Raw genomic sequence first — 124,819 nt, 5'->3', positions numbered from 1 at the left:
TCGTGAAGTCATGGCCACCCATTGTGAAAAAACAGCCCCTCCACCCCCATGCAAAACTTAGTAAAAATCTCATTCCCTAATTATTGTAGCAGTTAATCTTTATAGTAGGAAATTGTATGCAATTTATATATATATATAATATACACACTTTATATATATATATATTTTTTTTTTTACATTGCTGCATAGGTCCCCAGTTCCTTGCAAGAAGGGCAGCCCCCACCCTGAAGAGTAAAGGATACCCCTGGACTCCTGAGACAACACCAGAATTCCAACCCCTCCAAAACATCTGTGAAACCCTCCACTTACCTGGCATTATAGCTAAGTAACTGTAGCACTACCAACTCTGGGGACATCTAGATTGAGAAAGAAGCAGATGGATGATGACATCATAAAATTATAGCTGCTTTGCAAGACAGTCGCGTGTGTGTGTTAAGTAGCGATTGGTCAAATCACGTTGTACCTGAACCCTTGAAAGGTATAAGAACGGCGTGTACAACCGCATTCGGCGTGTCCCAGTGTGACCGGGACACCTCATGCACATGAGTAAAGACTTACCTCTTCTCTCTCCTCCGTCAGCATGGGCCAGTTGTGAAATTTTCATGGCAAAACCCAGCTGGGGGTGCCTGGAGGTCAGGGGGGCTGTGACAGGATCTCTGCCGGGCTCGAGGGAGACACCGGTTTGTGGGGAGCTGTGGTGCCTCTGAGTAAATCGAATGATGCAGTTGATCCTACGGGCCCAGGCACGTGTCCTGCATTCCCAGGACCTGTTGTTTTATTCTTCGCCAGGCTCCAGGAGGCAGGACCAAATGTTAAGGAATGTGGAAATTCACTGCCTTTAATAAGCGCGAATAGGGCTGTGACCAAAATGTGTCAGAAACCAAAAAAAACCCCTCTCCCCTTCTTGACCAATTCCCTTACAGAAGCACTGCTGAGCAACTGAGGCCAGATCTAAAATAGCCTGACTCTTCCAGCAAGTTTTGGCCTAATGTGCTTTAAAATCGTGGCACTCTGGGCCCCTGGCAAAGGTGCCTGTCTTCTCTCCAAGCAACCTCCAAAGTGGTCTGGAGCCTCCAAAGAGGCTCCAAGCAGGACCAAGAGGCTCATCCCTGCAGCAACAGCCTCAGGCTTGAGCTTGAGCTGATAAGCTGATAAACTTCAGACTTGCAAAAGTTAGCCCAGCCATGGCCCGGGGTTAGATAAGGGGGTTTGCGGTTTCTAGGGAAGGCACGCGGGTGGGAATCCCAGCGCAGGGTGAAGCACAACAGTGGAGCTCCCCCCCTGCCTAGAGAAGGGGGACCCCAGCATGTGCTGCCACTAGCCACAGTCTGCCGAGTTTTTAAGGGATCGATAGCGCGGGAGCTTTCGCGCAGTATCAGGAGAATATCCCATCTATGCAGCAATACCATCTATCAAACCTCTCTAAGCCTTCCTCTGCTGTGCGGGTGAGGGAAGGAGGGCTGTCACCGCCTCCTCAGGCTGAGCCCCCCCCAAGCCCTGTTTCACTCTGGGAGAAGCTGGGTGCTTGGGGGCTAACCCCCTCTTTGCACAAGCCCCGGCACTTCAGGAAGGTTTAACTTGCATCTGGGCGTCCGTCGTGCAAACCACAGCAAGCCGCTGCCTGTGCCGGGGCCCTTTTGGCCGGAGCAGAAAGGGCTTGCCTCCCATTTCGTGGCCGGGAGAGGCCATGGTGTCGCCCAGCAGCTGCTTCGTGCCAGGCGGGTGTAGGCTCAGCCCACTGGTGACTAAGAGCGAGAGCAACTACCTCTTTTGAGGGACTTCACCAAAACTGTTGAGTCTGAGGTTAAGCTCAGCCAGGGCGGTGAAAGCCAAAACTGAGTTTCACTGTCTAAAGAGCATCGTCAGAAAGGGCTAGTGCAAGGCCGGTTTGGGCAATGTCCAGAGTCATCGAGCAACGGATTGCTTGAATCCGTGTTTGTATGGCCCGAGAGGATGACAGAAAGGAAACAGAGCAGTGGGTGGGTAAGGATGGGAGCGGGAACCCAACCACTGCTTCGCTCGCAGGAGGAATCAGATGTAGAGCCATCAAAAAGGAAATTAATTACACATCATTCTCGCACCTTCTTCCCTCCTCCTCATCAAAGGATATAAAGTTAATTGAGGGAAGGCACGCTCCTATCCAGCATCTCAGAGAGTCAGCCGGTGTCTGTTGGGGGTTTTTTTCTACAAACACACCGAGATGAGGCTCTTCAGCCCTGTAGGAAACAAACCCTTTGGCGGAACAGAAGTATTTGGGAACAGACATATCTATTTTCAGCTTTCAACAAACCAACCAAGGAAGAATCTGTAACTTCCCTCAGATCACGGTTTTTTTCCGACTTGCTTTTTTAAGGGTCATGCATACATTTTCTGCCATTACTTTATATCTAACATCCGTAAGTCATTTTACAGTCGGACCCGCAGGAGCTCACCACCTCTGAGGGGTGGGGGGAAGCAACCTTCTTGCCGAATGGCCGCTCTGGATGCTGCTGACCTTCACCAGCTATGTAAAGTACGTTTCCTTCCTATGCCAAAGGATCAAATCAGCTGTCTGCAGAACAATGCTCGCGCGGACGACATGGAAAAGGCTGCCGAAGCCCTTCGGATAAGGAACCGTCGCGCTGGGCTTGGCCTCCTTCCAGGCTCCACACGCATGAGCAGACACTTTGATGGCAAGCGCCTTCGAAGGGGAATCGCAGCCAAACGATTCAAAGGCATTTTGGTGTTTAATTCGCGACGCTTTCAGCGAACATTAGGCAGCAAAAATACCTTTGAAGTTTCGTGCTCGCATTTATTCTTTCTGTGAGACTCGGGCTGGGGGTATTCCCAAGCAAGCAGATGATTAACTTGAACTTTCTATCAGACTGGAGATGTAATACTACACTGACTTGCAGACCCTTATGCTGCAATTAGATATGGTCCCACAGTTTTATAGTTCCTGCGAGTTTTACAGCCCATGCCTATTAAGGAGTGAAGGGGTCCATGATCACTGTCATAGCACAGGACCAAAATCTACGTGCCTGTTTGAATTAACTTATTCTAAACCCTGTCCCTTGAAGAGAAAAAAAAAAAAAACATTGCCCGTTTAATCCGTTTTTGTTCCCGTGGGCAAGGCTTACACCCTGCATTTACTCATGCAAAATTATGCTGACAGCTTGTAACCCAGCCCCGCTCCACGTGGCAATCGCAGCTGCCCGTGGGGCGGAGGGAGGCAGCAATTTGGGGAGAAGTAGCCCCGAGCGGCGTTCCCCGATTTTGGCCCCATCTCGGTGGGAGCGCCGGGCGCATCGCCGGGGCGGCACAGCCCTCCGGGGCTGGCGGGGTGCCGTAGCCGCTGGCAGGCTGGGGCAAAGTGCTGCCTGCCCGGCTAAACGGGGAAGTCGTGAAGGAGAGCAGGGAGGGGATGGTCTGTCTTCATTTCTTGCTGCCATGTTTGGCTCTGGGCTCACGTTGCAGAGAGCTGGAGAAAATGCAGAGAAAGCCCCCACCCCCTTCACACACACACACACCTCCCAGATCATTTTTCTGTCTGGGAGAAAACGCCCTCAGATTTTGAGGCACGACGACAGTGCGGGGCTGTATAGTATATGGAAAAAATGATTAAGAGGTGTCTGGGTGACAATTTATAGCTAGATCTCTCTCCAAAAGCAACTATTGTATGCTCACTATTTGCAAGCAAACCAGCATGAGGAACCAGTGGCTGGCAGCACATCAGTTTGTGGACATTTCCAGGTCTGATCCCCGGTGCCTGTGCCTCCCCGGGGCCGTAGCTGTCCCAGGCAAGTCATTTCCCGCAGGAGCCTAGGCTACGCATGCCACCCTGAAATGCCCGAGACACAGATAATGCTCTGGTGTCTTTTAGCAGGAAAGCAATAAAGGCTTCAGTGCTAGAATATAGACTGAACAATTTACAAGGCAGAAGTCTTTGCAGGATGGAGCCCGGCTTGGTTCTTGCAGGAGCGAACGTATCTCTCGGCTCTCGCAAGGTACCACCGCAGCATCCCCGAACTCTGCACAGGCTGAATTGCGCCGGGAAATGATGAACGCTCCCTCTGGCTTTCTAAGGAGGTTTTCAATAAATGTGCAATTTATCTGCACCAGCCAGGTGCTTTATACCAGGAGGATGATGTACAAGGCTGTAGGGTAAATAAGAGGGTGATGGAGGGAAGGATGGAGGGAGCTGGCAGCGGGAGGTGAGACTGGGGGCGGCTGCGGGCAGGAAGGCTGGGCTCAAGCCGGGGGCCCAGGGGCTGAAAGGGGCGCAGTGGAGGTGGCGAACCTCAGCCTCTGCCTTCAGAAAAGTTTGCAGGAAGGCAGCAGGGCAGGGTTGGGAGAAGTGTGTTCCTCCCCACCGCTGCCCCAGGCGCCTCTGCATTCCTCCGGGAGGCCTGCCCTGCCTGCTGCCCGAGCTGCCTGCTCCCGTGCTGCCTACACATTTAACCCCCAAGTTGCAGGGGCAGGCTGGGGACTGCGGGCAAGCCAATGCCCTCCTCTGCAGCCCCCAGGGTCAGGGCAGAAATGGGTCCAGGCTTGGATGTTTTTCTTCTGTTGCAAAAGAACCTGCCTGCTACGGGGCATGATCTCTGCCATACATTACACTGAGAGTCATTTAATTAAAACTAATGGCACAGAAGGGCCAGGGCAACACCCGGACAGCTTTCCAAACTGCCCTTCTGGAGTGGTACAGATGCTTCACAGAAAGGCTTTCAGGGTCATGTTCCTTAAACCACTACACCCTGCAGCATCAGTTCAGTGGGGATGCTGCAGGACCTGCTCACAGGTGGGTAAACTGAGGCAGAGCAGGGTTACCTGGCAGGGCACACCGTGGGGAGGCGAGAGAAGCCATAGGGAATCACGGAGATCCCAAACAGGAGCCCAGGCAGCAGCAGAGACAGAGAAAAGGCTGCGAATGCCCGAGCTGCAGCAGTTTGGTCTCCCCAGGGAAGGGCAGAGCTGGGTGCCAAGTGCGCAGGCTGCCACTCCGGGGCAGAGACCGCCCTTCGCCTTCCTCTCTTCAGCATCTCCAGGTACCATTGGGGTGGTGGAGACCCTGGTCTCCCTTCGTCGTCAGTCCACCGGGCCAAGCACTTGCTTTTGGTGGCGTCAGGGTTGCACCAAAATAATGCAGGTGGCTTTGGTGGTTTTCCTACTCCCGCTCAAAAGAATATGGAATAGTTTGTTTTCTCCATTTTCTACTATAAAGAGCCTTTTATCAGGACAAGAACTTGCCTGGAGAATTTTCCAGCTCTGTTTCCCTGCTTCTTTATCAGCGCATTAACACAAACAGCGCAGTGACCTGTTTCACCAACATACGTGGCCTTTAGTAATCCTCGGCTGGAAGCACTCCACAGGTCAGACGACATCCTGCCATCAGTCATTGGCCTCACGTGGCTCGGTGGACTTCGAGTGGACTTGCCAGATGCAGTCAGTGCACCCACCCCATTCTTCCGTGCATGTCCTAGGAGAAGCTCTCTGACTAACAGATGTTTTTAAATGCTCTTTCACATGGGAAAATTGGGAAGTATATATTTTTATTGCACCCTTGCTATTTCATCCAGCCACGTGGATCTCTAGGGATGGAGACGTACTTAAGAAAAATATTCATTTCTAAAGGCTTCTACAATTTTTTTCACAACAGTTTCTTGGCTTAGCCAGCCCGACAACGCACGCTCACATTTCTATTTTGCAGCAATTAGTAAGATTTGCTCATTATACTGCTGTGTATTTAAAGACAATTGATTTCCCTTTGTAGCAGAAAACAATTTCCTGTTATACCAATTGTCTTAGTCTTCATCAGAAACAAACCCAGGCTGCCAGCGCCAGTGATGTGTCACGCTCCTTTATTAAATCGCTCTCTTTCTGCCCCGGTTATGTGTCCTGTGTTTATTATTCCTGATCAGGGGGCTGGATCACCTACGGCTGTTATGACTCTACGGATTTCGCTTCACACATTGTTGGCACCAAGCGCAGTTACTGGAGAGCAGCTCCCCTCACTCGGCAGCTCGCGCGTCTCTCCTGGCAGCGGGAGGTGGGTGTACTGGGAGAACCCGGGACCTTTTCTGCTGGGTTTTGGCACGTGTGAAAAACTACTGGTAGATAAGGAAGTTCAGAGCCTTCGATGTGACCGTGGACCTTCCCCTCGCAACCAGCCCAGACAGCGTGCTTGTATCTAAGGGAGCAAGCACAAAGGCACGCATTTCTGTAATGTAAATGTATACGTTCTGCTTAGAGTTATACTGAAGAAGATCAGGCTGTTCAAATAAAGAACTTCTTATGCCCCAAATGTCCCAGGCTGAGTGTCACAAGCGGACAGAATATGGATATTTAGCTCATTATACTTAAGCCTTTGCCATTTACATGTTCCTTTGCTGGGTGAGCAATTCGGCAGCCTAAAACGGAGAGCAAATTGGTGTGGCACAAGGCAGACGAGCATCCAAGGAAGCGTCCTGGATGATCAATGTCGCGGGGTATTTTTTATGAGATTCCTGTGATCAAAATCTCTCACAGGTTTGGGCCATGTTCACCAAACAAATACAAGCATCCGCTTGACCTTGACTGAGTTTCCAGTCTCTCCCTGCCAACATAAAGGCTGGCAGATAGAACAAGAGCCATCAGGACTCCTCTCCGCCATGTCGCTACACCAGGGCAAAAATACTCCCATTCAGAGACCCCAACAACTTATAAACCCAGGCAAACCTGTTCAAACTCTCTGACTACACATAAAACTCAAGCTAATTTTATATGGAAGATGATGCTGGCTTGCAGCTCTCCAGGGCTAAAACCAGACCTGAACTCATCCAACCCCAGGCTTACTGGAGTGAGAGAAGTGCCGTGAGACACAAAGGTCTTCTGTGACTCGGGGCCTCCTGGGACAGACGGGGTTAGTGGATTGCAAAACGCTTCGTGGTACCGGAAAGTCACTTTAATCAGGAAAGGGAAAAAAAAAATCCCACCTTTCCTCCGCATGTCAGGCAAGATCTCTTTTGTCATCTGGGCCGCAGATGAGAGCTCTGATCCTGTCCCCTCCAACGCAGAGGTAATGCTCCGGTTCAGCTCTTCTCTTGCTATGGCTGGGACATGCTAAACACTGCCTCTGATCTCCTGTGATCAGCTTCATGCTGCTTCTTTGAGGCATTAACCCTGTTTCCATTAAAAAATTAACACGGCTGTAGTTCCAGCAATATTTTTTTGAAGTCAAAAGTGGACATTACCTGGACTGATAGAAATCAGTGGGCTAGTAAGTGTATTTACCACTCAGGTTCTGGTGATAGACCTGGCTTCACATGCAAGACTTCTCTTACAGCATAATCATTTGATACAAAATTAGCTGAGATCCTAACAGGAAGGAACTGAAGAAATAAAGCAGCAGAAAAAGCATCCAGCAAAACCAGTGCATGTACTGTTCCAAGTCGGTAAATATACATAAATAAAGCCAATCTCTTCTCTGTAAACTGCAATAAGTATTGCAAAACTAGAAAAAAAGCCCGATTTCTCCCCCTGCCCTCATTTATAGCCAGGCTTTTAGAAAAATCTTCTATACTGCATATATACTTCCCTCGGAAGGAACGACCAGCAAAGTGCTAATTAACATTCTTTCTAGTTCATGTGGATTGTAAAAAGTTTAGAGAAGAGGAATAGCTTTCTGTGAGGCTTTACACTGAAGGAGACAAAGACGACTGTATGACCTGCATTATCTGTGGAATTTCTCCCTCCAGAAGAAACAAGCAGGCTTTGACAAAGATGAGAAAAGCCATCATTAACCAGGTGTCAGTTCTGAGGCATTACTTTAATCCTGTATGTCACCAAGAGAGCGCAGAGATTTTATTTTGCACCAAATCTCCATGTTCAGATTCTGGTGAAGGGCATGGAAAAAATACACGCTTGTTCAGCAGCGCCCTTGTATAGTTTTTTTTGGAAGCATAGGTGGGACAACTTGGCTAGAGAACTGCCTTAGCTAGCGACCTAAGCTGTGACATTGGTCTTTAATGTGATGTAAAAACCCTATTGCCTTGCTCAGTCACTGGAGGTGACTATGAAACACGCAGGCCTAATAACACATTTTCTACACAGTGGTGTCTTCCAGCACATTTCAGTGCCCCCATCACTCCAGCGCCCGAGATCCTTCTCATGAAATCAATGGCATTGGAAAAGTACTTAGTGACCTTTCAGGACTTTGCCAATTTTTATTTTTCCAGAATAAAAGTTCAAAGGCTGGACTTTTTAGAAATTCAGTTGCCTGAACGATTTTGGGGTAGAAAATGTGCCAGTAATTCTTTTTTAAATTTTATATTACTTCAAATAGAAATGTGATACAGACTGGATCGGTGCCGTGACCAGTTTTCTATCACCTTGAGTGACAAGATGCAGAAAATGCCCCTTCCATGTCGTGGATCTGTTTCTCAGAGTAGTTTGTCCTGGGTCTATCCCGCTGTGTTTAGCAAATCTCCCACATCTTCTTTGGCTCATCACGGAACAAGGACAGTGGCACCATGCCCATTTTGATGCGTGTGACGAAGGAACGCAGCGCCATTTGCTTGATCGCCCACCAGCACCTTTCCCTCTCACTTCTCATCAGGCACGGACCAAACCTGTGAGTCACAACTATCGCGAGACAAAGGGCAAGCGTGCTTCGGAGCAGCTCAACTTTACGAACGGTTTCAGCAGCTGTCAGGACAACGGCACAACTCCACAGCTGGCACCTCTGCTGTCCTTCAAACATACGCTTAACCAGGGGATTAGGCTCTGTCAGACTTTCTGCATCATCTCACTCACTCACTTTTTCACCGCCATCTTTGTATCCTCTAGACCACACCGAATTTCAACTTACTGTGAACACGTTGGCGTGACTTCTGACCATACACTTTTCGTGCAATTGCCCTTCACTACCTTCCCTATTTTTTTTTATCGTGCAGAAGTCCATTCCTTATTTTGACTTTTTGCCTGAATCACCAAGTGACATCTACAATTCACTTCCTCTGGCAAGAGCAAATACCCGCCAGTGCTAACAGCAATAAACACTGCGGGTTGCTGCTCAGCCCTGGAGTGACTGCAACTTTTGTTTAAAGGCACCGTAGGGCTGCTTGGGCTTACAACATCTTTCTTCATCCTTGTAAATTTTGAAAGTTTTTATTTACACCAAATATGTCACCTTTCCCCCCCAAAGAAAAACTCTGTTAAAATGGTACCACAGGGTGTGTTAAACTTTTTATACAGGAAAAAAAGCAGGGCTGTGCTGCGCTGTGGATTTTACTTTAAAGGATCTCTTTCACAGTGCTTTTAGGGGCTTCTGAACAGGAGTTCTATGAATTTATAACAACATATATGTCAGGCAGACACTGGAATTCAAATTATTTTAACTCCAACTAAAGGCCTGTGTTTGAATGTCTGAATGCATTCCTTTGTGGCTGAGTTTTTTCGAGTCTTAAAACTGCAAAGACCGTATCTTCATTATAAGTATTCCATTTCTTAGTCATTCTCGTGTCAAAGGATTGCTGAAGAAAAAATCTGTGCAAGTGTGCTCCAAGAGGAAGCGGAGATCAGAAGAGTTTTGTTGCGGAAGTAGGGACGTGCAGAACCGAATCTGCTCGCTGAGCCTGGCATCTCTGCTATGCAGCGAGATCTTCAGTACCAAGAATGCGTAAAACCAAAATGAGTATCTCTGTTGCTTAGCACGCTGCGATGTGATCTATCTTGATCCTAGTTACTTAGAGATTTTTGTTGGTTTCCTTTTAATCTAATACAGAGTCTGGATGAGTGCTGGCCTGGAGGGTTAATGCAGACCTCTGCGTTTGCCTGGCTGGTACTTATTGCCGACTTCTTTACTATCAGAATGGCTCATAAATGGCTGGCTTATTTGACTACTTAGTGTAATGGCTATTAAAGAAAAGACATTCTTACACAATGAACCCTGTAATTGTCTCTTTGGAAATCCTTTTTAAAGCATTTGCTAAATACAATAAACGTTTCTGGGTGGATATAACAGCAATGCAGCGTACAAATAAATTGGTTGAAATGAGGCAAGAGAATGGCTGTGTTTTACGAACGTCTGATTGATTTTTAGAAACATTTCCACTTAATGAACGCCTCAGAAAAAAAGAAAAAAAATTTCAATTGAAGTTTTACTATCTAGAGTATTAGGTTTGCTTGGCTAGGGGTTTTTTTTTGGGGGGGGGGGGGCACTAGGGGGTAGCTCCTGTGAGAACATGGCAGAAGCTTCCCCCATGTCCGACAGAGCCAATGCCAGCCGGCTGCAAAATGGACCTGCTGCTGGCCAAGGCTGAGCCCATCAGTGATGGTAGTAGTGCCTCTGGGATAACAGAGTTAAGAAGCGGGGGGAAAAAACTGCTGAGGAAACAGCAACCAGAGAAAGGAGTGAGAATACGTGAGAGGAACAACTCTGCAGACACCAAGGTCAGTGAAGAAGGAGGGGCAGGAGGTGCTCCAGGCACCAGAATACCATGGTGACGCAGACTGTCCCCCTGCAGCCCATGGAGGAAGGATGAGGGGGTGTAAAGATTCCACCTGCAGCCCGTGGAGGACCCCACAGCACAGCAGGTGGAGGCACCTGAAGGAGGCTGTGACCCTGTGGGAAGCCCATGCTGGAGCAGGCTCCTGGCAGGACCTGTGGCCCTGTGGAGAGAGGAGCCCAGGCTGGAGCAGGTTTGCTGGCAGGACTTGTGACCCCGTGGGGGACCCACGCTGGAGCAGTTCATGAAGAACTGCAGCCCGTGGGAAGGACTCACATTGGAGAAGTTGGTGGAGGACTGTCTCCTGTGAGAGGGATCCCACACTGGAGCAGGGGAAGAGTGTGAGGAGTCCTCCCCCTGAGGAGGAAGAAGCAGCAGAGACAACGTGTGATGAACTGACCACAACCCCCATTCCCCGTCCCCCTGCGCCGCTGAGGGGGAGGAGGTAGTGAAGTTGAGCCTGGGAAGAAGGTGGGGGGGCAAGGTGTTTTAAGATTTAGTTTTTATTTTCTCATTATCCTACTCTGATTTGATTGGTAATGAATTACACTATTTTCCCCAAGTTGAGTCTGTTTTGCCTGTGACAGTAATTGGTGAGTGATCTCTCCCTCTCCTTACCTCGATCCATGAGCACCCCCTGAGGAGGGGGTGACAGAGCAGCTTTGGTGGGCACATGACCTCCAGCCAGGGTCAAGCCACCACATCTAGGCACTACAAGAACTAGGAGCAGAGACAAAAAGCACGCTGTCTGCCTTCCCTGCTGCTGCATTTCTAGCAGCCGACTCATCCCTTTCTCGAAACCCCCTGAAAGTGTCAGAGATGGCTCACGCGTAGGAAGTAACTTCCATTCTGTTCTGTGCAGAAACGACTGCCAGCACTTTGCTGCAGTTGAATCTCTCATGTATGAGCCAACAGAAACATGCCAGCGAGGAAGGAGGATCCTGGCTAAGGCAGGGCTTGGCTAAATAATCTGACCTTTTCCTTGGCTTGGCTCTGAAACGTATGCAAAATGCATCGAACCACCCCATTCCGGCTACCTGCTGTGCCCAAGGCCGGTGCTAAACAAAACTTTTTTAAAATTAACACTCTGTAGTAACATTTCCTTACCACTTCAAATATTAGTTAATGGTAGGGTACCCAAACATGAGATAAAGGGAGCAAAGACTGACCGCAGCGCACCTAATATTTGGTGTAGCACATACTCAGGGCAGATGTTTAGTCCTGGAATCATAGTTATACCTCTGCCTTTAGCCAAGCCAACTTTCCAATAGGATATATTCCTGAGGCTGACACTAAAACCCCTGTGCCTTATATCATTTACACTCTGTTAGAATCATTTAGTTCTTCTGCACATCCTTCTCATTCTCCCAGAGAATACGGACAAACAGCATCTCGCCGTGACCCAATAAGAAACTTTAATTCCGCGCATTTCTCCGTGCTGAAATGAAGATTTAGCGGCAACCTGATTTTAGTAACATTTCTTCCCCACCGTTACATGTGATTTAAATAACCATGACTGGTATTTTTGAATTGGTTTCATCTCAAAAGATTCCAGTTCCCTTTTACAGCCCAGCAGAGCCTTTGCTATTCTTGCACTAAGAAGTTGATAAGGGCAGTTCTGGGAGACAGAAAGGCCTTTTTAATGGTTCGTCCCTGGAGATGCTTGACTCCAAGTTCACTTTGAAGAACTAGTTCGTGGACTTCTTCAAAATTGCGGGCTGCTTGCTGAGGCACAAAAACTTTGCCACAAGCTTTGTTATTGATCTGAAAGAGAGAGACATGAAAACAAGAAAAACAGAAGTTACTAGGCTGATTTACACAAGTCCATTTCCTGAATCCAATCCATCTCATCATTACACATGGGGAAAAAATGTGGATCAGACTCTCTTTTCTCCAACATCAAACTTTCAAAGTAGAAGACAAAGCACTCCATACCTTCTGTCTCTCTACCATAAAATAAGAGAATGAAACTCTGACTCAAGGAAAATTGAAGAAGTGGCTATAGGAAGTCTTAGTTTTGAAGACAGCAAGCACAACGTGACTATGCAATGTGGCGATCTTATAAGTTTAAAAATGAGATAGTCACACAAGCTGAATAATGAGAGTGAACATAATTGTTTGTCAGGTGGGAATCTTGGTTTGTCCTTCTAGGCTGCAATTTGGATTCCTTACAGCTAAGCGATTCCTTACAGAGACTCAAATGCAAAATTTATTAAAACAAAAATATTTGTGGCTGAAAAGATATCTGAAAGATTCATCATCACTCATTTTTAGAAAAATAGGCTTTAACTCATTATATGTTGCATTTGTATTAAACGCATGACTCGTTAAGCCAACACCGACCACAAAGACAACAACCACGCGTAAGGTAATGTTTTCCCACGTGAGGCTGGTTTTCACAGCAGCTTCCATACTGGTTTTGCATTAGCAGGGCAGAATCATGTAAGTAAAACTGAGTAAGGCCTTCAGTGGGAATCACCTTAATTTATAAAATGGTCTTATAAATCTTTTCTGTCATGCAGTAAGAGTAGATAACGGTCAGAGGCTACAGAGCCTTACTGAGTACCCTTCTGGAATTGGCATAAAATTCAGTACTACAAAAGCGTTTAGATTTACATGGAGTACTTTCAGTGGATTCATGAAAATAATATCAATCCCACATTTTAGCAAATGAAATAATTTGAACTTTTTAATCCAGTTCAATCAAATTATTTGCATAAAAATCTGCAGGTACTGCAGATCTTTGACCTGTAGACATCGTAACGAGTTTTCAGTCATCTAAAAGGAACATATGTTGCTTCGTACAGCTTGGACATGCACACAGCTTGGTTTTCACCAGGATTTTATCCAGGATACATGCATGCAACATCCTACAGATGACAGAGACCTACTTCACTTACCTAGTTTGTATTTTATTGAAAATAAAATAATCTGTGCAATTCTCAGAGAGAGGAAGTTGGGACAGATTGTTAAGGAACAAGATGAAGTCTCAAATGCAGCTGGGATGAGTCATTTCTGGTTTTTTGACTAGACTTGATAGCAGTTTGCAGTGATAATGTAGGTAGGCTTTTAACTCTTCCTACATGCACCCATAATGTGGTATCATAAAAGACTGGTTGTGTTAAACTCTGCCTTTAGCACCTTGTGCAAAGTAAATCCCTTGAAAAACAGAAGAGTTCATTTTTAAAGCTTTTGTGAAAAATAAATACAAGTAGTTCTTTCTGACAGGGCACTTCAGAGAAGAAATACATTCCACAGGAAAAAGAAAACAGTAAAATCCAAACAGATAGTTTTAGTGAGAATATAAAGCAAGCTTGTGAGCTCGCTGCTAGGACACACAGCCTGCAGTTCCAAACTATGCCTGCTTAGTTAAAATGTCATTCACTGTCCTCCGTGATGCAAATTAATATGTCCCAGCGGATGGATGTTGGCAGGGGGAAACTTGCCACAACTAACCTATTTGGTGCTGTTCTCAACAGAAAAGCCAAATGGTCTAAATCAACTTAGTAAATAAATGACTGCTAGCGGTTGTGTTTTCGTAGAAAGGTCGAGAAGCCTAGGCGACCTGACGCTGTGTACCTTCCCACAGCATCTCTCCTGACCTTCCCACACCGTGCCGCGAGCTGAGGCCGACAATCCTATCAAACGGCAGATTGGTTATGATTTCAGCATGCATTTGCAGCACGGCTTTCATTATATCATAGGTATCGTGATGCAAAGTCATACATATTAATGCCATTCTTAAAATAAGCATCTGCAGATTTAATCATACACTGAGTGTAACAAGCATCCCATTCACATATTCTTTTAGTCGAGGGGTTAGATTCTCAGCAGGACAAATATCTTCTGCATCTCTCCCCTCAGCAGCTCCAGGTGAAAGTGCCAGCACAAGAAACGTGGGTGCTGGCAGCCTTGTTTCTCTGAAAAACCACAGCAAACTGCAAGAGGAGAAACAAATGAGGTTGCGGTCCTCTCTTCTCCTGAGGATGCAAGCTGATGCTGCTTCTTCTTTTTTTTGTTGTTGTTGTTGTGGGTTTTTTTGGTTTTTTGTTAAACATTGGACATTTTAGGCTATTTTGGATCTACAGGAAGCTAGAGGGAACTAGAGAGGTTATGAGGGATGAAATGAAATCACAGAAGACTGAAAAAGAAGCACCTGGAGGCTGCAGAGAGGAATTTTTAGTTCAACTCAAATGCTTTTTTACCATTGGTGCATAATCTTTCTGAGAAGTAAAAAGGAAAATAAGTATCTGCGCACTTTTAGGCCTTCCTCATATGCCAAAGCAAGAAAAATGACACCAACTTTTTTTTCTTATTTTATAAAAACATCAGTTACAAGACCACAGCTACTAACACTTCTGCACCACCCAGAAAACGTGAGGAATGCTACTCAGAAGTGTGTTCATAGGATGAAATGCACACTACGTTCAGGTCAGATTTTTCACAGCATTAACAATATACAGTACAATTAAAAATACTGAACTCTGCAATAACATTTAGAATAACAGATACTATGCATATCCAGTGAATTTAAATGTCTGTCTTGTAGGAAATCTGTATTGTATCAGCTAAAGATGCAGTGAGTTTGTTGCTTTTGCTGCTTTGGGTTAAATATGGAAAGACATAACTCCAGCACAGACAGGAAATAACGAAGTATTTTGTGTCAAAAGAAATAAAACCATAATGTCTCAGCAGGCAAAGCCCTGGCAGCCTGAGGCAGTTTGATGTCTTGAGAAGAATAGGGTTGTGGCCCAAAGACTCGGTGTGACTGTGCAGCCTTGTGAAGAGACACTGCCTCTTTGCAACTAACCAATTCCTCTGTATGTCGAGTGGTTCTTGGTTGAATGAGGGCAATTTACTTTTACAACCACACAAAAACCTACAGTGTCCACAACACTTTAAAATACTCACATTTATGATGATTTCTCCCTGCTCCTCTGTATTTCCCTTTTGCCTTACTCTTACAGTAGAAAGCCAGGCACACCCCCTAGGCACTATTTTTGAGAATTATTCCCAGTTGGAAAAAGGAACTCGTATCTCTGGTCTTCCCGTCACTTGCTTTCTCAGAACTAAGGAAGGTGTTTACATATGTCATATTCTTCCATGAATACCTGACTGAACACAGGGGTTGCTTTGTCTCTTATTACAAGACTCCCTCTCAAGGCTATGGCTTTGACAAAGTCAACGAGGAAAAGAAACAAATATAAGTTTCATAATGGCTGTTTAAAGCAAAATTAATGTTTATTCTTCTGTTTTCTTTTTTGGAGAAGGAAGCTTTAACGTGAGCAGAAAAATATCAGTGACATGCTTAAGCATTTTTATGCTCAGTTTTACAGCCTTAAAAACACTGAGTTCAGAGTTTTCCCTGCATTGCTCAAGTTTTTATTTTAAAGATATATTTAATAACATGTTTGCTTGAACCACAAGTGCAAAGAAGTTTCTATAATTACACAATTTTTCATTCATGACTTCCTTATAAACTGAACACTGGAATTTAAGATGTTTGCTAGCTGTGCTTGAAGGTGAAGGTTTATTTTAAGCTCAAGCAAAGAGATTATACCCAAGTGAAGATTTCTGTGGATATATGACCTTTTTAAGTGTATGAATAAATACTTATCACTTATAGAAAAAAAAAAAAAAGAAAGAAAAGCAATAAACCCACAGTGACTATTAGGCTAAGTCTGCTATTAACCCCAGCTGGCACCTCAGTCCTTCTCCTTGGTTTGGGAAAAGATGCCAATTGAAAATTTCCTCCAGAAAGACAGACTCTGTGGCCTCTGCTAAGCATGGGTGTTGAACGTTAGAAAAATCAGGTTTTTAGCATAATTTCTCATTCTGTTCAAGTGGACTATGACTGAGAGATCTGGCAAGATATTAAAATAACCAAAGTTACTCCTCCTACCTAAAGGAGCTAACATAATAAAACTGATTAAATACAAAAAAAAATGCATTGCTGCTGTTTCCCTTACACACACATGTCCACACGCGCATGCACACACACAGAGCATGCAGTTTTAAATGACCACATAACTTTTCTTCTAGAGGCTCTATCTCATTCAATGTCCAGCAACACAAGAAGTTTAAGTTGAAACATTTAATTTAAAACATTTAATTTTAGAATGTTTGCATGGTATATTAAAGGTTATTCTTTGGTGAGCAGTGAAAAAAGGCAGGAGTCCTGCAGATCTTATAGTATGCAACTACGTAACTACGGACCACCGTAATGCCTGAGCATGATGAAGCACTTGAATGCAAGTTGATGGAAGAGCTGAGACACTACTCACAGATCCCACCTTCTGGCTCCGAGTCCCTGTATGGACTGCACTGGCACTTGCTGCTACTCTGCTCCATGTACTGATAGAGCTTAATGATGCTGAATACAGACTAATTAATTAGAGATGTAAGAAAAAAACAGTAAACGACACTGTGCATGTGCACATATATGTTTTGGAAAATTACAGGTTAACTAAACGTAGTTTTATGTCCACTATTCTACTGAACTGCCAGCTCTTTCTCCAGACCACAAAGATGTTAGAGCTCAAAGAGAAACTGGAATGCAGTTAGAATGCATTAGAAAAAATAGCTGGTTTTCCTCATCCTCATTCCTGCAAATGTGCTCTGCTGAAATGTGCCAGAAGTTCAGCCCGAGGCAGACGGGAAACATCGTTTGGTAAAAATCACAGCAACTTAACCCAGCTTATGATACGTTGTGTTAGGCAACCATAGCACTGCAGGTACCACAAGAAATGTCACCTCATTATACATTTTTCTACAGGGCCAAGATCATAAATGTATTGTCAGGCAAAAAATCTGGCAGGACCTGTATTTTGGTCACAGTTTGGACTGTACCGTCCTTGCCTGCAGCTGTTCATTGGTCAAATCTCCACAGGTCCTAATATGCAGTCACTCAAAAAGATTTATATTTAGGTCATCTCCCTTCCCGACTTGCTACATTTTTTCATTTAGGAAACCATTTTAATTGCTCAGCACAACAGTAATTGCAGCTTCTATTCTACCTGACCTTTCACTGAGCCACCTAAGAAGGAAACTCACTTCCACAAGAGCAGAAATTTTGTCATCTTCTGAGCTTGTAATGCATTAATTGACCACCACTGAAAATAAATGCAAACGCTCTTACCAGAACAGACATCTCCACAATGTCTGATGGCTGAAGGTACTCTGGGTCTACTATGGGCCAGGACTGAAGCAGCACATCAACATCCCAATGACGATGAGTACAAAGTTTATTCTGCACATGTGCCAAACCTGGAAAATGAAACCAGTCAAATATTCAGCTGTACTGTAACCAGAACATTCAACCTTTGCAATTTGATAAAAAAAGATCAGAATAAAGTTGACTTTAAAAGTAAGTCCCTTAGGAGGAACCAGCATTGTTTAGATTAGCATACAGTGCATTATAAACAGAAAGATATAGATCTTTGAAGTGGTTGTTTTATACCACATGTAGGGATGCTAACATGAACCTTGTGGGCACATTTTAGATTTGGACTAGCACTCCAAAACTTTGCCAAAAGCACAGAAGACCACTGTTTATTATTTTAAATTGTAATGCTGCAACACAAGCTGACCTCTACTTCAGGAAGTCAATCAAAATACTGTTGGTTTTTTCAGTAACACGACCAGTTTAATTAAAATTTTACTAACAACTCAATCAAAATGATACACAATTTTGGCTTATTATTTTACCATATGTAACATGCTGGGTAGTTTTTAAATTTGCAAGTCAAGCAAGATTTTCTCATTTTGTGAAGTGTCTATTTTTTCACAAATTAAAGGTGCTACGTTAGATTACCTTGCACAGCTTGCTCTCTTTATTATGATACATACATTCTGAGATGCTTTATTCTTTGATTTTATTTTTAAAAAGTCCTAAAATGGCTATAAATGATCTTCTTTTATTAAATAGGCTTTGTTCTCCTCAAGACAATTCATTCCTGTTTTAAGTAATAGGAGAATAGGATGCAATTCATTCTGAAGTCACATTCTTTAACTGAATAAAAGCTTCTGAGTTGGATTTATGTTGCTGTTTACTCCAGCTGTAGGACAAAATAAAAAGATTTTGCTAAACATGAGGCTGTCAAATATGATCAATATTGATGATGATTGCTCTTGTGATTCTCACAAAGCCAGGGGATTTTTAAATTAAAAACATTCTCTGTGTATGAATAAGAATACAAACTAAAACTTTAAGCATGTACTTCATTCAGAACTGCAACATGTATTTGAAATCTCATCTGGTTTAGGGAAACTCCCACAAAAGCATAAAGAAAACCCATCAACACAAGATTCACTGTTGAGACTGAGGTGCCTGAAGCTGTTGAAAACACAACAGCAGACACAGGGGCAAACCCAACCCATGCACAATACATACATCAATTTACCTAGCTGGATTGTTTAGACTAATACAGCGAATAACAACAGCAAACAGAGACACAAAGGGAACGCAACTTCCTCCAGAAAAATTTGCCAGATTTTTGTCAGCACTTTTTCAGACAAAGCACTTTGGTAAAATGACACACAGCCTTGCTATTTGCTGAATGATTCAGAAAGGGGCAGTGGGGTGGACCGGTGGGAGCTATTTCTAATGGGAAGCAAGAACGTCCACATTTTCTAAGAGTAACAACTAAACCACAATCTTATTAGGTAAATTAATTGATTAAAACATTTTAATGGCTCTGGATTTGTGTATTTTTTTTTCTCTTGTGACAGTAGCTCAGAAACCAAAAGATATGAACTCTAGCAGAAAAAAAAAATCTTTGCATTGGTGACTCATTATCACATTGACTTTAAAGACAACAGCTGCTAAATTCTTCCCTTTTTGGCTTTTGATCATCCAGATGAGCTCATTTCTTTCCAACTGATCACATGCCTTGTGGCAGAAGCATGCATACTGGCCACTCCTTATTTTCCTGTTGAAGTGGATTCTTCAAACTATTTAAAAACCACTTTCTCATAGAAGTCAAGAGTTTCTATCTATGAAAGCAAAACCAGGGTCACTTTGAATCCCTGTAGAGGCTGTCAGTCCTAATAAACCTGCTAATAAAAAATAATTAGAATGTATTCTGAAGCTGATAAAGTGTGACTAAGCACAGCATCGATCTTCTAGTTCGTTTTCTTGCTACAAAACGAGCTATGAGCTCATCCATATTAAAAAAAAAAAGTGCAAAAGTCAACAGAACTAGGTTCAGAAAACAGAGTTTGACAGGAAACCAAAATGAAGATTTTAGTTATGTTGCCTATTTGGCTTCCTGCCTTAATTCACATTTTGTGAGCTGTAAAACACAGAAAACACAATGATTTGGTTTGCATTTTCAAAACGCAACACACAGAAAACCAGAAACTTCATCGCCATGATCCAGAATGGTGATGGTCCACTTGTCAGGACCGAGGCAAGAAGCCTCCTCCAGCCTTCCCACCTGATTCTGAGCCATTACACAAAAGCGCTGTGTGAAAAATTACAAACTGACCATTTCACAGACTTTTATTGTGAAAACATTAAAAACCTGTTTTACTGTCTTATTGTACTGGAAAGCGCCTAGTAAAGTGCATATTATGAAATAACATGCATTTGGCTTCATATTTTTTTACTTGTTTTGCCTTTGTGGCTATCCATTCTCTTGCAGATATAGCACAGAAAGACCACTGAGTACATTTTTACTTACTGTAAGCTGCGTAAGTATATGTACAGCCATCTTTCAAGACAGGTCAAGGACAACACTTGTGCTCAATCTGCAGGACTCATCCTGCAATTGGATCAGCCTCAAGGTACTTTTACTGACTAGCAAGCTAATACTGAAACAAGGTTTCCCTAAGTAGTATCTCACAGCATTGGAGCCCGAGTTAAAACACTAAGTTAAATGCATACTGTAAATGAGGGAGTTGAGAGAATCATAGAATAGTTTGGGTTGGAAGGGACCATTAAAGGTCATCTAGTCCAACCCCATGCAATGAGCAGGGACATCTTCAACTAGATCAGGTTGCTCAGAGCCCCATCCAACCTGACTTTTGAGTGCTTCTAGGGATGGGACATCTACCACCTCTCTGAGCAAAGGAGGGGACAGGGCAAGTCTAACAACGTTTCAGCTCATGGCAATGCTTTATTAGCATTACCTGAGTATTTCATACACATAATACTTCCCCTAAGGTGCTATTTGGGGGGGAAGAGCAGATTCTCATTTTAAAAATATTTAAGAAGGAAGATGTGGAAGTAGTCATGTATCAGCAAGGTTAAGTTAGGACAGCAAGGTAATTCTAGTCTCACACAAAAAAAGCAGTAGAAAAAATTATCTGTAAAATTCCTGCAATGGTGCAGGTAGTTTGACACAAAATTATGTAGGCAAGAGAAAAAGATGTGATTATGGAGTAAACTGAGCAAGAGCTGGCATGGGACAAGCGCTGGCCCAGAGAGGTTAACAAAGCAGAAAAGGCAAGGAGGACGGAAGTCTTAATGGGCGATAAAAGGAAGCTAATGAAGGCATCTGAAGCAATGCCAGTATCAGAGTTTAGGACTAGGGATTTTCTAACAGGAGATATAAGAAAATCAGAGGGAGCAGTATAAGGTGACTATGAGGGTACAGTATCCAAATGTTGATAACTTTCAGATTTAGCAAAATCAAAACAACAGAAAATTGTGTTAAGTAAAAATCCACCAAAGTAGCAGACAAGCAGATAAAAGTTTTTAAAAAGCTCAGAGCAGGAGTGTGTAACAGTAAGCGGAGATGCATTCTGGGTCAGTATCTTACTCGCCTCTGCAGCCTCTTCCAAGGATGGGATTGTTACCATGTTACTTTGTTCTTCATATGATTTTTTACTATTTAATGAATCTTCCTATTTGACAGATTCAGGCAAGTTGCATATCCAAAATACCCTTCTGCAGCCCAGGAGGAATATGCCTGTCCATTATGTGTGAAATGGTCTGCAATCTCCAAAAAATGATAGCAATACAGTAACAGCCGTTTCCAGACAGCTCTGAGAAAAACTGTATTATACTGCTAGTATAGTAGTACAGAACTGGGTAAAGTCATGAAAATTTACATTTGTTCCATACAGTACTAGGGGATTCACTTTATATGTTCCCTTCATATGTTTATATGTGACAGATGTGGAGCACCAAGGAGGGTTGCAAAAAGCCCAGGGTACTAAAAGCGAACTCTGGAATATGTTTCCAATTCAGCAAACTCCACGTGAATCCTTTTAACCTTCTGAAAATTACCTGCCTTCCTCCATTTGTGCGGACTCACTATCCTTCACTTTTGGTTATTACTTTTGGAGGGAAAATAATTTTTTTTTAATTTGAAATTGTGTTTCTTCTTGGATTTGTGAAGGGGGACTTCTGCATTCAGATTTTCAATTAAAATCTGCAACATCAATTAGCTTCTACTCAGCTCTATTCTTTACAAAAGCTGTCTTGAGCAAGGACTGAATTCAGACAAAGAAATTCTTGCAGTAGAGCTATTAAAATGTTGCTAAGACAATTATACCATTATGAATTCCAATAATTATGTTTCATTTCAATACATCTTAAGATGTGTTTATCATCGGTGTATATCTTTCATGTGCTATCTCTAATAAAAATGTAACAACTCACAATAAGCAGTTTCATATCCTTGTCTGGACAGCAAAATACTGTACTACTACAAACAAACTTAAAAAAACCCCCAACCCACACGTCTCAAATGGTGTCTGTATATTCCTCAGATACAAGGTTTCAGGAAGGAAACAGATTTCCTCATCCTGTTAGTGTTCATAAACTGCCAAGATATCAGCCGGATGAACTCTTCCCACACTGAGGGGCTACAGTCGCTTTTTATGTTATTAAGCGATAAACTAGTGTATTCACCGCACAATTAAGACCATTAGGTTGACACACCAAAATACTGAAAACTCTTCCTCCTCTAAGCAGGAGAAAGAACTCCTTCACTCATACAAAATAGCAAAGCACTGGGTTGCTGTTGTTCAGCTGCTGAAAGGTGAGGTGCTTATTAAACAGCATTCAAGCAGCTTTTCCCTTCACTCAAACTGGAAGTATTTACTGCCAATACTGAAGTATGCTCTTCACCCAGCTCACAAAGGGACCAAACTCTTCATTCCTACCTGATGCATGAAAACAAGATGGTCACATATAAACTAAACCCCACGGGAGAATAATTCTTCAGCTGCAGAACAACAAAAATCGCTGTATCTTGAATCTACCTAATTTTACTTTCATTGTACTTAGAAGTTGAACATTACATCAGAAGCATCCCTGGGATATCAAACTGAAGTTCTACGTTTGCAAAGTTTATCAACAAGCTAACAAAGAAAACATAGTGGACTAAAATGTTAACATTTCAAATGAACTCTGATGCAACTCCTACAGAGCAGGACAGCTTTATTACGATCAAAATTACTTATACCACTGATGCTAGTCATTACTTAATATGTCAAGCAAAGTATCTTTAATTAACACTCTAAAATTATCTTTGTAATCTTCCTAATATTTTCATTAGTTGTTAATCATTAAGAGGGACTGATTTGCAGTTCAATCCAGCTGTAAAGAACTTTTTTGCTAACCAAGAGGTTACCTACATGCATATTCATATATTTAGACAAGTTTTAATTTTTACAAGCTATTGTATTAGAAAACACTGATTTGCCTTTTTTTTGTTTTGGTTTTTTACATTTCATTGTGTCAAATAGCTTTTAGATTGAAATGGAAATCAATTTAAATGCAAAAAAGGATTTTTTGCTATTTAAATATAAATGCATTCTGAATGCAAGTATGTAAGAAAATTTATCATATCATATATCATAGTGTTTTGCAGTTAAACATTATTTTTTTCGAGCAAAGGAGAATATTTTATGTAATTACTGAATAAAACTAAAAGTATCAGATATTCTGGACATCAGATCCTTCAAGATTTTAATATCTATAGATGCTAGTCTCTTTTGCCTTGCTTTTTATTCCAAAACTAGAAAAGGAAAAAAGGTTGGTTGATTTTTGTTTTTCAATTTTCAGCCCACCTATCATTTAAACTGAAAAAATACTATTTGCATCTGCAGAAGAGCTTCCAGATGTCAAAAGTTATTTTATTACTGCCACAAAGCCTCATTCCAGGTGCCTAGCCAGAAAGTTCTGTGGTTTAATTGTCTTCAAATCTTTGGCAGAATTAACTTAATAGAATACAATACGTTAAGTCAGGGTCCTATCGTAGGTTGTCATTATTTCACATTTAGTTTTAAATTCTATTGTAATTTCTTTTAAATGTTTATTGATCATAATTAGTGATCAGCAAAGCATAAAAAGAGAGATTACAATGCAACAGTAAAAGTATTATTCATCCTATGAAGAACAATGCAAACAGTCAAAATTAATGAGGATGCTCTTTTTTTCTTTCAAGGCTGTAGTAAAATTAATATTAGGCATATCTGACTGCGTAGTATACTTGTTAATGAGAAACATTAATAAAAAAGCAAACCCTTTTTCTTCAAAAAAGTTTAAATACATAAGATAATGTAATATGATTCAGAGTTAACACAAGTCACTGTTCCTACCAGCGTTCCTACTCAACCACATTATTATCTGTTTGATATTAACTACAGGGCTTCCAAATTTCCCAGTTTCATTTTCCCCTGTAGAAAGAAAAATGCTCATTGTTTTAATCACTAAACCAAACAAAATGTAAAGGCTGCGTACAAGTTAATTTTAGAATGAAACGTCAGTATTTAACTATAAATACATTGCTTATGTGTTGTTTACTATTGGCATTACAATAGCAGAGGCCTCCATCAAAGTGTGGGGGTCCACTGCCATAGGTGCTATTTATAGAGCTAATAATATACAAAGTCCTCTTCCTGACTAGTTTACGAGAGAGGAAGCGGCCCTATCCCTACTTTTTAGATGCAAAGCCAAGGTACAAAAAGAGAGACTAAGTCTGAGTGCGTATGGTGAACTAAAGCACAACGAAAATGAAACAGACTATTTAGAAAGCTTAATTATTATATTGAAATTATTTAAAATAACGAAGCATCATCACCTATACTTAATAAAGTTACATCAGAAGAGCAACAAGACTTGGTGGAACCAGAGTGCAATTCAGAACATGAACTTGGGGAATCTGTCTCTAGAACATGGTTGGACATTTTTTCACCAGCAATCCCAATCCCAGGACAGAATTGCTACATGCTGGCTATTTCAAAAAAATATAGTCTTCTTACCACAACATAGTAGTTAAATGTACATATGTTCTCCTGATAAAATTGTTTTATAACTTCGATGTAATGCTATGCTGACCATGCTAAAAGAGATGGTGTTTTTCATATTCAGTCATGAAATTCTTCAGGCAGTAATCACCACACAATGTTTTTGTATGCTAGTTGCACTGAATTGCAATGCACAGTCTTTGATCCACACAAGCAAATTTTTTTCTTTAAATGCAGGCAGGAGCTGAGGACAACACGCTCTCAGTTTTTATTATGCTTCCTTTTCATTCTCACATCAGAGAAAGATACAGAAAATGTTTATCATTCTCATTCTCCCATGATTTTAGTAGTAAGAAAAGACTTGCTTCTCTAACATTGAAAACATTACAGGATTAAGTTTTACATTTGACACGTTACATTAATTAAGGCATCCTAGCATTGTCATTTTATCAAACATACTTCATATTTCTGTATTCCCTAACATTTATTTGAATTTCAAGTTGACAAGGCACTGTATAAGTGTAAGTGGGCCTCTTCTACCTCCATCTCAACCAACGCGGAAAACAAAGTCGTGGCAATTACTTCCATTTAAGTATAATTTTAACTAGATGGTACTTCATATTATAAGAAAATATTGACCAGAAATAGCTTTCTCCAGATGAATCATGTCTGATGCCACTCTTTATTCTAAACAATTAAGCTTTTATTAACATATCTTAAAAACATTGGAAATGAAAACACAGAAAAAGCCCCACTCTCCCTAATACATCTTGCTGTTTCCAGAGTCTCTACCCCTGTGTTATTGCTTTGACAAGAGCTGCCTTTCTTTGAATTTTCTTCTTTAACATTATTACAGGGCCACGCACAGCTCTGAAACAGAAGCTATTAAACAGCTCTGAAATAGAAGCTATTAAACAGCTCTGTTCTGTAAACACTTGAATGCACAAAGTTGTAGGATGACTGTTGAAAATAAAATTGTTCAAATGGCATCCAAAAGCTAACATTAGGTCCAAAACCACATAGCAATTTGTGGCCAGTCTTAATGTAGAATATATTCCTATCTTCCCACATAGGTCTTGGGATTTCTCCCAATAAACCTTAAAAGCAACTGCTGAGCCCTGGCATGCGCATCCCTTATTTCACAGGCTTTAACTGTAGCAGCACCATGCAACTTAGCCCACTTAGGATTTAGACCTCAAGGTTTACAACTGTGTAAGATCTTAAAAAAGATTTCCTGTCTACCATTCCCACTCTCTGAGAGGTTAATTTGCAGCATAACGTCCTTCAGTCTGTGGAGAATTTTACAAGAGTAGGATTTTTATTGAACACTCCTTTAGCCTTTTAGTGCACAGCCCTCTGACATGGTCCTCTTTGTCTGAATTCCTGAAAGAAAGTATTTGTAGTCCAAAGGTTTTGAAACAGTTGTTTGAAAAAGGGCTGCTTCTATCCTCATGTTTAGCTCTTAGCACTGCCGTCCATATACAGGAATGACTAGCAGCTGACATATGAATTCCTTATGCAAGTCCTGTCTTGTATTTTTCTTCCTTCACCCTTTCTCTGCCTAGTCTCAAGAAATCCACCTTCGTATGCAAGGGGAAAGAACTAAAAGCAGAAAGAGAGCTCTGGGAACACCACAAATTTGAAATTTGTTTACGAATCATGACAGAAGGTGACAAGATAGATGCAGATTTCAGGGACATGTGACACGTGCTATCTTAAAGACATTTTTGCAAACTTTTTGCCTTTTTTCCCTGTACATCAATAAAAAGTTTATTTCTAGAAATACCTTTCCACATCTCTGATGCAATGTGCGGAGCCATAGGTGCAACCATGATGCAGAGTGTAGACAAAGCATCTTCAAATTCTGTGCTGTGGAGAACAAGACGCTGAGAAGCTTGCTAAACGAAAAGACAGAAGGAAAAGAAAATAAATTGTTAATATAAATATTCTGGGGTGAGGTGGGAAAGTAGTTTAATTATGAAGAAAATGCAGTAATAAAACCTAAAAATCCATGTCTATGCTCAGGACAGCAAAAGTTCATAATAAGTTAGAAACTTATGAAAAGTTCTTGAGAATTAAAATCGCAACTCTTGGTCACAGAGTGCTCTCTAACACTTGGAAGCTAATCCCAAAGAAGCTGATGCAGACTCTTGGGAATCTGCTCTGCCATGGGAATCCGGACACAGACACGTGTGGACAACTGCGGCCCTCAAAAACATTTTGTGTGCTGCAGTTCTAGAAGTGCAATCTTAGATAAAATCAGTGCTATCTGAGAAGAGGTGAAGTACTTGTATAAAAGAGCCTAACTCTGATGAACGCAGCATGGCTTTTGTTGGGACAAGGCTCAGTTGTACAGGATCCTAGAGTGGCATAAGTAAAGCCGAATTTAGTGATGAAGTGAGGTTGTAGAGCTGAAGGAAGGTTTGGGAATGAAAAAGCGCAGTACAGCTTTTTACAGTTTGATGTTCAGATTCCTTTAGTAAAGTATTCAGCTTCTCTAGTACAGAAAATATTTAATTTCTTGCAAAAGGTGCTAGACTGAAAATTTGAACCTTCATTCCTCTATTTATTCTCTCTTAATAGAAAAGATATAGCACTGAAAGTAGCTGCATAATTTTTTTTCTTTCTTTGCCTGTTCTGACTCAGAAAGATTACATCCCCTGGTATGTTCAGATTCTGTGTTTATTTTGTAATTCGCCCCTCTAATGAAACAGCACAGAAAAATGTCAATACACGTCAGCTTATGAGAATTATTTGGTGGGTGTGATGAACACCCATTCCTGTCTACTAGAAAATTCTCCAAACCCAGGGATTTGTTCGACACATAGCACAAATGTTGTCAGATGGCATTTTCTTAGCACTGATGCTAATGAGGTCAGTGCAAACGAGATTTGAGTAAGTTTTGGTAACTACTACCTATTTTCTATATTTAATCTTCACCCACCTCCCCACTTCCTCATTTCAAATGGGACTGAAAGAGGAAGTGTCAGCATGCTATACAGAAACCTGTTCTTCAAAGATACTACACTGACTTCTTTGGTCAAGAAATACGTCACTGTTCAAACATCTGGCTGTCAGTAGGAGACTGATTTTTATTTATATTTTTTTGAACATTCACTCATCACCATCCACCAGCCCCAAATGCATATGAATCACTGAGCTGGAGATAAAGAACTGTGTGTCACCTTCCCAACACCACTCAGTATTCCAGACTTAAATTATCTCAGTACAGCACTTGTGCACACCCTGTTTAACTTTTTGTGAAGTTCCTTGGCTTTGCCAATAATCTCCTTCGAATCCATAAGGTATAAAATGGTATTTCAACAAAGTAGTTGAAAAATCCAAATTTTTATTTGATTTCTTGTCTCGATCAGGTTACCATTATATGCCTGAAGGATTGTTCAACCAGATCTAAGAGCAGTAACAAAAATAACGATAATAGTTTATTGTATTTGATATATTGTCACTGGCTGATAAACAACACAATCTAAATAAAAAGTGCTAAAGACTTAAGTTATTTTTACTTTTTTTTTTAAATGGAGAATTTGCAAACTCTATTACTAGCAGACATTTCAGTGGTGAAAGCTGTCTCTGAGGAATGTAAGATTATGTGTGATTTTCCTTGCAAAGTATAACCCTTTTCTTTAAATCAGAATGTTTGGTAATTCCATAATGTAGCTATACCTAGCTACCTATGCAACTTGGTTAAAAAAAATCAAAAGAGAACAAAGAGCAGAGCTAAACAAAATGTATCCCATTTGTAATTACAGGATGCAGACGTAAACATCAGAACCTAGTGGCTCTAATACCATCAAGCTCTTCCTGCAAAACCGTGTATTTCAGGGTGACAGCGATACTAGAACGTGCTGCTTTTGAACTGCATAATTCAACGAGGCTCTCAGCTTAGTAGCAATGTTTATGACAGTAAATGACTTATGGAAAGCTGGACCTATAGCTCAGGCTATACCTATATACACACAAAGCTCCTGCTTTGTATAAAGACTTACAGGAATAGGGTCTGAGAGAAAAATACCTTCATTAATAACGTGTACTTACATGGAGTATGTTAGTGAGGCTCATCAATCGGGAAATAGCTGCATTGAACAAATGATCCTTTGTGAAGTACTCTGTTACCTTGTATTAGAAGAAAAGGTCCATCACTAATTAGTTAAAATTCTCAAACATAGAATATCGAGTTTTTAAATGAAAAAGAATTATTGATAATCGATTTCAATTTGTGAAATATGCCCATCTTACCTGAAAATCACTTGGGCATACAAACACATCATATATGCAATCACATGTGTGTATGGGAAAATAATAATTATAAAATTCACTTGACTAGCTTATCCTCTGTTTCAGGATTTTAAAAGCTTCAATCAATGCCAGCGAGAACTGTATATTAGTAATCACTCTCTTTTCTTTAATAAAATATCTTCCCTTTGCCCCTACAAGAGGCCTTCATACTTGGAAATGCAATTATGTTGGTGAAAACTTGTCTGTAGATTACAAGATTACTATTCTAAAGTCTGTTAAAAGACCTGGAAGGTCCCTCACCACAGGGTTTAAATCAGGAAAAGTTTTTATCTGTAGAAAAGTATTTTAAGTGAATTTTGCACATATTTGTCTCCTTCTGAGTCTTGGATAATTGAATTCACACTAATCACAGCACGACACAACACATAAGAGATCAACAATCATTTCAGTAATTTTTTTTTTTAGGATATGCTAATATATTTTCACCAACAACTTTTTTTCATTCTATATGAAACAGCAGGCATGATAATGAGGTGTGAAGCAAACAGACCAAAAGCTTTTGTTAGGGATAACCTGCATAAATCACCTATAGCTTTGCTACTGGAAACGGAGTTACTTAAAACCCAGATTGATAACATTTTACTGCCATAACATTTCATCCTTTAAATGAGGCACACAGTAGAGAAATTTTGCCAATCCAGATCTCACTACTTTGCAAAAAGGTTCTGTCCCATAGAATTTGTAGGTAAATAAAATTACTTATACAGAGAATAATTCACTTAAAAACTATGAGCTACTCATCTGGGGAAAAAGCTTTTGGCTCTGTAAGTCAAGCATATGGTTTTAGCGTAAGCAGCAACTCATTTAGTCATTTACAAACTATGTAAGTGTTTCTTTTAACCTCAGAAATCACCAGATTCTTCTGCTCCCAGATCTTTCTGGCTTCAGCCTTCTCTTTCTTATTCAGAAGCTCAGGATTGGGCATGGTTCCTGAAGTCCTTGCTTCAATAAGTTTGGTTACAAGCATCCAGAGGCGCGTCTGCCATCTCTGAACGCCTGGCATAGCGTCAGCTGAGATTAATGAAAAATTGCAGAAACAAATTTCAGTTACAATGAATGAATCCAAAATTTTGAAGAAAACCAGAAAACAAACTGAACTCTGGAATTAAATATTTTTTTAAAAACACCTGTATTTTAAAGGAAAAATGTCAATGCACTTAAAAATGCCTTTACAAATAATGCTGACTTGCCTTAATGGAAAGAAATCAATAAGATAAAACAGAAGTATTCTTCTGCAATGACTTTAAAACATATATACGGCAAGAATATTTGCTAAGTCTGTAAAATAATCCAATGTTATGTCCATGGCTGCTCTCAGAATGTGTTTCTGTGACCTAGGGACTGCGCTACAGAGAGGCTCCAAGCTGCTCCTGCTCACAGCCAGGTCCTCCCTATGGTGCGGTGCAGAGCCATGAGTGAAGGTATGGCTTGAGGTGCAGCACTGATATGGCTTTAGCAATTTCTTCCAGACGTGTCGTGTTTCTACTAGACTGCACAGCACTACATCACTCTGCACTGCACAGTATCAACATATCCTAAAATGTCCTGGCAAGAGCTTCCAATTCTGCTCCGGCAACTGCACTTGAAAAGACTGCCAGGGCTACTACTAAACTGGGAGAAGTTAAAGAGATGTGAGTGACTGTAATACAGGTGAATTATCTGTCTGATTACACTAGATGAAAGACTTCCTGCACATCTGGGAACAGTAAAATACAACCTGAATGACTATGTCTGCACAATCCTCAGAAACTCTCATAAGTGGGACTGGGAGTATGATGCTCTCACCAAACTTTCCATCTCCTGTTCATACCGGAAGCATGTGGACCATCTAGACATGGTGCGCCTGGCAGTATCCAGACTGTAGTAATGGTGTAATAAGCTGCTGTGTAAGTTTGACCACATTTGGTCCTGCATAGTCTGGAAGATTGCTTGCCCACACCAGGGGAGAGGGGAGAGAATGACAGGAGGCCCTGCCTTCATGTCCACCACAGAAAAGACAAGGACTCTAGCCCTCAAATGGCTATCAAAGCACATCCAGTGAAGAGAAGGATCATCGCAACTAAGAACCAGTATTTAATATTCTCTAAATAAGACAATTTTCTGTATTGGGTTTGCATGGCCGGGTTTTGGTAGCGAGGGGAGGCATGTACAGGGGTGGCTTCTGTAAGAAGATGCCAGAAGCTTCCCCTATGCGTGACAGAGCCAATGCCAGCTGGCTGCAAGACGGGCCCGCTGCTGACCAAGGCTGAGCCCATCAGTGATGGTGGTAGTACCTCTGGGGTAACAGAGTTAAGAGGGGAGGGAAAAAACCCACCAGGAGCAATTTGCAGCCAGAGAGAGGAGTGAGAATACGTGAGAGGAACAACTCTGCAGACACCAAGGTCAGTGAAGAAGGAGGGGCAGGAGGTGCTCCAGGCACCGGAGCAGAGATCCCCCTGCAGCCCGTGGAGAAGACCATGGTGAGGCAGACTGTCCCCCTGCAGCCCATGGAGGTTGATGGTGAAGCAGATATCCACCTGCAGCCCATGGAGGACCCCACACCACAGCAGGTGGAGGCACCTGAAGGAGGCTGTGACCCTGTGGGAAGCCCACGCTGGAGCAGGCTCCTGGCAGGACCTGTGGCCCTGTGGAGAGAGGAGCCCAGGCTGGAGCAGGTTTGCTGGCAGGACTTGTGACCCCGTGGGGGACCCACGCTGGAGCAGTTCATGAAGAACTGCAGCCCATGGGAAGGACTCATGCTGGAGAAGTTCATGGAGGACTGTCTCCCATGAGAGGGACCCCACGCTGGAACAGGAAGAAACAGAGACAACGTGTGATCAACTGACCACAACCCTTATTCCCTGTCCCCTTGCGCCACTGCGGGGGAGTAAGTAGAGAAATCTGGAGTGAAATTCAGCCTGGGAAAACGGGGGCGGGGGGGAGGTGTTTTAAGATTTGGTTTTATTTCTCATAATCCTACTCTGATTTTGATTGGTAGTAAATTAAATTAATTTCCCTGAGTTGAGTCTGTTTTTCCTGTGACGGTAATTGGTGAGTGATCTCTCCCTGTCCTTATCTCCACCCACGAGCCTTCCATCGTATTTTTCTTCCCCTGTCCAGTTGAATTGGGGGCAGTGACAGAGCAGCTTTGTGGGCACCTGGCGTCCAGACAAGGTCAAATCCACCACCACTTGCTTGATTTCTTCAATTTAAACATTCACTATTTTGTTGTCATTAAGAAATTCAGACCAAACTTAACGATCAAGACAGGCTTTTCACCTACGTTCCATCTTTTTCCTCTGGAAGTATCTTTAGGCTGCTAACATCGCCTTTTGTTCACATTTTCCAACACACTTTTAACACTACATGACTCCAAAATCTTTCTTTGTATTTCTCAAGTGGTAAACAGCTTGGTACGAATGACTAAATGCATTTTTGCTAGCATTATGCCTGCATGTACTTAGCTTTCTTAAAAGAACGTTTAACCACCAAGCTCTAGTATAATTTGCGACTAAGATTTTGTACCCATGATTCCCACACTAATTTAATTATTCCATTTTTAAGATGGAAAAATACAGCAAAAAGACTGTGCATCACTAAATTAGCTGTTTCAGAGAGAATTATGTACCTGTGTACTGTTAGGGATGCAGGAGTTAAAGCTCGATTCCTAGTGGTTGTTTTTTTTAACAGACCTTTTAATATGCCTAGCTCTACTGTTGTGATTAGGTGCTGACAGAAAGCCAACTGAAAAGTGTCATAAACCCCACTCCTCCAATACATACAATAGTGCCATAATAGATAAATGAACACATATGAATGTAAAGGTGACAGACACCGACTGAAATAATGCTTAGTGCAGGCTGAACTAAGTAGCAAGAAGATAACACAAGAAAGAATGTAGTAGTATACCTTTTTAAACCAGGCATGGGGTGTTTTATTAAAGCCTTATGCAACAAGAGGGCTAGATTTAAATGTATGCATAAGACCACATTAAAACATATGAACCACCGTAGATAAAAGAAATTAAGATCTGTCAGTATGACAAATTGCACGATGGCAGTAAATAAGTGCGTAGGAGGGTAAATCTTAACTTATTCAAGAAACAAGCTCATAAAAATGTCATGTGTGTACAAATACTAGTTACTAGGAACTCTGATTATCTTCTAATGAGATTCTTCTGAGAAGTATTTCATAGTCCAGCTTACAAAAGCCATCGCATACATGGTGTAAATAAACAGAAATAGTAAAATATTTCAGTTTTATCTGTTATCCGATATGATTAAAAAAGCAGCTTACAATGAAAAAAAAATCGTAAAATAATCATTTTCAGTTAATCAATTGTAGCTAATAAAAAATAAGAGAATGAGGTCCAAGTTCACAGAAGAAAATACCATTTAAGAAGTGCTTTCCATACATGCTTTTAGGTTGTAGAGCTAACACACTAGAAAAAAACCCCCACAACAAAACAAACAACAGAAACTATTCAACTTACTTTTAGCATCCCACAAAATATCTTGTTCCGGAGGAGCAGCAAACAGAATGTAAAGACGTAGGGTGTCAATGCCATACTCTTTCACTAATTCTTCAGGGTCTATTCCATTGTGCTTAGATTTGCTCATTTTTTCCCAAGCAACTTGGAGCTTCTCACCAGTTTGTAGGTGAACTGGTTCAGTTCCTAAATATTAAGACATAGGCAAAATATTAAAACAAATTTTGCTCATTTGTAACAGCAATTAATTTTGTTCCCTAAGCATAAGAAGAAACAACTATTTCTAATGGGGTTTTTGGTTTCCAAACAGCTTAAAGAGGAAGAACACTCTCTTCCCTCCCATATCTTTCCTACTTTAATGTTTTAACACAAGTAATATCCCAATATTTCCATTACATCATGACAGAAAATCTCCTTGTACTGTTTGGAAGCTGTACCTGGCACTCATCCTATGTGCTACACTGATAGCCCCTGAGATTTAAACGCTGTTATAACGATGACATTTAAAACCTCCTAGACAGGTGTACTGATTTGGTACAATTCTGACCTGCACTTAGCTTTTACAAACAGCAGATGTATAGATTTCAATTGCATAAGTTATCCTGACAAGAATGTGCCTTTTGTTTGCATGAATTTAGAGATGGAAAGGGGCATTTACACTGATAAAGGTACAACCGAGCAAAACCACCTGCTACAGAAAAGCTCTAGCTTTTCTGGAAGAAAATAGGCTAGCAGGCAACGATAAACATAAGGGGGTTGGTTTGTTTGGTTTTTTAACTGACTTATGGGGTTTGTATGCAGGAGAAAAACAGTGAAAAGAAGGTTGTGTGAGAGGAGTGCTTAAGGGAGGTAAACATGACCAAACCACTCCTGTTCTTACAGGTGCCCAAGCCAGGACCTGCTGCTTCAGCTTATGCAGTGAAGGCACTGGACAGAACTTGAGAAACAGCACGCTTCCCTATACATGTTTTACATTCCTAATATCTACTGAATACACCAACATCCGTGTAAGCTTTGCCATGATGTTTTTGTAGGTTGTCTGTTTGCTGGGGCTACCAGCAAGCTGCTGAGCAGTGTCTTAGCAATACTGACTTCTGATCTTTTGGACTACACTGGAGCTAAAATAATACCATAGCACTGTTTCTATGTTTGGATGCAATTAAAAGCTGCTGGATTAGTAGGGTCTCTGCACACTTAGCAGTGCATATGAATCCAAAACTCACAGAAGTTGCTCTCCAGTTTAAATATTACAAGGATTCATTTTCTCTTCCAAATTCTCCCAGCACTGAGGCTTGTACACCAAAGTAGTCCTTGACTTTCTGGATGTACCTATGCTGATTTTCCCATGCAGTCTCTCTTACCAGTGAGATCAACCTCCTCCCTCTTCAAACACTGGCCTGTTGTTGTTAGCCTGAATGTCTGATTCTTGATAAGACCTTGAACCAAGAGCTTATGGAAAGGCTCCCTAAGGATGGAAAGAAAAAGAAACTTGTCTGTTGAAAAGAGCTGTTAAAAGCATACTTTATGATAAGCCTCAGGTGTTAAGCCAATCAGGCACAATTATTTAATGAAAGAAGAATTTCAAGTTGACTACAAAAATGGTCGTCACCTTAGAAAGAGTACTTTGTGCATTTATTCAGGGTGGCTGGCTGGCAAGTATAAGTATTTATTTGTATTCTGCACACATTCTAGCATCCTGATTTAGTACTGAGTTATTCTAACGTCACTTTTCAAATTAGCATATGGATAGTACACAAAAGTTTCTTTACCAACAGTGCAATTTCACTAACTTTACGCTAAATTCCCATGTGTAAAAGCATTCAAGTACCTGGCCTCACTGTCTTACAAATATTTAGTTCTAGCTTCTCTCTGAGGAGCACAGTATTTTGAACAAATCAAAATCTTGCTGCATGTTTCCTTCTATAAACGGAGAAGATAGTTTCTCTAACATAAGCTCTTGCATTCCTTGTCCCTTTGCAGAACTAGCCATGAAGACCTAGCTGTAAGAAAAAAGTACACTAGAAAAATGGTAATTTTTTTTCCAATGCTGGAAAGTTCATATGTCAGTGGATCAATTTTTTAGCATCTTGAACATGAAAACTTTACTTTTCTAGCAAAATTTACACCAGGAAGAGTAAACTCTCATCAAATGTCTGTATGACAGAGTTAAAAAGAGCCTTAAAAGCACCAAAGCTAAGGGCAGTAGTGCACTCAGCAAGAAATAAACTCTAAGTAAAGACTGCTCTGGTTGACAGATACATTATTGTGGCCACCTCCTTTAACAATCTTGTATTTCTGATTCATCGAGTCAGACGCCTGTCGCTGTTTTCACTGAAAAAACTGACAACAAAATTAATCTCTAGAGGTGTTGGTCTCCCCAACTCAATGGGCCAGGATTGGCAGTTCTAACAGCAACCCCAAGAACAGCAGGGGCCAGGGAGGAGGTATGGAGCCAGACCCAGAAGGCATACACAGTCTGAGGAGTCTTCTCATGCATCCTCCAACACAAAGACATTGGTGACCATCATTTTAGAGGACGTGCTAAACAGCGCTGGTTACTACTGACTTGCACCTCCTAATGCTCACATGTGTGCTCAACATTAAGCAATCTGAATCCTCCACACTTCCACCTAACAAAGCCCCACATTTTTACCAAAACAACTTCGTTGGGTTTTTTGATCATCTATAAAAAGGATGCGTTACTTCTATTTACATATTTTCAGAAAGCTAGAATAAATCCATCTAAAGAAGAAATAGTAAAACCAGACTTCCACATTTTACTTCACGTGGACAAAGTCATAATCCAAAACACTACTCACTTTTAAGGAGTTAATTAAGTACTTTACATGATTAGGAAATATAAATCATATGACAATTTATTTTGTTATTTAAAACACAGTAATTTATTTAATAATATACAATATTATTAAATTATATAAAATTATGCATGTTTTAACTGTATTAAAACAGATCTCTTCCACATACTAGTCTTTAAATCCTTTTGATGACTCTGAAGTAAGGAGATATTTGAAAGAAAAGTCTTAAACTGGGAGAGAGAAAGTGACAGGCTTCATACTTTATCTTCGACATATTAATGTTTGAACATGAGTTTCCCTCCTGGCATCCTTTGTATACTTCTAAGTACTGGCACGTAGTGGTGTACTGTTCAGACACCAAGCAGCACTAGTCCCTACCATGCCACCTGGTTTTATCAACAATGTTAATTAAAAGTAGCAATTCAAGCATCTCTACAAATATTTTCTAGACAATATTTCACAGGTTGCCTGAAAAATCCTGGTGTTTAGAAATAAATTAAAGGAACTTAAGGAGATGAGAACTGAGGTCAAATTTAGACAGTACAATCAAGAAAAAGTATTTTAAAAATAGGAGGCAAAAATTATCTAAAATCTCAAATAATTATCTCAAATTATCCAAGTGAATTAGAAGATGAAAATTGGGAACAAAACCCAAATTGTGGAAAAATGCTTCAAGAGATAACTGTTCAGGATAAGTTTCTTCTACAAACTAAAAACATCACACCAATGAAAAATAAAACGAATTTTTCCCCCTATCATTCAGTACTTCAGTCTGTTTAAGATCTCAAACAGTTACTAAAACAGCTACACTTGCTGCTATCTAAAATAAAGGTAATGAGGTAGCCGGAACATCCCAATCAGATAGGGTCCTCCACTGGAAGTGATTTTTCAAGGAACACTTATTTTTAATGACAAAGAGCGAGTTCAGATCATATGCCAAAGTTGAATGCAGGAATGAGCATTTCCTATTTTTGTTTATGCTGACAGAGGTTACAAAAATGCAATAGAAAATACATTACCAAGTATGGGGAAAAAAAACCCCCATGTCTTTCTAGTGGGAGACCGCAGGAGAATGCAAACATGCCCAAAATGAGAAAACCAGAGCCTGTCTAATAAACACAGGGCTCAAACAAATTAAGCCCTGTACTGAATTTCTCCCATGTGCAGTGATTTTGCCAGTGGTGTGGTGGCTCCATCTCATGGTCACATGGAAAGTCACACTTTTATTTACATTAATAAATCCACACACCTGAAACCTTCCCCTTTGAAGTAAGCAATGTGTTTCTTGGCTGTGGAAGGGGACTGCCAAGATGCTGCAGCACATCAGGTGTGATGCGGTTCTGATCTAAACACTGCATTTATGTCATGCATTTATGGCCTAGCGTCATAAACACCTCGTGAGCCATACCACTGGGAACAACTGAAACTCAGTTATGTTCAGACAGACAGACATTTCTGGCACAGTAAACAGAGGTGGCTTGAATTTTTCTGGATGCTTGATCGTATTTCAAGTTGTAAGGTTGCTGGAACAGGATACACCTTCACCTGTCCATAAGTGTGTTTGCACCCACGCTGGAGCATGGGCACTGTGGCTTTAGTTGTGTGCAGCTTTTGATTGTGTTGTACGTCAGATGGGACCCCATCTGTGAAGTCTGCCTGACACCTCCAAGAAGGATCAGCTGTGCTAGCCATGAAGTGTGTAATGCATCTTTTTCCCTTCAGTAATGTTCAGACACAGGTTAATTTCTATGATAGACCAATCTATATAGGAGCACACAATGGATGGAGATGCAAGCGTGACTGACAGATCAGGAACTCCTGCTCAGGGCCATGTCCTCAGGCTCCTTGCTTTGCTCTGTGCAAGGTGACTAGAGAGACTTTCAATCCAATTACAAATGACCTGGAAGGACTCTGTGGAACCTTCAACAGTGATAAACGGTGGACTCAGAAGAACGGATAACTCTAGCAAGGATGCTCACTGCATGTATTTGCATCCCAGCACTTCTAGAAAGGCTGAGAGAGCCCAACGCTGTGCCCTAGAGTCAAGACAAGACCTTGGTCGGTCACTGTCAGCTGAATTCAGGTGCTTGTGAAACTTACAGTTAGAACTATCTATAACAATCTGGCAATCTGTAGAAGGCCAGAAGCGATTAGGGGATGTGGGAGCTGATCATTTTAGGCAGAAAATAGATCAAACAATATTGAACATTCAGATTTTACACAGTCGATACCTGAGTGCTTTTACTTAAAATCAACACTAGTGATAAAGTCCCTAATGAACGCAGAGAAGCTCTAACATCCTTCCTTTACAGAATAAGCTATTTCTGTCACACACGTATCTTATTTTATTCTGTAATGCAGCTATATAAAAATAGTGCCTTCTTACTCAACAGATTTGCTTCTCTATCACAGTCAAATCTGCTGACTTAATGGCAACAATAAACTTTTTTATTGCTTTGTAATCCTTCAGAGAGACTGTGCTAAATTCCATTTACAATTATTCACCAGACAGAACTGATTACTAAAGTCTAGGGAAGAGCCAAATTCTGTGTAACTTGCACTCGCAATAATACAGTTGAGCGGGTGTGACTGCGTTGGTGGATTAAGCTGGAAGGGCTGAGGAGGTTGCTGGCCCCAGCTGCCTACCTGGCCCATCTCCCAGCGGTGGTCACAGCTGGGAGGGCTAACTGGCTTCTGAATTAATTCCAGAACCGATGCACTTTACAGACGAGATTGCTAGAACAAAATGACATCAATTTGAGCTTAATCTGTTGTCACATGTACCAATACCCAGAGGGTGCTATTTATTCTGCATTGTCATTACTGAGGAAATGAGCAGCACTTCCCACCGTCTCCAGTTCAATGCATTAAAAAAATAAAAGATCATGCCCCATCTTCAGGGGGTATTTAAACTATATTGACACCTTTACAATTTCAGATGCCTATAAACATTGCATTTTCCATGAAAGCATGTGTGACGGCTGTAAATGGCCTATAATGTTTCTATTGTAATAATGTACATCACATTTGAAGATTGCTTTGAAAATCTAAACTATGAAATTTTAAACTTTTGTTTTCAACCTCATTATTATATAAATAGCCATTAGTACAGAATTAAAGACTATCTGAAAATATTTCAGTGGATTTGAAAGTCAGAGGATAGGAGCCAAACAATGAACATTCCCATGAAGAAAACCTATAAAAATGAAAAATTACTACAGATTAATAGGGGAATCATAAAAAATTTGTCAGGATACTAGATAACACTTTAAATGGTGGCAGCTCTCATTAACTGAGATGTGGCAGAATTTTACTAATTTAATCCGTAAACAATAACTGAGCTAATAGAGAAAGACTGAAAATGCACAAGAGGGCAGTGTTTTTTAACCTTAAAATGCTTTTCCTCGGAGCTGTGGGCTTCAGCACCATGACTTTAAGTTTCCTAACAATCAGCTTGTTGTTTCTAATCACCCTTTACAGATCTCTTAGGCCAGCCCTTGAGCAGTCCTAAGAGAAGACTGATCAAAAGTGGCTTCTGACCAATGCTAAAACATATTTAAGACAAATGGTAATATTTGTAAAGGACTTGAAATTTCCATATCAAAACAAAATCCTAATTTGACTTCATGGCTTAAAAGAACGTAATGCTTTAAGTGCGTAGAGCTAAAGTAAGCAAACACTTCTGCATTTGATTATGAATTTGTTACAGTCATCTTGTACAGTCTGAACACATGTATATGCAGTACAAAAAGCAGATCCTAGGGGCAATGCTGTAACATATCTTCACATGTGCAACAGCTCTTGAGATTGTATATGGCCTCCAAGGAATTCTCCACAGTCTTGCAAACTACTTCTACAGAAAGCAATTTTGATTTTCTCTGCTATTGTCACTAGACACAGTCAGTGCTTCTTTAGCATTTTTTTCACTGAAGTTAAAAGGTTTTTTTCTGCAATTTACTATATTTAGACCACTCTAGGCACAGTGCTTTGGTGCTACTGCTCTGTCACAGTGGATAATGAACAAAACGCATTCCAAATTCATACACGTACAGAATCATGGACTCTTAAAATAACGTAGGTTGGAAGGGACCTTTGGAGGTCATTCGGTCCAACCCCTTTTTCACAGCAGACCTAACTTCAGGTTGCTCAGGGCCTTGTCCGGCTGAGTTTTGAAAATACCCAATGACGGAGATCCCAAAACCTCTCTGGTCAAACTGTTCCATCATCTTCACTGTGAAAACTATTCTCCTTCTGTCCAGCTGGACCTTGCTGCAATCTGTGACTCCTATTCTTCCTTTCTCTGTACATCTCTGAGAACAGTCTGGTTCTGTCTTCTCTATAATCCTCCTTTAGGTAGCAGTAGACTGCAATTACATTCCCTCCTTAGCCTTCTCTTCTCCATGGTGAACACGCACAACTCCCTTAGCCTCTCCTTGTATGCCATATGCTCCACAGCCCCTGACTATCTTAGTGCCCCTCCACTAGATCCTCTTCAGTTTAATAATGTCCCTCACACTTTGCAGGCCTCAAAACTGGACACAATATTCCACATGTGCCTTCATGAGTGATCAGTGGAGATAAGCTAAGCTGGACATGCTTTTGCTAATTTGCTAATGCTTTTTGCAGCACCGTATACTCTTAACGCCTACTGCTGACTCATGTCTAACTTGGTGGTCATCAGGACCCCTAAAGCCCTTCTTTGTTGTAATCCTCATCACATAGTTGGCACAGCCCCAGCTGTTTCTGTGGGTAATCTGCTCCATGTACCTGAGATTCCTGTCAGCACTTCAGACTTGCTCCTTCAATTCCAAGTCCTCCGCATAGCAGTCCTGCCATCCAGCGTATCAATGGCTTCCCCCAGCATGTGGTGATCAATGAACTTGCTGAGGGTGCACTTTGTTGAACTGCCCAGGTCGTTTATGAAGATGTTAAATACAGTTGGCCTCAGCAGTGACCCCTGAGGAACACCACTTGCAAACAGCTGCCAGTCAGACTTCGAACATTGACCCTTTGAGCCTGGTGGTCCAGACAGTTTTTCCATCCATACCGTAGCCCACCCATTCAGTTTGTATCTCCCCAGTCAAACTAAAAGGACAACATGTGAGAACTTAAGAGCCTTGCTAAAGTCATGGTAAAAGACATGCACAGCTCTTCTCCTCATCCACAGAGGAAATTGTCTCACCATAGAAGGAAGGCAGATTAAGTTGGACATAATTTCCCATGGATTGGTAAATCCATGATGGCTACTCCCAGTCACCTTGTCTTTCATGCGCCTGAAAATTACTTTCAGGATGATTTACTTTAAAATATTCTTGGGGACGAATGTGAGGCTGACCTGCCTATAAGTACTTTGGATCGTCCTTCTTGCCTGCTCCTGAAGATGAGTTTTGCATCTGCCTTTCTCCAGTCAACAGGTACATTTCCTGATCACCATGACCTTTCTAAAAAAAAAAAAAAAGCAACCTTACAATGGTAAAGGTCAGCTCCATCAGCACCCTTAGATACATCCCATTTGGTCCCCTGGACTTGTACGTGTCTGGTTTAGAGTAGGGTTGAATTAGGGATCACTTCACTGGGTAGTACCTCTCTCCACCAAACTCTCCTACTAAGCACAGACTTTGACAGCAAAGGCAAGATTGGTTTTTGTTACTAGGTTCTTTGTCTGATTTTGTTTCAGGCCAACATTTTCCTTGTCAATGTATCTGCAGAAGCCCTTCTTACTGCCTTCACATTCTTCACCAATTTCAATTCTAGATGAGCTTTGGCCTTTCCTAATTCCACCCTGCCTACTGAGCTAATGCTTCCACATTCTTCCAGGGATAGCCCATCCTCACTTCCACTTTCCATGCACTACTTCTGGTGCTCGAGCTCATTCATAAGGCCCTTTTTCAGCCAAGCTGTCCTCTTTCCATGCCTCCTCATTTTCTTGCACACCAGAGTGGACCGCTTACTTTGCAAGCAAACCTCCCCTTACAGTTGTTGCCAGTTTACATAGACAATACTTCAGCCATCATAGTTAGTGTTGTTTCAGGAGGTGGAAGAATTTGACTAACAAAAGAACATTTTGTTGCTGTGTGTTACAGCTCCACTAGATGGCTGTTAGATTAGGATCATAAAGTCTTTTGTAGAACTGATAAGCCTGAAATTGCTTGGAAGGAAAAGCTCTGCTTAAAAGAATAGTGTCTATGACAGAAAGGATTTGCTTTGAGAGGCCCACTCCCTCAGAGAAGGAAGAGCCTTCCTGCTGCAGCTGTGCAAGCTGGAAACAACAGGGTGAAGAACACACAAATCATCCACACCCAAATTCTCAAATACAGCTTTCACTGCAAACTATTTTGCAGGCAAGAATGAGTGATGAAAATGCACTGCCTGTTTTCATCAAATGATTATGAAATAACTCAGGGAAATATTCTGCTGGCTCTACTAACTATTCCATCTTTTTCTGGTGCACAGCTACTTAAGTTCTAGTTTTGTAGCAAAACTGCTGCATTCAAGAGAGTTCACTGCCATGTATATGTAAGGCTCCTCTTTTACGTCAAGTTTTTAGAGTGGATACTGGCAAAGAATGAATGCATATGAGTTGCCAGCTGAGAAATTACTGAGCAGTTTGTTCTCGTGAGATCACTCATTTTGACTCAATCTATTCAAACATCTCTGCTAATGGGAGAACTGGACAGAGCATGGGGCAGTGTTTCACTATTCTGACACCAGTATCCTCCCTGTTGAGGCAGGAGTAAAAAAGGGGCAGAATTTCAGTGGAAATGGGGGCATCAAGCTGGGAACTTGAGAGGACAAGAAACAGAACATCAGATGACTCACCTTCCTGCCTCAAACTTTACCTCTAACCAAAACAGAGGATAATGAAGAGGCTACAGCAGCATCAGCACCAAGAGTAGTTAAAAGTAATTACGTAACAGTCATTAAATAAAAAATAAATTGACAGCAGATGCATATACTGCTTTTGCTTATCAGGAACTGTTTTGCACTGTTCAGCTCCAACACTGCAGTGAATTATAGAAGTGCTTGATTTTCTACGTATGCATGGTTCCACTGAAAATGATGGTATTACTGTGCATGAAGTTACCTAATTTGAAATAATAGCACCACTCAGAATGCCTGAAGTTACTAGTTTATGCAAGCTTTTGCAGGCTGAAAATCTACAGCAACATTTTATCACTTGCTCTGGGCCAGTTAATACTCAACATGCAATAAAAATGCTATGTATGTATGAATACAGAAAATGCAACTGTAAGAAACCAAGTAGTTAGCCAACACTGACAAGCAGGAAAATTTAGGCTTATTCAACGTAATGTTCTGCATCGTAACAATGTCCACTAACACTCTTGCTTTTCAAATGAAATATGAAAGATTTTAATAGAAATATATAAGGCTTACTTGTGTTTTGTCATCTTTAGGTCATGGCAAAAATGGCTGAAAAACCTTGCATAGAATAAGTGCATAACTGCATGCTCCTTTCCTCCGATGTACAAATCCACAGGCATCCAGTAATCTGCTAAGTCACTATTAAAGGGCCTGAAAAAACACAATTATAGAAAAAATACAGTTTGGAAAAGAAAGATCAGCTCTACTAAAGTAGCTCATCATATTCAACATCAGTATTTACTGAGAGTTATACATGTGTAATAAAACTTTTATTTTGCTATCGATCTATTTAATTTTTAAGAAGTGATAGGCTTATTAAATTATAGAGAAAATTTTAATTGCCTCTGAAAAGCAGATCCACAAAAATAATATTTTCATATATTTTAGAGATGCAACTAAGATTTCACATACGTTACCTGAGAAAGTGATGAAAAGATTTGCTTTCTCTACAAATGATTTTTTCATAAATACCCTGTGGCTAGCCTTTACATTTTTTAGTATTTATCAAGTTTTAGATACAAATACATTACAGTGAAAGACAAAAGATACGTCCACTCAAAAACCTTTGATTTTTTTTTTAATTGGAGATTTCCATTGTTGCCATTAGGGGGCAATGAAGCAGTTTACTATAAGGTTGCAAAACATTTTGAAGAGTCAGAAGGGTCATTGTACTCCAACTGTATAATGCTCTATGAATTTACAGTAAATTTGTTATTTCAAACATAGTTACTATGTCGTTGGAGGTCACCTGCATAGTTTCCTAGCATTGTTTACTGCTTCATTAAATATTGTTATGTCTCCTGTAATGGGCTCCTGCCTTCAAAATAGCATTTGTACGTATGTTGTTCTTCAATATACGCTTTAAGGCCCTGTTCTAACAAATTTACTTGTTTTGTCCGCTCATTTGATTATTCCATCTGTAATTTTTGTAATAGCAACACTGTTTCTTCACAGATGAGCCCAGAAGCAAATTGTGGATCTGGGATTCATGTCTTTAGTGGAACAAATCAAAACTAACTTTTTGACAGGGTTCCAAAATCAATAGAGTAATTCTCCCAAATTCTAGACCTGTAAAATATGACTTATGGAAATAAAGGGTTTACCTATACACAGCTTAGCTAAAAAAAAAAACAACAAGCAATAAACAGATCAAATGGAGGTAGCCATCTAGTGCGGAAGTCCATAAAAATGTTATTTTTATGTATTAAACTGTCACTGGAGAGGAAACAGTCTGCAAATCTTAATAATATTAATAATAAATTCACAGCATCACTAGAAAATAATTAAAATTTATGTGAAATGAAAGTGTTCACAGGAGGTATTTCTTTAGTTTAACCAAACTGGTACTGCCAATATTAAAAAAAAAAGAAATTGGTCCAGCTATATTAAATCACTTGGTATGTAGTATGTAGCCAGAAACCACTCTGGACAACAAATAAATAAATCAATCAATCCCCAAACAGCCCTACATGTGGTATCAATATCTAAAAAACGCAACTCTCTCTATTTTCCTCAGACTACGTAGTAGAGCTGTTCCACTAATTCCTCTTTGGAAAAAGCAGTGCTATTAACAGCGCTACTACAGGCAGACTATGAAGCAGAAAAACAGCTAAATAACTACCTCTGTCTTCCCACACTCTCCATGCTGCAGTCAGTAACACAACAGTATGTGAAAAATCTCCTTTCATTAATTATGCATATAGTTGAAGTGCCAACACAGCAGGAGCTTGCTGCGATGCCTCTTCACTTTAGGACTGCGCACAGGGAAGTAGCAAGAGTTACCAGAATTCAAAAGGAGAGAAATGAGGGTGCTGTTCTTGGCAGCTGGATGTTACACCGGACTATTCCTCTTCTTACCGGTGGAAAAGCACTGCCTGTCCACACGCTGAAATAGTGTATTGCCAGGGAGGGTAAGCTCCATGCAACTCCCCACAGTCTCAGTTACAGTCATGATAGGCTGTCATTCTTGATGGCATCCTCCACCAAGGACTATCTTCAGCTCCTCAGCTGAACACTTCCTCTGTGCCCTGCCCCATGATGCCCTTTCACGCAAACTTCAGCCCCTTGCCCTGTGACTCCTGTGCTTACACACTTGTGTCTACACATCCTGCTCTTGTAGATCTCCTGGCATGGGAGCAAACTAATGCCACATTTTTAGAGCAATTCCTAGTTCATGCTGTGCTGCGCTCAGGCCACAGCATGGGCACAAAATCAGGGCAGCACAGGGGTTAACATCACCTTCTACAAAGGCAGATAGAAGCTATAAGCACCAGAGTGTCTGGCCGCTTCCTTCCCTTCTAGTCCGTGAACCGGGCTTGCCCACTCATCGGCCCTGAACCTGCAGCCCTCACCTGTCCGTGTTGCGAGGGTCAGTGTACCTCAGGTAGTACCAAGCGGAATCAACAAATGTATCCATGGTATCGACTTCGCGCCGCGCTGCTTCCTTACACCTGAGCAAGAGAAATGGACAAGAGCTATTTTTAGATAAGTGACAAGCTTGGGAAAAAAAACAAACAACTGTGTACGGTGTGGTCACAAAGACATTTAGATTGAAAACGGAATGGGTCTGTACAGTCTGAAGAGTGACATGTCCAGAAAAAGTCCAACACCAGTAATAGGGCTCACTCTCCTTCCCAAACCAAAGTAAATACAAACCAAAAAGAAGCCTGAACAGCTATAATGCCAAGCAATAGCAGAAGACAGCACCGCAACGGACAGCCCTCTCAATCGTATGTGTGTGGAATTTTTTAGAATTGCCATTTTAAAAGAAATTAAAAAAACCAAAGAAAATCTTAAAGCACAGACAAGTGTACTTTGCAATAAAGTTAATAGGTACTGAATATATATCGCACTCGTTAGGTATTAGCAGACAAATCATCTTATAAACATTCAGCAGAAGGGGCAGGTGGTTGCCTCTGATTGTCAGTACAAAAAGGTCTTTGCAGATTCCATTTATCATCTCTAGAATAAACAAACTTAGTTTAATTTCAGCTTTCACTGAGATGTAGCAAATCTCTTCTGGCCCTTGTAGCACAATTTTAATTTGTGATTACAGCAAATCAGTTTTTGCTTGGAGTTACATTGGCAGCCCTGAGAAACACTTTTAAAATAAATTTTAGAAGCTGAGGTTACTTTATGCTAGTTTCTGCCTGAATATAAATTATTTGTTTGTAGAGACCAATGATCACATTTAATAAACTTTCATTAGTTGTAATTGAACCCTCTTTAAAACTCTTACTGTTAAAACAATGGGATTATTCTAATATAAATAAAATTTTGCAACCTGTGACATACTTGCATGTAAATACCACTGGCTATATATAAGAAATGTATGTAATTTATAAATGTACATAAATGTAAATGTATATATCTGTGTAATAAATATACATAATAAATGTGCACTGGCTATTTAATATTTTCTAGCTGCATATTTAGTCTGTGATCAAGCTTGGTGACTGAGCTGCAACATGTATCTGCCTAACTGCCTGATACTTCAACTTGGCTTGCCGAGGCAAGTTTCAGAGAGTATCACCACTTAACATTTCTCTTTGCTCCATCTCTGCCCCAGGTCCTTCTCTACCAGCAAGTTTTTCTTTCAATAGGAATAATGTAGTGAAGAAAATTTACTTCTAACTTTTTTTTTAAATACAGAATAACCATTTTATTAAATTGTGCATATAAGCAGAGACTTAGCCAATGTAAAATAATACTGTATTATATTGAAACAGAACGGCTTTTCAGTCAAAAGCAAGAACACTTTACAGTCATTGAACCATAATTATATCTGCTTCGTGCCTCTGATGTTGCCTGTACTTTAAACGGACATGGCTCACTAAGACCCAGACGGTATGGGCATCTTTCAAAATTTATACAACAGGCACAATACTGTAATCTCATTAGATGATCTTCAGACAGCTAACACAATTACCTGGACTTGTATAACGATGAATAACTTGAGCATCTCCTCCCATTTATGATTGCTTACATTGTTGTCACTCAAATACTCACAGACTTTTCTATCTTTCCATCTTGCTTTCCTTACTAAGTCTAGATATTAATTGCAACTAATGAAAAAAATACTGTTACTGGAGAGAAGGACTAAAGGAAGGTATCATATAACTTCTCAGAGCAAGGGAAACCAAGGAAGATTGTGCAGACAAAGGCAATAGCTCAAAGGATTTGAAACCGTAACAGACATATGGATGAGCAATACTGAAGATAGCTGTCAAACAGGTGAGAATTAAGAAACCAGAAGAAGGTGAAAATTAAAAAAACATGTTAATTTCAGCAAACTGCCACAATTTAGGCTAAGAAACAATCCTGTACACCTTTATTTCTGACTAAACAAATGCCCTTGATTAACTTGTAAGTAGGGCAGACACAATAACTATCCAGAAACAATAAGGACATCAAAAGTACATTGTTGCTTGGTAAACAACAAAATCATTTTTGAATTAAGGTCAGGAGAAAGTCAGGAGCACAGACAGTGACTTTTAGTCACATCAGGAAATTTTTCAGTTGAAATTAGGAATTACAGACCAAGGCATTTCTGGGGATTTTACTAAACCCATGGATCTTGTTTAGTAAGGCTTTGCTGCAAGAGTCACACTTCAAAATACACTACTATATGTAATTTAAATAGGCATATCTCAGAAGAAATTTTCTATGCAGAAACATGGAAGTAAATGTGTGTTTTACATAAAATACATGTTATCAACAAAGATCAAAATGCACGTCCTCAGAGAACCACAGAACTGCTGTGCGTAAGCTACCTAATTAGAAATGAAAACCATGCTGATATTCTACCCTGCGAACGTTAAAATAAAGTGAGATGTTATGAAACTGCTGCATTATCAATGAGAGCCCTAATGTCATTTCTATGTCTGACTCCCCTGCCCTACTTCCCATTAGGTCAGTCTGTTAGCAGCAGCATTGCATTGCACTGCTGATGAAAAACTTCTCTGGGATAACTCATGTTCTACCAGTTCTTCTGCAGAACCTGCATGCAAACTCCAATTTACAGAATATCTAAGCAGCCCCCAAGATTAGACGACTGACTTTCATGACATCTCTCTCACTACTTAATTTAGGCTGTATTATTTCTTAAACAGCTGGACTACAAACAATAAAGATTACAACAGTGACAAGATGCATATACTTACTATCTCCTTCAATCTGAATTACATGCTGTCATCTCTAATATACAGTGAATGTGATTCTCCATGATAAAGAATTATATAGCTGAGGAAACACTTTGTGTTCATTTTCTTAGCATTAGTCCAACACTAATGTTAGTTACCTTAACAAAAGGAAATAATTCAATAATCATTATAAGCTTTATGTGAACTCTGCTGGTGAAAGATAATGAAAATTCTTGTAGTAAATGAAGTGAGAAATACTGTTAAGAAATGGAGAACGGGGAGAAAATAATTCTTTTTTCCCTTTTTTTTTTCCCCTCCAACTTAAAAACAGTGAGCTTTGCTTCAGCTTGTTTATGAAGAAATAGCAGTGGGTGCCCGTGTTGCAAAAAGGGAGTTTTACAGAGAAAAATACCCTAGGCTGGGTCAGACTAAACATCATTCTGGAGTAGTATCCTGGCTCAGAGCAGGCACTTGTCAACACTTACAGAAAGAGCATAAGAACCAGCCAGGTGAAAAGCGGTCACTCCCAGTCTGCAGTAACGGCAGCATTGGCTTACCTCGGACAGGAACAGTTCACCCATTCTGGAACAGTTTCTAAAGGTGAGGCTCCCTTTCCCGTGAAGGTGGTTACATTGGGCAACACCACAGGTAACTCTTCATAAGGCACGGGGACAGTGCCGCATGTCTGGCAGTGAATGATAGGAATAGGTGTTCCCCAGTACCGCTGTCGAGATATTAACCAGTCTCTTAATTTGTCACTTGTTAGGTCTCCACCTATTCCTTTATTTTTGGCCTGCTGGGTAATAGCTTTTAAAGCCTCCTGCCGAGTCATGCCTGTGATCTGATTAAAAAAAGAGACAGGCAGAATAAGAAAGAAAAATGTATATTTGCTGTCAGTGAAAATGCAAGAACAGACAAAAAAGTCACAAATGCAATTTCTGAGAGTCAAAGTTTATGAGCCTCATATTAATTTTCCCCATCCTGCCGCTTAACATTCTTCTATCCAAGAGACTATTCACATGCCAGTTATTTGATTCATTTAAACCCCCTTAATCAAAGGGTAAAGTTCTTGATGGCCTGGTAGAACAAGGCTGAGAAAGAGACCTGTAGACCCCTTCAGCCTTTATTGCCTGACATTTGCATTTACTGCTGATATTTTAATCAACTGCTGTATGCTGAAACTTCCAGAATATCACCAACACAAGGTTGAGACTGAGGAAATGTGGATGGTGAAACAGCTCACTTTCTCCTGCATTCTTCTGGGTTTTTTCTATTCTTGCTTTCAGATACATCTTGACCACATAGACCCTACCTGTCATGTAACAGAATATGAGCTTTGTGTCTGCTATCAAATGCATTTTTTCCAAGAGCTATAACACCATATATATTTTATATTTAAATATAAAATTTCTATGTCACTTCAGGCAGATATGTTACCAGAAAGGCTTACACCAGATTTCAATGAATATGTGGAAAAAGGACTAACATATTAATATTTAGCTTAAAAATGTATTGAGATGATGAAATAAGAATCAACTTTTAACATAGGATCAATTATTCAGTTTCCATTACAAAGCTCAGACCAATGCTGTAGCTTCTTCTCCTGCACAAAAGGAAAAAAAAATAATTTTATTGCTACAGAAGAGCCAACATATTTCATCATTAAATTATTCTTAGAAATTTGGTAGCACAAGCCTGGCTTGATTCTTAAAAAAAAAAAGCCTATAAACACATAAATTATTTGACACTCTTGAGAAAACAGATTTAGTTTGCATTGTTATTGTAAGTTGGAAAGAACTCCATACTTGTATACCCACCTCCCCGGAATTAATTACTTTCTCCAAACCATCTGGCAATGTTTCAGTGACTTCAGTGAAAGAAATGCCCAGATTCTTAGCTACTGCAGCGTCTTCTGCACTTGTACTAGGTATTCCTGGGGCAGAGGAAAGTAAAAAAAAAAAAAAAAAAAAAAAAATTAGTTCTGGGGTTAACTAACACAGATATCAATCATCAGTTTGAGGATAAAACATTTTATTTCTATGACAATCTCTTTATAATGGCTTATGTTTGCCCAAAGGCGTTTAAAAAATCTAAGAAGAATAAAAATGTTTTAATGTTCTTTAAGCAGTGAAATTCAAGCAACACTAATTACAAACACATTTTCTCACTTTCTTTGTAAGCCAAGTATTAATCAATGTCTCATCACAGAAAAGGCTGAAAATTAGATGGTTCAGAAAAAGCCTAAAAGTAAAGCTACAAAATTTGGATAAATAATAAATGTTTCAATACAATTATATTGTATAATATATTTAGATAATACAAATTTAAATTCTATTTGCTAATATGAGAAACAAATACTAGACAAACAGCCTAAATAGTCCTCTTGATTCAATAGTAAATTTAATCTCATTCTAATTTCATAGTTTATTAAAATGTACCACAACACAACAGTCTCTAACATTACTATCCCTTCAACTTATTATGAAAGACATGATTTGTTTATAATCTCGGGAAAGCATTTCAAATAACATCAATTTTCTATTTGGAATATAACTCCTGAGAGCACTTCCTACTGCTGTTCAAGTCAGTTATAGAAGTCACAGTATTTAAGGCCCCTGATGCTATCTTCCCCTTGGCATCTTATTATTTGGGTCAGTCATACATCTTGAATACAAGTTCCTCTGCTAAAACATGTAGACTTCTTTTTATTATAGCAATTTATTGGCACCATAGAATGAGACATAATCTTTAAATATTTCTTACTCATATTAATAGATGATGACATCTTCCCTCTGATTTTGCTGCATGTATTTTGAAAGATATTTTGTTCTACTTTGGAGGACTACCTTTCAGGGTGAGTTACGAAATTCCTTAACTTTATTATCATATGTATTCTGAAATAACATTGAGATACTAACAGATTTATTATTTCCACAAGGAGATACATCTTCCTGCATATTTTTTCCCTTTCGGTGGTTATTTATTTAAGATTTTGAACAATCTTGCACAATTGCTGTCATCTTTAAAAGGCAAAGAAACTTATTTCAACAAGCCAGTGCCAACATTAGGTTGGTGACAACTACAGACAAAAACTCTCAAAATATTGCTGAGCACATTAGAATTATTAACATACAAACTACTTCATTCAAAACCAGTTTTAACAATCGTCTTCATTCAGGCAATGAAATGCCTGCTATACATTAACTCTGTCAATATATGGAAGTTTGGAAACAGGTAACTACAGAAAACCAAGCAAAACTGCCCTGTGAGAACTCCCTAACAAGCAAAATACGGAATCGCTATTTTATCTTTCCAGCAGATGTAGACTCTTGCCATTTCAAGGCCTTATTATAGAATAATGTATGTGTCTTAATTTGTCAGAGAGCCTGGCAGCCTGCAACAGGTGGCTTCACAATATGCTCTACGAATGCAAAAAAAGCGGGCACCACTTTTTAGTCGTCCTTCTTTTGAAAAGATGCTGCTATTAATGTACATTCGCAAAGCTCAACAGCTGGTATCCAGAACTTCCCAGGAAGAGCTGGGCTGTTTCCAACAGACATAAGGCCAAGGTACGTGCCAGTGAGCAAGCTGGAAGTTTTTAAGGAAAAATATGATTAGGTATCCCAATTATTTGGCTTCTTTTACATGAACAGAAGTTCTAGTTGTCAAAAACAGATTAATTCCTAAAGTGTAAGATGTGGGCATGTTGTAAGTAAGGTATAGAGCCTGAGTGAATAATTTCTATCATCAGCCTTGTGAGGGTCATCCAAGACATTTTTGCAGTGTCAGCTGATTTTAATCAGTCCGGTTGCGCAGGAACAGCCAATATTGGCGGTGGTGCAGAGAAGACAGGAGTAGCTCCAGGGCAGGAAAGAAGATTCAACAACAGGGAGGCAGCAAAAGGGACTTAAGGGATAAGGATGTAGTGGAAAGGGGGAAGAAAAGATAAAGAACTATTTCCTAAAAGGACTGCCACAGAACATTGCCTACTCATTGCCGCTGATATGAGACCACAGCAAAACACAACAGTAAACAAAAAGCTTGGTGGGTGCTACTTTGCAGATTAAAATGGACACCATTTTTAAAAGTTAGTACAATTTCTAATTTTACTTAGAAGGACAGTCACATTATCTAACCATAACTGTACTTAACTGCCTAAGTTGTGGGGCTAGGCTCCCTATGCAGGGAAGGAGTAAGATAAGCTGCTTCACAGGATGACTTTGAGAAGAGAAGCCCACTCTAGGCAATTCAGAGTATCCTCTAGCAATGCCCAATGCCCTTCCCCCTCCATTTATGGATGCTTAATCCTAAATTAGGTGCCTAAATTATGGGAGAACTTCCTTTAGAGATAAAGGGTCCAAGATAACTGTCCAAGACTACCTGAACAAAATTATTACCTATTCTGATTTATTTTACTGATCTCAAGACAAATATTATCAGATAAAAGTCAAACTTGCAAGCTTTGTACATCTACTCTCTGAAACATTTCTCTATAAGGATGCACATAATTTATGTAAACATAAGACCAAAAAAAAAAAGCTAAAAGTTTGGGTTGTTTGCAAAACATTTATGTTAAACAATGGTACAGTTCTGTTTTGATTAAGGATGGTAGACACAGCCAAGTACACATGCACTGTAGGTAATCAATCCTCTTAAGATAAGCAGATTCTCAAATTTAGCTTATTAAGCATACTAATTTTATAATATTTCCATTAAAATTTATCATCCTGTAAATCTCTTCCCCAGACAGATTCCACATCGCTAATTTTCCCCTCCTTCTTCACTAATGAAGAACAGTAATGAAGAACAGTATTCCAAAGTCCAGAAAAGAGCCACTGTGTTCAAAGATTTGCCGCAACAGTATCTGGTGCTCCAACACAGCAATTGAAAATTGTACTATTTTGCTTACACATTAAATCTAACATACCGATTTTACTATCGAGAAAATTCTCAAAATTGGTTTTTGCTGAGATGACTACAGGAATCTCCTGATTGGTAAGCAAATTCACAGCTGTCACTGAAGTAAGCGAGTCTGAAAACAAATGTAATGATCACAGTAAGTAAAATATGACAGAAAATACACTAAGAACATTATTTACTCTTAAAAGTCAGTTTATCTTAAACATGAAATTTAAATAAGAATTTTGTTTAAATAAGAAAGAAAATTAAAAACCTAATCACATTTCTAAAAAGTTCAGACATATTAAAATCTTCAGTAAGTCTGAGTGATAAATTCTCATGATTAGAAAACATACTTATAACAAACACCAGAATAAAAACAGAGTAAGATTTGGAGTATAAGAAAAACAATAGTGAGTCTTTGACCACTGTGTGCTGCAGAGTTGTATGAATTGGATCTAATAAGACCTGAGTTATATACCAGCAGACATTACAAAATTAAGCAAAAAAACCAGTTATTCAGACGAAACTGAAGGAGAGCATATATAATATGCTTATGCTTTGCCTTCTAACAGAAGAACTACAAAGCATGAGAAATATTGACCAGTGTAAAAAAAGAAACCTAAATAACCAATTGATTTCCAAACAGAATACTCATATTCATATTAGAGATGAGGAACCTAATGTCCACAGGGAAGGGGAGAGAGAAGAGGAGAGAATCGAGGGGGATAAACTGAAATTGATTTACAATGTGTGGCTTTGGTGGGTCAGCAAGAAGAAAAATCAAACCTCAGTACTCCAAGATTTGAGGATTCAAATCCCACATCTCAATCTGGACCTGTTTCTAACTTTTTTTGGTGCCTTTAATTTGAAGATAATTAAAATAACTAAAATACAGACTGCTAAGAGCTTCCTTTCACCTATCGTCATAGCTAAGCTGAGGAAAGTCTCGGTCGTGTATTGCTACATATAAAATCTGCTTCAAATAAAATAACAACATTTTAGAGAACAGGGCTACTATATCTCATCAGTCTTGTTAACACAAACAATATATTTATTTGTTTCTGATTACTACTTTTTCAAATTTCAGGTCTCTGAGATATCCATATTCTAGATAAAATTTCCCACATTCAAACCACTGCACATAGCTTTCCTCTTCTGTTTAAAAAAAATATACAAAAGGAACCAGTTCACTCTTTTAAAAGCAACTAAGCAAAAAGCCTCATGAACAGGATGCTGAGTGGGTAGGACAGTCTGCTTTTAAAAATAACTTCTCTTCTACCCAGCAATAATTTTGATTTTATGCTGGAACTCAAAATAATAACTCCAGTTTATGAAGGCAGTCTTTCTTTTGCTCATTTGCTCACATCATTATTATAATAGCCGTAAAGAGATGATACTGCAGTAGTAGTATTATAATGAGATAATGAACAATGTAAGGATCAAATCTTTATCTCAGATGCCTCACACTGAGGCAAAATTAGAAGACTTACCAGATTCTAAATTAACATAATTTTTGCTAAGCTAAAAAAAAAAAAAAGTTTGAAAACTGGTTGCTCACCTCATAATAATAATAGCCTAAAATACAGAGCTGTACTCCAAGAATAAAGGTATCAGAACTTTAAGTTACTTTGCCATAGAACATCTTTTTTTTACATTTCCTAGAAAACATAAAAACATACCCTCCCAATTATTTAAATAAGAACACAGTGAAGAAAGGCAGTTACAAGACTATGTCTGCTGAAAAGAAACCACTTAAAATTTTAATGTTACTGGTGAATGTTTTAAAAAAATCTTGGTTAATGTAAAAATATGGTCGATCCAAGGTTACTAAAAATTTTTTACTTAAACGCCATTGTTGGCCCTTTATATGTACCATGGCTGAAATGTAAATCTGAAAGTCCATGTAGAAATTCTTCTCCTTTATCTTCTCTTCTTTGGAAAATACCAGTCCATGCCTTTGAAATGCTCAAGAAATAGTAAGAAATATCAGCCAATTTCAACTGAAGAATGCATATAAGTATATTTTCGAGTAGCAGGAGTACACAACAATAGCAGAGTTATGATTCTGGAATTGTGTCCACTTGAAAGCCTCTTTTTCAACGTCTTATGGCTGTCATTATCCCAGATGAGAGTTTCTTAATTTAGCTCAACCAAAAGGTGAAGTTTATTGTTAACAGACACAAAAAAGCCCTTCAAGTATTTTCACATTTAAAAAAATAGAAAAAATATATTGTAGTCCTTATTAAAAACAAGTTTTGCACCTGTGCAGTTTGGCTTAAAGCGCAAGATCCAACAAAGACACAGGCACGTACATGGATGTGCATTTCTGGGGTTAGTGCTTTGATTTGGCTGAACTGTAAGAACTGCAAATTTCTTCCTTTATTCCTTAATAAAAATTCTCCAAGCTTTGCTCAGCTCTGAGACAAGGGCTCTACATACTCAACACATTCAGACTCCATTTTTTTTCTGCCAGCAAGTGAACTTCATTAAGGTTATAGAAATTAAGCAGTCAAAAATAAAGCAGGTTCTGTTCAACCATCACAATTTCCCACAAGATTCCTGCTTCATTGCTCTTGACATCAGATGTTACACAGACAATGAAGCCACACATTTACCAGTGAGAAAAAAGTAAGTATTGAACACCGGCTTGAAGTGGAAACAAAAAATATTCAGTAAACTTTGTATTTACTCTTACAATTTTCAGGTTTTCCAAACAGCAAAAAAATAGTAGACCAGGGATGCTAAATAAAGGCAGAATTGGTGGTAGGAGCCTTCAGGAAACCAATCAACAGCAATTAAAGAATTATCTCTAATTTTTGTCCTCTGTACAAGACAGGACCTGCCATAAGGCTACTCTGAATTTACTCCATTAGAATCTTGCATTAACTAAGGATCAGCGCAGCAGAGTATTTTTTTGCTATCGGTGATCCACTTTGCTATGTATTAATGATCTCTTGGCCTCCTTATATTCCCTATGACAGGAAGAGATCATCGTTGGTGCAAGAGTTGGTTCTGATGTTTTTGTGCTACCATGGCTGAATTACCATATAGCCATGAGATTCTCCAATGGGCTGACAGTGTCAGAGTTGGACTGTTCACTTGTGACACATGAGGAGACAAGAATCTGTTCCACCGCTTTTATATACTATGAAGTTTTACAGTCATTATAAAAGGAAGAATTCTAAGGTAGCTGCTGTTACTGTATCTGAAGCCAGGACAGGCTGATGTGATAATCTTTGACATATACAAAGAAACAAAAGACCTGTTCCCTCAACAGGAACAGCTCATGCTCAGCTTGACACACATTCTCTGAACATCATTCTCTAAAATTGTTACTCCTCTACAACAAAATGCAGTATGAGAAAAATATCACCTTTCCCTGGGATGAACTCCCTCTGAAAGACTTCCTTGAGACTGCTATTCCCATGCAGCAGTCTGTGAGTCGGTAAGATATATAAATGGGAAGCTCCATAAATGGCTTCAGGTGTATAGGTGTAAGCTGCTAGCTTCTCTTCTGTTACTTTACCATTAACCTGAAAAAGAGCAGAAAACATCCCCAATGAATTTATCTTTTTCTCCACTGGAAGTGCAGTGGTTTCAGATTCTCCTTCCTTTTTATGCAACTAACAAATATACTTCACCCTGTAGAAATATACAACTCTGAATATCAAAGCCAGATTCATTCCCACTATAGGGAGTTTTCTGAATCAAATCTTGACAAAATTTACTTTTAAGACCTTGAGAAAGTTGCTTTACAATCTTGTCTCAGTTTATCCAAATATATATATATAAAAAATATATATTATAAAATTATCCGCAATATTACATTGTGCTACTGAGCTAGATTCGATCCCTGGTTAAGTAACCTGGAATCTTTCTGTTCCCTTTTAATACGCATGCCCTGTTTCCAAGAAACAAAAATGAGATGGTACCTCTGAAATCTAAAGAGAATTCTTCTCAGCTACCAGACTTTCCAGCACACTTCTCTGATGAAGTCAGTGCTGCAACTTACATACAGGAATAAAATAATAAAGGTGACGTAACATTAAAGCAACTGGATATAAAATGAGAGTAATAAACTCAGAAGACTGCTTAAGAATTATCACTCACCACTATCAACAGGCTTTATATTTTAGGTCAATTAACTGTGGAGTGTAGAGGGTCTTAGAAGGAGATTTTTCTACAATATGTATTGATATACATTTTCAGAAACAACTTAAATACAAAAATGCACTTGCTAGCAGTGTGCAATTCAGAGGTATTAAGTTTAAGCTGTCCCAATTTGAGGTTTCCAAAAATTCAGTATTTTAAAATAAGAAGTCACTGAAAATGTTAGACCACAGTAAAGGAGCACAATGAAGCCAAAGGGCTGAATTTCTACCAGGTTCTCTGAAAATCTCTTCTGCCACTATCATATTCAAAAAGCCTTTTGCATCTCCTCAGAAGGACTTCAAATTTTACCATTTTTCTGTAGATAATTATAATTCTCTTAAGGTTTCTCTTTCCTTCCTCTCCTTTCTTCCTATCCAGACTTCTCTGTAGTTCCGTCACTACCTAATTGTCTGCTTTTCATTATTTTAATTATGGTATGCAATAAATGAAATAACGGACAAACGTCAATAAAGTGGCTTGCCTGAGGTCAGCTTGGGTCTGACAGAGAAGTTGCAGAGTGCAGCTAAAGCCCAGCTAGATCCTAGCTGACTTGTGCAGAGCCACTCGATACTGCTTTTGGGACTGCTCCCCTGAATGTCCTGGCTTTCAGGAATGCTTATTAGCTGGCATGTATCTTGGCACAAATACACACAGCCAATTTGCATCCGATGTCGCACTCAAACACACAAATCCTCTCCTAAGGAGGAAGTATCTCTTCAACCCACCAGTGGTGTTCTTCAGGATGTGTGCTGGTATATAATAATATATAGAGGTACAATACATATTATAATATATAATATGTGTTATATATAGGTATTTTTTATATATATATATATATAATTTATAGAGATATAATAATCTCTTTTGGGAGGTTTTGACCTTTTCAGATCTGAAAATCCATTTCCATCACGCATTTCAGGGGTTGCAGTTAGACCAACCAAGATAGCAGCATTCAAATTTCTGACTTACCTTTAGCAAGAAGTCAAGAGAGCATCCAACACAGTCACCTATCCAATTTGCTTGCATTTCTTTTATACCATACCACTCAGGGAGATCGGACAAAGCATCAAACATAGCCTGATGCAATAAAAGAAAGAATTAGAACATTCAGCTTACAAATTAAGGCTATGGTTTTAATTATAACTAACAACAAAATTATAAGATGCTGGTAAAACATAGGAAGACATTTATAATGCTGCTGACCTGAATTCATCTCTCTGAAAATAGAATTAACACAGCGCAAGCCAGACCTATGACATCTCCAACAGAGATCCCACTGTTATTAAAAGATGCCTTCCTTTTGAATGGACTAAACCATAAATGCAGAACAAAACCCTCAGATGGAAACAAACACAGAAAATATTCCCAACGGGTGGAAATTATGGGAAGTCTAAGTGACCTAATGAGCTGACCAAGACCACTGACACATAAGAGATGTGCTTGCAGGTATGAAGCCTGAGTTTGGATTAGTTGTTCTAGACAATAGCCTGGAGATGGCAGTCATACAAGAGACATTTACATGTCCTAAAATTTTCAAGCTCTGACTTAAAATGGCAAAATAGACTTTCCAGCTGCCTTTGTATTTTCCATATTTCATATTGAGATTTTACCAAGCACAACAGGCTATAAAACTGAGTGGGATCTTTAGGTGATATCACCCTGTAAAAAAACCCCAAATACAATAATAAAAGTTTATATTAATTGAAAAAATATATAATAATAATAATGATGATGATGATGATGATGATGCAGAGAAGAAATTATGTGTTGGAGCCTTCATTAGCCATAATGTCCAGCAGCCAACTCATAACTTCTATGTATACTTATACTCAGCAAGAGATATATCCATATATTTACATGCTTTCTGATGTGTGGCATGGAAGCATAACAGACTATTCAAAGTCAGCTAATATTTGCTTAAACCATTTGAACAGTATGTTTTTAATAAAAGAAATCTACAAAAGTAGTAAAGGAGAAGACATACAAAGGGATGGATAACTCAAAGCTTGTCTCATTTTTCACTTCATAACACTTCACATTTGTGTTATGAATACTCCATGACTGTCCAAAATCTTCACTTTGGCAGAAGTACAGCCAGAGGCATGAGTCACTCAGACAGATGGTGGATATGCTGAACAATTACAGTTAAAATCTAAGAATAAGGCAATGTCTTGAATAATTTTTCCTTCGGCTGTAATTCCCAACATCAAATGTGCAAGCTCTTTATTATCTCATTAATTGCTAACAACATGCAAGGATAGACAGTGGCTATTATTATGCTGCTCAAATTAAATAGTGGATAGTTAGATAATTACTGAAAATACAACTCATTCTTTTTTCAACTTTCATGTTTTAACTCCACTCTTAAATATTTTCAGAGTGAGATGCATAAAAGACATTCTAAGGATTACTTCCTAGTTAGTGCTCTCTTGTATATCTATCATTCAAAATACAACAAAGGGCACGTCCTTCGTAAATCGTAATATTACACCACCACTTGGGATTATTATTGCTTTCTACATCATTAAGAATCAAATTCATTTTCTGATGATTTATAAATAAAAGAATGGTAAGGTTTTGGAAGGTTTTTAATCATACTGTAACTTTAGTCAGTTGTAGCTCACAATTGCAAGTATGTTATATAACAGAGAATTCCAAATTCTCATAATTCTCATTAATTTTAGTGTTCCAGAGACTACTGAGCTTTATCTGCCATGAATAATCCATGTACGTATATACCTACCAAAGAATAATGAATAACTGGAGATATATATATATATACACACAGAGATGTATATATAGATACAGAGATAAATATATACATAACACTTGGATACGTTCTTTGTAAGAATTTTATGCATTTTAGAAACAATGAAATTGTGCCAATACACACAGAACTGGCTGGACACATTAGTAGATTTTTATAAATTCTCCGGCTTGGATATCCATCCTAATCTACATTACATTTTTCTGGCAGAAGCCGCTAAATGTGCATGTGCTCTACTGAAACTGTACAGTCTGTAATTGCTTGCCAGCAAAACTTTCTAGATGTTTTTCCACTGCAGGATCAATACATCAAGATCCTTAATACCAGTGTGATAATGATTTTAACTGCAGTTAGTCGGCCTTGTTAGGAGCTATAGGCTACAATTTGACTTAGTCCAATTCTTCTCTAGATAATGCAGTTGCTTCATGCAGATAAACACAGTGAGAGCCAACTTAGCTTCACCTGAACGAAGATAACGAAACTTATTCTGTGTGATGACACAGCCTGGTAGAGTCTGCAAACACAAACCCTTCACATCTTAATATGCACGTGAACCATAGTATAGTGTGACTAAAAAACAACAACAACAACAACAAAAAACTTTAAAACTTTTCAATATGGAATGATGGTTCTCTGTTCTTTGTCCTCAACACACTACTTTGGTTTCTTCTTAAGTCTACGAATAGCAGGTGAAGTAGAAAATGAACAATATGTAAACCACAAACACTTTACATAGCGTTACAAAAAATATAGGCAAAAAATATACAGTATGTATACTGCTAGCATGTTAATAAGTGTTTCTGGATGGTAAGTTAACCTAGGATACGCACTAACAGGAAAACAGAAAAGCACACTAAATCTTAATGCATGTACATTCAAAATTCATCCATGCAAATTAGGAGGTTTTAAAAAATTGCTTAAGGGAAACCCTTTTAAAAAACTTTTTGTTTTCAAATCCAATTGCACTACACCCTGCAAAAACATAAAACTATAAATATATGTTAAAACTACTATTAATTTTAAAAAGTTATATGTAGCCTGTTTCGATATACGAAACTCTTGAACTGAAGCTGACCAACACTAGCATAGAAATTCCTGAATATTATAAGCTAGTATTTGAAAAGTTAAATATTAACCCCATGAATTTTGCTTCCACGTTCTTTTTTAATATCACTGCCATGTTCATGTAGTCCCATGAATTCTGCTCCAATTATTATTTTGCAATTACTGATATGATTCCTTAAACAAAAATTCTGACCCTTAAGGGCATGTATGTAACTCCTAGTCATTTGTGCCACAAGTTTGTTAACTAGGTAACAACAAGAGGATTCCCCGCACACAGGCAAATAAACAAAAGTAAAACCATGTCAAATTCTGCAAGGGACAAAGAACAAAAGCAACATTACAATACAGTAAGCAGATAAACTTATCAAATAAATTCCATTTTCAAATTTCTGATGATGATTTAAACTTGGAAATGTTAGGTAGCAGAGTCTTTCTACTTTCATTTTTCATAGCTCAGGAAGAGATGATAAAACTTAAAAAGCAAACATCTAATTACAGGAGAAATTACTCCCATCTTAATTAAACACAAGTCAAGGCAAAGCATAAATACATTTTGGCAGTCTTTCAGATCTAAAGATAGAGAGACTCAGGAAAAAGCTAAAGAAATTAAAGCTACATTCAGGGATGAGAATGACTTCAAGGCTCTTACACCTTTAGGAAAGTTTGACTTAAGTGCTAGAGAAGTTGAAGATTCAGGATAAACTAATGTTTCACAGGACTGCTTTACTCTTTCAGAACACACAGAAAATTCTGGCATAGCTAGAAGATGAAAGCCAACCAGTTCAGATGATCAGAGATTCACAAAATGAAGATGAGTGTGCTGAAAATTCATCACACACAACGATGACCAAGTCTGAAACTAGAAGTAACACATCTGAAAACTGGAAAATTGATCTCACATATCCAGCTGTTTAGTCTGATAAAGATTCATAGAGACACAGACACAGTTTGGCAAACTTAAGACAGAAAAAAGTACATAAAGTCAAAGAACAGAAGTGCTTTATAATTTCCCAAGAGTATCTCAACTCCAGAAGTCCCCCTCCTGCTTGTAGTTCAAAGAGGGAGTATTCTGCTGAGCACCTAAAAAATTCAGTCTCTGACTTCAGGAACTGGCATGATTGGCTGGGTGGAAGAGGGGACAGCAGTGGATGTTGTCTGCCTTGACTTCAGCAAGGCTTTTGACACTGTCTCCCAGACCATCCTCATAGGTAAGCTTAGGAAGTGTGGGTTGGATGAGTGGACAGTGAGGTGGGTTGAGAACTGGCTGAATGGCAGGGCTCAGAGGGTCATGACAAGTGGCGCAGAGTCCACTTGGAGGCTGTAGCTAGCGGTGTGCCCCAGGGGTCAGTACTGGGTCTGGTCTTGTTCAATGTATTCATCAATGACCTGGACGAGTGGACAGAGTGCACCCTCAGCAATTTGCTGATGATACTAAACTGAGAGGAGTGGCTGATACCCCAGAAGGTTGGGCTGCCATTCAGCAAGACCTGGACAGGCTAGAGAGCTGGGTGGAGAGAAAACAAATTAAATTCAACAAGGGCAAGTGTAAAGTCCTGCACCTAGGGAGGAATAACCCCAGGCACCAGTAAAGGGTTAGGAGTTGACCTGCTGGGAAGCATTGCTGCAGCGAAGGACCTGGGAGTCCTGGTGGACAACAAGCTCTCCATGAGCCAGCAATGTGCCCTTGTGGCCAAGAAGGCCAATAGCATCCTGGGGTGTATCAAGAAGAGTGTGGCCAGCAGGTGGAGGGAGGTTCTTCTCCTCCTCTACTCTGCCCTCGTGAGGCCACATCTGGAATATTGTGTCCAGTTCTGGGCTCCCCAGTTCAAGACAGACAAAGAAGTACTGGAGATGATTGAGGGACTGAAGCATTTCCCTTAGACAGAACTGTGTCTGTTTAGCCTGGAGAAGACTGAGACGGGATCTGATCAATGTTTATAAATATCTAAAGGGTAGATGTCAAGAGGAAGGGGTCAGACTCTTTTCAGTGGTGCCCAGTGACAGGACAAGGGGCAACGGGCACAAACTGGAACACAGGAAGTTCCATCTCAATATGAGGAAAAACTTCTTTACTCTGAGGGTGACAGAGCACTGGAACAGGCTGCCCAAGAAGGTTGTGGAGTCTCTTTCTCTGAAGATAATCAAAACCCGTCTGGACGCGATCCTGTGCAACCAGCTCTAGGTGATCCTGCTTTAGCAGGGGGGGTTGGACTGGGTGATCTCCAGAGGTTCCTTCCAACCCCTACTGTTCTGTGATTCTGTGAACTGAATTTGTTAGTATGATCAATGCCTGCCACTAATTTCATACTTTGTGAGAGGATTTCAACCCCTCCATGATAGTAAATGAAACAAATTGAAAAATCTAAATATAATCTATAAAGCCAAATGTTTACTCTTTTTTAATGAAGACACTTCAATGAAGTTTGACAAATCTCTTCTTGTGTTTTTTTTTCTTTTTTTGTTTTCTTTTTTGACCTTCAGTAGCTCTGCCTGTACTATCGTAGGTCACACTTGACTCTTATTTCCCATGTGTGAAGTATACTGAAAATATATATTAAAAAGGAGCAACACCACAGATACTGTGCATGCTTAAAATTCTCTCTCGTAAATGTCTGCACCATCAGAGTTTTTCCCTTTCTTTATCATATAATTTATGGTCAAACACCTCTGGTTTGACCATGCAGAACTGAGGCAAAGAAATGATTCCTCAAAAACAAAAAGTAAAGCCAGTGTACTCTTCCAAATTTGCTCTCCAGAGTTGTTCTCATTGTAGCAACTACTAAAGAGAAGATATTCCCTTTCCAATATAATGAAGTATATCTTTGGGATACATGAGTAGTTGATTCCATAAATATAATAGCTCTTTAAAACATTTGTTATCATTTTTAGTAGTACTGAGCATTCATTGTTTTGATTAATCTTATACCAACAGGAACATAAATTTATATTGCCATAGCATCAAATGAGATGCTGCATTTAAACTAAGGTCAAAAGATCAGCCTTGTCTGGATATCTACGAACAATTTTCTGTCTTGCCAAGCTGACAAAACAGGTGTCATTTTTTTATTAATGAAGTGCTAAGCAAGCTGTGGAGACAATGCTCTTGGTCCATGTCCAGGAGATAGCTCTCAGCCTGACTCAAGAGGAAGAGTTTCAAAGTGAGGTTTATAAGGCCCATTCTGTTGGAAGACGACAACTATGAACTACACCCCAAGTGTGGGAAGTGAAAAAAAATTACGCATAAGGCATAGAAATCTAAAGAGCGAGCATTTCTATTCCCCTCAATGATAAGGCATTACTTCATGCAATGAAACTCAAAGTATTGTCAAGACTCTTAACATCCTAAAATGCAGTACTTCAGATTCATTACATTTCATTACCATCTTGCTTAATATCTCAGAAACAAAATAGAAAGTAAAAAAATCAAGCAAAACACGATTATGTAAACCAATTTCAATTCTATTCAGACCAGACAAAGTAGCTGTCAAACCCACAGAAAAGCTGGAGAAGAACTGGTAGATCTTCTGTTGTTTTCCCTCCACAGAGTTAGCACCATGCTAAACATCCAAGTTCCTGCACTTCACAGAATGTGGGAAGGATTTGTCTCTAAATGTCTGTATGAAAAAAAACCCTATAAAAATAAAATAAAGAGTATTTACCTGTATGGCAACTGTAAATTAGAGTGGCAGAATTTTGTGGGCCCTGCCACTGTCCCCAGTATGTAAATTAAACATACATATACTATTGTATTGCTGTGCAAGAAAAGGGAGATGATTTAAGGCAAAACTTGAAGTTTCAAAGTTGCTTCTATTTTATTTTGTTCAAAAAAAAAAGATTATTTTCTGGTTATTTGGGTGATTTTTGAAAAGTAAAATATGAAAAAATATTGTATAAAATTAATTTAGGAAGAACAGGGCTTATGCAAAGATTAACCTTACAGATTCTCATTTGAGGACTCAGTTGACTGTGCATAAAAAAACATAATAGCAATTTACAGGTACACACAGAAAATACTAACATTTACAGATAGATTTTTCCAATGAATCTGCCTACAGATTGAGCTGGGTAACCATAGCAACTAAATGTTTTAGCTTAAACATCTTAAATGCACAGACAACAATTTGAATAATAATGCCATCAGTTAAGGCATTATACTTTTATCAAAGAAATCTGTCAAAAGAAAAATTAAAATGTTCTTTAAAAATCCACAAAAGCTGCTAGACCATTTCAGACGTACTTCATAGTTTAAAAAATGGGTCATGATTACTTTATTACTTTACATAACCAAAATGGTTTCTGCTAAGCGTTTAAATCATGGTCAATATTTTTGCCCTTTGAAAAAAATTCATTGCTAATGGTAAATTGCCATGTGAGCAAACACTGCTTTGTTTGCATTTTTTATTTCAAGAAAAGACTATGAATTGGTGCAGTAACAATAAACAGATCAAAGCAAACCCACAGAAGATGATTCCTCTGGACACAACGGAAATCTAAAGAATAGCGTGTGTAGGAATGAAACACTGACTCCTGTAACACACGAGATGATTTCACAGCCCATTACTGACCATGTAACTCCTTATTGCTACTTGACTAGGAATGTAAACATTGCAGATGAAGATTACCCTTACTAGTATTTATTTTTTATTAAGGTTGTGAGATACAGAAGAAAACGTTAAATGACAAATGGGTGAAAGAGAGGAACACGGATGACTAGAAAGGTCATCAGTATGCAGTATAAATAGGTTGAATAGTCACAACAAAATAATTTGTGGCTGCTCCAAGTAGAAAATAAGTTGTATGCATACGTTCTGGCAGTACAGCTCAAAAAAAAAAGCTACTCTATACTGACAGAAAACACAGGCCTTTGGATCAGAATGATTTTGACCATGCTAATCTGGCACCATCTTGCCTTAACCTTTTGGATACCTTCAAAATAAGCAGAACTGGACAAAAGATGTTCAACAGGCAATTGACTCAGAAATGGGGAATAAAGACCTCAGGGCCAGACAAGTTCTGGAAAGGCAAACTTCTATTTTTATACGGTTTTTTAAATGCAAAAAAAGTGGACCATGGATTAAAAATCCCCAGTCCCATTAAAGATAATATTTATAATGTCCTCTCAGATTTCCCATTTACAGGAGCCCAACACATGGAGTACAATAAGTAACCTTCACCATCTAAGCCCAGCTTGGACAATAACATTCTCTACTCTGTAGCATCCTCAGCCTTCAGGTGCCTGAAAGTAACTGCAGAGAAGGTACTATACACATATTCATGAGAAGCCTAAAACAACTGAAGAAAAAGGGAAGTGAGATCCATAAAGAACCTGGTATTATTCTAGAGAGGTATGTTAGTGGCAAACTGTCAGGTAACGATAAAAACTCCTAATTGTTGTACTCATTTATCATTAGAAGCACAAATACCCGAAGTGTCTGAACAGCAAAGACTTTCAAGAAGAGGAAGTCTTAGTGGTAATGGTTCTGGTCCATGATGTCAGCCAGGAAAATCTCTTTATGGACATGAGTGTCTTCAAAATCAAGAGACATGAAATAATCTGCTGAAAGTGAAAGTATTATCACCACTAATGTTATCATCCTAAAATCATATTAGTGATTAAAGATCTTTAGCTTCTCAAAGTTAAAGAGATGTCTCTATCCTCCACACCTATTAGGACTAGATCTGTAAAATCTGGACCCTCCACTCCAAGATGAAAGGCTCTGTAAATGATAAAGGTAACATGTCTCAATAAAGCCCTGTCTCCCAGCAAGGGCTTTTGAAAAGAGGGGGGGAAGAAGGCTTAAGGAATAGGCTAGGAAGAGTGATTGCTGTAACCATGGTGTTCAACACTATGCTATTTAGGATGATATGGATTCAGATCAACTGTCAACAGCCTGAATCCAAAGAAAAAGTATACAAAAGAAACAGATTTAGAAGGAAGGACTCATGTCTCTTACCACTCCTTGAAAAACACTGGGATGACTACCGTAAGGAATGAAGAAATGTGTGCAAAGTTGAGTTTTGAGGATAATAAGATATTCAGAAAGAGGAGACAAAATTGTAGCATTTAAGATGTGTAAATTGGCTTCTGTCAAAACACTGTTGTGAAGCTTCCTGGTTATGTTACTGTGAGCACAGAGTCTCTAAAAGATTGAGTTCTTTTCCTCAGAGACAGTCTCCCTCCAATGGACAATATTCAACTGCAGCTTGCATGGGCCATTCAGAGCTGTATGGCCAAAACAGTCTTCTTCAGAAAGTAAGACACAACATGCTATGTTATCTAGCCTCTTGCAACTTGAAAGAAAAAATTAAGTACCAAGAAAGGGAATTTATTTACCTTAATCTTCCAAAGCATAAAATTCATCTAATATCAGATAACAGACTTAGAATAGCAGACCCTGGTAATCTGTTATTCTTATTTGAAGGTTTGGGGAAAAGAAAAAGTAATTTTTTCCCCCCCTCTACAACCAAATGTTTAAAGCCCTTGCCAAAAGAAGCAGAGTGAAACTGTTCAAAATGTGCCAGAACCACAGCAACAAAAATGAGAGTCAGTGGAGGGTGAGTAAAAAGGAAAATTCAAAAACCACCTGCTGATAGTTGGTAGCATCTGTCACTGTACAAGAAGTGGGAGCACATGAAGGCAATGCTTGCCAAAGCACTTGAGCTGGGAGCAATATGGCATCATTCATCAACCTGGTTGTATCAGCTAGCATAGACCCTACAGAATATCATGCACAGAACAAAATTCTGGGAAACCTCTACAGAGATCTGTAGAGTACTCAACCATCCTCTGTAGTAATGCTTAAAGGTTCTGTAGAGGTTGATATAAATGTTCATCCCCAAATGAAAAGCAGAAGCAGCTCTCATTCATGATGCCACTAAGATGTTCAAGAACATGGGGTTATTTGTGCTTTTGCCCTTCATGTAGGTAAGGGATATGGTGGTCTCCTGAAGTGACATTTTGGGTGCTGTGGAGGTACAAGTTCCCCCATCATCAGCTGAGCCTACTTACTGGAGAATGACATGAGGGAGACGTGATCATCCCAAGAGCTGATGCCTTTCCTGTAATGACATTTCTTAGGTCAGAGACTAAGACAAAAGATAAATCATCCTCCCTAGAGCAGGGTGGATATTGAGCAAGAGGTAACAATCCCGTAAGCCAAGGTTGTTTTCAAGGTTATGGAAAAGCTCCTCAGTCTTGTATTTTGGTCTTTAGGAGTAAAAATTTAAGGCTGATTCACCCCTCTTAGAGGGAGATAAGTAAACATTGATTTGGTGCAAGCATGGACACAGCCCAGAAAGACCAGTCATCATTTCCTACAGCCTCTGTAAGGACAATAGACAAAAGATGGATCAATAAAGGTAGAAACTCTAGTGAAGCTCCAGCCTCAAATTGAGAGAAACAGTGAGTTGGGGCAGACCCTGAAACATCACAAAGATGATCCTGAAATCTGGTGATAAGATTACCAAGAAAAAGCTCAGAACGTTGTGATCATTTTGTGATTGTGCAGACATGCTTCTTTTTTCCTTCAGCTATAGCAAATGTTCCCTCCTTACTGCCACAACAGACAGCACGATCAGAAAACATGTATCTCAAGCATGAGGAATCAAAGCATCAAGCAGGATATCTAAGGTTTTTCTCTTTATTCTGAATGGACCTAGAGTGAGATCTGGATTTCTTCTCCCTGGATGATGGTGGAAATTTGGTCTCTTGAATCTGGGGCTCAGGAAAAGGCCAAAGATGAATTTTTAATATTTTCTTGAGAATAACTTTCTTAATCTGTATTTGAAGTCTCAATACACAGAACACTTGGATGGAATAAAAACTTCACCCAGACAAAACACGAAGTTGCTACTTTCATCTCAGAAAGCATAAAGCCAAAAAATCTTGTTGAATAATTCCTAGGTGTGGAAGCTATGCTGTCCCATCACAATCAAAATTTGAACTCACAACAAAGAAGGATGTTTAAATAACTTGAAAATATTTTTTAGATTACAGATAATCAAACAGAGCAGAGTATGAAGTATAACAGAAGGTCCAGATGATCTTCAATAAAGAGTGGTTAATCATAAAGAACTATGGTTCAGACACGTGGAATTGAACACTAGGTGACAGGCTGTACTCCATTGGTTATACCATGCCCATAAGTCCAACAGGTTGACTAGGCAAACAAGTTTATAGTTCAAAAGATTGTATGGCTGTACACTCAAAACATGCAGAAAAGCATTTAATGGTAAATATGGGATGACAATGTGTGAATGCAGAATTTATTCATTCACCTCTAACTTATGCTTTTTGATTTCTTCAAAACTTAATTCCACACCAATTACTTGGAATTCTTAAAGATGTAAACAGAAAGACTTCAGGAATAATAATTTTTATATACACACATACACAGGGATAGATCACACATCTGTTATTATAGAATTATATATTACACAAGCATACATATAGAAAAGACCACATTTGGCTTGATGAATATTTCTGAATGAAGTCACCTCTTAAAGCGTTACCATAATTTCCAAAAACTGTATTCTCATACCTTTGCATAAGCAGTAGTTTTGATAAACCACTGTTTGAGGTATTTCTGTTCCACTTTTGCTCCTGAACGCCATGAACAACCATTGTTATCCACCTGTTCATTAGCTAGAACAGTCTGATCCACTGGATCCCAATTAACCAACGCCTAAAAAAAGTTGCAGGAAGAAAAAAATATTTTCAGCAGCTATTTCAAAACCAGAATCTTACTTTTCAGACACCAAAAAATTATCTGGAAACATTCCTTGGGCCCCTGAGTTTTCTACATTTGTATAAATGTATTCAATGGATGCCACTGAATCAGCAACATGGACTCAACTGAAGATGTTTTAAATATTCATCTCCTCAGAACTCAAAAAACCCAAGAGCAGTTGGCAGCATTTGCCTTGATTGGTCATGTTAGCAGGATAGGCTGACACTTGAATATTAAATAGGTGTTGCAATTGACTATACTGCAGACTAGATAGTCTGATGCTTAAAAGCTGTCCACCGCTAATCCAACAGCGTTGAGTCAGACTGAGGGGGATGAACAACCAAGGGTCTCCAACTTGAAAGGAAAGAACACAAAGAAGTATTATAGTGGTCAGCTTAATTTCAAGCGAAAGAGTTGATATTTTCTGCACATAACTTCTGTCAACTATGTGAACTACTTTTGGAATCATCTTTCCTTATCAATACAAATACATTAAAGAAAAATTAAAGTAAAATAAATGTTGCTGTTCAACTCTACAAACCTTGTTTTTTGAGGGCTAACTGAAATACCAGACATAACATACTGGGGAGGGAGCAAAAATCAAACTCACCCTCCCCGCCCCCCCAGTGTTGAACAATTTAGCTGATCATTTACCATAAAGGATCTAAGACCACAAAATAACCTTAATAGTCATTCCAGTAGGGGTATTCAATGCTAGACATTAACTTGAAAAAATTAACAGAAAGAAAAAGAAAAATAAATAAAAATAATCAAAGCAATAGTGTCATTCATTATTTTGAGTGTTATTTAGTATTTGAGCTAAATCAAAGTTAAATCAGCCTGACTGAAAAACAGTAGCTCCAGCTTCATAGCGTTCTAATACACGAAACGTGATTTGAAAATTTGAAATGCATTCTTTGGGTATGGGGAGGACTTAGTAGCTCAATCTAAAAGCTAATCACTGTCCTCATATTACTCACTTTAATCTATCACTGATCACCTTCTGAAATGCCCCAATTTCCAAAAAACTGATATTGCTTAATTTTAAATATGCTACATATTCTTAGAAATAGTAAATATTACAACCATTTTACAAATCTTATAGTGAGGACAGCAGAAAGACAGATGCATAGATCCTCTTCCTTAGGAGTACCATTGCTGGTTTTGTTATCAGTATGTGGTATATGTGTGTGCGTGCACATGCACGCTTCTGCCCATAAAGTTTGATTACCTACATCGATTTATACAAAATTTATTATAATGAAATGAATGAAAGTCATTCTTGGATAAAAACTCACTTTCAAATGAAGCTTGCATGAATTCAGTATGTCACTGGAATTTAAACTTTTTACAGTTTGCCTACCTTTTATCTGTTACCTACCAATAACAACACACTGGTTTTTTATAAAAAGCTTCTGAAAATTCATTGGGAAATTAAAAGCAAACTATATATTGCACTACTACAGATCTATTTTCTAGATTTTCAGAACATACAACTTCTTCAGTAATGATATAACACATTATGAAGCTGGCTGTGAAGTAATGATCTTTTAATTTATAAGGTCTGAAAAACCCCACTCACCACTACAAAGTTAAAATAACAGCTAAAGAGAGATAAATCAGATAATATTAAGAAGTAATAAAATATCAGTTGCATAAAGCAGTATTAGCATATGCTTGTATTAAATGGCTATGACTCAAAGTTGAGAAAAAATACTGTTTCTGTTTTGATGATACTGGATCAAATGAATGACAAAAATTTTAGAAGGTAACTGAACTGATCTATATGAGTGTAATTATTTAGCATAGCATATTGTCATGATTCATAACAGGCAGATTTATCTAAATAAATCACGCAAAACAAAGGAAATACGCATTTAAGACATCCGGAGCTGAAAGGTCTTGTCTGTGAACTTTTAGAGTTGCATTTTGTTCCTTCCATCTCTCACAGCCTTTTGACTAATATCCAGAACCTGGACATTAAATTAAATCCTTAGTTTCTACTTGTACCTCACAGAGACAACCTCTTGACAATGACAGCCTTGGAAACTATGGCCCCAGGAAGCTGTTAAATGTCATCTACACAAAGAGAGCACAGTGCAAAAGTGTATAGAGACCACAAATTATTTAGATCTCATTACATCGATGTAGACCATATGCTTTTAAGATAGGATTTCTCTCATCTAACTTCACGTATCTATAGCGTAAGTATCTCCAGGTTTGGTGCCTATGGTTCTGCCAGTCTACAGATACCTAACCAAAATAATCAGTATAGTCCAGGCAGAAACTAATCTCAACCTAAATAAGACACCCACATCTGGCCAGGTCAATAACCTCTACAATGCATTGACTAGATCAGTATTGCAGGAAAAAGAGACAGGATTTTTCTATGGTGAATAAAGATGCCTTCTATGGATCCTGCAGCACCCAGACAGACACTGTTAATTCTCACTAATTCCAGCTCCTGGACATACTGAGTCTGTGTCTCCCTACCAGGGTAATTTCTGGCCAGACACACATACTCCTGGAACAGAGCATTAATTAGACTAATACTCTACATATATTATTCTTATCGCCACAGTAAGGCTATGAATTATCTCCTCATACCCTAAATAAAATTGTAAGACAGGAGGCTTCAAACTGTGCAAAAGTACTGCCTAACATACATAGCAGGTAGGTTGAAGACATGGGATAAATAAATGCTTTAGGTATATATGACTGTTTGAAGGGACCCAGGGTTACGGGCTATCTCTGCCATCTGTTTCCTGCCAAAAAGCAACTGGTTTACATCCACCAGAGATTACATCCCCTACAGGTTGACAGATGCTGATTTAAGTCCTCAAACTGATCCTTGACTCTTAGCAGGGAAGCAGATCCAATCACTGGTACCCAAACACATCCCACAGTACTGGGAGCCTGCATGCAAATTTGTTTTGTGTATCATCACTGCTTCTAACAAAGCAGCAAGCCTTGTGCTTTTCAGAAGCACCTGGGATCACTTGTCAAACAAACAAATTTACAGATAAAAATAAGTTTGTTATGGCAAAGCTAGGGGGTTCATTTTTTTATTACAAACACAGAAAATAATTACAGAAAAAAAAAACCCCCGAACACCTCCCCCTTTCCCCCTCCAACCCCAGCATTTTAGGACATATCAAATATCGAATCTTTTTGCTGGTTTTCATTTAAGATCTCTGAATACATCTTGCCTATGGAAATAGGAGAAGTAGCTCAGTAACACCCTGCCATTCCAAATGCTGCCTTTCACCATCAACCTCTTCCTCTGGGTTCAGAGAATAATCAGAGTACATCCCTAATTATACCCTATAGGGTTTCCTGGTTTCTATAGAATATACATGAAATGTCAAAGCATATTTAAGAAATCTTAAATTCCATTTTAAGTTAAAAACATTCACTAAATTGCAGCTTTGTTTAGGTGCAGCCGTTCAGGTATTTTGGAACTGCGTTGCCTTGGCTATACAGAGAGTTCTTTGGAATGCTCATTTAGCATCTTTGTTTCACCTCCTGCTTAAGAAGTTAGCTGAATCCTTCCCTTTTCAGATAGCCTGATATATATTATTTACAAAATATTATAAGGTCAATCTTTTCTTTATGTACTCTAAAAGAAAAACACAGTTGTGATAGTGTTACAGCATCTAATATTTCTGTAGTATTTTAGAGATCACAAATAAGGTACAAGAATTGGATGATTAGGCACAGAATCTCCAACCATCAGTTCTGAGACAGCATCACAGTAATGTTGTACAGTTAATCTCGCTGCTGAAGAGACTCCTTATGATCACATTATCTTATATGTTTTCATGAGAGGGAAGTTAAGACCTAGAAAATTCTATATTAAAGCCACAAAATAAACTAATGGTAGCTATATTCCAATCTTGCACTTCAGTGTACATCACTGACAAGAAATATTTCTCATTAACTTGCTGCGATAACCTATTCATGTTACTTAGTTACATACAAATTTAGTCATATAAAAAATTCAGTTATATATAAAATTAATGATAATTTCCTATGATTTAAAACCAATAGAGCACAATCCACTTAAGGAATATGAATGGATGATCCAGCAACGTGCCAGTGACACAAGTGACTTCAGTTAGTGCACCTGCAAAGTATTAAAGGTCAGAGTTTGTACCTACCTCTTTTTGATACACTATCCCAGCTTCAAAAAGCTTAAGAAAGAGATATTGTGTCCATTTGTAGTACTCTGGTAAGCAAGTGGTTATTTCCTGTAGAAATAAAATAAATAAAAATTCCTGAAACCATTCTTAGTATTTTCTTACAGTGTTTTAACTTAAACAATTAACTCAGGAGTATACAATATATGTCACAGAGAAAACACAAATGCATTTTTGGGTAATGCTTCTAATGAGTAGTATTCACCTGTACACAAAACCAGAGAACATGGGCTTTGTGTGGGTTTGACAAGCAAAGCAAATTTTCCTGTTAACACAGAATAAAAGAACCCTGTAAGATTAACGTTGATAGATACGAGAGCACAAGAGGAATAGAAATGATCACAGCCGCCTGACCAAAGAACCAGCAAAACTAGAAAAAAGTAGAACTCTGCTAAAGAAGTCATCTTAGCCACATTGCCTTTTCCTCTGTTGCTCAGCGATGAAAAGCAGGAACAGAAGCAGTTCGGAGGCAGCTGCCAGGTGGCTGCCAAGAAGCAAGAAGCCTGGAGGAACCTACAGCTGAAGCAGTCGATGGGGTAGCAGAACAGCACTGAGGAACCAAGGCTGTTGACAGATAGAGCGTGTGGGACAGACAGGAAGGAATATGGGGTAAGACTCTAAACTTCAAGATAAAAGATCTGCAAAGGATATCTTGCAATCAAAGGTCAAACAAGGGACCATTTTAAAAGACAAGCCAGCTCAAGGCAGAAGAATGCTCTGGGTTAACGTGTGGAGAAAAAGACAGAGTTGTGAAAGAAGTCACAAATGAGCGGGGTTGTTAAGAGCGAAATACAGACAGATAAAAATAAAAGACAACATAAAAAGAAGGAATGAGAGTTAAGAGAACAGAAGGTAACACTAAAATGGATAGCTTTTTTTAAACTTGCAAACATTTTATAAGTTTTTAGTGAACTCTAATAATTAAAACCCAACCTACTTATCACCTGCTTACAAAGTTCCATATTTTAAATGCTTCTTCTTAAAAAAAACAAACTACATTTGAAATAAACATCTCAATATGTAAAGATGACTACAGGATGACATGATTATAGACTCCCAGTTTTCTCTGCATACAGTGCTTTACAGACACAATAGATACACATACACTTTCACCAACATATTTTAAAGTTTGGCCAAAGTGAAAACAACTGTGTAACTCGGTATTTAAGCTCTGATTACATCATAAATATGTAACAATAAACAGATCACATTTCCCTCCTCAACAGCTTTCCTGTTTAACTTGCACCTGTTTAAAGAAGAAACATTTCCACAAATTTTCTGTTTGACCACATTTGTACTTATTGAGGTGGAAGATGACTCCTACGCTGAACTTCAAATCAACGAGAACTTCCCTTGCTTTTCAGAGTTACAGGGCTGACAGCAAGCCACTGTTAAAATTTATTCCGTTTGCAAATAGTTATCAACCACCTGAAATAGCTCCAAATGTGAAATGCCTTTCACCCAGGCTTTCCTATCATCTAAGCTTCCCACTACACACAACATCAGCAATATCATCTGCTACTCGAATGACATCTGAAACACTCTAGCATAAAAATTTTATTCTTTTTCTACAAATTTATATTCCAGTGCTGAAACATTGCTTTGAACAATTAATATGACCTTTGAATAGATATGCCTCAAAAGTGTGTATAAGAGGCTTTCAAGACCAGAAGGAGACATTTAATGGCAAGTTTTCAGCACAGCATGTGAAGACGTAGTCACGAAAAACAGTTGCTTGATTAAAGCCCTGTGCTCTGCACTGAAAAAAACCACTTGACAGAAGTCTGATTTCCATCTCTCCAACTAAACACTATGTGTTTAATCATTTTAATTTTTTTCCCCCTGCTTCTCCATACAGGGGAGTAGTTCTGTCAGAGCGATACCACTACAGGCAACAGAGCTTCCTCACTCTAGTATCAGAGACACAAAAGAACAGAAACAATCCCTTTTGGTACAATATGAGATTATGTGAGCAACAGGCAAACAGGTAAGACAACTGAAGTGAGTTGTCAAATAAAAATAGTAAAATGGACTGAGATTTGTCCTTTTTGTCCTGAATGGCAGATGTGTGTTAACTGAAAAAAAAAAAAAAGATGACGTTTCTCAGTCTAAACAGGCATGTTTAGGGCATGGTACAAGCTAACTCATGGGAACAGATTCTCATGTCCATGCGCTCTCACAAGTTGTAAACTGACATTTTTTAGAAAGAAATGCAGCAGACTTATCACAGAAGCAAATTTGTTGTGTGGTCACTGAGCTGCAAAAAGATCACTCAAGCTCATTTAACGTTATAACCATGAAGATTTGAAGTAACATTTGAAGTTAAGGAAGAAAGAGAAATTACATCACTACCAAGTGAAATGAGCTGCTGATGACAAGCCAGCAACCTCTTGTCAATCTCAAAATGTATTTTGGAATTTTCCTACCATTTAGTACATTAAGACTTATGGTGAAAAATAATTTTCCATGTATGTCAGTTACTGATCTTGATTAAATAAATAATGTCTGGTAAAAAGTTTCCATTAGGCTGCTATCATGCTTAAATTAAGGTGAATGTTAATGTTTCTATTTATACATTATAAGCATGGCAAAGATTTGCAGTGCATTAACAGAACTGACTTAACGCAGAAATACAGAAAAGGGTTTATAAAAGGGTTTGCAAAATAACACAGTGGAGCCTTTCCATCTTGCCAGAAACCGTAACTTTCTGTTTCTCATTTGTGAGGTGAGCACTAGCATAACAGCATACATACAGAACCCGCATCACAAAATAGTTCAGTGAATATATATAAACAGGATATTAGCATATTTTCTGCAAGGAAAGCATATTAGCATATTTTCTCCCTTTTCACAAATATGAAACATGCTGCTCAGCTGTCCACTGCATGTGCTCTTTGGCACTCTGTGATAGATTTAGTGATAACACATCACCCCAGCATTTCAGAAGGTACGATGAAAAGGGACAGACAGCATCTCCCTCTTTTCCCCCAATCATTTTCCCTTTTCCTTTTGTCAGCTTGCTGGTTAAAGAGAGTATCTGATACTGTCACCAACGCATCTTTATCATTGGTTACTGTTACTGCTCCTTATTCCTACAGGAATGACATTCATGAAAACAATTCATTAAAACAATTAAAACAAACCACCTTTAAAAGTGGTCTGCTTTTAAAAATAGCAGATATTGCCAAGGTATATATATCCTTACCAAAATCTGCCTTGCTAAATCCCTTTAATGGCAGCACAACAATCTGCTCCTAACAAATAGCATGATGGAGGGGTTAGTATCTTATTTAATTTTGTAAATAAATTCTCCGTTGCAGACTAAATAGCGGTATTACAATTTAGATTTGACAGCAGTGTGACTTGGGAAGCAAACAGTTCATGTTGAGATTAAAGGGTTGTGCATTATTAAAAAATCTGACAAAAAAACTCCAGCTAACAAAAATAGGGGAAAACCAACAGTGAAGAATCCTAGACAAACAAAAAAAAACCCAAACCGGATGGAAGATTTTTGTCATCAATACAAGAAAAACTAAATTTTCAAATGCCTTGTTTTATAATTCATCAGTTGATCTAAATCTGATACATTTACAACTTTCTATTATGTAGCTCTGAATCTAAAACTGGGTTTTGTTTGGTTTTTAAGGTTACATCTTCAAGCTACTTTCATGGCTATTTTTTAAAATAAAAGTAACATTTACAGGCTGCATAAAAGTGTTTATTTGTTGTCAGATCCACCAGACTTTGTGAATAACATATAACTAGATTAGAGAGAAGTAATTTCCTAGTTTATTACCAATAATTTCATTTCTAGCACAGTCTTATGCTATCCTGAAGACAGCCATGTTGCACTTGGTACTTATTAAAAAGGTGATAAGGAGAAAAAGTCTGAATGGATTTTTTCAAAATCTATTTGGGAAGATTAAACAGTCTTTAATCTATTATTTACCTATTTTGGTATTGAAGGGCATGCACCACCTCTCTGGAAGTATAATTATTTGATTTTCAGAGGTTTAGAGCTAGACCAAACTATATTTCTAAATTCATTTGAATATTTGTATTTCAAAGACCCTTAGTTTCATGCTTTATAAGCTACAAATACAAACACCATGCAGTGCCTACATTTTAGAGCACTAATATCTTTCCTGCAAAAAAGCAGCCTTGTATCAACGGTTTCCTTTTTTATTTAATTACAAGTAGGGTAACTGATTATCAGTGGTATGTGGATAAAAAGAAAATTTAATAGGTAATGCTGTATCTACTGTTACAGTTTTATGCGTGCTCAGGCAGTGCACAAGAATGACAACTACAAAACTAAACAGAAAAATATCTGCACAAATAAAATCTATCAAAGATTTCATCTTTTTTAATGTACAGAGCAGAAGGGGAACATTACTCTTATGCAAAAAATTATGTCACTTGGCATGCATGAATTGAAAAGACTAAAAAACGTTGGCAGTATGAGCTACCTTCTAGAAGAAAGCTAGAGATTGATAATACAGTGGTGAACTGATGGCTTACTGGGAACAAGCATTCAGTCTGACGGCAGTCCTGAGTAAAAGAAAGGAAAAATGTTATACGCTCCTCATCCCTTGTTGCTGATGATATGAATCTTCGAAAATTATATTGCCTAATTCCCCTGAAAATCATGTTTAAAAGAAGTGGCAGGCAGTTTGCTATGCTGTCTGGGATGGTATTTTGGAGAAATCTGATCACCAGGAATGCCCAAATTATTGTTATCTTAAAAACAAAACATAACCACAATGTCTTTTATTTTCCAGGTGTTTTTAATGTCTCTCAGAGACATTTCTTCTATCCACAAACTGCAGCTTTTTAACACTGGATTTGACAAACATAAATGTTCAGAATAGAAATGTTCTCTCTTTTATTATTTTTTAAAAATCTCTCCCCAAAAATCACACCATTTTGAAAGTGATTTAAAAATATGACATTTATTACTTGAGGCACTTAAAATACCTACATGTTTCAAGGAAAAAAAAAATCAGATCACTATCAGTATTCAAAATCACTCTAAAGCAAAGTTCTTACAGAGCTATTTTATGGATTTAATTACATTTTTAGTTTGCTTACATTTTCTGTTTAGGAGAATAATTTTCAAGTGTCTTTGCAACCTGACTTTCTGAAATAATCTAATTAGCTCTTAATAATGCCTTATTTGTGGTGCCTTACTGGTTAAGTAATTTCGCTGACTGCTACAACATAAAAATACTTTTGCATTTTGATTTGTAAGACAGAAAGAACAATGAGAAAAACCCAGATAAAAGGAAACTTCTAGTATCCCAGGTGCACTAGCATTTGTTCATAGTAATTTTACCATGCAATAAAACTACAACTAGTCTTCGTATTCCTGGTCAGGACTTTCTTTAACACCAGACGTGACTTTATAAGCAGTCAGCTTCTTCAGCGCAGCTACATGCACGAGGTATTCAAAATGTACTTTTTATTATTTTCCTACTTTCCTCCCCCGCCTTAACATTTGTAAAATGGTAAAATTTGCTTAAGTTTCCTTCACATCATCTAGGCATTTACCCCAAGGTGGCCACAGAGGACAGAGACAGTTAACATAAAAGGTTCACACTTTAAAAAGGCGATTCACCGCACACTAAAATAGGGATCTAAGGTAGGGGAACGGGTTCCCTCCAGCATGTATTTGTTAGTTACTATGCTCTAGCACAATGAGGGAGCACATTTAAGCAACACCAATGAAATTAAATTAAAAACAAACTCCTGTTTTGTACAATAGTCTCAGTTAATTAGACTAACCCATATAAAAAGTGTTTTTCTTGCATTTTTCACGAGTCACTAACATTAGCGGGTTGGTTTGCATTGTCACAGTATTTTGTAAGCCACTGATTAGTGCCCTACAAGTACAGAATAATAATAAAAAAAATTCCTTACCTCAAAAAGCTCACTTTTAAGATAAGTACCTGCACAGCACAGTGCATTGCTGTGTAAAGATGCTTGAGTTAGCCCAGAAGTCGTGCAGCTCAGGCAGTAAGATGCTCTGCCCAGCCTAATTAGCCTTGCAGAGAAGCTGGCTTTATCAGCCTGGAAAATACACTCTGCCACAGCTTAGCCATTCCACTTCCAAAGGTAGTTCTTTCATGGCTAGCTCAAATAGCCGTGCATTTGGAGATCATGTAATATAGATATATTTCAGGCATCATACGTTTTTTGCAATGAATAAACATATCTATTTCTAACGGTTACCATTCAGGTCACTCTTACTCCAGTTAATAAGGCAGGTTTTCTAGGTAAAATAAAAATTAACTAATAAGTTAAGGAGCGAAAACTCCAAAATTCATTGTGTTTCAAGGAATATTTTTTAGCTGTTTTACAATCTTACCTTTCAAAACCACAAACTATGTGCTCCTAGAGCATTCTAAATTATTTTAATTACACAACTGTTCAAATTAACTTAGCTGTACAGCATCAAAGCCCTTTCCACAAGTACTCAGAGACTTCTGAAAGTTCATTAACCAAAACATGGTTTGCTAGAAAAGTGAAAGTAAGCCTCAAAGAACAGGCACAGAGATGAGAAATTACTTTTCCCTTATACTTATATTTTCTGCCGTGGTTTTCAGTACTGCCAGTTCTCCATCTCTTCTTCGGAACAGAAGGGTTAAACAAAAGTCCATATACAGAAGTGAATTTTCTCAATTTTCTTGAGAGGCATTCCGCAACATTCAACTCTGGTGTGTTCCATAATACAGCCTACACATACGACTTCACTGTTTTGAAGAATTGCTGTATTACACGTATAGAAAATCTTTGCAATACTAACAGTTTCAAATATAAGAAAATAATTGTCAAGAATGGGTGCAGTAAACCTTCCACAACAAACCTTTTATTTTCAGAGCAACTTTTTGGCTATAAAGAGAACAAAAATCTTACTGCAAAGGCTTATACTGAAAATCTTGCCATATACATGACACAATGAAATATGGGTTTTAGATGTAAGACATACAAATAAACAACTTCACCTTCAAGATTAAAGAAAACAGATGGCAGGTCTCAGACTGCCAGAAAACTAATCCTTTTCCTTTTCAGATCTACAATACTGTTATAAAAATCCAAGATTAGCATCTCCATCACTCTATTCAGAATCATATTAAGGTGATAAGCAATGGTTATTGCTGAGAATATAAAGGTAGTGACTGACTTTGATTCAATGGTAAATGCAGTAACCTTACAATCGCTTCAAAAATTAATTTCTTTTTTATCTTGAAAATGACATTAGCTTATGTCTGATCATGTTGGTAAGGTTTTTGAGGTGAACACCTATTCTCAAGCATTAGTGTTTTAAACAAAATTTCTATTTTCTAAAACAGTCATGACAGGAACACCTACAAAAATATAGACTAATGCTTCAAATTTAGAATAACATAACCAAACCACCATTTCAAGTTACTAGCTTTAAACCCTAGAGTATATTATGAAAACATACACATAGAAAATGCACTCCTCAAAACATATATACCATAATACAAAGGCATGCTGCTTCATAAATATCTATGTAGACTATTGCCTAACTTCTAACACAAAAAATTGCTAATTTGAAAGAGCTGAAAAAGCAGAGAGAAAAATTGAAATGCAAAACTGAAACTGCTTTAAAGAAAAGATTCTCCTAAACCTTGAGATTATCAGAAGATTTCAGTATGTCAAAAGTAAGAGAAGTTTGATAAGAAGCTTGAGAGAAGCTCGATTTCCCTCTTTTTTCAAGTGTAATTTTACAGTTTAATCACATAAACTGGTCACTTTTGAAGACTTCTACATTGTCATAAATAAAATGGTGAAATCCATGTTTTTCAACGTTCCATCATACAATAAAACAGTATCCCTTAAAAAAGAAAATCTTACCCTTTCCCATGTGAAAGACAGACCTAGTGCATCAAACTGTTCCCTCATGTGTTGAATATTACTGCAAAATAAAAAATTAAAAAATTTATTAACTGAAAAATATTTCTATCATGAGATCATATTTAAAGTCAGGTGCTCATAAAGTTCTGAGAAATCAAAAGCACTAGTTAACCTCTAAATACTAACAGTGAAACTCAAGGAACTGTCAGAAATCTCAAATAATAATTTTAAAAGTCCCTAGTGTATTCTGGTTCAATTTCAATGGCTGTGCGCACAAGAGAATGATTTTTCTTCTCTTGATTTGAGTATAACTGAAAAGCAAATATGGCACTGCAGTTTGAGAGAAACGCTCCTCAAGCATCACTTCTCATTATTTTTAATTGTCTTTAGTGCAGTTGAGCCAAAGAGCACTCTGAAATCTTCACAATGCACTAGGATGTACTTCCACAATCAGCTTAATCCTGCTCTATTCTGGCAATGCTATTCTGGCTGTATTTTGCTTTGGCTCTGGTGATGGTGTGGCTATAGGATGAGTTGAATCAGCTTACCCATACACCTGAAGACATGCCCTACAAAAAATTCTCCAACCCCCAAGCCAGTTTTCTTGCTTCCCTCTGATCAACAGGCTGATCACCACCAATACTGTACCACAAAACCAGCTGAGCCAACACAAAGGAGGTGGTGGGAACATCTATCCTGAGGTGACAAGGAACCCCTAAACTTCTGGTGGCAGCACAGCCATAGATAAACTTAAGTCAACTGTGAAATTGTAGGGCTAGACCTACATCCCAGATGGATTACGTTCAAAATATATGATAAGATACACCAGAATATACAGTGAGGCTTTAGTTTGAGAATGTACTAAATACAGTTTACTAAAATACAACTACACAGTTAACTAGTGACTCGGTATGAATTCATTTGCGTACTTTAAAATTACTTAAAATTTCCTATGGACTTTTAATTTTCTACTAAAATGCATTATGTCAGATAAAGTATCATCTGTCCTCCCAGAGCAGCTAATTTGACAGTCATGAAACCAAGCATTTAATTCTGATCCAGAACAAATGTGCACTGCTGAATCACTGAGTAATGCAAGTATCCCATATTAACAGTTGCAGAGCCCCAGGTACACTAGCAAAGGCCTGCCAGCAGGGTTATATCAGTACGGGTGTACCAGAAAATCCTCTTATGGACTCACAGCTTCCACTGGGAGAAACCATACTTTCAGTAGTACAGCTTATATTGAAGTCCCGCTCAAAATGAACAGTACCAATAAAAAAAATTTCAAATTTGGCCGTATTTTCACAAAGCTTCTGCCACTATGCTAACTCTTACTAACAAACATTTCCGCATGTTTTGCGTAAGTAACTCCACCTTCAATTTGTTTTATGTTTTTTTCCTAATTTTGAGAATATAAGAAGTAAAAGTCAATTGGAGCTCATTTTAAGTCACATCTTCAGAAAATTATAATGCTCCGAAATTTGGTTGTTCACTCCTGAACCAAGTAAGCTGAAATGCTTACAGTGTGTCCCCTTTTACGTGGGTGGTTGGCTCTGCTCCAGGGATGACTAAAACACATCAGGTTGCTATCACACCATCACAGCTTCACATTCAGTTAAGTCATCCCTGTTGCAGGTGGGAGAAACATTCAGGACAGGGACAGCGGAGAAAACAGGAGACGGCAATTACTTTGGTGGTCAGACTTTAAACTGCTGGTATGATGAACCAACTCCCTTCCTTAGCATAATCAGAAAAATTGGGTATGTAAATAATTTTCCTATTTGGTTGTTGCTATAATAATCAGTCCAATGATGATATCCTAACTTGTCTCGGTTTGTTGTTATAATATTATTATTTAACTGTTAAAAGTAGACAATCACTCTTTTCAATACTAAGGAAATTTTCAAAGCAAAATTTTCTTCCAGTATAAAACATCTTGTAACTAGGTGAACTGCTTTAAGTGTATGGAACAACATGCACATATTTACAAGAAAAGAGAAAAATAGAAGAGCACAAAGTAGCAGAAGAGAATCAGCTCAGGCTGTGGCCTGCCATGTGCTTTTTGATACGACCCAGACAAACAGCTTAGATGAGACAGGCTGAGCTGATACGGCACTTTGCTATTGCAGTCTCTCTGCTCACTGCTTTTCTGTTGAGCCAATTTCAACTCAGTCAGCTGGCAGAATGGCTTTCTTCTGAGTTCACAGGCTGAGTCAGTTCAACAAGATCTCCTACCAGTGCCTACAATAGGTGAGGAGGGACCACGTAGTAGAGGATGGAAAACACTGACCCTTCTGTAGTCACAGGTACTTCATGTCAGCTTCCTTGTCTCAAAACTACAACCTTCACTTCGTTCTGCCTCGTTTGTCATGTACTTAAGGATCACAGTACCCTCCATCTGGTGAAGGTTCCATCAAGATAAGAGTTAAAAATGAGGCACTCAGATAAAACAGATACGTAAATTTCTTTTACAGCTGAGCTTCAGTAGACTTATGGAGGAAGTCAGAAATCACCAATTTACTGACCATGCTCCAATAAAACTGAGACAGCCCACAGCACATTGCACAGTGATGTTTCAGACTCTTAAAAGAACAAAACTAGGTTTTTGCGTCGTGATGCAACTGGTTCTCAGGCATATACTCATCTAAACCACACATGAAGGAAATTTTTAAAAATGAGCATAAATAACTCAGAATTTGTGTGTAGTGCACTCGTGCATTCTCCCTAAGTGAAATCACTTGCCATCATATTTTAGCTGGAAAAGTATCGAGTATCTTAACATGGGACCAGAAGCACAAAAAAAAACTTCAAAGAAACAGCATTATCAAAGAAGGAAATGGATCAAGCTCCAAAAAGATACCACAGCTAGATTACTGCACACAGAGCACAACAAACAGCTTCACTTAAGATTGGTTTCTGAGTCATTTACAGAAATTATTGTTTACTTATATAACTTTCTACTCATTTTAAAGAATATTAGGGGGACACAACATCCAATTCTATGGTCTAAAGCCCAAAATTTTCACAGAAGTCAGCAGCAATAATGGTTGCTTATCACTTTCCAAGATAAAGTCTCAAATGAAAAAACTATTTTCTTCCTCTTTTGCACAGTACTGAAAACTGCTAATAAATCTAACCATTTAGCTCATAATTTTCAACTGTGTATTCTATACTAAGATTAAATTCACCATAATGAAATTCTGATTTATTTCTTATTCACTGATTTGGGTGCTGGGTAATGTCATTCTTTCAATATTCTACCTTTTTACAAGTTAAAAGCAATTGAGATGAAAACCTTGAAAATCATCCTGATACATTTGCTTTTCGAAACAGAATCATCTGCACAGTCTCATAAAACATTGGCAAATAACCCTAGTTCATTCTTTATTGTCTGTCTTCCACACTGGTTTTACTCTGTTTTGTTGGTTTATGGGGACTACGGTACAGATATTCACAGTGAAAATGTCATATTACTTAAATTCATTAAAAACTACCTTTGTGTCCAGCTTGCAGGGTGAAGCCCATGTTCAACTGCAGCATTTTCTGCTGGTAAACCAAATGCATCCCAACCCATTGGATTTATCACCTGTAAGCAAAAAGGAAAAACAATCTTACACAACTTTCTGGAATGGCATCAACAACACAGACAGGCTTCTAAATAATGAACAGTGTTTTGCATTTCAGCATTTGCTTTGTCTGAATTGAACCTCTTCAAAACATGCCCGCTATGGCTAGGTCTGTTTTAAAAGATGAATATGAAGCATACTTGCTATCTACAATGTGATGTTAGATGGAGCTTAAAGTATTATGTAATAAATCCTCATGACTATTTCAATACCAGTGACAAAAATCAATCCTTTGCGAATTGTGTGGTGGCCAAAATTAGCAGTTGATGCTACTACTAAACAAAATCAAATATTCTTTTTGTTGAAGAAAAATACTCTATGATAACCTTAAATCCAACAGATAATGGAACCAACAGAAAATGAAGAGGATGGGGAAAACTGTTTTAGTCAAATTTTACTAAAATATCTTTTGTAAATATAGACTGCAGACTGACAGAATTGTATTTCATGACCACAAATAAAAATGCAAAAATTTTTACTACAAAATATAATAGGTCATTTCTGTTGAAATAGAAATATATCTTTCCTATTAACATGCAAATTATTTAGAAAATTAACCTAGCAATACAGTATAAGTATTCAAAAAAACTGTTCAATAACTACGGAAATCAAGGCCAGTACTTAAGATGCTGTCATTAAACACACATATATTGGATACGTGATAATACCCATTTGTTACACCTACAATTGTGCTATAAATTCAATAACTATGATTAAAGTTATGCAAGTTTAACAATAGCAAAACATGATTGAGTAACATTTTACAGGTTCTAAGAAATCAAAATTTTTGCCCCTAAAAATATGAAGAACTTGTTCTTTAGTGGCATGTAAGCAAACAAGAAATAAGAAAGCAAGCCCAGCAATACTAATCTCATAAACTATCTCCCTGTGAAAAATCCGTTCATTTCTGAAGCACAAGAGCTACTTTTGCTACTGGTTTGAATTATTTTTATTCTTCTTTGCTACAACCTTCCAATCCTCTGACTTCAGTGGATTCTTTCATAAAAAATATTTTATAGACATGTTTATAAAGGTGCCCTAGGCACCAACTCAGTGTAAAAGCAACAGAATTTAACAGATGTGACTCCTCAGTATTCCTGTTTTCAATACTGAGCTAAAACTAAACCTGCTGTATATCATTACCCTGCTGGTGCAGCAATAAAACCAAAGGTATTAACCTGTGATCAGCTGTGGTTCAAGCCAGTACAGTAAGCATCGTTGCACAGCACATTTTTTATGTATAAATCTAACTGAAATTGGAATGCTATGCTGTCTTACAAATTTTCCCTGTAATTAACATTTATTGTTCCTCATATCACAGTATCAGAAAATATAAGAATCAGTTTTTCTAACTCCCCACTTCCTCACATTATAAGCATTACATGGAAAATCTCATTTGGAGCCTAAACCACTTGTCAACGCCCCACTGAAGCACACCTCTACCCAGCCCTTCTCCTCTCCCTCCCCCCACCAGTAATCAAAACTATTGGTATAAAAGAAAAAAAGGTAAACTACAAATAAACTGCAAATCTCAACAGAATTTTTTAAGGACACACTAAAATACTAGTTTCTGCAGCTCAGCTCTTTTTGACCACTACTATTGCTGACCACCTGTCTCTAGACAGAAATTAAATAAATCAGTTGGGTTTTTTTCCATGTATAATACATATTTTCTCTTATCTAAACTCTCTTTGTTTAGTCCAGTGTCCTACATCTGCATCCCTACAAATGCCTTCTTTTAGTACAAGCTGATGCACATTAAATGAGATTAAAAAAACCTACTCTTGATTAATTTTTGTAAAATTTGGCTTCTGAAGATCTCCTGGATATAGACAGGCAGCCATAAGCAAGGCACAATCTCATTCCTCACGCTCATGAGCAAAAAGATGTGGGAAGAACAGCTTCACTACCAGCTACAGGCTCCCCAAAAGGGCTGACTGATGCTCCAGACAGCTAATGTGCAGACATTTTATCACTGTACCATCAGCACTAGCAGGAGTTATCTGCTCACACAGATCTTCCCAATTCTAGCATGTATATTAAAAATACCATACAGTATATTCACTTATCACATTCAGAAGACAGTTCAATTTAACAACCAGTAGCATTCCTCAAGTTAAAGGACTGAAGAAATACGCTAATTCAAGTTTCAATCAGAAACCTGAATTTAAAGAGACATTAAAAATATCCTCAAATTAATCTCCAGGATAGATCTATTTATGTAGTTGCTATAGAGATGAATGTAACACGCACAGTGGTTTAGAAAATGATTTCAAGTTTATTGTCTCTTTTACTTCTCTACCGTGAATGGATTTAAAGGTTTGTGAAATGCATTTGTCTAAACAATAGGTCAGCTGCTTCTCGCTGGAATGTATGTTACATATCTACAGTTAAAATGCCACGGTCTCCATGCAGCACTTGGCATTACATCTTAACTCTACTTTGCCAACATAAAACACATGGCTGAGATTAACTATATAGTTCTGAAAAGCATCTGAAATCTCAAGAGACATGGAAGGGGAGAAGAAAATACACTACTAACATGTCAGAAGTTAGCACAAAGAATAAAGGAATGGTTCAACTGTTCAAACCAAAGAAAAATAGGAAGAAAGCAATTTTGAAGATCAAAGGGTATTCCAGGTAGCTCCTTGATGGGTTGGTCATAGGCTCTAACTAGCAGAAAACATGGCTGCTCCCTGCTCCCTCCAGCGTTACAGACGAGCAGAAGGAAAAAACCTCATCTACTTTCTTGAATGCAGACTTGATTGCTTCTGACAGCAGTCTCTAAACCTTATGCAACTAAGGGATCAATTCTGCTCATTAGAGTGACCACTCATCCAAGCATCGCTTCTCTGTACAGACAGTATTTTCTCTAAGCTGCAAGGGGAAAGAAAAAAACAAATAATGAAGATATGTTGCAGAGAGGAGGCCTGCATATGTCTGAGAATGTCTATACCTGGGAAAAGAAGGCAGGCTATAGTTTCAGTTATTTTAAGACAGCAGAAGCCAGTACTATCTCCAAAGGCCAGAGTTTCTGATCTTCATGATGAAGTAGACAGGCAAACTCTTCCTGGTTAAAACTACTAGGTTAGTCTGGAACACAGAGGGCTTAAGATCCTCAGCAGTTCAAATGATCTGGCAGGATCAAGTATGAAAGACTGGCATTTTCTACTATTCAATGTACTGTGTTTTGCACAGGAACATGAAAGTTGCAAGTGATTTATTAGTGTGCAGGGAACAAAGTGCTTGGTAACTACCACACTGAGCGCTCTTTTAAGGAGCAGATTATTAAAAAGGAAAACAGTTGCATCTTGAAACATTTTAGATCCCGAAGACTCTGACTTCATATTAGCTCGAAGCATCGCTGTAAGAATCACTGCACAGCATGGTCAAAAATCTGTCATTAATGATGGCTAGAGCTCTTAACGTGACTGTGGGATGAAGCAGAGGAAGACACAGTAACTCCATTAATTCATTTCTAAGATCTCAGCTCTTCCTTTCAGAGGATTTTCATCTATTCACTGCCGTAACAATCAGCCCATCACACTGACATTAGTAGGCGAGATCAGCAGGTACCACATAACACAAAGCTGACAATGATCTCATAACATTCAGTTCTCTGCCTCCATCAACATAACTAGGACAGATGATTCAGTGAATTTTCCTTTATGTTTGTAATGAAACAAAGAATTTGTTTGCTCTCCTGATGTGCTCAGTATGTCTCAAAACTATGACCAGGGAGCTGACGTATCTTTCTCACATCCAGATTGATGCATTCTAGATTTTAAGACAGACAGTAGAATCAGTGTCAAAAATGCTTGTAAATAAATATATTTATTTCAGAGAATGTGTGATAAGAGAACCAAAAATAAAAACGAAGAGGTTTGCAGACAGATTAGTGATCTGAATCAATACAGCAAAGTCTACATTCCTGTCTCTAGTTACAGCCCCATTACACACTTGACGTGAACTAACCAAAAAAGGCTGACAAAATAGGTGATCCATGGTCACGAGTTCCAGCTACCAGAAAACACTCCTGACTGCAGCAGCAACTTTCTGTCACCCTCCTTGCACTTGATCTCACAATTGTGCAACCACACACAAGTAAGACAGTAAGGACATGCAGTTGGAGAGGGGAAAGTAGAGGACGGCTGCTCCTTCCACTGACCACCTGCAATCAGGCTGAACACGTTGAAAATCTGATTTGTAAATCGACAGATTACTGATACAACACATTTTAAATACAAAGCCTCCACCTGAATGCAGACTAGATTGTCTTTTAAGTGTCCTAGGTAATAAACACCATCATGCTAACATGCAACAGCAAAAAATTACCACCACCACCCAAAAAAACCCCAAGCAGGCAAGGCACACCTCGAAATAGATTAAAATAATGAATTTTTGACTAGTGTGTACACTCTAGCAAGGACTATTTAAATGATTCTCTGCAACAGAATGCTGCATATTTGCATTCTGATAAGGCACTTTCAAATTAAAAAAATAATCAACCCACACAGATTTCTATCAAAGCATAACTCCGCTTATAAAATGCTCTCATTTATCTCTTGTTCTCACAAGATATAAAGTATAAGAAATTATTCTACATCCACACACTACCACAAACATTCAGAAAACAAAGGCGTCACTCACCTCCTTAATCTCACACATTCTTGCATAACAAGAATGGAGCACATCAAAAGAAGGGCAACAAAGCTGGTGAAGAGTCTGGAGCACAAGTCCTGTGAGGAGCCACTGAGGCTCAGAACTGGGCTTGTCTAGCCTGGAGGCTGAGGGGAGACCTTCTCGCTCTCTACAACTCCCTGAAAGGAGGTTGTAGCCAGGGGGTGTTGGTCTCTTCTCCCAAGTAACAAGTGACAGGACAAGAGGAAATGGCCTCCAGTTGTGCCAGGGGAGGTTTAGATTGGATGCTAGGAACAACTTCTCCACCAAAAGGGTTGTCAAGCCTTGGAAGAGGCTGCCCAGGGGACAGGTTGAGTCACCATCCCTGGAGGTATTGAAAAGACCTGTAGATGTGGTGCTTCGGGACATGGTTTAGTGGTGGACTTGACAGTGCTAGGTGAACGGTTGGACTCGATGATCTTAAAGGTAATTTCCAACCTAAACAGTTCTGGGATTCTCCGATTCTAACATAATTACATTTTAAAATAATATCTCATTTTCTCTCTTTCAGAATGAAACAGTGAGCTAATTAACACTTTCAGTACTTGCTACTGGAAAACTAAATTTAAATAATATTAAATTGACATAGGATACTTGTAATACTTTCCACTTGGTTTATACCACAGAAAATAACCTTGCAAAAGGACACAACAGCCTCACACAAAAAAAAATGGTGGAGAATAGCAGCTAATGATTATCATAAAATGGAACTGTATTACAATAATTCATCCTACTGATGACTTCATTATAAAGTTTTAATTAAACTTGCCTGTCTTTCTTCAATACCATTCACTTTTGCAATTTAAAGAGTAATAAGATTCACTGCTGAAACGGAAAACAATTAATGAAAATACATCTAATTTAAAAAAAGACATTCTGGATAAAACGAAAACACTCTTAAGTTATTTTGGGATATTGTGTAAATATCACTGACAATATTCCAATCCCACCTGTGAGGAGCAGTTTAAGTCCAAATTAAGAAATCTGATCCTAGTGTACAGGAATTTCATCCTGAACTGTCCAATGATCATTCTCATTTCTGCACAACTTGCATATGACAGCCTCGCTGTGGTATCAATTACAATTCAAAATTTTATTAAAAAGATATCACAGGAACTATTGAACTGAATCACTCTCTGTTTACTGATTGCTAAGGGAATTATTCTCAGTCCTCTGAGAGGCACAAATTATCCACTTTGGAATTTATCAAAGACATGATAATGATAGCATGATAAAGCAATGGTAAATACTTTTTCCCCAAGCAGCAGCAGACTGGAAATCTGCCATGATGAAATCCACCATGAATATCTCTATAATTTCTACATGGCACTCAAATAATTAACAGGAAATCTCTTAACTTCTTACAAAACTCATACATTTGAATTCACAAGATGCATGTAAATTTACAGAAAAAACACAACCGGAAACTTCAGAGTTTAGTTCTGGATTGGTTTACTAATAGATACAAAATAGTAATTTAAAATACATAAATTACTTTTTGCTAGCATTTTTAAAGAAATATGCTTGTAATAAGATCTGTGACTAGAACTCTCCATACACAAAAATTGTTTTAATTGCACTTCAAGAAAAATGTTATCCTTAACACATTTTCAAAAGAGACTAGCTCACTGCATTCATGCTAAGTAATCTATATGGTTTACAGTTCCCATACAAAGACTTCAAACTTCATCTTCACTAATTAGAATGTAAACAACTTATCTTACAACAGATGTCCTCTACAAATCATTTACCCAGCAACCTAATCCAACTGCATGACAGAGTTTGCTTCCCATGCACTGCCTACAGGTACTTGAGGAATGTTGGAATAAGAAAATGGTTTACTGGTCAGATCTCCAGGTAAAACAAACGGGACTTCATCATCCATCGGCACAACATGCTGGCCCCATATCGATACAACTCCGGTGATTACCTCTGTATTGCAATACACACCTCCTACTGAAAACTCTGCCAAGCTTATCACTCAGTACACTGGAAAAGTGACTGCCTGTTGCGACGTTACACTTGCATTAAATCCCACCCCTGCATATCATTTAATAAATGACCAGCCAGTCACGTATTGCAGAAAAGGCTGCTGCTCATTAGGTAATCTCTTTGGTTGCCCATTTTCAGTGTCATTAGTCACGAATATCATCTACAGCTTTATGTTGAAGTGGTATTTCTTCCAAAAACAGAAAGGGGAAAAAAGAGCAACAAATATTTATTTTCCCCACTTAAAATGCTGGTGAAGTACAGGTTTCTGGCAAATACCAGTAGATTTCAGTGCATATTAACTCTCTAGAATATTTTAATTGAAACAAAATCAGATCCTATCCAGCTAGAAAAATGTAATACTAATGTTCCATTTTAGAAAAACAAAAAACCAGCTTCCAAATGATTTAACACTTTCCCAGTTAAGATTTCAAACTACTTCCAATATGAAGAAATTACACGAATGGATTCCAAAGAATGCTTCCAATTTACTAAAGGAGCTCTAATCCCTTTGTAAAGGCGTTCAAGCTTATCTTTACTTATGTATTATAACAAATAAGACAATCCTTGCCTGTTCAGATTAAATTAATATGAAAGGAATTTACTATTTTCTCATGAAGGCATTCTCTAAGAAAAATGTCTTGACCTTATTCAACATACATTACTCTTAATCATATATACTAGTCAACTATGTACACACTATATATATTTTCCCTGATGTTTTCCCCTCACTGTTCATTAGACAACAAATACACATTGTAGTCTGATGTTTTCCCTGGGAACTGTTAAGTTTGAATGGTTTTGCCTGTATTTTTCACAGTAACAGCCCACAATTCCTCACTGACTTACAAACACTTTCAACCTCCCTGTATTGCTTCTAGCACCGTTTTATGACTTGCTAACCAAGGTCAGTTTTACATCTATAGCTATAGATATCGTTCCTAAGATAATTTTCAATGACTCTTCCTTTTTCTTAGCTTGGAAATGATGGAAGTATTTACTACTCAAAAATCTTATCCTAAACTTGCCTTGAATACCTGAAATGCATTCACTTCTGCTTAGAATTTTGACTTGGGAAAAATTAGCAGCCCCTTAACTTTCAAACATGCAATATTAAAGCTAAATTTCCAGAAAGAAAAAAAGAATTTAAAAAATCAAGTAACTTCAAAATTATGCATACTAATATTTTTGTTTATAAAGCATTCTTTCCTTTTATGTACTGAAGAATTTCAGTAATTCCCTGAATACAGGGGAAAATATTTTTCTTGGGTATATCAAATTTTATGTATAAGATAAAACTATGTCACAGCCTATAATCATCACAATAAAGAAATCTTTAACAGATTGGACAATCGTGACAATGGCCAGAGAAAACATCTAGAGGTTGATAAATTAATTGTGAGGAGAAAAATCAATTATAAAGACTTTAAGTGATGGAGAAATTAGCATGGCTAATAAAGAAAAAGCTTTTTTAAGGTAAATATAAGTTCCAGCAACATCACTAACACAACAGCTCTTAGTATGACATAATCATTTGAGAGATCTTTAGTATCTTTTAATTGTACATGAAGGTTAAATTCTTTGGCTGCCCACCTTCAGTCATAAACAGATGTTCAAAGTGGTTAACACAACAGCAGATAGACATATTTACAGAAATTCAGCGTGTTCTACAGGCACTCTAATACCCTTCAAAGTAATTTTCACATGAAATGTTAAAATAAGCTGAAGTGTAAGATTTAAAAACTTTAAAAGACTTTCAAAACTTTTCTTGAAAAAACAGGCAATAGTGGAAATAAAAACTTGCTTTCATAATGGCTCTTATATTTCTTTGCAATTATCTTTTCTCCAAAGGCTTCTACTAAAGGTGCTTACTTCCCTTGTATTCAAAAGCTAACACCTACAGCATCCTACCGGATGTAGATAATTATTTTCACTTTATTTTAGCTAGTAGAAGAGGAAGTATGTTTTCATCTCTCTCAATAGAAATTTAGTGGCTATCTCCACCATTATTGATGAGAGATGAGCTATGCCCTGAAATAACATCTCCTGTGGTATTAACATCAAGCAGGAATCAAAAGTCCCTTCAAAAGCCCAGCTGGCTCTATTTTTTTAATGAGATGTAAGTTCTGGAGTTCGGAAAGATTAGTATTACAACAGACATTATGGGTTTTTTTTCATTTAAAGTCCAAGGTAGTTATTTCTTTTTCCTGTAATTTCAAAAGCATGAGAATGCATTTCTGTAAAGCAACAGCATATATTCAGTGCACAGTATGTTCATCATTGGCATAAAATACATAGTATTTGGAAAGGCAGCACACTGAATAATTCAGTGAAAATACCTTTAAGAGTCTCATGGGTGGTGATATATCAAGGAAACACGACACTTCTGCAGCCCTTGTAGCAAGGAAATTGCACTTAGTACCATAACCGGCAACTAACATTTTTCTCCATTTCATCTTCTCTGTACTCTTTTGAGGGTCTGACTCCTATATTCTTGAACCGCTCCTTCTCTCTCGTACATTAGAAAGAATTCCTTTCAGAGTCTCATCCTAGATTCTTGCCTACGGCTATTTCTTTCCTTTTTGTTCCCTACCCTAAAATTGGGTATTCTCATTCCATATTCCTTCTTCCTACTGTTTCCCAGATTCTTAACATTTTCCCTCTACCAGATGTCATCTTCTCACTTAATATGGTTGTCACTCAGGCCACAATTCTCCCACACCTTCCTCACATCCTTCAAATTTTACCCACCAGTCTTTACTGCAGAACACCTGTAGACTGCAGGGTCTAGGCTCTCAGCTACACCTTACACCTACTGGAGAGAGAGAAGGGAGCGAGAGAAAAATGATGGCAGGCATGGGGCAGACTGGGAAACACAGGAACATGAAAAGTAAAGTGGGATTTCTCCTTGCAGGTGTGGTGAGTAGTCTTAGCTTCCTACTTCATAGACTTCCACCCTCAGAAAACTGTTTCATACATATGAGTAAGGCTGAAATACACAAGTCAAGGGGTCAGCGACTACAGAACAGAAACTTGTAGTTACACCCAGGTGACGTGATGTGTGATGCGACCCCTGACTAACAGCAGCCATGAGAAAGGGTTTCCCTCCCAGCTGGCACAGAGGAGCAGGATGTCCCCTTCAAGTTGAGGACATCAACCTCTTGTCAGGAGCAGAAGAGGTGAAAGGAGTTGATTTCTGCGGTATCTCAGCTTTCTCTTGCCACCTAATCTTTTTTCCTCCCCCACAGTCCCAACTAGATGGCAGTAGGGCCTTCAACCTCCTCTCATCGAAATGGTGAGGTGCATATGCCTCATCAACACTGTGCCATATGTCAATAGATTCAGGTAGCTGATACAGCATTGGCTGTATCATTTGAGATAGCTTCTAACGATTTGTTATCAACTGGGAGTTTTGACCACCACCTGTTTTTAAAATGTCTCAAACTTCAGTATCCAAAGCTCCACAGGTCATGTGCACATATTTGTAGCATTTGTAGCATAGATTCCAACTAAGCCTTCACTTTCATGGATTTTGGAAAATACTAATTTCCTGACCAATTGTGATATTGAAACATAAAAAACCCACCCAGTCCTACTGCTGATCTTTTCTTACCTGCATCCCTCTCATTTTCTGGAATCGCGCTACTGCATCACTAATGGTGTAGACACGAACATGGCCCATGTGAAGCTTTCCAGAAGGATATGGGAACATAGAAAGCACATAAAATTTTGGTCTTGATTTCTAGAAAGAAATTTTTAAAAAGTTATGACTACATGAGTTAGCATTTCACGTAACTAAATACATGTACACATTACAAACTACACAGTGCCAGAAAAAGAAAAAGGTTCTACTGGAACTGATCCAAGTGAGCACTGACAAAGTTCCTAGGATCAAATTCTTTGGGGCTGTAAATGGAGACTTTTTACCAGATTTTGCTGCCATCTCATCAATTTATATTCATATTTATGTGACACTTGAAAATTGTTTTTAATCAACTTTTACTAACAAAAGATATATTAACATAACTGCAGCTCAACAAATCACCGTTCCCCACCATAGCATATGTCACTGATTATCTATGTGCTCCCAATCTGTCCCACCAAAAAATGAAAACATGACAGGTTAAATTATCCTCTTAACTGTTAAATGTTTTACTTTGTATTTACAACAAACATGGAGCTCAGGGCCAGTTGCTTTCTGTCAGCTGAACTGCAGTAACTCACTGAGTGACTAAATCATCTGCAATTGCATGAACATCCACTGAAGTGAAACCGCTCGGTTTCACTACATATGCTCAGATCTAAAGACATCTTACCAGCAGTATGTTGCATAATGAAAGAAAGTAAAAATTTCATCTAGTTCAGTTTGAGTAAATTGACAAAAGTTACAAAGAAATCAAACATTATCCCTCTCACATAATTCCTAATACATCTTAATTACCATTGAATTTACCATTGATACACACTTGATAAGTTCCCATATTATTTTTCTTATGTTAATAATGCAAAAAACCCTATGGGTAGCTTTTAGTATTTTGAACCAAACTCTATTCATATTTATCAAATATTACTACTTTATCTCTTTTGTCCAATAATAGCAAAATTAGAAATAATCTGAATACTTCATTGCAGCACTACACAATATTTGCCTCTCAATATGAATTTAAATTTACTTCAACTGTAAGGATAAACAAAAATATTAAAAATACAGTTTTGAACTTAGTATATGTATGATATATATGATACATATATTTACATGTATTATCAGATATTAAAGACACAAGCCTAAATGAACGCTTCCCTGCTACATGTATGCATACATGCCATTTTCACCTCAGTTTTCTTCCTCATAAAAAGCAAGTCCCTTTTCTCTCTTCGACACTTCGATAGAATCAACTCTTTGTTGAAGAGGGGGCACATTTTAGGAAAGAAGAACAAACAAACATGAAGGGGCATAAAAAAGTTTTTATACCTACGTGACTGAGCATAATTGTGAAGGCAAAAAGAGTCAGAGACCGAGATTACAATTGTTTTCAAGATCCTTTACTGCATTGGAAAAGTTGGGGTTTTTTTCTGCAAGCCACTCATTATTTCTAAGACACTGTAAACTAGAAAATACTGTTTAAAAAATCATCTTCCCTTAATATAGATGTTAATGAGTCAAAGTGTGTAGTGTTAACAGATTTGTTAGAGTCATTGGGAACAAGATCTTTAGAAAGTTAATTGTTTAAAGAAGTTACAAGTGTAGAAGATGTTTCTTGTAACACTTTAAGTAATTAGTTCCTAAATGTGGTATAATATACAAAGAAAGAACTGATTGCTTACACACTTCCTAAATTTACAAGCTCATACTTTGCTGATTGTGTTTTTCCTCAAGATTTTTTTATTATTTTTCCATCTATTTCATCAATTGTTTTTAGTAATCTACTATCATATAAAAGTATTTTCGCCTGAAATGTAATATACATCTCATCATTATAAGCCAACTATACTAAGTAATTTTCAATTAACTCTATTCTGAGAAAACAAAAATATCAAACATGTAATTTCTAAATTTCTCATAATGCTTACATCAGTTTCTGAAATTTTGCAGAACTGATCCTTTATTCTTGGGAGCCACCAATTCTCAACTCTTTTTCTTGTCTCCAATCCATAGCTTTTTTCCCATTTCCCCGTCTCACTGTAAATAGTTCTGACATAAGCAGGAACCAGTCTCCTCTGCCATTTAATTAATCCCAGGAAGCCACTTAGCTGTCTCTTCAAGCATGAGGAACAGGTGCCAACTCTCTGACAAACCAACTGCATTCTTAAGGTTATGATAGCTGAAAAAGACAAAAATATGTATTTCAGTCTACAATATATAACAGGAATTCAGTCGTTATTACGATTATACAGAAATTTGGTAGCTATGAAACATATTTTAGCTTGATTTAGATTACTTGGCTGTTTTCCATGGTATTTGCATTTTATTCACGTGTGTTTGAATTATAAAAGCATTTATTTTTTATCCAAGAGAACTAACTGTGGCCCTTGCATGGAAGAAAACTGTTAGATTTCTTCTCTAATAAGATACAATTCTTACATTCAATCTGCAATAAAAGCAGGATTAGTCAACAACAGTTGAGGAAACAGCTGACTGAACAGAACATGGGTAACAAGGTGTTAGTAACAATTTAGAATGAAAATAAGGAGAAGAGGAAGTTGGATGAAATTATCCTGTAAAACGACTGAATTTGCAATCACTGAAAAGAGATGGGGGAGGATGACTATAATTAGTAGATTTCAACTAGATATTCTAAACTGAGTATTTTGCTAAGGGCTTCCTCATCAGTATAGTTTTCTGCAAGAACTACATGAGAAACTAATAATGTTCAGACAAGATGTAATTTAACAAGTCAAGCATGTAAAGCAATCCATTTCTCTTTCAACTAAAAATCCAGTTAAAAGAACTCTTCATACGCTTTAGTGAGTCTTCTAAAATAAAACTACTCAGATGTGAGAAAGATCAAACAGTCCACAAGTTCGGGATCGGTCTCAATAGGATATTTACTGATTTTTACTTCCTACAGTAGGAAATATGGCATTGAAAAAAACCCTACGCTGACATTTCTTGCCCATCTTCACCCCTAATTCCTTTTTTAAAAATCTTGTTCGTTTATTTATATCAATTATTTCCTATCCTCTATGGTTGTTTGGGGTTTGGTTTTTTTTTTTTTTTCAAATTCTGACCTATACACTTGACTGTTGTACCAAGCTAGCTATTTCAGTCAGTTCATAATTTTTCTTGCAGTTACATTAGTAAAATCTCTGTGTAGAGAAACTCTGTATAAGAAACAGTTTTATTTATTTCCCATGTGATAGCAATTTTATCAGTAGAAATAATTGCTATACCACCTAAATTAGGTCCCCAGTATAGCTAGTGGGAGTTATATTTCCTTAATATTCACCACATTATGCATACACAAGCACTCATCACCTGTATCTATTACATAACTAAAGAATTGCACCTTTTTTCTGTTACTTATCAAGAGGATCTTTCAAACATTTTTCATTTATATAAGTCATGTCAGTACCTTGAATTTTTTGTGGCTAACCTCTAAAATCTCTCATATTTGTAATAACAAATCCAGGACTGAACTCAGAATGCCCAGTGCAGGTGCACGAGTTATGTAGGAGAAACCTAATTTCTCCCCCTCCATAACCTTACACTTCTTCACTCAGTTCAAAATTAGCAAGAACATTTCAGTTCTTCACCATTTTGTTTATTTTTATTAATTGCTTCCTTATCACTTATTTCTATTATTTCCATTTCTTTTAAAACAGAAAGGAGCACTCCCTTTTCATAGGGTAGGCCACTTTCAGCATTGCTGATTTACAATACGTATATTTTAAAACACGAACATTACATACACATGAAACCTTCTATGAAGACAGAAAGGAAAGACACAAGCCAGACCCAGTGCCTGTGCACGGCTCAAGAGAAGCCTGCTTGCAAACCTCACGCCTGCCAGGACACATTTGGGTAACCTCAGGTCCTACAGGTCATGTGTGCAGGAGTCAGAGCAGTAGATGCGAGTGGGAAAGGGGCCATAGCCTGAGCAAAGCTCAGTTAAACACATGGACTTGCAGGATGAGGAGGAGATCTGCAGTCTCCTTCCTGCTCCCAGACCCCCTCATGCACAAGATGCGATGACCAGCAAGGCACACGTTGGGCCAAGCAAGGACACGTAGCACATCTAAGATGTGGCCCAAAGCATTTTTGCCTTTGCAGGTTTGTGTGCATGGGACTAGGACAAGAAGGGTGCCCCTCCCCACCCCAATTATGGGCATCCCAGCCCAGTGCTGTGTGGGTCTTCAAAGGAGCACATTACAAGCCAAAACTGTCCAACTCTGCAAGGTGTGCCAAGAAGGGAGGAAGGGGCTGGACAGATGGGGGAGCACAGGTAGAGACCCTGCTTTGGAAAGATGCAGTAAGCATGCAGGAGAGGAGACCTTTACTAAACTGAAAATTGCTTGTAAGTACTAGCACGTTTCACTTACTCTACAAGTGAGGTAGGCAGTCAAATTCCTTTCTTTTCCCTGCAGCTCAAATTTTAATTAAAAAAAGAAAAAAAAAATCTCCTTACATATTCCCCTCCTGCAGTTTATTAACAGGGGCCTTGTGGGGGTGGCCCGCTGCTGGAGAAGCGGACGCAAGAGCACGCAGCTCCCGGAACGGGAAAGACCAACCGGGAGAGCGGTCACGGCGAGGCGGGACACTTGGGGAGGGGGTGCTACGGGGCACAGTGCCGCAGGGAGAGCCGGCTGCGAGGGGCTGCCCCGCTGGCAGCGGCACGGCGCGAGCACCGACGCTAACAGAGCAAGCGAGGGGAAGCAAGGCACCGGCGGCAAAGGCCGCCCGGGGGTGAGCGTGAAGAGGAGCAGAGGCAGACGGCAGTTAGAGCCGTTGGGCTGACAGGAGGCGAGCCCCGCGCTCACGACTGCCGCCGCGGGACCGTTACCTGCGCGCGGAAACCCGCTGCTGCGCCTCACACACCCTCAGTTTCTCTTCCTCTACCTGGGCGCCGCCATTTTTTTTATTTTTTTTAAGCGCGCGCGGCCGCACGGCGCATGCGCAAGAGGCCATGCGGAGGCGGCGCATGCGCCGCAGGGGTGCCGTTCCCCGTGGAGGGGCGGTGCGGTCGGGTTGCGGGTGGATGCACCGAGCTGAGGTGAGGGCAGTTTTGCTGTCTGCCTTGTCAGGAGCAAACGGTGTGAAAGCCGAAAAACCTTCAGGAAATCTCCTGTGTTTCTAAGCTCTGAGCCTCACGGTAGGCAGGACGGGAGGGAAGCGTGGCCCTCCGAAACGGTAGTCCGCCCAGGTGCGATGCCTGGTGAGGCGGGAGCCTCTCGGAGCTTGCTTTGAAAACTTGCCCTGCAAAATCTAGGGCAAAACGTGAATTTCAGTAGTGATAGACAGTTACTGACCTACTAGAGGTAGGTAGCAACCGCTTTAATTAATGTGTTTAGGTACAGTTACGCATTTGAAAAGACCAAAGAGCACCCCGCCTTAGAGTACATACACTGCATTTATATATTACACGGGCTTACCGAGATCGCAGTCTTTGCCTTGGGAATGGCGGCCTGGTACCTCTGAAGTCCTCGGCCCCTCAGTCCTGCAAACGTTCCAGTAGATGTTTGATGAGGAGGGCAGAGGATGAGAGCAGGCTAGTCACCGGAGTAACGCTCCTAAGGCTGTGAAGGATCTTGTGCCAGGCACTGCGAGGCTGAATTTGTCACTGTATCGTCGTATTTCGGATACTTAACATGTAAACCTAGGGAATCAACAGTAAATAAAAAGATTAAATTAACTGGGATTGGATATATGTATAAGTCACACACTGATTAATTTTGCTCGCCTCCACAGCAATACAGATACTTTGTAAAGTGACCATACAGTTTAGGGCTAGATCGCAGTAGCATTTTGTCTTCAATAATTTTCTTTCTGTTATTTTATTTTTTTTTAGAGGCAGATTCTGAAATAAAGCCAATAGTTGTTTTATGATGTCATTTTGACTAATGAGGAAAAAAAAAGCAGAAGTCAATAAAGACAATCTAGAGCAGCATAATTAATTCTACCTCTGGCTGGAAAACATCATCTTACCCAGTTGTCAACACTATACAGTTCAGAGTTGTTTTTAATTACTGCAAGTAGCTTGTAGTAGCCTCCAAGGAACAAGAAATACTTTCATTTTTTCCTGTGGATTGTGCCCTTTTGCTGCTGGCGACTGTTGATTCTTTTCATTTTTAAACCTTTTTCTTCACTGTTGTGTTTCCAGAGGAGTTTAAACCAACACATTCTGTTTACACAATGCAATGCCTACAGTAAGGTGAACCTTTTTGTACTCTAGAGATAGAGGCTTCTGATATGACTAAAAATACCTATTTACTGAGTGTAAGTTTTTGGCTTGGTTGTGTGTACCTGTCAAGTATGCTTAAATTATAACATTTTTACTGCAAAAAACAATCTGCAAGCAGCTCTGATGCTTACCCTGCTTTTAAACTGGTACAGTTTCACCAAGACTGTGCATAAGTTTGCTTTGCTTTCCTGTTGATCTTCCTTTCAGCAAATAATGGTGACTTTGGTCTAACACACCTTCCCATCCCAGATCTCTCTCTGAATTTGCTGCTATGTGAGTTCCTGGGCTGGGGGCGGATGGGGCATTTTGCAGTGTGGGGGAACAGGCAGTGCAGTCCTCAGCTGAGACCCTGCCCCAGGATAAACGTGAGCTCGTGACCAGCTGGGACATGTTTTCACGTCGAAGGATGATTTCCCTCACACCAGCCCTGATCCCTGAGCTCTCCTGATTCATGAGATGGGTTGAGAACAGCTGAATGGCAGGGCGCAGAGGGTTGTGATAAGCGGCGCAGAGTCTAGTTGGAGGCCGGTATCTAGTGGTGTGCCCCAAGGGTCAGTGCTTGGTCCGGTCTTATTCAACATATTCATCAATGACCTGGATGAGGGGACAGAATGCACCCTCAGCAATTTGCTGATGATACTAAACTAGGAGGACTGGCTGACACACTGGAAGGCTGCGCCGCCATTCAGTGAGATCTTGACAGACTAGAGAATTGGGTGAAGAGGAACCATATGAAATTCAGTAAGGGCAAGTGTAGGGACCTGCACCTAGGAAAGAACAACCCCAGGCACCAGTAAAGGGTTAGGGGTTGACCTGCTGGGAAGCATTGCTGCAGCGAAGGACCTGGGAGTCCTGGTGGACAACAAGTTATCCACAAGCCAGCAATGTGCCCTTGTGGCCAAGAAGGCCAATAGCATCCTGGGGTGTATCAAGAAGAGTGTGGCCAGCAGGTGGAAGGAGGTTCTCCTCCTCCTCTACTCTGCTCTGGTGAGGCCACATCCGGAATGTTGTGTCCAGTTCTGGGCTCCCCAGTTCAAGACAGACAAAGAAGTACTGGAGAGAGTCCAGCAAAGGGCTGCAAAGGTGATGAGGGGACTGGAGCATCTCTCCTATGAGGAAAGGCTGAGAGAGCTGGGTCTGTTTAGCCTGGAGAAGAGAAGACTGAGAGGGGATTTCATCAATACTTATAAATATCTAAAGGGTAAATGTCAAGAGGAAGGGGCCAGACTCTTTTCAGTGGTGCCCAGTGACAGGACAAGGGGCAACGGGCACAAACTGGAACACAGGAAGTTCCATCTCAATATGAGGAAAAACTTCTTTACTCTGAGGGTGACAGAGTACTGGAACGGGCTGCCCAGAGAGGTTGTGGAGTCTCCTTCTCTGGAGATATTCAGAACCCACCTGGATGCGATCCTGTGCAGCCTGCTTTAGGTGATCCTGCTGTAGCAGGGGGGTTGGACTGGATGATCTCCAGAGGTCTCTTTCAACCCCTACTGTTCTGTGAATCTGTGAATCTGTGTGGGGCTGTTTGGGGGCTTATGTCCCCGCTTGGTTCCTACTCTCCACAGAGATCACTGCCTGGTAAAAACAGACAGATGCACAAGCAGTGTATCCAACCTCTGCCTGGCCTATTAAGATGAACCCTTGTTGAATTTAATTTTCATTCGTATGGTGGGCTGTGAGCTATGGCAGCTCACAGCTCTGATTTGTGATCCCTGTTGGATTCAGCTCAGGCACCTGAGATGTTTCCACTTCCAAAGAGAAGGGACCTCACATGGAAGAGCTGGCTGTCCTTGTTTGCAAATGAAAATCTCTTTACTTTGTGCATGTAGTGCTTTTCACCTTGACTGGGGACAACATGGTAGAGCTCAGAGTGAGTGGAGGTAGCAAAATAACAAGAGAATTATTTTATGTTGTCTTGGAAACATTTTGAAAGTCCAATCACTGTCTCAAATTTAGAATTATGATTTTTTTAAATACATTTAAATCTCTGGGCTGTTGAAGTATCTAATGTTAAACATATTGACCTATATTTCTCAAGGTCTGCCATCAAGATTATAGCTGATTGAGTAGTCAGACCTTTGTCTTATCTTTTTAATCCATTCATTTCACTAAAATATTGCTTTCTCATCCTGACAATCTTCTTACGTATTTCATTTGCTTGAAGCTGAGGATAATCTGTTTAGATTAATACTAAATTAATCACAATCTTAACTGCCTCCAAAGAAGTTAGATGGATGCTATACACAAATGCCATACCTCAGGAGCACTTGGGTTTGGGCCCATGTGGAGCCACCAGCACTTCTCTGTTCACCATATTATACGACAACCCAAACTCGGCTTGGTTATAGCCAGTGATACTGCAGTGATACTGCTGAAATGGGCACTGCCAGAGGGGTTTACAAATAGGTGGAAGCACAGTATTGTGATAAGTCTTGGCTATAGGTGCCACTTTCCACCCACTATTTAAAAAAAATAAACTGGAGAAAAATTTAAAAAGTATATTGTTTGCTATTGTCCTCCTCTTCTGGACTTGCTGGTATGATTTTAATTAGCTGCTAACAAAAACAAGCCAAGCACATTTGTCACAGGTTTGTATTGTGTGTTACTTCAGGACATGTTGAAGATGACTTCTGTCAAGATACTACTGGGAACTTACTCTGAGAATATATTGAACTCTTAATTTGTGTTGCTTTCTCACTCATTTTATTGAAGCTTGCTGTGGTGTCTGGATTCGGATTATGAGGAAGGCAACCAGTATCAGATGAAGCTAAACAAGGTGCAAGATTATCTGGAAACAGAAATTAAAACTTGGTGAGAAAAACAGACCAACCGAAAGCATGCTTAGAAGGAAAGAAGAACAAAGGTATTTTGAGTAGCATGGTAATCCATGAAAATCAAAAACCATGTAGATATACACTGTCATTTGGCATTTGGACTTCTTTATTGGCTTACTTATCATAACAGTAGTAGTAAGTTGCCTATCTATTAAGCACTAATTGTTTGGCATCACTGTTTTAAAAACACTGAGGTCCCATGTCAGCAGTAAGTCCCAGAAATGGCAATGAATGATTGTCTTATGGTGTGAAGAGGACAGCCAAAAGCACACCAACACTTTCCTCCACAATCTGATACTGACTTTTTTCTGTGGTCTCACCCAAGTCTGCTAACTTCACTGAGATATTTTCCTCATCCAGCAATGGGAGGTCAGATTTTCCTGTCTGCTGTGCCCTGTCTGTGTGTTCGGATGGGTGGAAGGTTGGCCAAGTTGTGAAAGGAAGGTAATTCACCTGCTGCATGTATGACAAACAGAGAAAGAGTCAGAGAAAATGACCAGGGGCAATTAGGCTCTTTTTAAATGAGAGCGAGCTCGAAATATCGCTGAAAATTACAGGGAGCTCAGAGGCTACTATGCCTCTGCTTCATTCTTTAATTTCTACATTCAAGAGCATCCAGATGTACCAGGGGCTCGAGACAAAATATCAAGCTATGAACCCCATAAATGCTGGGGTGTATTGTAACGGTACATATACAAGAGATCCTCAGACTCTTCCAAACAAGGGACCTACGCTCATGATCCCCACCTTCCCCAGGTAGGTTTTGCTTGTTAACCAGGGCTGTTTGCTCAGTCTCCTTCCATTATGGCAAATGAATGATATAATGACATTTGTATTTGCCCTAATAATAACCTTGGTAATAAACTATTTTCCATAAGGCTGTTATTCCCTTGTTTTCTTTTTTAGACTTTACACTAACTTGTTTGTTAGCATTTTTGTTAATCAACACACAGCCTGGAGATTATTAAGTAGTTAGGTAATTCATTAGTTCCTGTATGGAAAATGTGCAGAAGTGCCCCAGTGGTCTGTCACTTAAATAGACATGCTTCCCAGATTTCCATACAAATATAATTTTGCCTTTGTTGATAGTTACCAGAATTGATGCTTGTGTTTCCTGGCATTGCTCTTTTGCTCTACATCAACAACATGACTAGTATTTTTCCAGCCTTCTACAAAAAGAGGATTAAAAAACAGCATTTGGAATACCAAATAATGTTTATTGCCTGCATACTTCAAATCCCAGTCCCATTTCATGTAATTAAAGAGTTGCTTGGTTTTTTTCCATTAAACTCCTTGAGAGTGGCTTCTGCTTCTGAATTTCATTTTGCCTTTGTTTACATATACATGTATTTGGTGGGTTTGCTTTAAAACATAAGGTCAGATAAAAATGCAGGTGATTGGATTGCAGGGATGTGAAGAATAGCGCTTGAGAATATAAAAAAGCAAGAAATTAATAGACTAAAGAAAAAAAACCCCTCTTAAAGCCACGTCTACCACATGAGCCTAGATCTCCAAGGGAAAAATTCTGAGTGACCCCATGAAAATCAATAGAAGCTTCATTTTTGCAATAGATTTTATTTTAAAAGCAATTAAATATTGTGGTAATGGAAGAATAAATGCTTGAAACAGATAGAAGAGGTAGAGTTATACTTTTGGGATAGAAAAGCGTGGATTTAGGCAAGACTGGTCACATTACTAGGGGTGGAGCTTAACCTGCTCATAACACGTATTACACGATACGGTTGATGCTCGCCGCAGCCAGGGACTGGCCTTGATGACAGAGGAGGTTCTTGTCATCCAAACCAACACAGGTTCGTCATTCTTTGGTTTTGCAAAATGAAGAAGAACTTACACAATGTGTCAATGGAAGAAGAAATAAGAAGTCAGCACCACCATCACCCCCCATCCAGGGGTCTATGCTCGGTGACCAGGATGGTGCCATCTGGTTGGAACATCCATGAACTTGCGCCTGACCCTGTGCCACTCGTTAAACCACTGAACGATATGGAAGGACTTTGAAAATATGCAAGAACCAAACTTAGTGGAATTGTATTTACCAGCATTGTTTTAGCAGGCTGATCTGGGCCCCTAAGCCAGGAGCTGGGACATGGGGCTGGGGTCCGTTTTGAGTCCTAGGTGAGCCTTATTCTGAGGGGACTTTGTGCAGCACCTGTGTTGTGTTGGGTGTTTGCAGAGGGGTGCATTGAACCCAAAATGCACATCCTTGATGTTCCACACAAAGGTATCAGACCAGTGTCTGTGACAGCTAACAGCTTCTGACTGATCCAGACTAAAGTTTGTGAGTAGGTATGTGCATGCAGGTGGGGAGAAGTTATTAAAATCAATGTACTTTTTTGCCTTTCATCAACGGTCCAGTTTTCAAGCAGAGTTATCTGTGCTGTATTTCCATCTTTGTCATCTTCTAATTCACTAGCACAATTTTGCTGTTGTTTGGAGCTAGTTATACACAGTGGTGAGCCAAATTACCCCTTTGCAGCATTCAAAGCTCTACATTTTTTGCTTTTAATTTGGAAAAAAACTGTTTATAAGACTGTTTAAAGTTTTGAATTTACAGTCACAGAGCCAAGAGCCCAATCCTCACAAGCTGGTGGACTCTGGTTATGGTGATACCATATTGTCGTTAAGTCATCCACAACTCAGAGGCATCTGGGAACATTAGGTGTCCTTATAGATAGAAATGCAAATTTTGGAAACTTGGGTTTTCATTCTCTCTTTTCTGAAGCCTGTCATTGGAGATGGCAAGTCAGTTGTGTACCAAGAGGCAGGCGATTCCAGCTGCTTGAAGCCATGAGCGAAGGCTGCCACACTGATACCGTACATACCCATATAGGTGAGGGAGAAGATCACAGAATCACAGAATGGTTTGCATTGGAAGGGACCTTAAAGATCATCTAGTTCCATCCATCTGGGCAGCCACCTTATAGAGAGGCGCTGCGCCCCTCTTCCCCCATCGTCATTCACAGTATATTTTTGTGTATTACAAAAGTGTGTGCTGCCATGTCAGACAAGAAAGAATAACAAGACAAACACTCATTAATTAAACCCTCATCGTGTGATGTTTCTTTCATTAGGAACCAGGCTCTCATATTTAAAATAGGTCACTTTCCATTCATCGTGACTATTAAAACAGCTTTTTACACTGACGGCCAAACTTCATCATTGCAATTATCTAACAACCAGATTGCACTTAAACTTTGTAATGATATCTGACAGCAGGAAACAGTTTTGAGTGCTGGGTAAAATCATCCTGCACACTGGGTTTGTCTCCTTGGCTGTCAGCTGGCTCCAGAAGAAGAACTGGAGCAGAATAGAAGGGAAATATCTGCAAAACTTAAAATTAATGAGTACTAATTGATCTTCATTGTATGGAAAAGTTAAAATGCTAGTTTTTACTAAAAAGCTCAGTGCAGCTTGGAGCCTGTTATATACACATATTTACATGTATGTGTATATATATAAAAATACATAACAGATGCACATACACATACGTATATGCGTGTTTTCTATCTATGTACATATAAATATGCCCCAGATAGAGGTAAATATGATCTACCTCTTTTTTTTTTTCTCTGTATTTCTACACACACTATAATTACCAAAGGAGAAAGAATGATTAAATTATTCTTTCTAGTTAAACAGGAAACAAGATGAAAGGAGCCTGGGTTTACCAAGGGAACATGGTGCCAGAATAATCTGATAGCTTGCCTTAAATGAGAGAATGGATTTTCCAAAATAGAAAAAGTGGTAAATCTCATTTGGACCTTAGCAAAGCACTTAATACACTCCTAAATGGGAAAATATTAATGAAGCAAAAGAAGATGGAGGTTAACAGAGGACACAAAAGGTGGGGAAGAACTGGCTGTTAGGGAAAGGAGGAGAAGAGTAAAGAAGCAAGTTACTGTGAATTTGTCAAGGGTCAATTTTAGGACCAGTGCTGGTAATGTTTTCATTAACTACATTAGCATATGAAGTTGGTGTGCTCTTGAAATCTGAAGATGAAGAGATATTGCTAACATGGAAGAAGACTCATATATTAAAACCTTTCTGACTGACAGGTAGATAAATGGGAAGGACTGTTTGATTAGAGCAGAATGTCAGGGTGTGCACTTCAGGGTTAAGGAGGAATTTCTTTAAGGAAGACGAGAGGTGACTCAGGCGGAGAGAACTCTCTCTGGGTGTCATAGATAATCACAGGGTGACTATGAATCGACCATGGGATGAAGCCATGAAGAAGGTGTACATGCTCATAGCATACAACAGACAAGGCATTTCCAGCAGGAAGAGAAAGATTCACTGTAGAAAGCTTGGCTGAATGCACATCTGCAATACAACTGCTGTCACCTTTCTGTAAGAAAGATGAATTAATCTGCAACCAGTGCAGAGAGGTACCACAAAGCATGTCATATGAGAGATGACATAAAGTTATGCTTAGTCTAAAAAATAAAGGCTATGATAGGATACTGATTTCTTTCTAAGAATATATTGGTAGGCCTAATACCAGGAACAGAGAAGAGCTATTTAAGGAAAAGAATAAAAAAACTTCAAGTAACCATATTACATTTAGACTGGAAAGCAAGAACAGGTTCTCACTATTGGATCAGAGAGGACCTTCAATAACTCTAGCAACTTTTAGGATGAAAGTCAACCTATGAACAGAAAGATGATGTGCCATGATCTCTGTGGAGAGCCAGGGTCTGGTGTAGGTTAGCCCTTGAAATACTGTAACTAGTCACTCAAGTCCTGATTTCCCTGGAAAAAATTGAAATTACCTTGTGAAGTAACATTTAGAATGGGAGCCTTGCTCACTAGCAGTTAGCTTTGAATCACGAAGTAAGGCAGATACAGGAGTGCTATCCATCCTACAGTACAGCGGGAAGCCTGAAGGTTTCCCTTCCCTAGATGTAACGCAAAGTTGGCATTTCTGTAAATCACTTTCCGCTCCCCCTTCAAAACTCATCATGCTGTAATAAAAATGAAAATTTAAGTTTCGGCTGGAGGAAGGTTCTTTTGCACGTTTTTCAGCAAAACTGCCTGCACGGCTTGCAGTCATACCAGATGTACCGGATAAGCTCATTCAGCATTCCTTACTCCCATTGAAATGGCTTGCTAGACACAGGCAGGAGAGGATGTTCCATGCCTTTCTGGCCAAGAAAGCAGATTCAAGCAAAGGACATGCAATTTCAGCACAGGATATACCTTGATTCATACTTTATTGACGTAAGGAAATCACTTGTTCACTCAAGAATGACCTAAGCCCAGGAACGATCGTCATGGATGGTGACTCAACGCTGTTCTCTATCAGCATTTTTTTTTTACAATTGAGCTGTGGCAGCTCCTTGCTGTTGGGGTGATAGAGTGGGTAGCGCAGCAAAGGACAAACAGACTGTTTTCTTGTGCCAGGACATTGTGCTCATTTTATACCTAAGGCAGGCAGGTTGTGTGGGTCACTTTGTCCCCGAGCCGCACGTGGGAACCCCAACTAGGGCCCTGTGGAGCCCACCCTGGGCATGGGGCTGGGGACAGTGGTCACCAGGGCCTATTTTAGCTGAGGAAGGCTTTGTACTAAGGGAAAAAGTTCATCCAGTGGCAACGTGGGGAACCTAAGTCAGACCCTGCTCTTTCTGTTGAGTACAGAAGGAGCCGAAGAAGGGAGCTGGCCTCCCTTGGGATGGCTTTTGTCAATGCCTTGCTCAGCTGTGCCCTCTGGGCATGGTGGACTGTTGTAAAGATGTGAAGGCTGCAGGGCATCTCTGCATTTTAAAATTAATATTTTATGTTCCTTTACCAATCTGCTGCTTCTTGTGATGCAGCGACAGAGAGGAAAATCTGCAGAAAAGCCAGCGGTGCATAAGAACAGTTTGATAAATTGAGTGTGAGAAATTTCACAAAAAAATGAGTGTGATGTTTTGTCCAAATCTGTGCGCTGCGCTCTACTGATGATGGAGTAAGGACTCCATCATCAACAAACATGAGAGATGATAAATGGGAAAGTCCTAGGAGGAGTGAAGTTGCTAATAACCTGCTGTCAGAAGTCAGAACCTCAACCCAGTAGTGAAACAGCGGGGGGAAACAAGTTGTTGGGCTGGGAGCCCCAAGTCCCAGAAAGGGTTCACACCAGATCTGAGAAGCCTATTTAGCTGGGGGAGCCCAAGTGGGACCAGCACAAGCACAACTAGCTACTGGACCCAGCAAGATGCTCTGTCGGGGGGTTATGCACGGGGGAGAGAGGACGCCTGCTCACAGTCCACCGGAGAGACTATTGTGCTGCTTTAGGATATTGCATATATTACAGCTGGGAAAGTTATGACGCTATAACAGTCCCTTGCTGTCTCATGCAATTGTGGATACCTTATATTCTCCATTAGCACTATTTGCAGCTCTAAGTCCTGTTCAAGGAATTTTTAGTTTAATTTTCTTTGGAAAGAAAGCAAAACAGGATTAGTAAAGCATTATGGATGCTGTTTGAAGTCTGGCAGTCTTTCCTAATGATCATCTACTACGATTTAACTTTTGTCCATTTTTTTCCTATTTTTATTAGTGACTATGAAGCAGATATATTTAATGCCACATCGACTATGGAAATATTAATTCTATTACATAGAATGGTCTTGGTTGTTAGCTATGATGCATATGCTGTTCAAATCCATTGGTACTAGATAGAAATCTTCTTGCTTCCCAATGATTAGATAACTAATAGGAGGATTGCACGCTCTGGACTGCAATTCCTAAATACCAATTAACACCTCATTTTTAGGATTTGATGTTATAAAACCTGCCACTCATTTTCTCTTTGTAGCTGGAATTATAGGAAAAGATGTCACAAAAACGGTATAAGAAAGTGGAGTATGTTTCTTCTTAATAGAAGATGTTTGAGATTTATATGATATATCTAAAAAAGAAATATGTTTTAAATGCTAAATAGTTATATTTCAACAACGTAAGACTTCTTACACAAGTGCAACTTCTAACAGTTGATAGTGTCTCTTTGGAGTGTACGGCTCATTTTAGATTCTGTTGCCATAAATAAACTCAAAAAAGCAAAGTTATATGCTGGAATTCAAGGCAAATTTTGCTTTTAGCCATGCAGACCCACAGTGATGCTAAGGTGACCTGTCTGTATGTCCTGTCATTGTGTCCTACGTGAGGAGTACAGGGTTGCTTCAGTAGCCAAATTCCACTTTTTTTTTTAGTTCAGCGTGGACTGGTGAAGAAGAATTTGCATGAAGTGAAGAAAATACCGAAACACCACTTAGGTTCTGTGTACATACAGCCCATACAGTCAGATTCCTACTTTTAAGTCTTCTTACTTCTTGAGGGTTTTTTGAATATATTTTTTCCTATTAACATTCCCAAGTCTAAGCAAAGTACATAATGTTTGCAGTTTTTACATATGTTTTGCAAACTCAATACTTACACTGTTACCTTATGCTCATTTAAGTAGTGTATTCTACTCTAACATTCAAAAGCCCACTAGAGGAGATAAGGTTAGAAGGTAGCTTGACACCTAGAATCCCCAGCCCACATTAGCACTGCCTTTACGTGAACACAACATTAAGATTTCTGAAGGCCTGTCCAGGATTTTTAGTGCCCGCTCTTTATGAAGTGCTTCGCTTTATGCGGAGAAAAAATGGCTTATCATTTGTACAAAGAAGGATAGAAAAGTTGAGGAGTACTTCTCACTTGCTTGCAGGCTTCCTTTGAAGTACTCCTCACTTTGTCCTAAACTAAGGGTTTCTCCCACGCCTGCCTGCTTGCGGCTGAGGTGTCAACCCAACGCGAGACACTTCCAGCAGGACACTTCCCGCAGGACACTGTGGACAATCATTCAGCAGCGGTTTCCCGGCCACAGGACATGCTGGGACTCATGGCACGCTGTGGAACAGCAACACTCCCCGCGTGCACGGTGGGACCCCCATACATTCAGCGTCACAAACGTATATTAGCGTACCAAGAGCTTTCCATGGTGGGGACTTGGCGAGATACTGACGAAGGGTGGTGAATGATGTCTCCAAAATGTCTTCCTAATGCAGTGAACTTCCAGCTTCTGTGTGCGCAGAGGGAGCCTGGAGCTGGGAAGGAAGGTGGAAAGGCAGAGTAGCACAGACACTGGCTGCACAGATGTGGTGGGAGATGGCTACCACATGCTGTTATAAGTCTATGACTTACCAAATAGCTGGTGGGAAATCAAATGTCAGTGCTTTCCTGATAGAAGTCTACCAAGTGACTGTACTACAGCTTATCCACAGGTTGAAAGCTGCTCAGTGGCTGTCTCCCTATCCATCTGAGCTTCAATGAAACTAGGGAAGACCAACTAAAAAGAAAAATTTACATACCAACAACTTTCCATAAGTCTGGAGGAAGCGATGGAGAAATAGGTGGGTAAAAAGGTGTGTAAGATGTCTGCAGCATGCCTTGAGACATGCCATTGGAGAGAAGAAAAGTAATTCAATTTTTGATAAAAGTTTAGAAATTCTAAAATGGCCTGCAATGTATATGCAAAGCTAATTCAGGGACAATTCAGCTCAGTATCTTGTGAAGTACCAGCTGCAAACTGAATGCTTAATATCCCTTAGACACTCCTGGCTTTCTAATGATATAAATCAATCCATTCCTGCTCTAATGCCTCCAAGGGTTCCGTATCTTGAGCTAGACTCCATTTCAGTCCTGTAGAATTGCTGTTTGGAGGCTGCAGGCAAGTGTAGTTTTTTGAGATTAAGTTCATGTTTTAGGAAAGAAAGAGAAACCTTTTTCTGACATGTTGTTTTGTGTTTTAAAACTGCAGCTGCTCTTCATAAAATGTTGGTGTGAGAAGCCATCACGTGCTGTGTTCTTGTTGGTGCTCATTGTTTTCCCAGGAGAAGTCAGGAGACCAAAGGTGCACGATAAATAGAGCTTATTAGACATTTAGCTGGTTGGCTAATGACCTGCTTTCTGAATGGAGCGTAACTGAGAGTGCTTTTTGTTCCAGTCTCCTGGATATCCCATGGTTAAAACTGACCACCAGGCTTTGTGAAACATTAGTCATGAAATTTCTGTTTTCTGAATCACCACAAATTCCTTTTCTATTTCCCTTCTTTTCCCACAAAATTTGGGAGCAACAGCAGGTTTTCCTGATCTGCAATTGAGCAATAAAGCAATAGTCCAGGATTTTCTTGATAGAAGTACAGGCTTTTCTTACATAAAGCCCTTTATTTAGATGCTGAGAAGGGGTAGCACAGTACACCATGCCTCAGAAACACAGATGCTTTCCCCAACCCCGGCAGTAGTCTACGGGATGATCTCACATTAGTTATTTCACTTTTGGGTTTCAAATACTTGCTTCCCTCTTACCTCATTTTTAAGAGGTTCCCCATATACAGTGACTTACAGATGAAGAGTTGAGACTCCATATAACTTAAAAAGAAGACAGTGAACTACTCTAAATTTCAAAGCTTTCCTTGAGTCTGTAGGAACACATGAATGCTTTTACCAGCCAGGGATTTGCAAAAGCAGTCTAGACTTTGTAAAAGCAGTTATTATTACTATTAGGTCTCATCTGAAGTAATTTATTGGAAAACACTGTATACACAGCAAGGGGAAAAAGAAAAGATTCTCAGACATGACAGGATTTTCTTTATGCTTTGATTTTTGGTTTTATAATCTGTAGGAACTAGTATACAAATCAAAATGCCAGCCAGTCTCTTCTGGAAATCTGGATCCTCACAAAGATGAGCATGTGATGATAGTTTTGCTTTTGCCCAAATTGGCAGCTTTTCTGTCCCATTGTTTCCTACAGTCCCTCACCTCCTCATTGAGCTGCTGCAGCTAAAACCTTTCTCCTCTTAAACCATCATGACGACTCTCTCCTTCTGATGTTCGTGATTAAAAAATATGATAGGAAGATGCCACCTTCCAACAGAGGAGGCTCCCCCATGAGTTATCCTCTATAGTTATAAACAAATAGAGATGGTTTCTTCCCCAGAGATTATAGTTAGGTGAGGCAGACCAAAGGAAGCAGTGGTAATGTTTTTCCCACTAACAAATCTGGAACTACAAGAGAAATGATTTACAAGGTTTGCGTAGAGGAGATAAGTAGCAGACCTCAAAACTGAACCCAGACTCCCTGACACCCAGCCCCGGCTATAACTGTATGGGCACCTACGCTGTTTCTTTGTGATTGCCAAACATAAGGGTGTAAATCCAAGCAAGTGGTGTTGAGCACTTTCAGTTCCCACCAAAGTAGGATGCAGAGGTGCTCAGCCCCATGCTGCCCTCGGCAGGAAGGTCCTGCTCAAGACCAGCGCTGGTTCAACCTCTACCACCCCCAGGCTCTGCTACCTGCCTGCGTCAGCCGCCTTCTATTTCTCATATGTCTCTAATCCACCAAACACACATGTGGGAGTATCTAAATTAAAAATAGCAACCCAGAAAAAAATGCTGTGCAGTTGGAGAGCTGATTTGCAGCTGAATTATTCATCCCCATGTATCCCTCTCATGCCAGGATGATAGTACCGGGGCTGTGCAGGTGCAGCCTTGCTCAGGGACTGGCAATGCCAGGGCCAGACAACACCCTTGTGGGTGTCTCTCCCCTTGGTCACTTGTCAGCAAGCCAAATTCCCCACTGGTCAGCTCATCTCTCTTTTTATACCAGTTGCCACATGAAAACACCCTAAAACACCGCCTTGCTCCCTTCTATGCCATCTCCCTTCACTTATCACCCAATAACCAGACTAACACAGCTCAGCTCTTGCAAACCCAAACAACTGAATTAGTCTAACCTTTTAAAAGGTTATTGGAACATCCTGTTCCATTAACAACAAACCTTAGTGGAGAAACACATGAAAAACCCGTTCCCATGCTTTTATTGGCTAGGCCTGAGCCGGGGCACTTTGGTGGGTTGCCAGCATGCGAAATTGCAATTTTCAAGAGACTATGAGTAATTTTCGTCATGTATCTGCAGGAGTGGCCCTTGGTTTTAATCAGTGCTCTGGTAGCTGTGATTGCGGCGAGCATTACAAAAATTGCTGGCAGTTAATTGTCACTTTTTTGCAAGGAATTTTTGTAAATAACATTTTTATTCCCACAGAGAATCATTCAATTACCAGAGCAACCATAAAAACTTCAGAAGTCAGAATATCCTGAGGCATGAAAGAAGGACACAAAAACCAAAATGGACTTAACTTCAAGGTAGTTTTCGTGATTCCTGGCTGGCATCCTGGTTCCCTTATTCAGTATGGTATATTTGGTATGGCCTCCCTCACTGCCGTGGTCCCAGGCTGAAGCCTCGCAGGACCCTACTCAAGCATCCTCTCCAGGGATCCAGCTCTGCTCTGAAACTCACAGAAAATCTGAATTATATAGTAATAAGAAAAAACTAGGTGTTTGGTAGTGCCTTTTTGCTTCTGGCAGACAAACCCTCCCAGTTTAACTGGTAATATAAGTGAGATGTTAAAAGTTTGTATAACACAAAATACAGCTCAGCCCTAAACTCCCTGACTCTCCTGTCTATGGGGCCCCAGCCCCATTTTTTTTTCATCCATGGTTTCTGTAGGATATCTACATGGGTGTCACGTTCCCCGTTTCATTGCTGCAACCTGGTTTCACAGGCCACCAACTCATTGACAATCCAGCTGTGGCTGCCTTGGAGCAAGCTAATCTTCCCCCACAAAACCACCATCGCTTCATTCTGAATTACAGCAAATTGTAGTCCTCAGATACAAGTAATGGAGACATGAGCCCATGGAAGGATGGTCCCACCTTGGTTTGCTGCTGCAGGCATTCAAAAAGGAAGATAGCAGCCGTTGTCTCTCTTAAGTTTCTGACCTACTTCTGCAGCTCAAGGATACAGGAGACTGTGCCAGACATCAATCTGGGCACTTGTCTCAGGGTTCCAGCTTTTCTTTCTTCGAATAGTTGGCACTCAGCGGCACCATCCCTTGACTGCAGGAGCCCGTTTCTTCCCAGTGGGAGCTGCTGGGAGCAGGTCTGCTACTCGTACGCACCCAGGCATCCTTCACTGGGATGTAAATGCCCAGGCTTGGGCACTTCCAGAGTACAGCCAGAAAGAAGCCCTCCAGTTTTCACAGCTCTCTATCCCTTTTGCTAGATTTTGTATCACCTTGTCTTTAGCTGATAAATCTCAGCTGGGAGGCAGCTGTTCACTAACCACTGAAATGGGGCCAATTTCTCCAAAAAGGGCCATTCAGTGACAGTCCTGCTACTTTCTGTATTCAAGCATATCCTCCATACACTTCATTTTTGCAGCTAAACATTAGCTCCATGTGATGATTTGCTGAGCAGTGAAAGAGAAAGCAGGCTGGAGAGAGGAGAAGAGAGCTAGGGAATGCTCTTGTCAAAAGAGCACCAGATTTTACTCTTATCTCTGATGAAATGCTGAAGGGCAAGGTGAGGAAATGGAGATTTGCTAGCACTGATCATACTTTCTCCCTGACTGGACTCACAAAACAGCAAGGACTAGGGAAAAGAGAGAATTTTGAGTGGCATTCGGCTGTATATTTAAGCATGAATCATCCTCCATCTATTGCAAATCCTCCTTTTTTATTTTTTTTTAAATGTAGTTGAATTTTCATGAAGGAATATATGAACTTTGGCTACAACAGATGTCATCTTGGAGTTTTCGTTTGGTTTTTTTTAATTTTTTTAATATCTGACTGTAGCCCCAGTATAATAGGCAATATTGGGCTTTCATCTTTCACCACAACCAGCTATATAATCCAGAGCAGATGATCATTAGCATGCATTACTTAAGAGATGTACAGCACTCAGTGAGTCAGGGTACAGACCAAAAATTAATTGTTGAAGAAATTAAAAAATAATCCATTGAAGAACAGATACTTTTGAGAATATTGCAGTCTGCCCAGACTCCAAAGAGCCACTGCACAGTGAAGATAGCTGTGGTAATGTGTTCCCCTAAAGCTTCCCTGAAGGGATGCAGGGAGAATTTGCTAGGAAGGCAGTGGCCAGTGGGAACATGGCCGGAGTCTACAAAGGAAGTTCTGGCAATGCGCTGCAACCCGAGTATGGAGGGTGAGGTTGGACGGTGGCAGCTTCCAGCTCCAGGCTTGAATTTCTGTAGGAAAAGGAGCCGCTCACTGGTGGGAAAATGGCTGAGGTGGCTGCTGGAGAGGCGAGCAAGAGCTGGCCAGAGTGCAGGTTGCTTGAGGCATCTTTTCACAGGCTGCTGAGGAGCGGGCTTCAGTTTAAACAGCCTGCCAGTATGGACCTGATGATCTTAGAGGTCTTTTCCAACCTTAATGATTCTATGATTCTATGACTGAACCACCTGCAACAGGGCTGTGGACTATGGGACATGCATGCTTGGAGACACCTGGAGAAGCGCTGAAGAGGCCATGCTCTGTGGCAGCATCCTCAGCCAGTGCCGAGCACCCGGGGGCTGTGGCTGGAACAGCCTTTTAGTAGCTCCCTGCATGATTGCCCTGCTGAGCTTTCCTTCAAAACATTTAAATCTCTCCCGAACAACTGTCTTGGTGGCAGAGCCTAACCTCTGCCGCGCTTTCTGGATGCTGGGAGTTCTTTGCTGCTATTATTATTCACCCTGCCCTTTATGCAATGCCAACACTGCTGCTGATTTATCTGCTATACTTCAGGGCCTTTTTTCAAGACCCCAGTTTCCCGTGAGAATATTTCTCACTGATTTACACGGGCTGTAGTGGAGCAGGCCATTAGGGACAGAAATGGCCACACAACTGGCCTCAGCCTACGGGCTGCATGGCGAGCTGTGCTGTAAAATATTTATGAAAGAGCTGCCCCAGAACTCTCGGTTTTGGGGGGAAGAAGCCAGTGCAGACTGTTTCTCTCTTCACCCGGAGTAATTGTAGGGTCCAAGCAGCCAGGATTTCTTACCACTTTCTTTGTAAAGAAATTCTTTTTGACAACCAATCATCATTTTCTTCTGCTAATTTTCCAATAATTTCTCCCAACTCTCTCCTGTACTGCATCATGCATGTGCTCTTCAGATTATGCTCTCCAGCTAAGTTCCTGCTGCTTTCACGCCTTTTGTAGCTAGGGCAAGTCACAAAAAGCAACCTAGACCAAAGCTATCTGAAATCAGACTAATTTAAAAGCTCAGATTCTGCCATCTCATGCTCACACCCAACAAAAAGTGCCCCTGAAGCCCATTCATCATTGCCTGGAGGATGCTGTGCCTGGAGCACAGCACAGGTAATGCACCAGGACAGCTGCCCCCCAGCCAGGTCTCTGGTTGCCTCTGCTCAGCAGACTCCTCTCTGCTTTGCTCAGAGTCCTGGTGTGAAAACTTTTCCCTTTTCGTTTACTAGATTGGCTCTAGGAGATGCATATGGGTAAGAATGACAGTTTGGAAGATAGAAATTGATTCGGTCTATATGTGTCCTGCTCTGAGAAAGCAGAGGAGTGCTTCACATCATGTTAACTCCATTAGCCAAGACTACAAGAAGATTATTTTTCTTCCATGGACTTTGTGAAGTACAAGACTCCAGAACTGCCCCAGTGACACCTGACCAAGGGTGGAAATGGACTCTCCTTGAGCTCCTGCCAATGGGACAGGGAGATATAGGGCATGGGAAGATGTTTTCTCTGTTTTCAGTGCCAGTAGTGATTATTTTCTCTGATCCAGAAGTCGAAGTTGCCAGATGTTTCTGGTGCCCCTGTTAGAAAGCTGTAATTTTTAGAGACAAGGTTGGGCCTGCGTTAAAACCAAACAGGAGCCTTAAAAAAACCTGCTCAAGTTGTTTCCCTCAGACAAACCAGAAACTAGGCACTTCTGCAAATGAAAGATTTAATTCATCACACTGAGACTTAATGACTAAGTATGACAGTAGAAGTAGGGGGTTAAATGGTGGACTATTTACTGGTTATCATTTTCACAAATGATAACTAGTTGACCTTTTTATTGCCTTTCTAAGAGGTTCCTGCCCCATTTCTGCCCCCTGCCTCCTGGCCACAGGTCTCTGCCCTCTCATTTGTGCCAGAGACTGAATCAGCGATCTTTTTATGGCCTGTCTCTAACAGAGGGGACAAAAATCTCCTCCCCTTGTGGGTTTGTGGGAAAGGATAACTGGCAGTTACTGTTTGTGCCTAATGCATTACTGCCTGAGCAGCTTTTACAAAGATAACAGCCCTGTCTGAAGCTAAAGCAGGGGTGCAGCTAGGAGTGACGAAAGTCCTGTCATTAGAGCAAGTATATTAAGAAATTGGTGTCAATTTAATTGTCTCTTGGTGGCACAAAAGACCTAGTGCTAAGAGAGAGACAAGGAGAGCTGTCATGTGTTACTTTACTGATGATAAGCTCTGATTAACTCTGTTGGTCAGCGGTTTGCAAAAGAAGGTCTGTTGTGCCATTCAGAGGTTGTATGGAGGCTTTGGTACCTGCCCAGATTGGTCCTGTGGGGTCAGGAGGTCTGATCCTGCCCCTTAATCTGACCCGTGCTAATTTTCCCTTCCCATCTCAGTAGCTTAGGTGTCTGTGCCATTCCCCTGCCCATTGCTATTGCGGCTCCTCTCCACCATGCGAACAAAAGGGAGGTTCACACCCCCTCAGAGGTGAATGGAGCTAGGACCATTGGCTGGAAACCCTCAAATCCTTCCGAAGGACGATCCCTGCCAAGGGTGCCAGCCAGTGGTCCCAGCACTGTTGTGGGATGGAGGTACAAAAGCTGCATTGGGGCTGGGAGGGGATTAGCACCCTGCTCCATGCCCGTGGTATTTGCCTTACAAACTAGTCACAGATGTGGGTTATTTTCTGCTGCTAACTAGGAGAATAGTTTTAAAGTTACGTGTCACTCTCCCGTTTCACTTTTAAGAGACAGTGCTTATTTTTAGAAGTTGTTACTCACAAACAGTAGGTTTTCCTGGTCATATCCACTGATAGAAATGTCGTATTGCAGATGGCAGCATGTCTAGTCCTCATGAGACAAATTTCCTGGAACTGAACAGAAGACAAAGTGTGAATATCACAGCATCATTTAAGTAGCTGTGCCTGTTTAGTAGAAAATCAGTCAGCAATACAAAACAATTATTTAAAAAAGCAATGTCTTGGACATCCATTTTAAGTTGCACATAAACAGCTCAATCTTCCTCAAGCTAGATGTTCCTGCAGAAGCAAAATAGGGTCATGAAAACATTGTTTTGAACTGGGAATTAATGAACAAGTTACTTGCTAATCATGGAGATTTTTTTCCACTGTCACAGCTAGATGCCCTCTAGTTTCTTTTCCTTCTTGAGCCACTATAGTAATGAGACAAAATAATAGCTATTATTTTGGGGGGAATTACTAGCTCAGAACCAGCTTGCAAGCCAACAGAAGAAGAACAGGGTCTTGAAGGGCCTCCTGTCAACTTTCTCCTTGTTCAAGCTGAGTGGACCAGCTACTAGCTTTCACAGATGGGTAATCAAGCCAGAGAGAAACACTTCAGCTCTAATAGGACATGCTTACTAGTGAAAGGCAATGCCTGATGAACAAGTCTTTCAGATTAGCCTTTGCTATGTAAGGATATTGTAAAAGAAAATATATTCTACAACCAGGTTGAGGAAAAAAAGTAGCAGAGAAATAAAACTGAGGTTTTGACTGTCCTGAGAGATCAAGAGTACGATGCTGGTGTAAAAGGCTTTCCTATTTACCTTTTAATATTGCTCGATAACTATGAACTCAAGAGTAGGAACCAAGAATAGCCAAGCATGACCAATGCATTTGAAAACAAAGTATTAAGCCAGATGATGCATTTCAAAGTGATCTGCTTTTCAGTGGAAGGTATGTGGGGGAAATTACTGGCACAATAAAAAGGGAAAAAGGATTTGACTATGTCTGGGGTAGATATTCTTCATATCTCAAAGAGACTCAATCCTATGGCCATTCTAGAACATAGCACAGGGTGACAGAGGAAAAGCTTCTGTCCTTTTCCTGGCTCCATCTCAGCAGGCTGAGCATCTGCTCTTTTAATCCCGCCTTCATATAGTAGAAGGGGCCTGAGACATTTCTTCCATAGTTGCTCTGCTCTGTGTCCTTTCCCATCTGGAAAGCAAGAGGGGTATTTGGGATACCACAGGTGAGCAGGACTGCTCCCAGTACATGCGTGATAAATATTAAAAACTTTTGGCAGCACAGTCTGCCAGCAGAGGAAATAAAACTAATATATTTATGCGAATCAGCACATTCAGCACAGATAATACATGACCCAAAGACTCTTTTGGCTTTTTTATGTTTAGTGTAGGTGGGTGGAAGGTTCCTCTGTGCCTCCAATAGAGCAGAAAGACTGATGACTCTGTGAGAGAAGGGAGGTAGGATGGACCGAACGCGGTGGATGAATCACTGGAGCACGGCCCTGAGGAACACCAGACATCTCAGGGCTACGCTACCAGGAATGCAGTGGTGCCCTGCTTGTGTATGGGATAGAAGCTACTACAGTTTCTCTTACCTAGTTTGATAAAGGAAATAAACTGGTTTTTTGCAACTTTTAAAAATTACTCATCTTGTGAGATACTAAACTACAACTGAGGCCATGTGGAATATGTAGGAATTGTACAAGGCTGAAGTTATCACACCTTTCTATCAAAAATAATTTCAGCATCCCTCATACCATTTCAGTTATGTCCTCTGTCACTACAGTGAATTGCAAATGTTAGTAGATGTCTCCCTGTGTACATCTGTGTATATATTTGTTTATATAAAAGAACCATCTTCAAAGGAATCGCTGGTGTTCAGCAGTTCTGGCTATGGGCTCAGACTAAAAGGCTGGTGAATCTAAGTCAGAAGAAGAATTCATATTTTTAAGTACGAATCCCTCTTCTTGATGTTTACTATTACAAGGATATCTCACATTTTGACATACTATATTCTCTGTGAGGTGAAGGCTGGGCAAGGGGACACATGAGAATAATCCCTTCGTGCCTGAGCAAACCACAGCCCCCAGTCAGGAACACAAAGGATGCCTAGTCTTCGTTCAGCATGGCAGCTTTCCTGGAAGAGGAATATTAAGTCAACAAACCACTAGCTCTGAAGGCACACTGTCAGCTTGCACCTTTAATACTGCTCCAGTCACTTTAACAGAAACTATTCCATCCAAGCCTTCTGTATTGCATATATGGAAAAGAATCTCTTCTGATCAATGCAATTCATCACCATCAGAATGAATATGTATTAAATCTTATATGGATACAAGCACCAACTGCAAAGCCCTTTATAAAACTCTTTGTGACAAAACCAGCAAATAACCTCTTTCCAGTCTCTCATATCGCTCTTGCTTTATGCTTTCTTCCTGTCTCTTTCCCAGGCATTCATTTGTCCTCCAAGGGGTTGGGTTTACTCAGCGATGCCTCCACTGACCCACACAGAAGTATGTGGTGGGCAAGTTTTTGGAAGGAATTCCTCACTTTTTTAGTAAAAGTTAGTGAAAAGAAGGGGGAATGCCTTTTCATACTTAACTACAAATCTCATGAAAGATGGAAATAGTTTTGCGTTCACCTATATTGAGCTCTTCCCCGATCGATAGGGGAAGAGCTTCCACTCGTAATAGATCCGTTTCCAAGTTCTTGCAGTCCTTTCAAATGAAGGTCCCTTCTTTACCTTCCAAAAGGCAGAAGCATACCAATGGGCTGATGTGTATGGAGAATATTTTCTTTGCTGGACCTGGTCTACGTATAGGCAGAGCAGATTGCCTTCCTGCAGCATCACCTCCCCAGCCTCTGCTGAGTCTCATCCACAGTGGGAAGATCTGCTTTTTGCCTACCCTGCTGAGAAGCCTCATGCCCCCCTTCACATTTCTTATGGAAATGGTGAACTCAAGCCGTGGCACTTCTGAGGCCAGAGTGTCTCACTGCTCTTATATAAATGAGATATTACAAGGCGCTCTTTCTGGAGGAATAGCGGCTCAGCTAGTCCACAGGTTATCTTACTATGCATTAATCATCCATGCTTAAATTCCCCTGGCAGTTTGCATCACCATGTGACAGTCTCTGGAAATGAAACTTTTAGTGTCAATGCAGCCCCGAACAACCCTTCGCACGCCTCTGGTGAGTGAATACGAGTGTTTAGCAAGAGGATTGACTGCAGAGTTTTTCTCTGACTGACTCCTGAGCCCCAACTGCTACTGAAAAAATGAAACAGGCAGCAAAAAAGACCCACAACTAATGCCAGACATAGTTGCCATAAGGATAATAGCTGGCATTTGAGTCTCATTGGCCAGTTAAGGATGGCATCCACAATGCCGGAGAGGTCGCCATACCAGGCCCGGGATTTAGAAGCGAGATTAGAGGCAGCTGTTCCTTTATCAGTGTAAAGATG

General features: G+C 39.5%; 1 protein-coding gene across 3 annotated transcripts; it reads right to left on the bottom strand.

Annotated features, from left to right (window-relative positions):
• Window positions 1-11,858: 11,858 nt before the first annotated feature.
• On the bottom strand, window positions 11,859-101,395 carry LARS2 (leucyl-tRNA synthetase 2, mitochondrial). 3 transcript variants are annotated; one of them, XM_054818540.1, is made up of 21 exons: window positions 101,288-101,395; window positions 98,358-98,608; window positions 96,400-96,528; window positions 85,986-86,077; window positions 82,489-82,549; window positions 74,569-74,658; window positions 70,220-70,363; window positions 58,817-58,924; window positions 57,069-57,228; window positions 53,721-53,825; window positions 50,611-50,726; window positions 49,351-49,634; window positions 46,004-46,102; window positions 43,665-43,802; window positions 34,815-34,918; window positions 33,457-33,639; window positions 29,827-29,996; window positions 28,725-28,802; window positions 26,455-26,566; window positions 17,605-17,732; window positions 11,859-12,230 (listed from the first exon to the last, which is right to left on the bottom strand). In XM_054818540.1, exons 2-21 carry the CDS (start codon window positions 98,589-98,591, stop codon window positions 12,051-12,053), a joined length of 2,715 nt encoding a protein of 904 aa, XP_054674515.1. In that variant the 5' UTR covers window positions 98,592-98,608; window positions 101,288-101,395; the 3' UTR covers window positions 11,859-12,050. The 3 variants fall into 3 exon arrangements, with proteins under 3 accessions (XP_054674515.1, XP_054674516.1, XP_054674517.1); XM_054818541.1 differs by lacking the exon at window positions 101,288-101,395 and adding an exon at window positions 100,827-100,954; XM_054818542.1 differs by lacking the exon at window positions 101,288-101,395 and adding an exon at window positions 97,620-97,684 and having other exon boundaries at window positions 98,358-98,442.
• Between the last annotated feature and the right edge of the window lie 23,424 nt (window positions 101,396-124,819).

This window comes from Grus americana, chromosome 2 (assembly GCF_028858705.1).
Source record: "Grus americana isolate bGruAme1 chromosome 2, bGruAme1.mat, whole genome shotgun sequence".
Taxonomy (NCBI): domain Eukaryota; kingdom Metazoa; phylum Chordata; class Aves; order Gruiformes; family Gruidae; genus Grus; species Grus americana.
Note: the sequence above shows the minus strand (reverse complement) of the source record. Positions and strands in the feature narration are given on the sequence as shown.

Bases quoted from the DNA above. Each gene is read 5' to 3' on its own strand.
- LARS2 (XM_054818540.1), bottom strand. From the start codon at position 98,591: ATGCAGTTGGTTTGTCAGAGAGTTGGCACCTGTTCCTCATGCTTGAAG. The intron at 58,925-70,219 runs GTATGAGAATAC...TTATTGCATCAG, and splicing joins AAACTACTGCTTATGCAAAG to GCTATGTTTGATGCTTTGTC. The intron at 33,640-34,814 runs GTAAGAGAGACT...CTTAATATTTAG, and splicing joins GGAGGAGGTTGATCTCACTG to GAACTGAACCAGTTCACCTA.